At 41.9% G+C, this 144,179-nt stretch overlaps 2 protein-coding genes and 1 pseudogene across 2 annotated transcripts; 2 read left to right on the top strand and 1 right to left on the bottom strand.

The window, feature by feature from the left end:
* Positions 1-42,201: 42,201 nt before the first annotated feature.
* Positions 42,202-126,351, bottom strand: LOC119506814 (neuroblastoma-amplified sequence-like). The gene is made up of 9 exons (XM_037799905.1): positions 126,302-126,351; positions 124,683-124,785; positions 123,398-123,456; positions 115,175-115,287; positions 107,781-107,894; positions 100,539-100,696; positions 99,678-99,767; positions 64,958-65,102; positions 42,202-42,622 (listed from the first exon to the last, which is right to left on the bottom strand). Exons 1-6 carry the CDS (start codon positions 126,349-126,351, stop codon positions 100,545-100,547), a joined length of 591 nt encoding a protein of 196 aa, XP_037655833.1. The 3' UTR covers positions 42,202-42,622; positions 64,958-65,102; positions 99,678-99,767; positions 100,539-100,544.
* On the top strand, positions 121,293-123,296 carry LOC119507243 (protein Spindly-like). Its single transcript, XM_037800383.1, is given in 2 exon segments — positions 121,293-122,535; positions 122,537-123,296. Coding segments are annotated over 2 exon segments (1,809 nt in total). The 5' UTR covers positions 121,293-121,408; the 3' UTR covers positions 123,219-123,296.
* A 213-nt stretch (positions 126,352-126,564) lies between the features above and the next one.
* LOC119506813 lies at positions 126,565-129,546 on the top strand (annotated as a pseudogene).
* The last annotated feature ends 14,633 nt before the right edge of the window (positions 129,547-144,179 follow it).

Below are 144,179 nucleotides of genomic sequence, written 5' to 3'. Positions count from 1 at the left end.
CAACCTACTTTGTCTCTATGAATTTGCATATTTTAGGTATTTTATATAATTGAAATCTAACATTATTTGACCTTTTGTGTCTGGCTTATTTCACTCAACATGGTATCTTCAAGTTTCATCTGTCCAAATGCCTTTAAAATACACGAAGTCACATACAGACAGCAAGTAGAGGGTAACGGGCAATGGGGAGTTCATGTTTCTGTTTGGGGTGATGGGAACGTTCTGGTAATGGACGGTGGTGAGGGTGTCCAACACTGTGAATGACATTAATACCACTGAATGGCATGCCTGGGATGGGAAGATTTTTGTTGTATGTGTGTTTCTGTAATTAAAAAAGAAAGAACGGAAGGAAGGAAGGAAGGAAGGAAGGAAGGGAGAAATCAAAGAGATAATGACAATTAAATGTAATATATGACACTGGATGGGATCTAAGAATGGAGGCAAAAAGGCTCAAAAGGACATTATTGGGACATAAGAAAAACTGGAATATAGAATTTAAGTGTTAAATTTCTTGAACTTGATAACTGCACTTAAGGTGGTTACATGGGTGAACATACTTGTTCTTAGGAAATGTGCATGCAAGTATTATATGTTCAAGGAATACGATGTGTGCAACTTGCTCTCAAATGTTCAGAAAGTAGGTTAGCTAGATGTGAGGGAGAGAGAAAGAGTGATGATATATAGACAGAATGATACGGCAAACATGGCAAATTGTTACACTTGGCTGAACTAAACATCTGGGGGTGGGTGGGGGTAGGGTGGAGTTCTCTGTATCGGGGGTTGTATTATTTTTACAACTGTTCTGTAAGTTTGAGATTACTTCAAAATAAAAAGGTAAAAAAGAGTAAAAAAATTGTGAAGTCCCAGCGAACATGGCTTTTAAGCAGCTGAATGCAGCAGCCCCTCCGTGCCGGCTGGCTGCAGCAGCATCTGTGCCCTTAGAGTGAGCCTGGTGTGCAGCACGAATGGGGTGTGGGGACAGGGAGGAGCCCCAGTTCTCCCGGCACAGGTGCTCCAAGGTGGGATGGGTGTGAGCTATTTGCTGAGCTCAGCACCCCAGCTTTCCATGTGAAGCAAGAGGGCAATTCATCTTCCCAATCAGAAATCTCCTCCTTCTTTATAATGGGACTTTGCTCTCATTATTGGCAAGAGCTAGGAGGTGTGTTAGAGTTTTAAACGGGGTTGGACCAGAGGCCCAAAGACTCAGTGCACATCGACGACAGAGCTGGTGACAGAGGCTCAAACACTGACTTGAGAAACAGGCTCTTCAACCCGACTGGGACGGAGGAGTTCTGGTGAGATGTGAAGTCACAGCAGACCAAAGGGGCAGATCTGGGAGAGGCTATTGCATACGTGATGCCTGTTTATTTGAATATGGGGTACTTGTTTTTATTAGTCAGAGAAAACCAAGACATACTAGTGGAGATTGATGGGATAACTGCTTTCCCTTACAAGTAGCAAAGACAAGTCTTTGGATTGAAAGTTACATTCATAACTACTATTGGGTCCAGAGATAGTGCTATGAGAAAAAGAGAAAAGATGGAGAAAGTGGATTAGTAAACTACTGTTATCTAAGAAAATGGAGGATATAAATGTATGTATGTGCATTATATAGAAAAAAATGGATAATCCAAAACATAACAGAAGGAATAGGAAAGAATAGATGGAAGAGACAAGCATAGAAGCTAGATTTCATTGAATATAACTTTTTTTCTCATATATTTGACTTTGGAACCACGTAAATATTTTACCAAGTCATAAAACAAGTTTAAAAAAAAAAAAAAGCAATCCTTACCAGTAGAAAATAGAATTATACAAATGGACTTAATTATTTCAAGTAACTTTAGAGCACAGTAATTTGGACATTCCTTGTAGGATAAGCCCCAACGACAAGGATAATGGCAAAAATCTTGTTTTAAACTGTTTTCAACACTTGGTATTATTCAGTTATGTCTTTGGAGGTTCTGTCGGTACTGTTATTCTGAGACTGTTGGGTATGTAATGTTGAATAAAGCAAATAAATTATTATGAAATTCTAATTCTATCATCCCTGATTTTCTGAAAGCCAGGATTATCAGTGTGGAAGAAAGGGATCCAGATGGAAGACAGAGGAGGTAAGGAAAATCTGTAGTCCTAGGTATGAATTGCAAGCATCACTCAGAGCCCTCACGCTATGCAGTATTTCATGCATGTATATTTCTTAGCTCTGTTTTCTGTAATGGCCTGCAATCAATGGCCAACCCAAAGCAGTGAGCATCCCTGGTGCCCAGACTGTGGTTTTGAAATGTAATTTCCAACTAAAAGAAACCAGGGCTCCTTGCATAAAGGGCTGATTCCAAGTCTGGGGCAGGAAATTTACAGGATGAATCTGGAACATCTCACACAAAAGAGCAAGAACATTATAAAAAACCAGATGCCACGGCCACAGGGCTCAGTAGCAACCCAAAGAAGGGCCCACTGGCCAAAGAGGGGACACTCTGAGCATCAAGAAGAATAGCACCTGCAAAGAACACACCACCTATGTTAAATCTATGCGTTCAAAATGACCCTCCAGGCCCTCCCTTTTGTCCCGTTTCTGGCCTCCTGAACCAGACGCCCGGGTGGGAATGGCCAGCTGGGGTCTCTGCTTTCAGCCTCCCTGCAGGGCCTGGCGCTTCAGCCTGCCCAGCTGTGGCCTCATGCACTGCAGCAACAACTGGGCAAAGGGAAAAAGGAAGAATGCTTGCTTTGCAAAGTTCCTTGTCGCACAGTTTTACTTTCAAAACCTGGCCCTGGGCACAGTCAGGACTGACTCAGCCTCCCTCCGTGTCCAGGGCTCCTGCACAGACAGTCACCAGAAGCAGCAGCAACACGGGGCTATCGCCTTGTGTCCTGGTACCACAGCGCCTGGGCATGGCCCCCCAACTCCTCATTTATGAGGTCAGTTCTCAGCCTCGGGGATCCCTGGTTGCTTCTGTGGCTCCAAGTCTGGGTACACGGCCTCCCTGGGCATCTCTGGCTCCAGCCCCAGGCCAAGGCCGATTCTCACAGCCCCTCGATGGAGGCAGCAGCAGGTCTTCCCAAGTGGTCCAAGTTCCCAGGGAAGTGAGACCAAAGCCTCCCCAAGAGCTCAGCATCTGGGACATTCCCACTTCCTGTGGAGTCAGAGTATGAGTTCTGCCATCACTTGTGCTCCTCACAAGGCTGCAGGTGCTTCAGCAAGGGGCCCCCACAAAACTGTGGTTACTCCCTGTAATGAAGTGGAAAAGGAACGCTGTCTCCCAAGGGGCCCTGACTTGCCCACATAAAAATATAAGCTCTCCCCTTGTTCTGTGGTGGCCTGAGGCTGCTGGCTTGTTCTCATACTCCGTGGTAAACCAGGGATGGGGCAGTGGTTTCTCATACACCTGAGATGGCTCGGAGGACACCTTCCCTGAAGTTCTCTTCTCTGCAGTTCAGTAAGCGCTCAGATCCTCCAGACTCGGAAACCCGGGTCTCCTTCCAACTTCCTCACCTTGTCTCCCTCTGGATTTGAACAAGTGACCCAGATGGTCCATCTGTTAGTTTTCTCTTGCTGTGTAACAAATTGCCACTGGCAGCTTCCAAGAACTGCCATCTACCGCTCCTGCTTTCCCTGGGTTAGGAGTTTGAGCCCAGCTTAGCCGGGTCCTGGGCTCAAAGTCTTCCCAGGTTCTCATCTGGAGATGCAGCTGGGAAACAATCTGCTCCAAGTTCTCTGACAGAATTCGTTTCCTAGCCACTTGATGACTGGGGCCTGGGCTTTCTGTGGACTGGGGATCACCTGCAGCCCCCTGCCAGATGAGGCCCTCTGTTGGCTGGTCACAGGGGTTTTTACTTCTTTAGGGCCAATAGGGAGAACTTCTCTTTCCAGTTTGCTAAGATGGCATCTTGTATAGTGTAATGTAATCATGTGATGTCCTATTACCTTTACCAAATTATTTGTTAGAAACCAAAGTTTCTTCCCATATTTGGTGGGAAGACATTATGCAAGAGTGTGACTATCTGGAGTTACCTTACAGTATGTCCTCAACAGTCCATAAACATGGAGGGTTTTTTTTTTTTTTTTTTGTATCCAAATCCATTTTTCAGCCTCTTGTTAAAAAGCGCTGTGAGTTTTGTTGAAGGAAAGTAAGAAACTGGAGACTTGGTCTTCTGTCTGCATCCCTCTTCATACCCCGATCTTAGTTCACTGTCTCATCTGGGGGCGTATTTATATGACCCACCACTGTTCTTTCCAAAACCAGCCTGCCTGTAAGTTCTTTGACTACCGTCCCAAATCAAATCTTGTACTTAACTAACTTCTTTCTTAGGACCTTGCATTATCTTTGTCTACCTCAAAAACTAGGTCTCTACTGACTTACCTGCATGAGGCCCATATTTCCTTCATAAACTTCAACCAAAACCACATATTGCAACAGATCAAATGAGGAATTAGATCAGACAGTCCAACTGCCTTTATTAAGCAAATATTATAGAGATTTGCTGTAATTTATAATGATGCCTCACTTCATAACCTTTCTGGTAATTTTGAGAAACAACTGATTTCATTAAAAATGTTATTTATATTTAAAAAAAATGACACTTCAAAACAAAACAAAACTGTAGAAGAATGCTAATGAACTAATGCTTGATTTTGAAAATTGATAACTATAGGGAAAGAATTAAGTATTTATCCTTCTTTTCCTATATAAATTGTGTCAATTATTCACCAAATAGTATGTAAGAGATTTTCTTATTAGATGTATTCCAATTGGTAAATGAAAATAAAATGAAATTATCACTATTTTGCATCTCCTACTGAATTAATGGAACTGAGCATCATAACAGCCCAAGAAGACATCATCTGCTTCTGGACTGAAGAATACACCATGACCTATAAAACAGTCTTACCAAAAAAAAAAAAATCTAAATCTGATCAAGCCTCTAGATCCAATTACCCATTTATAGGAACTACAAAGGATAGAAGAACATGTCAAGGGACACTAGAGGGCTGTGATTCACAAAATCCAGTGGGAAACTCTACAGGATGAATGGACTCTTTCTTCAATAAACAAATTTCAGAGAATGAAAAGTTGGAGGGGGAATGTATAGATTAAAAAGTTGTAAAAGAAACATCTACTCTCAAAATGTGGATACTGATTTAAAAAAAAGTAGACATTTATAAAAAGATAACTGGAAATTTGATATTAAATAATTTTTAATTTTAAGGTATTATAATGGTATTATCATTATGTTCAAAGAAAGAGTCCTTATCTTTTGGAAATACTTACTGAAGTATCTATGAGTGAAATTATATGATGTCTGGGATGAGCTTCTAAATAACACAGGGGAGAGAAGTGGATGGGTGTGTAGATGAAGCATGATTGGTCATGAGTTGATAATTGCTGAAATTGAAGGATGGATTCATGAGGGCCATGATGGGGTTCAAGAGGAATCCCAGGGATTTCACAGATGTTCTGAAATTGCACCTTCAGTGCAGTGCAGGAGCAGAAAGGAAAGTGACCTTTCCTAAGCCCCTACTATGTGCCAGGCCCTGCACATGCTTCACTGGATCCTTGCAACAAGCTTCTGAGGTTGGCCAGAGAGGGTGGGTCACCTGCTCATAGTCATATCACTAGTAAGTGGCTGAGACGGTATTTGAACACACAGGTCTGAGTAATTCCCAAGGCCTCTCGTAAGTTGATTAGCTATCACCAGATCCTACTTATCTCTGGGAAAGTAAAAAGATAGCAATGTTCATAAAGCCCAGTTTCCTTATGTGTATCTTATTTTATATTGTGGCACCATTAAGTGGACAAGATAGGCTTCAGATAGAGGAGGCTAGAGGGCATGATGAGTATTTTGACTTTGAATCTGATTCAAATCTGAGTTTCTGATTCTAAACCATTTCTGAGAGGAGTTATCAAATACGAGTAGATACGAGAGTCTGTAGTGTGGAGAAGTATGAGCTAAAGACATACATTTGGAAGTCATCAGTGTATAAGTGAGACCAAGGAAGAACAAAAGAAGTGGTAAGTACTGAGCCCCAAGCACTCTGAAAATAAGATGTCAGGGAGCAGCAAGGCACCCGAGAAGGGGGCACCAGTGAGGTAGGAGGGAGGCAAAAGAGGGTTGTATCCTGGAACCCAAGTGATTACAGCTTATCAAGAACTGGAGAAATCACTGCGCCCAATGCTGTGGATGGGTCATGCAAGTTAAGGACTGAAGATTGATCATGCAATTTGGCAACATGAAAGGCAGCGTAGAACTTGACAAGGGTGGTTTTGGTGGAGTGGTGGCAGCCTGTGGCTAGAGCCTCAAGGATCACTGATGATAGCTCTAATGTATCAGCAGAATGTGATGGTTATGAGCATCTCCATGGATGTTTGTGGAAGGACTCACTTTCTGTTTGAGAGTAGACCTGATGCTGCAGGAGCATGGCCAGAACTGGGGTTCATTCATGAGTGGCTCCCAGGAGAAGATAGACTTAGTTCTTGGTTCTTTCCTTGGCTAAGAGCCTTTTGCCATCTGTGTCCATTCCTCTACCCTAAAGACTGATATACTGTTACAACCTTGTGGTTAGCACTGTGGAGAATGAATGGGCCTGCAGCAGGCACCAAGGCCACCTACTACCATCCACCATGCTGGGGGAGATACTTCCTGTTAGGCAACAGTCTCCAAGACTGTGACCCAGGAAGTGCACAGTGGCCCAAGAGGAACGACCGCCATGTGGACATCTCAAGAGGAACGAGAGACCAATCTGCCCTCTTCCCAGCATACACTAAAGATGACGACCCTCAAAACTGGCTGAGGGGTGGGGGAGGAGGTTGAGTCCTGAGCTCCATGTGAAGGGGGGCATCTACATTGGCACCTCCCATCTCACCCATGTCCCAGGGATGGAGTGACCCTTGGGGGCTACATGGATCTTCCTCTGTGTGGCAAAAGACCAACAGAGAGGATTTCTTTCTTCTACTTAGCACTAAAATGACTTCTCTTTACACCAGATCTCTTCAGACAGTCTTTTCTCCCCCAGAGCAGTTAATATAGAAAGTGAGTAGGAAAATAACATGTTGATGCAATTCACAAAAGATCAGATTGATCAGATTTATCTTGGAGTGGAATTTTTAAGCAATGTATGCGAAAAGTGAATCTCACCTTGGTAGAATTTCAAACACTGAAGTGAAAGAGGACAATAAAATGCAAATAGGTTCACTAATAATTTTGGGGGATGTGATGAGGGGCCATTTCTCAGTCTACTCTGCCTTCAGGTAAGTGTTGACAGAGAAAATAGGTAAAAGAAGTTACAGTGGCTTAGAAACTAGGTCTCCCACAAGATCAGGGCCTCCTACAACTTGCAAAATAAAGTCCATTTTGGAACAGGAAGTGTTCTGGGGGTCCACAGATGAGGTGCCCAGCACCTCATCCCTATGCAAGCAGCTGCTGCCTTGGGTGCCCTCAGACAGGCACAGGTGAAGACAGCATCAGGGACAGTTTGCTCAATTTTTATTTTAAAGAAAATGAGCTCCAAACCCAGGAGGGGTTGAAGAGCTGGCAATTCTAGGTGCTCACACACAGTGTTTACCTGGAGGAAAACCTTCTGAAATTGAGGCAAGTTAAAATAAGTGGGTCAAGAAGCACTGGGAGATTCGACAGGAATAGAAAAAATATTGGAAGGAAATCAATTGAAATGTACTGGCAGTGATCTTGGAGGGATGAGGCAAGGAGGACAATGGATGTTTTATTCTTTTATTTAAATATTCATGTATTTCACACATTTTCTGTAAGAACAAGTATTGTTTTTACAATTAGAAAAAGAACGCTATTTTTTATAAAGAGAGAAGGGTGGGAAAAGTTTATCAGACTTGTCTAGAACATGTGATTGTGATTGAAAAGAGATTACAATGATAAACTTCATACTTTTGTTTTAAAAGCTTTTTAATTCAAAACTTATGATCATGCATCCATGCCATCAAACATTCAGTGACATTGTTGGGTAGTACTGAAATGTTATTATATTTGTATTATACAAGTTATATTTGTATTATTTTCAATTTTCACTTCTAAAATTACTGAGTTTTTTTTTCCTGATCCATGTTTTTTTTTAAAAAAAAAAACTTTATTACTTATTCCCCGTCCTGCCCCCCCTTTATCCATCTCCTGGTAACCTCTACTCTGCTCTCCATCTCTGCAGATTTTCTCTCTAGTCATCTTCTGTAAGTGATAGCAGCCAGTATTTGTGTCTTGCTTGTTTCAATGATCATCATGTTTTCCAGGTTCTTCCAGGAGGCAGCATGGCTTGGAACATCATTCTTTCTTATGGCCAAATAATATTTCATTGTGTGTATATACCATTTTGTTTATCCATTTTGTTCATGGACACTTGCATTGTTTCTACTTTTGGCTACTGTGAGTAATGCAGCTATAAACATTGGTATACAAGTATTGACTCAAGATCCCATTTTCACTTTCTTTGGATATATGCCTAGAAATGGAGGTGCCGGGTCATATGGTAATTCTATATTTAAATTTGAGAAACTGCCATACTGCTTTCCACAGCAGCTACACCATTTCACATTCCCACCAACAATGCACTACAGTTCCAATTTTCCTCATCCTCTCCAACACTTCTTTGTTTTGGCAAAAATTTTCCTTGTGAGTGTGAAATGGTATTTTGTGGTTTTAATTTGCATTTCCCCAATGGCTAATGATGTTGAGCATCTTTTCACATGAACGTTATCTATTCTAAGCTAAACAAATATAAAAGTCTAGAAATTTAGGCAATTTGAGTTCAGAACCCAGTTACATTCTGTTCTTCATATCTGGAAAATGCACATTAAGATCAAAGTATAATTTTAGACACTAATGTTTTATTTTAAAATAGTATAATAAGTGAAACAGCAATATCTTACAATTTCTAGTTTTCTACTTTTGAAAGTGTTTCACTATTTTAATTGGCTGCCAGGATGCTCAGAGCTAAATGTGGGTTCGATTCATATTGTTTAGTGCAATATACCATGTTCTCCTCCCTCCATTCCTTAACTTCTATCATTTTACACTTGCTTAGATGACTATTTAATGTCTTTGTTGCAAGCCCCCTATAATCCTTTTGGGAAGTAGGTGGAGGCATAATAATAATAAATAATCTTTCTTTAAAGAAAAATTCTGTGAGGCCAAGAGGACAGGGAATTTTTCTCATTTACGATGATGAAGCTGATGTCAGAGGAAGTGATAAAATCCCACACTTGAGCCATGGGGACTAGGAACTTCTCAGATTCCTAATCTAGTGCTTCTTTCACTATGCCAAGCTAAGTAGTAGGGCATTGGGATGGCCTCTGTGACCAGCTCGTCAAGAATGGTGTGGGAAGGATCGTATCACCTTCCACTCCTGGGTCCATCCCTCCCCATCTGGAAAGGTAGGAAGTAGTTTACCAGACAACAAGGCCACTCTACTGTTCCTCCACCATCAGAAGCCTGTTGTTAAAAACCAGTCAAACAGGACTGCCAAAGTCAATGGTGATGGGTGATGGTATTTCCCAATCTCAGTTTCAGCAGAAGGGTTACTTCCTCCAAAGACTTGTCCTCATTTCTGTCCTGGTATGGTGAAGTTTTTGGTTCCAACTGTTGTCCCCCTCAAGGTCCTGGGTCTCTCTGCATGTTCCATGGGAAGCCTTAGTCCTGTCTTCCCTCATCCCTGGGAATCTTGCTCTCCAACTCCTGGATTGGGCAACATCCTCAAAAAGGACAATGTTGCTAGGTGGCCCTCAGCATCCAGGCTGGCAGGGAACACCTCTCTTGATTTGGCTACTGACCAGGCTCTGGGGGCAAACAAATCTCTATTAGAATCCCAGCTCCACTGTTTGCAATTTCTTCGATCTCTCTGAGATTTGGTTTCTTCATATGAAAACCACCTCTTGCCTAATAGGATTTCTATGAGGATTAAAAGTAATCATGTCTGTAGCATGCTGGCACCTAGGAGGAGCTCAGCAAGGAGAAGCTACTGCTGATGCTTAAGCAAATTGATCACCTTTTGCAAGAGGATGCCACAGACTGTCCAGCCTCTGAGCTGATAGGTCAGGCACACCTAGAACAAAGGTTTGCCCAGAAGAGAGTCATTGGGCCTTCTCTCTGTGTGACATACCTTCCTCCATTGAATATCTGTCAGAGCTTGGCTCAATGTCTTGTGTCTAAATAGCCATCATCATTGGCTTCATTCTCTACTTTTCTCTTAGTTGTGGGTTTGGCTGTTGATTTTGGTGGCAATGGGATTCCAATTTCTAAGGAATTAGCAACTCAGCCTCATTTCCTCCCCTGTGGTACCCTTTATGAAGCACAGAAAACTCATAGATAAATTCCAGGTGACTTCCATCAGCTTAAACGTAGGTGCCACCACCCCCATCTCAACCAGCAGGACAACATTCCAGGCAAATTCTAATTGACATAGACTTCAACAAGCTATTGTTCTTACTTCTAAACAAGAGGAGGTCAGTGTTATGATCCCATTGAATGGGTTCTACTCTAGCATGCATATCACACCCCCATGTCCCATAAGTGGTAGGAGATGGTGTAGCTCTACCCCTGACTTGTAGATGGAGATACATGGAATAAGAAATGAATTTTCTCAAGTCATGTGTAGGACAAAGCAGGAGCAAGTGCAACACTTTCATGCCCAAGTTCCTTGTCCAATGTTTGAATAGCATGACAAGGCCCAGACCCCTGCCAGACATTAGGCTGATCTGTACCATGTCACCTTGTCCATCAAGGTCATAGGTACATCTGATCAGGTGGGTGACTTTTCTGTTTTCCGTCATCCCACCTGCACCTGGCCAAGAGCAGCAAGCAGGTGGCCTGCCCAGGTGGAATTGGTGACTGTCTGCATCTGTGTTCCCAGCTGAACTCTCTAAACAAGCACTACCAGGAGAGAGTCCTCCACCCAGAACGTGGGAAAAGAAGCAGTACAGAGGAAGGGAATCTGAAATCTGGTGTGTCTGAAGGAGCATTTCTCAGAGTGCAGCCTGTGGAACACCGGTCCTGTGAGAGGCCATGGAGAAACCAAATAAAACTGGGGAAACACTCCTTAGTAGAGCTCATTCTTGGTAGTAAAACATATTCGAGAACAAAAAGGCTCTATGAAATACTGTACAAAAGAACCTGCTTAACTTAACTTATTAGACTGAAGAAACACTACAGCCCCTCTTCTTTTTTGTTTTTATTATCCCCCCCATAATATCAATGAATATCCCATATCCTTTGGAACAAAGAGTGTTCCATAGCACATATGTAGAAAAACAGTGGTCCAAAAGAATTATTGAGCAAGAACTGATATTGGATTTTTTCCTCTTTCCTCATTTGGGCTGAGTCTTGATTAAAGACAGACACACACACAAAAGGTTAACATTTTCTCAGGGCTTACCACGAGCCAGTCAGTAGTAAGTGCTTAGCTCATTTGCTCCTCAGACCATCCCAGGTGGTGGGATCCATCATTAGTCCCATTTTACAGATGAGAAGACCAAGGAAAAGGAAAGTTAAGTAACTTGCCCAAGGTCAAATAGCTAGTAAGTGTAGAGGGAGTTAAGACACGAGTCACCTTGGGTTCCTTGTCTTTTTCTATTTGTTCAGGTCCAGATAATACTATGAAGCTATACCAGGCAGCGTCTACAAGCTATAAGCCCAAAGTGAACTGTAGTTGGAACATTTGTCAGAAAGCTTTCAGATACCAGCCCTAAACTAGTAAAGATGCTAAATATTAAAGGAGACAAAATAATTAGTGACATTGGTCAAATTGAAAAGGAGCATTATCTTTCACCCAGAGACTCCATTCCTAAGGAATTATCCTTCGGACATAAAGAAACAATTGTGCAAACGAGAATATCATGGTATGTGTGTGTCTTCCTTTCTCTCCCCAAACCTTAACAACTTCCCCTCTTCACTCTTAGGTGATGACCCTGCTTCTTATTTCCCCGTGAAAATTAGAAGCAACCACCAAAGAATGAACATGTGCTTTCACCCCATCTCTACCAAACCTCCCACTAGACTCTGCTGTCCTTGTTACCACAGATTCAGTTTTTTTTAATTCATTTTTTTGAGATATATTTACATACCATGCAGTCATATAAAACAAAGCGTACATTCAATTGTTTACAGTACCATTATATAGTTGTGCATTCATCAGCAAAATTAATTTTTGACATTTTCATTACCACACACACAAAAACAATAAGAATAAAAACCAAAGTGAAAAAGAACAACCCAAGTGAAAAAAGAACCCTGGGTGCCTTCCTCTTTTTTTTTTTTTCTTTTTTTTCCCTCCTATTTTTCTATTCCTCCATCCATAAACTGGACAAAGGGGAGTGTGGTCCATATGGCTTTCCCAATCACAATGTCACCCCTCATAAGCTACATTTTTATACAATTGTCTTAAGGGTCATGGGTTCTGGGTTGTAGTTTGATAGTTTCAGGCATTTACTGCTAGCTATTCCACTTCATTAGAACCTAAAAAGGGTTGTCTATATTGTGCGTAAGAGTGCCCACCAGAGTGACCTCTTGGCTCCTTTTGGAATCCCTCTGCCACTGAAGCTTATTTCATTTCATTTCACATCCTCCTTTAGGTCAAGAAGATGTTCTCCATCCCGTGATGCTGGGTCTAGATTCCTCCCTGGGAGTCATATTCCACTTTGCCAGGGAGATTCATTCCCCTGGGTGTCTGATCTCACGTAGCGGGGAGGGCAGTGATTTCACCTGTCAAGTTGGCTTAGCTAGAGAGAGAGGGCCACATCTGAGCAACAAAGAGGCATTCAGGCAGAGGCTCTTAGGCACAATTATAGGGAGGCTCCTTTGCAGCAACAGTCTTCCCAAGGGCAAGTCCTATGGTAGAGGGCTCGGCCCATCAAACCACCAGTCCCCAATGTCTGTGAGCACATTAGCAACCATTGAGGTGGGGAAGCCCAACACCCCTGCATTCTCCACCAGCTCAAAGGGGCTCTGTATATTTTTTTCATTTTTTTTTAAATTAACTCTTTTTTTTTAAAATTAACTATCAAAAAAAATTTTTTTAAAAAGATATACAATAAAAAGACTTTTCAAACAAACCATAACAAGTGAGTAAGGAAAAGACAACTAACCTAAAATAACTACTTTACTTCCAACATGTTCCTACTCTACCCCAAGAAAGTAACCTAATATAGCAACATTTCTGTGAACTTGCTCCTACCATACCTGTTTTAGTTTGCTAATGCTGAGGAATGCAAAACACCAGAGATGGATTGGCTTTTATAAAAAGGGGGTTTATTTGGCTACACAGTTACAGTCTTAAGGCCATAAAGTGTCCAAGGTAACACATCAGTAATTGGGTACCTTCACTAGAGGATGGCCGATGGCGTCCGGAAAACCTCTGTTAGCTGGGAAGGCACGTGGCTGGCGTCTGCTCCAAAGTTCTGGTTTCAAAATGGCTTTCTCCCAGGACGTTCCTCTCTAGCAAGCTTGCTCCTCTTCAAAACATCACTCACAGCTGCACTGAGTTCCTTCTCTTTGAGTTAGCTCATTTATATGGCTCCACTGATCAAGGCCCACCCTGAATGGGTGTGGCCACGCCTCCATGGAAATATCCCATCAGTTATCATCTACAGTTGGGTGGGGCACATCTCCATGCAAACAACCTAATCCAAACGTCCAATTTAATCCCCACTATTATGTCTGCCCCACAAGATCGCATCAAAGAATATGGCTTTTTCTGGGGGACATAATACATTCAAACTGGCACAATACCCATCAGAAATTAACAAACCATAGTCATTCCTGGGCATTCCAGAACATTAAATTTACCCACAATAGCTTATCTGTTATCTTTCCTCCTTCATTAATTGCTCTCTATCACTACTTCCCCTACATTCTACATTATAAACCATTTATTTTAGGAGTGTGTTGTTTAACCTCCAGGTGTTTGTGAATTTTCTAAGTCTCTGATGGGTATTGACTTCTAATTGTGTTCCATTGTGGTCAGAGAATGTGCTTTGAATAATTTCAATTTTTTAAAATGTATTGAGGCTTGTTTTATGTCCCAGCATATGGTCTGTTCTGGAGAAAGCTCCATGATCACTAGAGAAGAATGTGTATCCTGGTGATTTGGGATGTACTGTTCTATATATGTCTGTTAAATCAAATTCATTTATCAGATTGTTTAGGTTTTCAATTTCCTTATTGGCCTTCTGTCTGGTTGATCTGTCTGTAGGACAGAGTGATGTGTTGAAATCTCCCACAATTATTGTGGAAACATCCATTGCTTCCTTTAGTTTTGCCAGTGTTTGTCTCATGTATTTTGTGGCACCATGATTGGGCGCATAAACATTTATGATTGTTATTTCTTCTTGTTGAATTGTCCCTTTTATTAGTATGTAGTGGCCTTCTTGGTCTCTCATAACATCCTTGCATTTAAAGTCTATTTTATCTGAGATTAATATTGCTATTCTTGCTCTCTTTTGACTGTAGCTTGCGTGAAATATTTTTTCCATCCTTTCACTTTCAATTTCTCTGTGTCCCTGTGTCTAAGATGAGTCTCTTGTATGCAACATATTAACAGTACATATTTTTTGATCCATTCTGCCAATCTATATCTTTTAATTGGGGAGTTTCATCCATTTACATTCAACGTTATTACAGTGAAGGCATTTCTTGAATCAGCGATCCTATCCTTTGGTTTATGTTCGTCAGATATATTTTTTCCCTCTCTCTCTTATTGTCCTTTAATGAGCCAATATTGAATCTCTTTAGTGCTGAACCTTTCTTTATATCTCTCTCTTCTTTCTTTGTTTCTCTGTCAGTAGGGCTCCCTTTAGTATCTGAAGTAGGGCAGGTCTTTTATTAGCAAAATCTCTCAGCATTTGTTTGTGAAAAATTTAAGTTCTCCCTCAAATTTGAAGGAGAGCTTTGCTGGATAAAGTATTCTTGATTGGAAATTTTTCTCTCTCAGAATTTTAAATATGTCATACCACTGCCTTCTCGCCTCCATGGTGGCCGCTGAGTCTTATGTTGTTTCCTTTGTATGTGGTAAATTTCTTTTCTCTTGCTGCTTTCAGAACTTGCTCCTTCTCTTCAGTATTTGAGAGTCTGATCAGAATATGTGTTGGAGTGGGTTTATATGGATTTATTCTATTTGGAGTTCGCTGGGCATTTATTCTTTGTGTATTTATATTGTGTATAAGATTTGGGAAGTTTTCCCCAACAATTTCTTTGAATACCCTTTTAGACCTTTACCCTTCTCTTCCCCTTCTGGGACACCAATGAGTCTTGTATTTGGGTGTTTTATTTTATCTATCATATCCCTGAGGTCCATTTTGATTTTTAAAATTTTTTTCCCTATTCTTTCTTTTGTTCTTTCATTTTCTGTTCTGTGGTCCTCAAGGTCGCTGATTTGTTGTTCAGCTTCCTCTAGTCTTGTACTATGAGTATCCAGAATCTTTTTAATTTCGTTGACAGTTTCTTTTATTTCCATAAGATCATCTATTTTTTAATTTACTCTTTCAATTTCTTCTTTATGCTCTTCTAGGGTCTTCTTCATGTCCTTTATATCCTGTGCCATGCTCTCGTTGCTTGTCTTTAGTTCTTTGATTAATTGCTCCAAGTACTGTGTCTCCTCTGATCTTTTGATTCGGGTATTTGGGTTTGAGTTATCCATATCGTCTGTTTTTTTCATATGCTTTAAAATTTTCTGTTGTTTTTGGCCTCTTGATAGGATTCTTCTAGGATATGTAGGATTATTCAAAGACTAATCTCTGATTTGTCATATCTACAGCTTGGTGGTGTACACTTTAACTAACCCACAGGTGGTGTCCATGAGTCACCTAGTCCCCTCAAGTCAGTTCTTCCCAACTTCATCTTTGTGATGTGTGGGGGTCTGGTTCTTGTGGGGTCCAATTGCTGCACCAAGTTTGGGTGTGTTGTTGATGCTGTCCACCCTGAATGTGGGGCGTGTGTCTGAGTGGTTAGGGAGGCAGTACAGCTTTAATAATCAAACCTCCCAGGTGTTCCTGGAGATTTAAGGCTGTTGCAAGAATCTAAACCTGCATTTCAGTCTCGTTACAGATTGTCTCTGCTGCTCACCCACAAGACCTTGGTATTGGCGTATGGTCCCTGGGATTTCTGAGTGGGTTCCTCTTCCAAGCCATGCCCTTCTAGGGCCTCTGCTGAGGGAAGGTTTTGCTACATCACAAGTACATGCCGTCCCTCAAGAGAAGTTCTGGGCTGCCGGGCCATGGTAGGTGCGTTTCCGGCCTCTTTTCTCATGGCTCCACCTTCCCAGCTCTGGGACAATTAGCTGTGGGTGCGCGAAAGGCTATTGTCCATGCCCAATATTGTGGCGTGTGTGCGTGTTGCTGGAGACAGTTCCTGTCACACTGGGTTTTTTGGCGTGGCTCTGGGCTGTGGCACCAGCGATGGGCAGGAGCGTTCCCAGCCCACCAGGAAGACGACTGCAAGGGGTGTGGTTATTTTCCCCTTTTGGTTCACCTCTGTCTTCCTCGCACCGAGACAATTGGCAGCAGGTGTGTGAAAGGCTATCTTCTCACCAGCTATAGGGGTGTTCGCACAGCCAGTTCCTGCTGCACTTCACTGTGTGGTTCTTGCTGCCATATCTGCAGCCACTTTTGGGTTTTTTAAAAAAGAACTAGTCTGCCTCCAAACGCCAACCAATGGTTTCCCCACACCGCAGAATGGCTGCCAGATATTCAGCCGGCTTACTCACTCGTTTCAGAACGCAGACTCCCGGTTTCACCAAGTGCATGGTCTCTGTGGATTTAGAAGAACTTGTCCAGCTGGTGCTTCGCTGGAACTGGTGTTCTGGGTCACTTTCTGGCTTTTATCTAGTATTTTTCACAGAGGTGTTTTTTTTTTTCTTTTTTTTTTTTCATTTTTATTGAGATTGTTCAGATACCATACAATTATCCAAAGATCCAAAGTGTACAATCACTTGCCCCTGGGTACCCTCATACAGCTGTGCATCCATCACACTTAATAATTGTTCAATTTTTAGAAACTTTTCATTACTCCAGACAAGAAATAAAGTGAAAGATGAAAAAAAAGAAAAGAAAAGGAAACTCTAATCCTACCCTATCCCTAACCAACCCACCTCAATTGTTGACTTGTAGTATTGATATAGTAAATTTGTTACTGTTTATGAAAAAATGTTGAAATACTACTAACTGTAGTATATAGTTTGTAATAGGTATATAGTTCTTCCCTATATGCCCCTCTATTATTAACTTCTAATTGTATTATCATACATTTGTTCTGGTTCATGGAAGCGATTTCTAGTATTTGTACAGTTGATCATGGACATTGCCCACCATAGGATTCAGTTTTATACATTCCCATCTTTTGATCTCCAACTTTCCTTCTGGTGACATACATGACTCTGAGCTTCCCGTTCCACCTCATTCACATGCCATTCAGCACTGTTAGTTATTCTCACATCTTGCTACCTACATCTCTGTTTATTTCCAAACATTTAAGTTCATCCTAATTGAACATTCTGCTCATACTAAGCAACCACTCCCCATTCTTAAGCCTCGTTCTATATCTTGGTACCTTATATTTCATGTCTATGAGTTTACATATTATAATTAGTTCCTATCAGTGAGACCCTGCAATAATTGTCCTAATGTGTCTGGCTTATTTCACTCAGTATATTGCCCTCGAGGTTTTGTCATCAACCCATTTTTTTTTAATATGGTTTTGTTCACTCACCATACATTCCATCCCAAGTAAATAATCGATGGTTTTCTGCATGGTCATACATTTATGTGTTCACCACCTTCACCACTATCTATATAAGAGCATCTACATTTCTTCCACAAGGCAGGAGGGAGAGTCAAAGAAGGTAGAGAGGCAAAAGAAAGAGGAAAAAAAAGACAGCTAGGAAGCAGCAAAAGGAAAAATAACCTTAAATCAAAGTAGAATAAAGAATCAGACAATACCACCAATGTCAAGTGTCTAAGATACCTCCCCTATCCCCCCCCCTTATCTGCATTCACCTTGGTATATCACCTTTGTTACATTAAAGGAAGCATAATACAATGATTCTATTAGTTACAGTCTCTAGTTTATGCTGATTGCATCCCTCCCCCAGTGCCTCCCCATTTTTAACACCTTGCAAGGTTGACATTTGCTTGTTCTCCCTCGTAAAAGAACTTATTTGTACATTTTATCACAATTGTTGAATACTCTAGATTTCACCAAGTTACACAGTCCTAGTCTTTATCTTTCCTCCTTTCTTGTGGTGTTTCACATGCTCCCCACCTTCCTCTCTCAACCGTATTCATAGTTACCTTTGTTCAGTGTACTTACATTGTTGTGCTACCATCTCCCCAAATTGTGTTCCAAACCATGCACTCCTGTCTTCTATTACCCTGTAGTGCTCCCTTTAGTATTTCCTGTAGGACAGGTGTCTTGTTCACAAAGTCTCTCATTGTCTGTTTGTCAGAAAATATTTTGAGCTCTCCCTCATATTCGAAGGACAGCTTTGCTGGATACAGGATTCTTGGTTGGCGGTTTTTCTCTTTCAGTATCTTAAATATATCACTCCACTTCCTTCTTGCCTCCATGGTTTCTGCTGAGAGATCCGCACATAGTCTTATTAAGCTTCCTTTGTATGTAATGGATCGCTTTTCTCTTGCTGCTTTCAGGATTCTCTCTTTGTCTTTGACATTTGACAATCTGATTATTAAGTGTCTTGGCATAGGTCTATTCATATCTCTTCTGTTTGGAGTACGCTGCGCTTCTTGGATCTGTAATTTTATGTCTTTCATAAGAGATGGGAAATTTTCATTAATTATTTCCTCTATTATTGCTTCTGCCCCCTTTCCCTTCTCTTCTCCTTCTGGGACACCAATGATACATACATTATTGTACTTTGTTTCGTCCTTGAGTTTCCGGAGACATTACTCATATTTTTTCATTCTTTTCTCCATCTGCTCCTTTGCGTGTAGGCTTTTAGGTGTTTTGTTCTCCAGTTCCTGAGTGTTTTCTTCTGCCTCTTGAGATCTGCTGTTGTATGTTTCCATTGTGTCTTTCATCTCTTGTGTTGTGCCTTTCATTTCCATAGATTCTACTAGTTGTTTTTTTGAACTTTTGATTTCTGCTGTATACATGCCCAGTGCTTCCTTTACAGCCTCTATCTCTTTTGCAATATCTTCTCTAAACTTTTTTATTTGATTTAGCATTAGTTGTTTAAATTCCTGTATCTCAGTTGAAGTGTACGTTTGTTCCTTTGACTGGGCCATAACTTTGTTTTTCTTAGTGTAGGTTGTAATTTTCTGTTGTCTAGGCATGGTTTCCTTGGTTATCCAAATCAGGTTTTCCCAGACCAGAACAGGCTCAGGTCCCGGAGGGAAGAAATATTCAGTATCTGGTTTCCCTGAGGGTGTGTCTTAGAAAATTGCTCCACCCTTTGATTCCTCGGGTCACTGTGCTTTTCTGCCCAGCAGGTGACGCCTGTTAGCCTATAATTCTTGACTGGTATGAGGAGGTATGGCCGTGTTCCCCCAGGCTCTGGGGTCTGGTTCTGAATGGAAAGGGCCCCACCCCTTTCCTCCTAGAGAAGACAGAGCCCCCAGGTGGAGGTCATTAGCATTTCAATGGTCTCTCTCTCTGCTTGTGCTGTCTCCACCCTTCTCTGCTTCACAGCCCTGGAAACTGAAAATGACTGGGGCTTTCTCCACTGAGCCAAAAAAGAAACAGATAGTCCCCTTCAGACCCAGTCTAAGGCAACCCTCTGGCTCTCCCAGGTCAGTTGTCACCCAAAGCCTCTGTCTGTTTTTTGGGGATGCGTACCTGTAGTGAGCAGTTCAAACTCGCTACTTAAAACCCCAGTTGGAGCTCAGCTGAGTTATATTTGCTTGCTGGGAGAGAGCTTCTCTCTGGCGCCACGAGGCTTTGCAGCTCGGGCTATGGGGGAGGGGGTCCCACAACTTGGTTCCGCAGGTTTTACTTACAGATTTTATGCTGTGTTCTCAGGCATTCCTCCCAATTCAGGTTGGTGTATGATGAGTGGATGGTCTCGTTTGTCCCCCTGCAGTTATTCTGGATTATTTACTAGTTGTTTCTGGTTTTTTGTAGTTGTTCCAGGGGGACTACTTAGCTTCCACTCTTCTCTATGCCGCCATCTTGCCCCTTCTCCCCTCACGGAGGTGTTTTTTTGCCCTGTCTCTCCTAGCCACCATCTTAGGTTCTCCTCCAGATTCAGTTTTCTAGGCTTCTGTCTACAGCCAGCCCTTCACTCGTGCTCTGCATCTCCTCCCTTCTTGCCTATTTGAGAACATCACTCTTTTTGTCATGAGCAATTTTTTTTTCCCTTTCTACTGGACAATTTCCATCAGCAGATAAATAAGCTGTTATTCTGCCATTAAAAAAAAAATCCCTTGACCATACATCCTATTTTTCTAGCTTTTATCTAATTTCTTTGTTCCCCATTATGCAAAACATGAAAGAGGTGCTGTATCAGTTAGGGTTCTCCAGAGAAACATATAGATATATAAAGAGACTTATTTTAAGGAATTGGCTCACATGATTGTGGAGGCTGGCAAGTCAGCTGGACGCTCAGAGAGGAGTTGATGCTGAAGGCTTGAGGCAGAAGTTCTTCTCCAAGAAACCTCAGTTTTGGCTCCTAAGGCCTTCAACTGATTGGATGAAGCCCACCCACATTATCGAGGGTCATCTCCTTCACTTAAAGTCACCTGATTATAGATGCTAATCACATCCACAGGACCCCCTCACAGCAGCATCTGCACTAGTGTTTGACCAAACAGCTGGGCACCCTAGCCTCACCAAGTTGACACATAAAGTTAACCATCATTGGTTTCCAAGTTCTCTTCTCCCGTTCTTTCTTGCATGACTCCAACAAGCCTTCTGTCTGCGTCATTCCATCAAAATAGCTTTTCACAGCCCCTTATCATCGGCACTTTGCCAAATCCAATGACCAGTTCTCGGCTCTCATTTTATTCTCATTTGTTTCAGCTGCTCAGTCCCTCCTTCCTGAAACTTTATCCACTTGGCTGTTAGGAAACAACCCTCTCTTGGTTCTCCTATCCTATTGGCTGCTCTGCAGTTTTTGATGGTGCTTCCTCACCTCCATGTTCTGTAAAAGTGGGAGGGCCCGGTGGGCCAGTCCTTGGAACTTTCTCTGGATACACTTATCCAGAGGTGGCCTCATCTGGCCTCCTTGGCTTTATGTACCCCCCATATAGTGATGGTTCCCCAAGCCCCCACCTCTCCCCTGAATTCAACATCTATAACTGCATGCTTGATGGCACCATTTATAAAACATCTAAACATCTCAAACTGAACAGGCCGAAAGCGGAACTCCTAATTTTGCAACTCAGCCCCAAAATCTTCCACATTTCAGCAAACAGCAAGTCCATTCTTCCAGTGGTTGAGGCCCCAAACTTCGGCATCTCCTTTACTTCCCTCTTTCTCTCCCAACCCTAATTCAATCTGTCAGTGCTCCCTTCCATATATATCTACAATCCAATCACTTCTCCTGTACTGCTACCACCTGATGCCAAGCTGCCCTAAGGCCTCACCTGAAATACTGCAATGCCCTTCTAATGTCTTGCTACTTCTTCCTCACACCCTTGCTCCCCCACATCTCTTCAGAGCAGCCAAAGTGACCTTTAAAAAACATATGTTTTGGTCACAGGTCAAGTCAATGCTCAAAATTTTCCAATTGCTTCCCAATTTAGCATAAAATGAAAATTCTCACGATGACCAGCTGGACCCTACAGGATCCTGCGCTCATTCCCTCTGACCTCGTCCCCTCCCACTCCCCTTGGCTCACTTTGCTCCTGTCACGCTCCCTCCTGTCTGTCCTGTGATCGTGACTTACCCTCTCTGTTCCCTCTGCCTTAAACACTGTTCCCCTCCATCACTTGAAGGCCTGTTTCTCACTCAGGTCGCTGGTCAAATATCCTGTGATCAGAGAGGCCTTTCCTGACACCTATTACAAATGCCCTCTGCACTCCTCCTCCCTGTGCCCTGCTTCATTGTACATCCAATGGCACCACCGGGTACATGCAATGTTTATTTGCTCACTGTTTGTCTCCCTTCACTAGAACACAAGCTCCACAAGGGCAGGACTTTGTTTCAACCACAGCTGAATGCCTGGAGCTTAAAACCACTGCCTGGCTCTGGACAAATATATGTTGAGTAAACAAAGGATGCTCTTTTCAACACTGCTTATAAATCAAAACACTCAATAAAAGTAAATTGATTTAAAAAAAAATTATCTGTCCATACAATGGAAGGCCATTCAGCTGGAACAGTGGCTCATTTAGATCTATATTCATTGTCGTGGAAGGCTTTCTAGGACATGTCAGGTGAAAACAGTAGGCTAAAAAGTACACGAATAAGACCTTATTAATGCAAAATTACTTATGGCTATCTATGTGGCCGTGTGTATATAAACACCCAGAGGAGGTTGCTTTTGAGTGGTGAACTGCTGCAGTTTTATTTTTCATTATACACATCTGTACTGCTTGGATTTTCTTCAAGGTGCAGCTGTTATTCTTACAAATAGGAAAATATGTAAGTATAAAGCTGCTGGTGGACATGAGGGAGGAATAGTTCCAGCCAAAGTTAAGTGACTATGTTCAAACTCTGTGGCTGCACTGAAGTCTGCTGACTAGGTCTGTACTGGAGGTTTCTAAGAACAGGCGTCATCTCTGTCTTCTGAGGTGGTGTCTCTGGACAGAAGAGTTGGAGCTGCTGGAGATACAGCACAGTCAAGATCCCACATGGCAAACTGGAGATCTCGGAAAGAGAAAGGTGGCTTTACAGAATGTCATAATTCCTGGAAGTGGAGGCCATGCAATTTGCTTGTCAGTTCACAGTGAACACTAACTAAAATGATACAGGCATATCAATTTCTTCTTGCTGCTGTAACAAAACACCACAAATCTAATGCCTTAAATGACACAAACTGATTGTCTTACAGGTCAGGAGCTCAGAGGGCTGAAATCAGTTTCACTGGGCTTAAGTCAAGGTGTGGGCCGGGCTGGTTCTTCCAGAGGCCCCAGGGGAGAATTTGTTTCCTTGCCTCTTCCAGCTCCTGGAGCTTGTGACATTCCTTGGCTTGCGGCCCCTTTCCCCATCTTCAAAGCACACCATGCCAACCCCTCTGCTTCCATCATCACGTTGCCTTCTCCTCTGACCGTGACTCTGTAAGAACTTTAGCTTACACGCGGCCCACCCTGATAACCCAGGATAATCCCCCCATCTCAGGATCCTTCGCTGGACCACATCTGCAAAGTCCTTTTTGCCATATAAGGTGATGTTCACAGGTTCTGGGGTTAGGGTGTGGCCATATTTGGAGTCCATTATTCAGCCTATCTCACTAGGCAGTAGAGAGGCTGTTGTTTTCTGTTATACTAAGCAACAAATTCTTTAAAAGAATAACTTTTGGTCCCATCAATTGGTCAAGAAATGAATGGGAAAAGACAGAAACTCTGCCAGGGCAGGTCTGAGTATGTTTGATAACAGGACTTACCCAAGGCTAGGTTCTCGGGCTCCGTCCCCAGGCCAGCATTACACGGGTACTGGCTGGGTCAGATGACCCTGACACTGTTGCAAAATACATCAGCAGCAAGCAAATGACAGATGTGCACTCCAAAGTCAGCTGAGATTGCGCCCCCTGTCTGTGCTCATGGGGAAATACCTCCAGACTTGTCACCATGGACAAAGTCATATAAAATGAGAAAATGCATGTCATTAGGAGGAAGATGACAAGAAATCAAGTCAGGAAAAGGTAGCTAGTGTTTTCCTACCATTGTGAGACCTGCTGGCTTCAAGGGGCATCAAGCTTTACTGAAACATTTGACAGGTATGTTGTACCTGTCCTTGAGTTGAGCACAATCACTTTCAGTGAGTAGCTTGGGTTGCTTCAATCCCTCTGCTTGGTCCCTGGCTGTGACTTGGTTCAGCAAGACAATCACACTAAGAAGATGACACAGGCCATCTGGCTGTGCAGAAGGACATAGAATAGGAAATGCAGCATCAGGTATGTCATCCGTGGCCATCCTCTGATGTCCAGGGCTACTTCTCAGCCTCAAGTCAACTGCGTGTGGGCGAAGAGTCTACATGAGCAGGTGGAGGAGGACCCCCATCCCCAACTCCACCCCACCCCCTTTTAAAAGCTCCAAGCCAATATCTCTTTTAACTACCTAAGGGCTTAGCCCCTCCTGGGACCCAGCAAGGCATACACCTAGGCTCAAGGGTACCACACTCAGAGAAGTCCCCAGACATACTTCCCACCAGGTTCTTCAGTTCATTCACTCAGTTCAGATGCAGTTTCTCACTCAGGAGTCACTTTGCCACAAGCAACATTGTCTGGCCAGGCAGCTAGCATCCTCTCTCCACCAGGTTTCCAGGGAAATGGTGCCAGAAGATGAAATCAAGTTTGTTTTCCCTTGGAGAAGGAGAAAGCATGCTGTGACTCTTTATCACTTTAGAAAACACACTGGTTACATGATATTTAGCATAAAACATACACTGGACTTTTTGTTCTAAGATTTTCTCCAAGTGTGATTTCTCCAGCTGTAGTTTTCAGGCCAACATTTGAGAAGCTTGTTAGAGTTCCAGCTTCCTGGAGATCATCCCAGACTCACTATGTCAGAGTATCTGAGTTTGAAGCTCTGAAATCTGCAATTTCCACAAGCTCTCTTGGTGATTCTAATAGACTTTATGGTTTGAATATCCTAATCTGAAAGGAAAAGCATAATTGAAATTATGCTGGAAAATAGGTACACTAAAGTTGTTTTTTTTTAAAACCATCCTATTATAGAAAAACATCAAGCATATCCAAAAGTGGAGAGGATAGTATAACAAGACCCTATGTACACCTGCCTCCCTGATTATTTTGAAGTATCGTATCATTTTATATGTAAGGATCTGTTTTATAACACATAACTACATACCAACATCACACTTAAAATTAAAACAATTCCTTAATATCCTCAAATGAACACTCTTTACTAAATTTCCCTATGTGTCTCATAAGCATATGTGTGTAATGGCTTGTTTAAATCCAAATAAGGCCTGGTCAATGCCATTGGTTGATTTGCCTTGAGTTCCACTTTTTCTAAAATTAAACTTTTTATTTTGAAATAGTTTTAGATTCACATGCATTTGTAAAAAATAATACAGAGAGGTCCTGTGTACCCTTTACCCAGTTTCCCCCAATGGTAATATCTTGCAAAACTGTAGATATCTTACTACAGATATCTTAGATATAAGATATCTAAAAAAACTGTAGATATCTTACAGCCAGGATATGGACATTGATTCAGTCCAGAAACAGTGTAATTTCATTATGACAAGGACCCCTCAGGGTGCTCATGTGGCCACACCCAAAGCCTCAATATCAGCCTTTCCACCCATTCCAGACTGGTGTAAGATGTGTGTACAGTCACAGATGTCCCCCAGACAGGTGTTCCAGACTATTTACTAGTGGCTCTGGTGGACTAAGTGCCACACCTCCCTGTGCCGCCATCTTGCCCTGCCTCTCTCTCTATGTGATTTTATTGTGCATCTTTCAGTATGTGTGTGTGAGAAATGGAACGCTACCTCAGATCCTTTATGGAATTAGGCAGGAATGAGATGGTTTAGAAACTGCAGCAGCACCATCTGTGAACTTCATGCACAAAACCAGAATATGAGGGCTGCGTGGCAAACTGAGGCAGGGGCCCTCTGCTCCCCACATGGTCTCCTATCTGACAACAGCAGTGAGGAGGGGCTGCCCTGTTCCCCCCAGGATGCCTCTGCAGAAGTGGCTCCCGAGCCCAGCCAGGCAGGCCTGTCCCCTCCTGCACACCCTCCTCACCAGGTGCCTTGGATGGTCTCCCCACACTGCTGTGGGGTCTACTGTCCCTCCTAGGAAAGCCTGCAGGTGGACAGGAAGCTATAGGACATCAGAGGTGGCTCGGAAAAGGCGGCACAGCTTCTGCCCTGCTCATTTTGGGACAGTCACTCTTGGAACAGCTTTCTGGCCAAGAGGGAGCCCCAGCAGCCTGGGGAGAGGCTGTGCACCCCTCTCCAGTCCACTGGGTGAGGCCCCAGCAACAGGGAGCAGAAACTTCCCTCCCCACTAGAACCTTTTCAGATCCCCACCTGCAGAACCCGTGCATAAAGGAGTCATTCACGAGGCAATGACAGTAACCGGGTCGCAGTGGACAGGGACGTGGCCACCACTCCAGAGGACCGTGGGCTGCCCTAAAGCGAGTCATTTAACTTCTACAGCCTCAAGATCCTCATTGCAAATGGGAATAAAACCAGCCTCACAGGGTTGTATAAAATTATGTACAGAAGGGATTTTGATGCATTGTTCAAACAGGAAGTATAATTGTTTCTAAATCTCAGTAATGTCTTCACTGCTCGAATGGTGAGTTAAGCCGGAATCCCGCAGGGCCCAAAGCGGTGACATCAGGTGGGTCCTCGGGACAGGGGCCTCTGCACTCTTAACCTTGACTGTGTCCTGAGGGGTAGCCATGAGTCGCCCAGAAAGAACATGAAAATGCATTTAATTTTTTCTTAATTTAATTTAATATTCCTCCTAAATTTGAGCGTTAACTGGTATATTACATTCATACGAAGGCTGAAAATAGAACACTTATCTGCGAGCTCTCCAACCCTTACTGACAGTCAGACTTACCCCTCCTTGGCAGAAGACTGGGGGGGGGGTCTCTGCTAGAGAAACTGCCCAGGAATGGCCTTTGGTGAGTGTCCAGTAGATGTGCTATCTGCTGTCATTTGAAACGATTTTATTTCCATGCAGGATACTTCTTCGGTAGGAGATCTCTCTCTCTCTCTCTCTCTCTCTCTCTCTCTCTCTCCTCCTCCCTCTCTCTCGGGCTTTTCTGGGTGAACTGGGTCTCCCTCTCCTCCCCCACCCCCACCTCCTTCCCTTGTGCTCCCTCTCCCTCCGCAGGGTCCGAACCTCGCTGTGAGCTCTTCCCTATTCAAACTCAGCACATGTCCATGGCTGCCGTCCCCAAGCTGAGCGCTCTCACGCCAGCTCAGTTACCCCTGCCACCACCCAATGTTACAGCCAAGGACACCGAGGCTCAGACATCAGTGCCCTCTTCCAGGACATGCCCTCGGAGAGTGGCTGAGCTTGGGTTTGAACCCAGGCCTTCTGGCTCTGCTGCCCTTTCCGCTCCATGCCAGCCAGGCCGGGGCCCTTTCCTCTAGCTCTGTGTCTAACTCCATGTTCTAGAGGCCTGAGATGATGCCATTTTAACCAACTTCAATTAGCTCCTCAAACTGAACCTGTTCTAAGGGACTGAAAGTTGGTTTCATACAGGCCAGGCTCATCTTGATACAGAACCAAGATATTTTATGTATAAGGTTAACATGTTGCCAATTTCCAGCTGATTTTCATATTTCCGTAATAGGGGCCATCGGTATTCTCCAGCAAGGTGGGGAAACTAGAACTTGAAACTTGTGTCCCCCTTGCCATATTATGCTCCTTCCCCAAACAAGACGTGCAGCGGACGCCACAGGAAAGTCCACCTCGGAAGTGGCTGGTGCCAGGCAGCACGGACACCCAGATGTTACGTCTTCAGGGCTCTTTCTTCCCTTCCTGGAAAGAGAAATAACGAGCTCTTGAAATTCAAATTCCCATTGACTCTGAAGTCATGAACATATTTAGAAACAGTGTGAGTCCGTGGCATTTACAACCACCAAATTCATGTCAGAGAATAAATCCGGAATCACTTACCGTCACTGAATACGAAACACCCGTCATCTCCAACCACGTGCTGGGGGACGCTGGCTTCAGAAGCGGTAACATCTGGAAAACGGTGAGGGGGTGTATGCTGGAGGTTCCCAGCCTCCAACATCTTCAAAGAGGCTAAAGATCAGGGGAACCTGAGGTGACCGCTGTGTGCAGTCTCTACCTGGACAGGAGCATCTGGTGTCGTGGGGGGCCCAGGTGCGTGGGCTGAGCACAGCGGGGCTCACGCCTGGGGAAAGGTGGGTGCATTCTCCACAGAGATGCAGCCACATTAGAGCTAAACGACACTCCCACTGACGACACCAGCAGGGCTCAGTTCGACTGCCGCGCGGGGACAGTCTATCCCAGAGCCAAACGTGCTTGCCCGGCAAGGTGGCAGGCAGCTGTGCCAGGCGATGCTCCGCTGGCCACTGCCCGCTCTCCGCCCGCTCTGCCGATAACTGCTCCTGCCCAGGCGGCTGCCGGGCCTTGCCTCAGACTTCCAGCAGGCTGGTTCCAGCTACGGCCCCTTCTCCTGCAGGCCCTCCTGGCCGCCGGCCGTCAAAGCTTCCTCTCTCGCTCGCAGACGTGCTCTGTCTGTCTGTGAGGACAGGGAGGGTGGGGGCGGAGGCTCACACACCCTGTGGCCCACTCCCAAAACCGTGTTGCACATCGGATGAGACAAAGGAGAGCTGAAGCTTTGGAAGAACCACTTTCCCAGTTTCCTGCAAGTCTGTACGATTTGAAGCTGAGAACAGGTGTCCGACAGTCGGCACGTCCTCCCCTACAAGGAGCATGTGTGCAGCAGCCCTGCAGGGGACACGCTGACCCGTGTTGTCTGCACTACTTCCCAGCACTCTGAAATGTGTGCACCATCATTTTCTGCTTTCCAGGGTGTCTTGTCACCCCAATAGATGAGAAACTTCCAGGAGCCTGCTGGTGTCATCTCCCTCCCAGTGCCTCCACAGGCTGTCCCAGCAGCCCAGCAGCCTTCCAGAACTTCCCCTCGCCTCCATCCTCCTTCAGGGTTCTGAAGCGAGGGGCGCGCTTTCTCACGGCCGGAGAGAAGGCCCCATGACACGTGGAGGCCTCTGGAGAAAAGCTGGGGTTGGCCAAGCCTGTCCCTTCCCTGCCGGCCATGCCCAGCTCAGGGGCCGCTTCGCCTGGGGCTCAGCGGGTGGCTGAGGAGGGGAATGGAGACGATCCCCTGGTATCAACAGTGGGTTGTGGAGAGGCTACACCCGCAGGTGTGTTTGTAACCTGGATGAAGCGGGTGCCTGCAGAGCCTAACCTCCGTGAAGCTGTCCACACCCCAGGGCTGAGGCTGCAGAGAACGGCCAGTGGGCTCTGCTGGGTGCCAGGGCCTGTAGAGAGCCATATGCATCCACTGCTGGGGTTTTCAGTAACAATTTTTACTGATTTTGTCAGATTTCTGGTGACCAAAGGTTTTGCGTGGCCTGCTTTAACTCCATTTCCTCAAATCCTAGGATTCTTAGTGTGCAATTGTGAAGAACCCAAGGCATCTTAGGACCACATAGAAGGTGCTACGGCACAAGTGCACAGACATGTGTGTGCTTTTACATCCACACCCAGTAGGGGTGTGTGTCTATATCCACACCCAGAAGGTGTGCATGGGTCTATATCACACTAGAAGACGTGAGTGTCTACACCTAGATGGTGTGTGTCTGTCTACATCTGTGCCTAGGTGTGTGTGTGTGTGTGTCCACCTCCGTGCCGAGTGTGTCGTGGATGACAGTGAACGGAAGTCCCTGTCCTTGTTTCGTGTCCACGCTGCGTCGGGCTCTCCTCTGGTCTGGCCGCCATGGGGTGGGACCCGCTGGGCTCTGGTCACGCTGACAGCTGCCGCTCGCCACAGGGAACCCACTGCGCCAGGAGGGTCCGAGCCGATCACCTCTGGCTGCTGCTGTCCTCCTGTGCTCCATGGGGAAGGGGGGTTCCACTCACACAAGGGGCCCCCAAAACACAGACCCCAGACCAGGTGCCCCAGTGGCCCCCGGGGGCCTCCAGAGCTGCAAATGCTCAACCAGGAGCCTGGGGTGGGCCCAGCAGGTGACCTGCAGCAGGCCCTCCAGGGGTCCTCGGGCACCAAACACAAGCACGCCTGGTTGGGGTCCCCACACATTCACCCTGCCGGCGTCCATTCGCTCCCGCACACATCTGCCCCGAGGCCTGTGGCCAGCAGAGCCCGTTCCCCGGGAACACGGTGGGAGCGGCACAGGCGGAACGTGAGGGCCAAGACCCCAAGCTCAGTGGCCAGACGGCCCGGGACGGGACGTGCCTCGGCAGCCCCACGCCCTCGCTGTGTGGCCACAGGCAAGCCCAGACCCTCTCTGTGCCTTCGGTTCCCCTTCTGTGGGTGGGATAGTAATGGCATCTATCTTACAAAGTGGCAGTGAGACTAAAACAGGCTATGGTGATTCAAGCTGTGTCTCACACACAGGAAGCACATAAAAATGTTAGTTAATATATATCCAAGTGTGGCAGCAGATGTCATTCTGAGTTAAATCTGATTTCAGAGGAATGTGAGATGTGCATCTTCTCTGAGACCAGGGGAGCCCTCAGGGCTGATTCACCACTGCAGGCAGCCCCCGGACAGGGCGTTTATAAAGACAACCGAACATAAACCCAGCAGCCCCGACAGAAGTGGACGCACCGGTGCAGTCTGCAGCAGGCAGGTGCTGTGGGGACGGAGGGAGCTGACAGGCGAGTGGGGTCCTGCCTGCTCTGTGAGGTCCCACCTGCCGGCCACACCTGGGCACCCCCAAAGAGAGCTGGAGCCTGGGGTGCAGGGTGACCCAGGTCAGGTGGCAGGAAGTGCTTCCAGAGCCAAAGGCACAGGGCAGAGGACGCAGGCTGGAGCCTGACCCTGCACGGGGACACTGGGGCTGCAGGGTAAAGGCTCACGGTGCCCCCGGAGGGTGGGCTCAGAGGGACGGCAGGGCCCCAGAGGAGGGTCCTGCCTCGGTCTGCGGTGAAGCCCCTTCCGCTAGAGCGGGCAGGGCGCCTGCTGCCCCCCAGGCCTGGCGAGAGCCTCCCCGTGGTTGTGTTTAAGAACTGAGAAGGCTGCCAGGCACTGGCTGCTCTTCCGACACCCGGGAGCCTGTCGCCTGCCCAAGGCAGCCACCGGGTTCCGTGGAGCCGCAGAGGAGAGAGGGGGACGGGTGGGAGAGGCCCTGGGGGGACACCTCAGGCCCCCAGCTCCAGCCTGTCCCTAACCGGTTCTCTGCACTGAACCCCTGAAGGCCGTTTCCTTTCTCACACAGGCAGCTCCGGGAACACCCTTCACTGGCTTCCGCTTCTGTGACCCGGGAAGGCCGAGGGGTACAATTACACATCACTCGACAGGTGCATTAGGAGCAAACATGGTCTCCTGGGTGCCCTGTGGAGTTTACACGGAAGACAGCAGGCTCAGATCAGGAGAGACGGGCAGGTTTTGCCTGGGGCCTGAGCAGAGGCCAAACACGGATTTTAAAAAAGAATGAAAAAAGTCACAGGGGAAGGTGGGTGTCTTTAGAGGACCGACAGCTCTGTGGGGTGCAGCAGGGGCCCCCCAGGAATGTGGCGGGGGAGAGGAGAGCAGGGGACAACTGAACATGGCCGTGCAGCCTGGTCCCGTCCCACCCCACGCAGGGCCCACGGGGCATCAGACAAGCCCTCCCAGGCAGCCATGTGCCCTCGGCCAGGAGGACCCAGGTGGGGGGCTGTGGGCAGGACAAGCCCCTCAGAATCCTGCTCACGGCCCGAGCCCAGTCCTGGGTGGAGGTTGGGGAGAGCTTGCTGTACGAGGCCATAACTCAGGAAGACCGAAGGCAGGGGAAGCCAGAAGAGGACACTTGAGACAGACAGACCACCACGGGACAGAGGGGTGACAGAAGGGGGAAGGAGGGGGGACAGAGAGGGGATGGGGGGCTGGCAGCCACCACCAGGGCCACAGGCTTGGGAAGCGGAGTGGCACTACCCAACTGTGCACCGTGGACACCGTCATTTGGGCCAGCTGGGGGTGGCCTTGGCCACGGGGCCTGGATGGAAGACGGGTGTGTGGAAAAGCTCCAGGAGGGGGGCCTGGCTGAGCTGTGGAGGATGAGACAGAGGTGAGGGGTCCAGGAGGCTCGGCCGCCCCCAAGTGGCACCTGGGTGAAGGCCCAGCAATGAGGGGTCTGCAGCGAGTGGGGGCTGCGGTGGCCACAGGGCCTTCTGGACCCAGGACTCAGCCAGAGCCTCAAGAGCTCGATGGGGCTGATGCTGGGGGACGGTGCCTGTCTGTGGCCTCGAGCCAGGCATGGCCAGAGGAAGGAACCGCTCCCCAAAGCCTCTGCTCTGGAGGCCAATTCAAGCCCTGCTTGCTCCTGTGGGCCGGCTGAGACCTCCAGTTTCCACAGGTCTGAAAGCAATCCTGAAACCCCAGCCCCATCACGAGGAGTGAGACACGCGGAAAAGAAGGAATTAAAAAAAAACAGAATCTACAGCCCGGGCACTCGGTTTATTTCTTTACCCAAGTTCACAGGAGCTGGATAAAATGGGGGAAATCCATGGCTTCACTCCCCCACTTTAGGAGGGAGGAAACCGCCTTAGCCCCAAATCCTGAGGGCCTTCCACTGTTTCTTGGGCCCTGAGGATGTGCCTGGCACCCGTGCTTTGCTGTGCAGGGACCTTGTTTGCCGGGTGAATTCTCGGGTTGAAGCTGGTTTGCCCCAAACCTCACCTGCTCCAGGAAGCCCTCCTGCCCTGCCCGGCCCCACGCCCCTCGGTTCCCCAAACTCCTTCAGGGCTTATGGTTGGCGTCACAAACATGAATCCGAGAGGTGCCAAGCCTTCCCGACAGAACTTGCTGGAAGGGTTCTTGGAGCTAAGCTGTCCCATGCCCAGGGCAGGCCTCCCTGCCAGCTGCCCACAAAGCCCTGCGCAGTGGGGGTCCGCTGGAGGGGCTGGGGGCTGCCGCGGGGCATGGGCCCAAAGGGTACGTCCTGGCCCAGAGCAAAGGACAGTGGAACAGGAGAGGCCTCTGCTTCCTCCGGCCTCGTGTCCTCAGGCAAGTCAGGGAACCTTCTGGAGCCTCGGTCTCCTGTGGGGACTCCCAGGTAACATGCCGGCCCTTAAGTGAGAGAAAAGTCAGAATCTGGAGCCTGCCCAGGATCGCAGAGCACAGGAGATCCCCGCACACATGTCCCCATCACTGTCACGCAGATGGAAGTGCTGACGACGATGCTGCAGGGGGGGGGTCCACGGCGCCACCAGGGGACACCCGTGTGGAGCCGCGTTGCGGCCACAAGCCCTGGCCTTCCTGGGCTGCAGGGACGGGGCACCGCACATCGGGCCACGTGAAGTCCCAGAAACTGCCTCTCAGCGCTCGAGGCTGGAGGGGGTCCTTCCTGGCCTCCTCGGGCTCTGCTGGGGTCTCCAGCCACCGGGGCTCCCTCCCTGCCTCCACGGCCCCCTCCTGGAAGGACACCAGCCACCCCCGATGGCCTCACCTTTCCTTAAATCCCATCGCCAGGGCCCTTTCCCAAGTAAGGTCACATTCTGAGGCCTGAGGTTCCGTCCTCAGCAGCAGTCCTTGGGGAGCAATGGACCTTCCGCAGCACCCCAGCCCCTTCCATGTGCAGTGACCTCCCGAAGGGACCAGGGCAGGCCGCTGGCACCAGAGGAGCCGAGCAAACCAGATTCTGCACGATGAGGACGTGAACAAAGGGACGGAGGAAAGGCGTACAGTGTAGATGAGCCAAAATTGTCACGGCGCCCGAGCAGAGAGCCTCAGATTCCACAAGATACACCGTCTCGTAGTGAGCCCTTTCTGAGGCAAGTACAAGCGCGTCTGAGTCCTGCTGTAGCACAGCACGAGCCTCTGGGTTACGTTTGCAGCTGGAGGCAGGCGAGGGCCGAGGACGTCACGGGGGGCAGCCCGGCCTTCCCCCAAGGCTGCCGGAATGAGAGCACTTTCCCGAAGAAGAAAGAGCCGGGCTGGAATCCCTGTGGAGACAGGAGGTGACGAAGGCCATGCGGCCCTCACGGGTTCCACAGCAAGACGCCAAAGGAAGAGTCAGAGCCACTTCAGGGAAGAGAAAATAGAGACTACGTCCAAGATGAGAGCAGACAGACATTCAGATACCCCCGTCCTGTCAGCCTCATGGCAATTCCTGGCAAAAACCTACCCACGAACAGCCAGAATGTGCATGAGGATGGTCAGGACGCGGATCTTCCCAAACTCAACTTCAAAATGTGCTTTGGGCAGAGCGCAGCTTGCTTAGGTTTTTAGCAAAACCCCAGACGGTCACCCACCCTCTCTCTGTCTTGGCTTCCAACTGCATAAAACGAGGATGAATTTTTATAGGGAGGTTGTGAGGGATAAGTTAAACCAGATAATGTCCATAAAAGTGTTTTTATAAACTAAAAACGGCTGTACTAATGTGTGCCATCATTAAGGTTTTAGGAGCTTGGAAATAAAGGACTCCTGGGGCTCGCAGCGTTGTGTGGAGACGGTGGTTTCCGACACCGGCACCCGGAAGCCTGGCTGGAAATAAAGAGCCACGAGCAGGGTGGGGAGCTCCACACACAGCCCACAGGGCACCCCTCAACTCCTCACTAGGGCACTGAGGCCGCGCTGGTGCAGCCCCGGAAGCCAGCGTATCTTCCCTTGGGTTTGTTCCGAGGTTGAAAATGATCCGCTGGGTACTCGCCTGGTACAGAGGCAGCCCGTGGATCCCGCCACCTAGCACAGAAGCTGACAGATGGAAACATGTTTCACAACACTGTCCCCCAACTCCCTGCTGGGAGGGGGTCAGGCCGCTGGGGCTGCTGGCCGGGGGCCTCCACGGGGGACGGGGGCTCCTCCTTCCTCCTCACCAGGGCTGCAGGGGCCCCTGCTCAGCTGCAACCCTGCTCCTCCGCCTTGCTCTTCTGCCGAGAGCTCCAGCCGCAAAGGCTGCTGTTGGCTTTCCGCAGCACGGATTCATCTGGCTCACGTCTACAGTGTACCTTCCTCTTCTCACCAGTGTGGACTCCGCAGGAAGGTGCTGCATGACCCCTCAGCCCTGGGCGGCCCTGCCTCACCCGGGAGCTGCCCTCGCTCTTGTCCCCGCAGCCACCGCCCCATCACCGGCTGGCCCTGGACAGCCACTGTCATCCTTTGGGGTCCAGCACGGAGGGTGACAGTGAATCTTCCAACCACCAGGGCCCAGAGGTGAGCAGTGGCTGCTCCGTCAGCCGCAGGACCCCCGGCAGGAAGGCCGCTGGATTCGGTGATTCCCAAGATTTCCGTGCTCTCGGGTGCTACCCATTCGCTGCCGAAGAGTGATTAAGTTTATGAAATATTTAGACACAATATAGCAAACAACCGCCGCCATTATCTAGACAACCGTCCTCGGGCCAGGCTCGGCCTCTCCCAGACTCCATTTCTCACTATAAAGAAAGACAAAAATCTTTTACCTTCCAGAATTGTTTTCAGTTCTAAAGAAAACATGTACATCGAGCACCTGAACGCTCAGCTGGCACCCACGAGGGACTGGATAAGTGTTCATTAGTTTTCTTCCCCTCCTCCTCAGACAAGAGCTTCTAATCCCTTTCAGGAAAAAAAGGATTTGCTTATCCGGAAGGCTGCCCAGTAAGCGTGGGGAAAGAGGAGCGCTCCAAGGACTTCAGTAAAGCAAGACGGATTCTGGTTCCATCTAAATCCCCTGGGTAGGAAGTTTCCAAACCCATCCACCCTTATGCTGAGGACACCCCCACTCCCTCTGCCTTTTCCCGTGGGGGCTGGTGCCCGTTTCCCAAGGTTTGGAGGGGACGGTGCCCCTCTTCTGAATTTGGCAGCAGAGGGTGCTGTGCCAGGGCTCTGGAGAGCAGGCCCCCCGACTTTGGAGCCAGGCCATGCTGCAGATGCACAGTGTTCACAGGGCTCTGCATTTCTAGATGTCACAAATCTTCCTTCCCCTTCTTGCAGAAGTGATTGCCACACAGGCATAAAATTGACTGCTGAACGCTTCTGCCCATTTCCCATTCCCTCTCCACCACGTAAGCCTTCTGCCAGAACGTGCTCTGCGGCCCAGATGGCTGACAAGGGGGAACCAACAACAGCTCATCAACAGGCACCTCTTGGTGCCAAGATGCCCAGAAGGTTTCTGTTCACAGCAGAAAGGCAGGCATCTGGGCAGGGCAGCATCCGGACAGGGCAGCATCCGGACGGGGCAGCATCCGGGCGGGGCAGCATCTGGGCGGGGCAGCATCCGGGCAGGAGAAGCTCCTTTTCTTCCTGTTCTTTTCCACAGCGCTGCCTTTCACTCTGAACCTCACTAGACACTTGACAGGCATAAAAAGCAGTCGTTTCCTGCCCCAAAGTGCTGCCTTCTCAGTCTTCTTTGTTTCCTGGGAGTGAGCCAACCTGGGGAGAGGAGGCCCTCCCCTGGGGGCCGGGAAGCAGATGAGGCCCCTGTTGGCACCACAAGGCGCCATAGCTTGGGGGCTCCTGGAGGCCCCGTCTGGGGTCCCCTCCTTCAGGCAGGTTCAAAGAAAGGCCTTCCGGGCAGGGGTCTGGGGTGCGGGTGGGCTTTGCCAGGTGGGTTTCTGCTTTCCCTGTCACCTGCAGGGAAGGCCAGACGGGCCCGGCCATGGAGTTCACCTGCCCCGAGTGGGCGCCCTCCTGCCAGGCACGGGCTACACGCGAGGCAGACGCCACAGAACGTAGTTTCCAGGGCCTCGTGCCCTGGATCCAGCCACTTCTCTCACTCCCACAGATCCCTACCCAGTGTTTCCTAAGCTTTGTGTGTTTTCGGAGAATTCAGAGAAAGCCGTGCACATCCTCCCTTCTTTCTACCCCTCCCCCATACATTTCCTTCAATTCTGCAGGAACATGCAGGGATTTCTCGGACCTCTGAAGCCCATCCGTGCAGCCGGGGGTCAGTGATCCTGAACTTCCTGAGGCTCCCTTCCTCGAGCGCGTGCTGTCTGAGGACAAAGTGGGGGCTGACGAGGCACCCCAACACATGCATGCTCTTGCTCGCACCCCGCATTTCCACGGTGTGAGCCCACTGTGTGCAGGACCCTTTGCAGATGCTGCCCCTGGATAAAGTGAGGCGAGTCAGGTGGGTCCTAACCTGGCTGACGGGAAACCTCGTAAAGAGAAGAGACCAGAAGCCGTGTGGCGGGGCCAGAGCCAGTCAGCAGGAACGGGAAGGGCAGGTGCACGGAGAGCAAGGGGACGCCAAGGAGCCCCAGGAGACTGCAGGCCCTGCGGGAGCACGGCTGTGTGGTGCCGACTTGGCCTTCCAGCCCCGGGAAAACCAGGAGCCCCCGAGTCCCTGTGGTTAAGCCAGCCCGTCCTGTGGTACCTGCCACGGCAGCCTCCGCCCCAGACAGCGCCCACACGCAGGCCCGGCCATGTAGCTCCCAGGGCCTGCGCAGCCACGGCCACAGCCCCCCTCTGCCTCTGCCTGTGGACCCCCTCACCACCCAGAACCAAGGTTCTCAACAGGCTCGGCAGGCACCGAGCTGAGCGGGCCGTGGGCAGCAGGCACCCTCCATGCCCCATCAGAAGCAAAATGCTGAAATGGTTCTTAGAAAGCTGCATCCAGCCTGTGGTTTGACTCGAGGTGAGACTGACCTGTGAGGGTCCCCTGGGTGAGCTGAGGCGCCATCACGAGAACGGGCAGGGGGAAGGGGAGGCGGGAGCAGGCGAAGGAACTTACTGGAAAGAGGACAGAGTCGGGGGTGGAAATTCCCAGCCCATTCCAGCCTTGCAGCTCCCAGCTGGGAATCCCGGCTGCGTCATTGTCCTCGCTCTTACCCTCCATTACTTCACCCGAGGACGACAGCACCTAGCTCACGCCATCGCTCCGAGAATCCGACGAGATGACAGTGGAGGACGCGCCTGCTGCACTTGGCCATGTGTGGCAGGGGAGACCTCGAGTGACCCCGGTCCAGCTCCAGCCACTGTCCGCACGGCCGGGGCAGCAGGAGCAGTGTCCATGGCGGGCCGAGAGGCTGTCCGCAGCCTGGGGATGCCAGCCCCTCCCGGCCCAGGACCTTGACCCCTGCAAGGGTCCAGTCGAGGCCCCCCCCAGCCCAGGCACCCTCCCTCTGCTGCTGAGCTCCCCGGCCTGACGCCCAGGCCTGGGGCGAAGCGGGCATGGGACCCTGTTGCAGCGGCAGCCCCTGCAGGTGCTCCCGACAGTGACGACGAGGCCAGTTGGGTTTGCTTTGCTCCTGTGCAGCAAGTCTGAAAGCGAGAGAGGTCACGGGTGGCAGAGGCCCCAAGGCCAGCAGACGCAGGGGCCCTCCCGGGTGACAGCTGGTGAATGGCAGGGCTGAGGCCCACCAAGGCCACCGCCTGTCAGAACCCGAGGAAACGGGCTTGCCGCACGTGCCTACCCTGGAACCTGTTCTCTCTCACCATCGAAAGGCCATCTCACCCAGGGGGCTGCCAGGCCTGGCCCCCCTCTTCCCTGGGCTCTTGGCATAATGGAACACCCCCCCTGCCCCGCAGCTCCATCCCAGGATGGGCCTCCCCTTTGGCAGCTGAGCCACACTGACGTGGCCCCAGGGCTGCCTGGACAAGGCCCCTCGGAGGGACAGAGTGAAACCAGCATGCGGAGAAACTCAGATGAAGGTGGGCATGAAAGGGGCTCGGCGGGGGCTGAGTTCTCTGCCCTGGGCCTGGCAGGCGGGTGGGGACCCGTCCCCTTGTCCTGAGTCATCCTCTGTCGGCCACGACCACAACTCCTGGCCTTGCGGCCCGTCCCAGGCTGTGGGGACGCTGCCTGGTGTGGGTGGTGATCCCTGTGCTCTGCTCTTGGGGATCATCCCCCCTATTGCCCCAAGGGCCCCAGCAGAGACATCAGAAACAAGTGGGGGCCGGGGAGCCTCCTGTACCCGGAATGTGCCTGCGGGCATCTCCCGGCCCCAGCCCCTGCTTCCTCTCCCGGAAGGAGGGGACGAGGGACACCAGCTCCCAGGGCAGGCTGGGTGGTCTGAGGATGGGGTCCAATGCCCAGTCCCACCCCACACTGACCAGACACTGAAGAACAGCAAGGAGGGGACGCTCCCTCGGGAGGTGGCCAGAACGGGGCAGGGGGCGCAGGGGCCGGCACCTGCCCAGGACGGACCTCGACCCTCGGCTTTCCCGCCCTGGCAGACCCTGCCCGGCCACGACGGGACGGCCGCAGACCCAGGCCCCAGAGCAGCTGCGGAAGGGGCTCCCAGACGGGGTGGGGAAAACGCCAGACACCAGAGCTGGCCACAGGAGTCCAGACAAGGAATAAAAACAAAAACTCCAAAAACATTGTTTTTAAAAGCCTGCACTTTCAGGCGGTTAGAAGTGAATGGTAACGGGAACATCACAAATTAAAAGTGGTAGGATAGGGCCAAAGGTAACCCTTCAACCACCCCAAAACCAGAAACAAAACCTCAATTTGCTGAATTAAAACAGAAGAGAAAATTCTAACACAAAATATTAGAAATGATAAATGATGTACATTTTAGTCCGTATTAGTGAGACATTATGTTTGTCCTTTCATTTCTGACTTATTTCACTCAACATGCTGTCCCCAAAGTCCATTCACCCAGCTGCACACTTCACAGCTTCATTCCTTCTTGCCACTGCTCAATGTTCCTTGGTATGTGTATGCCCCAGTCCATCCTTCCATTTATCAGTCGATGTACCCTTAGGCCGCCTCCATCCACTGAAAACTGTGAATATTGCCTCCATAAACACCAGCGTGCAAGTCTCCATCCGTGTCCCTGTTCTCAGTTCTTCCAAGTATATACCCAATAACAGGGTTGCAGGGCCATTCACCAACCCCATAGTTAGCTTCCTGGGGAACCACCACACTGCCCTCCTGCTGGGCTGCACCACTTACTTCCCCACCAACAGGTAATAGGTACATCCCTCTCTCCACATTTTCTCTAGCGCTTGTATCCCTCTGTTTATTTTTCAAACAGTTTGATTCACACACCATACATTCCCCCCTAAGTAAACACTCAAAGGCTTCCAGTATATTCACATAGTTATGCATTCACCACCACAGTCTATATGAGGACATTTCCATTTCTTCCACATAGAAAGAGAAAGAGGAGAAAAAAGAAAAGGAAAAAAATGACAAATAAAAAAAAAAAGAAAATACAATGAAAAGGTCAGACAGAAACCATACCACCAAGAATCCCATAGCCTTCCCTTATAGACCTCTTATAGACATTTAATTTTGGTATATTGACTTTGTTACAATTAATGGAAGCATCTTACAATGTCACTGTTAACTACAGACTCTAGTTTGCATTGATTGTATTTTTTCCCCAATACCATCCCATTTTCAACACCTTGCAAACTTGACATTCATTTCTTTTCCCTTACTTGAAAACATTCTTATATTTGTACATTTAATCACCATCACTGACCACTCTAGGGTTCCCTAAGTTATACAGCCCCAGTCTTTACCTTCGATCTTTCCTTCTGGTGTCATACTTGCCCATCACCTTCCTCTTTCAACCATACTCACAGTCATCTTTGTTCATTATACTTACAATATAGTGCTACCATCACACAGGATTATGCTATCTATTTCTGGATTGATCTGTACAATCAATCCTGTTGAACATTCTATACTCCTTCAGCCTCAAATGACCGATCTCTACCCTCTTTTTATCTCCTGATAACCTGCATTCTCAGCTTTAGCCCTCAAAATTTGCTCATTAATGTTAGTTCATATGAGTGAAACCATACAGTAGTTGTCCTTTTGTTTCAGGCAAATTTCACTCAACTGAATGTCCTCAAGTTTCATCCATGTTGTTATATGTTCCAAGACTTTATTCTGTCTTATAGCTGCATAATATTCCATTGTATGTATATACCAGTTTGATTATCCACTCATCCATTGATGGACAATTGGGTTGTTTCTATCTCTTGATGATCATGAATAATGCTGCTGTAAACATTGGTTTAAAAATCTGTTCATGTCCTAGCTTTCAGTTCCTCCAAGTATATACCTAGAAATGGGATTGCTGGATCACATGGCAAATTCTATACTTAGCTTCCTGAGGAACCACCACACTGCCTTCCAGAAAGGCTGCCCCATTCTACATTCCCACCAACGGTGCGTAAGTGTGCGTCTTTCTCCACAACCTCCCAGAAGTTGTAATTTTTCCAAATGGCTTTGAATTAGTTCTTTCAAACTTTTAAGATTCATGTAACTCATACTATCAGTCCTTAAAAAAGGACTGAAAAATGCCTTTCATTTTGAAGCTAACATAACCTACATCTCAAACATTGATAGAGAGAACACATATTGTACACACTTACATCTAGTCCATCTCGCCTCTTAGGGAAAAATATAAAGCCTTTAAATAAAATACTGATTGTATTCGGTGGTATATTAAATGAATGATTCATCATAACCTCCTAGGTCTTTGAGAAATGGACATGGTTTAACATTGAGTTAATATTTCTCTCTTCCATTGGTTGAAGAAGAAAATTAATATGATTACCCTCATATTCAAAGTACATTTGATAAAATTCAACTTTTAACTTCTGATTAAAAGGAAGAAAAAAATATATGATGGGGGATAAAACCCTGGCACCCCAACACCAGCATGCTCCCTGGGGGTCAGCACTGCACGTGAATGAGCCCTACTGGCAGATTCTGAGCGAGCACCCAGTCTCCTTCCCTTTTGGGTCAGCACCCCCCACCCCTGCCCCACACTCCCCGGCCCACTCCTCTCTCTTTACATCCCTTTGACCCACCTTGGAATGGGTCAGGGGCTCCTTTTTCAAGGGGCCTTGAAGACCTGTTCGTGCAGCAGCCCCTGCCCTGGGGAACCTGCCTCAGGTGGCTGGGACCCCACCCTGTGTGCTGCGGGGGGTGCTCCCGGGGTCACCACTGTTGGGGGCCAGGGCTCTCAAGCTCACAGGCTCTGCTCTCACCCTTGGATTGAGTTGTGGGGTCACTGAGGGGCCTGGGCCCCTGCCACCCAGAGCCCAGAACCTCATCCTCCCAGAGTTCGGCACAGAACACTCCCACATTTGGGGATGGATGAAGATCGTACAGATGCTACTGCCCAGTCACTGTTCTAAGAGCACCTGCCCATGGCCTGGGGTGGGGAAATGTAGGGGTTTGAGCCCAGGGACCACCAAGTTCAACACTGCGGCTGCGGCTGCATCATCAGGTGGACGGACACTCCCGGAGGCGGGAGGGAGGGGAGCCCACCGGGCATGTGTGCTGCACGGTGGAGCCCGGGCTGCCCGTCCAGCCCACAGGCCCCACGTCAAAGACCCGCAGCGAGCCACCTTCAGCCCAAGGCCTGGGAAACGACCTGGGATTGCCTCTTCAAAGTACTTAAACTTACATAAAGATTACTCCAGACAACAAAGGATTATCCAATATAAAGTTACCTCATCTACAGAGAGACAAATTATCTATCTAGACGAAACTTTCCTACTATTGCACGTCACTAGTCATTAAGAAAGTATGTTAAGCAGGAAAAAAGAGTGAAACAAATGGCCCTTTGCTTGTCATTTATATCCAGTTTTATTTGCAATTGGTTGGGAGCACGGAGAACAATCAGCAGATGCACCCGTGGCTTCCGGCAGCCGCCTGCCCTGGAGCCTCTCCCGCCAGGGTCCCCGAGGCCGGCTCGCACCCAGTGCCGCCCTGCGTGGAGGGCGCAGCGGGAAGTCCGCAGGGCCCGGTGAGCGCCCCGCGCGGCCAGCAGCAGGGAGCCGGCTTCGGCCTCTCGCAGGTGCTTGGCCAGCGTGTCGGCTTCCCAGCGCCCCTGCTGGAGGCTGGCCAAGAGGTGGTCCACCACCCGGGGATAGTAGGGAGTGGAGAGACACTGCACCAACAGTTTGGCATCCAGGAGAAGGGAAAGGAGTTCTTGGTCACAATTTGAATCATCCACCTTCCAGAAATAAGACAGGCAAACAGGAGAGAGTTATGTGTTAGTTCTTCTCACCATCACACTCAGCACACACGTCTCTGGGCTCTGGGTCCTCCCCGCCTTCTGCCTCGTCATCACACAGAGCTTGACCTGGCCTACGAGTGACTGCTCCCTGCTCCATAAAGCACAGGACGGACACGGACATCTCTGAGAAAGACACGGGCAGCCAGGCACACCTTTTAACGTGAGAAAGCACAGCCAGTCCAAAGAACCTGCCCAGAAATGCTGCAGCAGCTGCCAGATGCCGCGTGCACTGCACACATCATTTCACTGTGTCCTCCCAATCTGACCCGTGAAGCCAGCACTTCCACCTGTCGATGTGACAGCTCAGGAAAGGCGGGTGTGTGAGAACCTTCCTGATGGTGGTCAGTAAGTCACAGGGCCAGCACCTGCACCCACCACTTCACGTGGCTTTCACCACAACCCATGTTCCTCAACCCGTAACCTCTTCCATAGGTACAGCCATGTGAAAAACATTCTTTTCAGAACAGGAAAACCTTTCTTCCTACTCCCTTGAGAAAGTCAAGCATCCCTCTCTCAATTCCAAGATTAGAAATAGGACAACCAACAGTGGGCACTTCAGTTGTTCTTTCCTTTAGCCTCCAGGAAGTTCAGGCCCAAACTCACCCTTTACAGTAGGGTGTTATCAGCACGTTTGCCTGTGGGTTCTCTGTACTGCCTCTCTCTCTCTCTCTCTTCTTCTTAGTTATGAATATTTTCCTCTGATACTTAACTTGTTTCTCTATTTGCTCTGATTGTCCACGTTCTTGTAAGCAATCAACACTGAACAGATATCAAACTTCAGAGTTTCTCCTTTATATTGGGGTGTCATAAAGCAGCGTCTGGACTGGGGCTCCTTAATGCCACATGCATTTTTAACTGTTGTGTTCTTGGAAATCACGTGGCATTTCAAAGGCAATTGATTAACCTTTAGACACTATATCATAAAACTGTACACAGTGTGCTCTTCCTGCATCTGCTGACGGGAGGGAAGGCTACAGCAGACGAGAAGGACAAGAATTAAAGCACAAGGAGTTTATGAGAAGAAAAGTTTCAGTGCACAGCCACACAGCTTCTCCCTTTCCCACAGCCCACCGATCCTGTAACTCGGCCTAAGCGCACGTGCCACAGCCATTGTCTTGGTGGCAAGTTCTTCAGCTCCCTTGGCCAAGCTGCCTCCTGCCTCCTCCCACCCCCAGGCCCTCCTGGGTGCCTTTTCAGGCTGTGCTCCAGGAATCTCTGTCTCTCCTGCCAGCCTGGGAGATTCTTGGGTCACAGAGGTTCTATCTTTCTATTTCAGCACCCAGTCAGCTCTGTCACAGTTCTGCAAACCACACAGTGCATGAGGAAGACCCTGATCTCTGCAGAGACTCCGAAGAGAGTCGGCCTCCGGAACAGAGGGGGCCTCTGCAGAGCCTCAGTGGCTGTCCCGTAGCCTCGCGGTATACGAGGACATCCACACACAACTGGCCTGTGACTCAGGAAGACACCTGGGTTAGACTCAATGCAGCTGTTTTGTTTTAGGGGCTGGAAGGTAGGGGAAGCACTGGTGAGAAAGACCAGCTTTTCCACTCAGAGGGTGAGGGCGTTAAGCCCCGACTGGGGGCTGTAGCTCCGTGCAGCCTGCCTTCTTTCCGTCAACCTGCCGTCCTGCTCTCCCCCTCCGTAGCTATCTGGTGAAAACCTCAGCCTGGCAGGGAGCCTGCCCCACCACAAGCATCTTCCACTGCCCGAGCCCCTCCACGCACTGGCCCCAGCTGGACGCTCCATCTCTAAGCCAGAAGACATCCCTTTGAGGCAGCCGTGACCTCAGCCTACAGACGAAGAAACTGAGGCTCGGTGTGGTCAACGTCACGTGCCCAGTGCCACCCAGCCGCCAGCTGGTCCTGCACCAGACAGCCTCACTCGTCTGTCCCGGGCTTGTGTCCCCAGACCAGGACGCCGGCGGCCACAGGGTAGGGGCACAGCGGGACTGAGGAGTGAACGCACGAATGCACGAGTGACGGCAGCCAGCACCCCTCGCCCAGCCAGCCGGCCCCATGCACACATCTGCACCCACAGAGGCACGCGAGGCCCCTGAGGGACCTGCACACTGCTATTCTGGTTCACCCTTGGAACGAAGAGCCCCTCCACCTGACCTCTGGGAGGGAGCAGTGTGGGCAGGAGGCCGCGGGCCAGGGGCTGATAAGATACACAGAGAAAAGGCTCAGGGCCCAACGCTGCAGGGCAACACTTCCTCGGCTGCCCGGGATGAGTCTTCAAGCTAACTGTCCCCATGTCTGTGTGTCCTGTTGTTTTAGCCTTTTCCTTGAATGGGCCATCTCTTCCCCTTTATTTGTATGATCTGTGATCTTTCGGCATCTATTTTGATGCGCTAACTCTGAAAGTCAGTCTCCCCCTCCTGCCTATGGTTTTGGTGAGGACGGGCAGTGTGCTGAGTTTCGTCAGTGCTCAACCCAGTTTATACGGAACCTTTAGAACAGACTGTGGTGAACCATTCAGCTCTCAGGTTTTCCCGAGCCTGTGTCTACACCTCGGCATCCACGGTAACTTTCATAAATTCCCCTCCAGGAAAGAGTCTCCTCCCCCCAGCTCCTCCCCCTGGAGTCCTGGGCTATGCTCTTTGTTTCTATATAGTTTTTCCTCCCTGACAGCTGAGGTAAGCTCGGCTCCACCACCACACTCCGGTCCAGCTTTTCACTCCATCTTTCTGCCTGGGTCTGTGCCACCTTCACCAGCTCAGCTTTCCCTCTCCAGGCAGGCTTTCTGTGCTCAGTGACCTCAGGGCTAGGACGAGACCAGAACATTGAGTCTCTCAGGGGGCCCCATGGCATCGATGTAGCAAGATACCCACTATTTCTGTTTAGGTGCATCAGTAATCAGACCCTTGGGACCTGGGCTGCAAATATGTGTGGTTTACCAAAAAACCACAGCAGGCTAGTCCTGCTTCATGGAGCCACTGGGAACGTGCTCACTGCTGTTGGTCTACGGGGCCTAACAGACCTGAGTTTGAATGCATATGGGTCACCAAACTGCCGCCATGGGTGGACTGGTTGTGAGAGACCTGCACTAGACCTGCTCGAAACAGGGGACCACAGCAGTGAGGTGCACAAACTGCTGTGCAGATCTGTTGGGGGAGAGGGCACCGTTTCAGTTTGCTAAAGCTGCCACTATTCAAAATACCAGAAGTGGATTGGCTTTTTCAATGGGGATATTAGGTTGCAAATTTACAGTTCTAAGGCCATGAAAATGTCCAAATTAAGGCAGCAAGGGGTAGATACTTTCTCTGAGGAAAGGCCAATGGCATCTGGGGTTCCTCTGTCACATGGAAAGGCAAGTAGCTGGCTCTGCTGAACCTTCTCTCCCAGGTTTCAGTGGCTTTCTCCAAAATGTCTCCAGGCTTCTGTCTCAACTTGTTGTCCCAGGGACAAACTCTGGATCACTTCTCTTAGCTTTTCTGAGTTTCTGTTGGTCCTCCTTGCTTCTCCCAGGGGCAAACTCTGGAATACACATCCAAGCTTAGCATCTCCAAGCATCTGGGTCTGTGCTGGCTCTGAGTTCTCTCTCTCCCTGAGCTCTCTTAAGGACTCCAGTAAACTAAATCCCACCCACAACTGGGTGGGTCACATCTCCCTGGAAACAATCTAATCAAAACATCCCACCCACAATAGGTCTGCCCCCAGAAGACTGGATTAAAAGAACATGGTCTTTTATGAGGCACATCACAGTTTCAAAACAGCACATGCAAGGACTGGTAAATTTGTCCTGTTGCTCTCCAGCCGTATTTAGGCGGGGTCTCCCCTCAACCCCAATTCAGCATGTGTTGAGCTGTTCTCTAGTCTCAATCATCTCTCAGAGTTTTGACGGAGTTGATTTTCTCCTTTAATTTTGCTGTTTCTGAGGGGGAATGTTACCAGGACATCTGATACTGGCATCTTGATGACATCCCACCTATCCTAACTTATAATACCACAGATGAAGATGACTTTATCCTGTTTTTAACATGTATGTAAATGGACATATATGGCATGCATTCTTTTTAATAAACATCTTTATTGAGGTATAATTCACATACCACAAAATTCACTCATTTAAATGTCCAATTCAATGATCTTTAGTTAGTGCAACTACCACTACCTAAGTTTTACATTATATTACAACAAGAAACACCACCCCATTAGCAGTCAATACATATACACACTCTCCTCCACCATCAGGCCCTAGGCAATAACTAATTTATTCCTTGTCTCCACAAATAAACATATTTGAGACATTTCATATTAATGTAATCATAAAACATGTGGTCATTTGTGTCTGGCTTCTTTCACTTAGCTTAATGTTTTCAAGATTCATCCATGTTGTAGCATGAATTAGTACTTCATTTCTTTTTCTTGCCAAATAATATTCCATTGTATGACTATCCACGTTCTATTATCCACTCATCAGCTGATAGCTATTTGGATTGTTTCCACTTTTTGGCTATTATGACTAATGCTGCCATGAACATTCATGTACATGTTTTTGTGTGGGCATATATTTTCATTTTTCTTGGGTATATACATAGGAGTAGAATTACTGGTCATATGGTAACTCTGTGTTTAACAATCTGAGGAGCTGCCAAACCGTCTTCTAAAGTGGTTGCACCATTTCACATCCCCACCAGCAATGAACAGAGGCTCCAATTAGTCAATATCCTTGCCAGCAAGGGTTACTGCCTGTTATTTTGATTATAGCCATCCTAGTAGTTGTGAAGTGGTATCCCACTTTGGTTTGATTTGCATTTTACTAATGACTAATGATGTTGACTCTCTTTCCAGGTACTTATTGGCCATCTGTATATCTTCTTTGGAGAAAAAGTCTATGCAGATAGACTTCTTATTTTAAAAAATTTTTACTGATACATATTCACAAACCTACAATCCACCAAAACATACAATGGCTTTTAGTATATTCAGAGTTGTGCATTCATCACCACAATCAATTTTAGAACATTTTCAGTACTCTAAAAAGAAAAACCCTGTACCCCTTAGCAGTCACTATTCCTTCTATCCTTCCCCATCCCTACATAACCACAAATCTATGTCTGTCTCTATAGATTTATTTTCATTTACACTTTTTATAAATGGATTCATACAATATATAGTACTTTGTGTCTGGCTTCTTTCACTTAGCATAGTGGTTTTTAAAAATTATTAGTATTTTTTAATTAGAGAAGTTATAGGCTTACAGAAAAGTCATGCAAAAAATAGTGCTCCCATAACTTCCCTATTGTTGACATTTTGCATTATTGCAGCCTTGTTAAATTGATAAAAGTATATCAAAATAGTACTATTAACTACAGTTCATAGTTTACATTATGTATATTTCCCCACATACTACCCTATTAACACCTTGTATTAATGTTGTATATGTTATAATCATGTAAGAACATTCTAATACTTGTACTATTAACCCCAGTCCATCATCTATAACAGGGTTCACTTTGTTGTACAGTCCTGTTTTATCTTCTAAAGTTCATTCTAGTAACATACATAATCCCAAACTTCCCTTTTTCAACCACATTCACATACACAATTCAGTGTTGTTAATTACACTCATAATAATGCACAACCATCGCCACCATCCATTTTCAAACCTCTATAATCAACATAAATAGGAATTAAGTACGAATTAAGCATCAGCTTCCAATTCTCTGCCCTAATCTATTCCCTGATAACCTATATTTTAGATTCTAACTCCATGAGTTTATTTATTATAATTTGTTCATATCAGTAAGAACGTGCAATATTAGTCCTTTGGTGCCTGGCTTATTTCACTCAGCTTAAAGTTCAAGTTTCATCCATGTTGTCGCAGGAATTAGGACTTTGTTCCTTTTTACAGCCGAATAATATTCCATTGCATGTATATACTACATTTTGTTTATCCATACATTGGTTGAGAGACACCTGGGTTGCTTCCACCTTCCAGCAAATGTGCATAACACAGCTATGAACATCAGTGTGCAAGTGTCTGCTCCAGTGCCTGCTTTCAGTTCTTCTGGGCATATACTTAGTAGTGGGATTGCCAAGTTGTAAGGAAATTTTATACATAGCTTCCTTAGGAACTACCAAACTGTCTTTCACAGTGGCTGCACCATTTTACATTCCCACCTGCAAAGAACGAGTGTTCCTATTCTTCCACATCCTCTCGAAAATGTATAATTTTCTGCTTTTTGTATAGTAGCCATCCTAGTGGGTGTGAAATGACATCTCACTGTGGTTTTGATTTACATTTCCCTAATAGCTCATGATGTTGAGCATGTCTTCATGTACTTTTTATTCATCAATTTTATATCCTCTTTGGACAAATGTCTATTCAAGTCCTTTGCCCATGTTTTAACTGGGTTGTTTGCCTTTTTATTGTTGAGTTGTAGGATTTTTTTAAAAATAAGTTCTGGATATTAAACCCTTACTGGATATATGATTTCCAAATATTTTCTCTCATTGAGTAGGTTGTCTTTTCATGTTTTTTGACAAAGTCCTTTGAGGTACAAAGGACTTTCAGTTTTGAAGAGGTTCCTTTTATTTATTTTTCTTTCATCACTTGTACTTTGGGTGTAAAGTCTAAGAAACCGGGTCTTTGATCCATTTTTAGTTAATTTTTATATATGGTATGAGATAGGGGTACTCTTTCATTCTTTTGCATATGGATATCCAATTATCCCCACACCATTTGTTAAAGAGACTATTCTTTCCCAATTGAATGGACTTGGCAGCCTTGTCAAAAATCAATTGTCCAGAGGTGTGAGGGTCTATTTCTGACCCCACAATTCAATTTCACTGGTTGATATACCTATCCCTCTGCTAGTATCATGCTGTTTCAACCACTATAGGTTTGTAAAATGCTTTAAAGTCAGTAAGTGTGATTCCTGCAACTTCATTCTTTTTAAAGATGTTTCTGGCTATTTGGGGCCCCTATCCTTCCAAATAAATTTGATAATTAGCTTTTCCATTTCTACAAAGTAGGCTGCTGGAATTTTGATTGGGATTGCATTTAATCTGTAAATAATTTTGGGTAGAATTAACATCTTATCGATAGTCTTCCAATCCATGAACATGAAATGTCTTTCCATTTATTTAGGTCTTCTTTGATTGCTTCTTGTAGCAATGTTTTGTCGTTTCTTGTGTACAAGTCCTTTATATCCTTGGTTAAATTTTTTCCCAGATATTTGATTCTTTTAGTTGTTATTGTAAATGGAATTTTTTCCTTGATTTCCTCCTCAGTTGCGCATTACTTGTGTACAGAAACACTACTGATTTTTGCTTGTTGATCTTGTATGCCGCCATTTCACTGAATTCATTTATTAGCTTTGCTGTTGATTTTTTGGGAATTGCTACATATAAGATCATGTTGTCTGCAAACAGCACAGGTTTTGCTTTTTCCTCTCCAATCTGGCTGCCTTTTACTTCTTTTCCTTGTGTAATTGCTCTGGCTAGAACTTACAGTACAATGTGGAATAACAGTGATGACAGTGGGCATCCTTCTCTTGTTACAGATCTTAGAGGGAAAGTTTTCAGTCTTTCACTATAGGGTATGCTGTTAGCTGTGGGTTTTTCAAATATGATACATGCCCTTTATCATGTTGAGGAAGTTTCCTTCTATTTCTATTTTTCTAAGTGTTTTTTTATCAAGAAAGGATGCTGAATTTTGTCAAATGTTTTTTTCTGGGTCTATTGAAATGATCACTTTTGTTTCCCTTTGTGTTGTTGATGTGATGTATTACACTAATTGATTTTCTCATGGTGAACTGCCCTTGCATACCTGGGATAAAAACCCACTTGATCATGGTACACAGTTCTTTTGAAGTGCTTCTGGATCTTATTTGCAAGTATTCAGTTGAGGATATTTGATCTATATTCATAAGAGAAATTGCCTGTAATTTTCTTTTCTTTTGGTATCTTTATCTGGCTTTGGTATTAGGGTGATGTTGGCCTCACAGAATGAGTTAAGTAGACTTCCCTCTTCTTCAATTTTTTGGAAGAGTCTGACCAGGATTCTTATTAATTCTTCTTGGGATGATTGGCCGAATTCCCCTGTGAAGCCATCTGATAACTGGGATTTTCTTTGTTGGGAGGTTTTTGATGACTGATTTATTCTCTTTGCTTGTAATTGATCTTCTATTTCTTTTACAGTCAGTGTAGATTGTTCATGTGTTTCTAGGAATCTGTCCATTTCATCTAGGTTGTCTAATCTGTTGGCATACAATTATTCAGCGTATCCTCTTATAACCCTTTTTATTTCTGTGAGATCAGTAGTATGCATCTTCTCTCATTTTTTCATTGTCAGTCTAGCTAAGCATTAGTCAATTCTATTGATCTTCTTAAAGAATCAACTTTTGGTTTTGTTAATTCTCTCTATTGTTTTTTTATTCTCAATTTCAGTTATTTCTGCTCTAATCTTTGTTATTTCTTCTTTCCTTCTGCTTTCTTTGGGGTTAGTTTGCTGTTCTATTTTCTAGTTCCTCCAGGTATGTCGTTAGGTCTTTGATTATTACTCTTTCTTCTTTTTTAATGTAAATGTTTAGGGCTATAAATTTCCCTTTCAGTCCTGCCCTTGCTGCACACCATAAGTTTTGAAATGTTGTGTTCTCATTTTCATTCATCTGAAGATATTTACTGATTTCCCTTGCAATTTCGTCTTTGATTAACAGGATGTTTAACAGTGTGCTATTTAACTTCCATATATTTGTGGATTTTCCAGTTCTCCACCTGTTATTAATTTTTGGCTTCATTCCATTATGGTCAGAGAAGATGCTTTGTATGACTTCAATCTTTCTAATAATTTATTGAGACTAGTTTTGTGGCCCAACGTGGTCTATCCTGGAGAATGATACATGTGCACTTGAGAAGAATGTATATTCTGCTGTTCTGGGACATAATGTTCTATACATGTCTGTTAGATCTAGTTCAATTGTCATATTTTTTCGGGTTCTCTGTGTCTTTTTGATCCTCTGTTTAGATGTTCTATCTCTGGGAGAGAGTGGTGTGTTGAAGCCTCCCACTATTATTGTAGAGACATCTACTACTCCCTTCAGTTTTGCCAGCATTTGCCTCATGTACTTTGGGACACCTTTATTAGGTGCATAATGCAAGTGGCATTTGTCCATTTTATTTGCTAAATGTCTGGGGATGATTTTTCAGGGGATGTCTCACTTCACCGTGTTGATGATGTCACCAACTTGTTCACTTTTCCTATTTTTTCATTGGGATACCTGTTTTCTTATTAAGTTGTATGAGTTCTTCATATATTCTGGATACAAGTCCCTTATAAAGTAATGATTTGCAAATATTTTTTCCTAATCTTTGTGTTGTCTTTTCACTTTCTTGATGGTATTGTTTGTAGCACAAAAGTTGTTAGTTTTGATGAAGGCCAATTTACCTATTTTTTTCTTCTGCCATTTATTTCTTTGGTGTCATATCAAGAATTAGCCCAAGTGCATGAAGACTTCTGTAGTTTCCTTCCGAAAGTTTTATCATTTTAGGACTTACTTTTAAGTCTATGATCCATTTTGAGTTAGGTTTTGTATGGTGTGAAGTGGGGGTCCATCTTCATTATTTTGTGTGTAGATACCCAGTTATCCCAGCACTATTTATTGACGGTATGTACTGGCTTCTTTCTCTCAGCATTATGTTTGTGAGATGCATCCATCTTGCTGTGTGCAGTAAGTAATTCATTCATTTCCATTACTATATAGTATGCTATGGCATTTATATAGTCTTGTAGGGATATACGACACTTCAAAAAATTCTATCGATGGGCATTTTCATGGTTCCTAGTTTTGGGCTATTACAAACAGTTTCTGTGAATATCCTAGTACAAGTCTTCTGGTGGATATATGCACTCTTGTGCCGTATTTAGGAATGAAATTTCTGGGTCACAGGTTATGCCTGTATTAAGTTTTAGTAGATACTACCTATGAGTTTTCCCAAGTGGTTGTACAAATTTACAGTCTTACCAGCAGTGTATGAGTCTTCTAACTGCTGGGAAACTTTTGAAGACAAACTAGAAGCTAAGAATCAAGGTAGTTCAAAAAGTAGAAAATCCAAACAAACACAATGTGGAAGTGGTGGATTTGATGACAACATGTAAGTTCAGTAAGATTTGACCCTGAGATTACAGTCATTCAAATAGAGAACACAAAATGCCAACTGCCTGAATGTATCTGAATGTCTACATAATAATAAAAAAAAATATTTAAAAAAGGGAAATTTCCAGCAGCTCCACTTCTAGGTATATACCCACAAAAAATAAAAACTCATGTCCACCCAAAAATTTGTACATAAATATTTATAGCAGCACAACCAAAAAAGTGGAAACAACCCAAATGCCCATCAACAGCTGAAGAAATGAAGTACTAATACATGCTGTAACATTAATGAATCTTGAAAACATATGCTAAGTGGAAGCAGTCAGTCACAAAAGAGCATATTTTGTAAGATTCCATTTATATTAAATGTTCAGAATAGGCAAATCCATAAAGATATAAAGTAGATTAGTGGTTGCCTAGGGCTTGAGGACATGGGGAGAAATAGCAAGTGAGGGGTTTCTTTTTGGAGTGATGAAAATGTTCTAAAATTGAATGTATTGATGGATGTACAACCCATACAACTCTGTGAATAAACTGGAGAAATCCAATGTAAAATGGGTGAGTTAAATGGTATGTGACTATATCTCAATGAAGCCATTATATAAAAAAAGCATTAATAACTGTATGGTTCCATTTATATAGCATTTTTGAAATGACAAAACTACAGAGATGGAGGGCAGACTGGCTATGGCAATAAAAGAGTAGCCGGAGGGACACTTATGATGGAACTCTTCTCTATCTTGACTGTAGTGGAGGACACACATGCATCTACATGTGATAAAACTGTGCAGAAGTATACACACAAACAAGTGCACATAAAACTTGAAATATGAATAAGGTCAACAGATTGCACCAATGGCAAAACCTGGCTATGACCTTGCACTACAGTTATGCAGGATGTTACCACTGAGGAAAACTGGGTGAAAAGTGTGAAAGAAATCTCTTATTATTACTATAATACATAGAAATTATATATTATGATAATATAATAATAGATTACCTTATTATAATATAATTATATAATAATGAATTATTCTTATTCATTTGTAATTTATTTCTTAAAAAGGAATGTGAATTTAAAATGATCTTAAAATTGAAATATATACACATATTTGAATAATAGAAAACTCTGCAAACCTTCAGATTGCTCTTTGTAGGATGCTAAAATCTGAGGATGTGTGGTGTTTCTGAGGGGGCACATTTTAAGAGCACAGATGGGCTAGTCTATGATGAATACTCAACTTAGTGTAGAGAAATACAATTAAGTCTCAATTCTGATTTCAATGAGGTAGAGAAGCAACTCGACAATTTATTCCTCTGGCTTTGATTCCTGCATCTGAAGAGCACAGACATTTTGTATGGTATCATCACAACCACTAGGTAAACTACCCTATATCTGCAAGTCAGTTTCAAAACTACAAGAGTCTTAGCAAAATGCTGCACATGCAAAGTACAGATGCAAAGTGTTATGGAGGTAAATTAGTGCCATTTAAAAACTGGTTGGGTGTCATGATATTCCCATTTGATTTCTTATTTTGACAGTCATTGGTGTGTGTGTGTGTGTGCGTGTGCGCCCGCATGTGCGTGTACGTGCAAAGACTAGTTAGGAGTTAGGGAGCCCAAGTTCTAGTTTCAGTTTTGACAGGCACATTTGAAATAAAGAACCCTTAAAATGAGAACTGATTTACTCATCTCTGGAATTCGGGAGCGTGTCAAGACAGCCTATACCAGATGAATACAGAAAGGCACTGTCTGACACATCGCTTTTACTCACAAAGAGGCCGCGGAAAGTCGAGTGGGGATGCCCAAGCAGTGATGCTAATCCAATGTATGGGTGTGGGAAAAATGCACTGAAAACATGCACCCCTATTTTCTCTTCTTCCTTGTTTCTCAGATTGACAAGGGAAAATAGGCTAAGGAAAAAAAACTCACTGTAATTCTACTTCGTGTAAATTTCTAAGGTTATACAACTTGCATTTTTTTTTTTTTAGCAAAAATAGACAAGAAGCCTGCCAAAAAACAAGTCCCCTCAGTTCCTTACTTCGGTCTAGTTCTCAAAGAAGTGGCTGTTATTTTGCTATTATCAGTAATAATGGAGTGTATTTACAAAATTTTTACAGAAACTTCTACGTTATTTTGAAAATACATCTAATAAATAAAGCCACTAGGTTTTGCTCATTTTGTTCATGATGTCTGTTTCCAAATACAATTATGTTATATTTTCTGTAACCATCTACATAACTTCCTGCAACTTTTGAAATAATGGGATACTACGATTAGGATTTTTTTTTACTTGTTTCACTCTGTATCTTTTGTCTTAAATGAAATTTTACAAATGTCTTTCTATTAATCCCACCACTGTCATGCGGCAAGTATGCACGTCTGTGCTGGGATTTTCCTTCCCGTTCTGGTGTCTAGAAGGTATCCTGTTATATTTTTCTATACACAGACACACAGACACATGTATATAAAATACAAACTTTAGTACACACACACACACACACACACACACACACACACACACACAAACAACTCAAATGGAGGATCTCCCCACAGAAGGGTTTTGGTAAGAATCATACAAAGTGCACGCATTAAAACACAACCTTTGAGCTGTCTAATTCTAAGGAGTAAAATTTAAAATGAGAAGTGAAAATTTCTTCCTTAATCATGATAACAAGATGGCCAGCCTTGAGGAAGAAATTTTGAGACTTAACCTTAGTACAGCATTCCTCAAGTGAAGCAGCTGCTTTCACCGGGGGCAGAAGTTGCCAGAGGAAACCAGAGTTTGAGATTTCAGATGGTGCCACCTTCTCACCTTTAACTGAAGCCCCCTAAACACACACGGAGGGAAGGAAAACCCACCTGAAGCTAAGTGCTCCCCAGACCCAAGTTTCAGACAGCAAGAGGACCAGCATTATTGATAGACCTGCTGACACGGCTGACTATGCTGACATTTTCTTAAAGAGGGACTGACATCCTGCTTCTCTAGAGAAACTGTTTGGTTCTTTGTCTTGTAACTTAACACCTAAGCAGCCTCAGGCTCTTGTTTGTGTGGACACCATAAGAAAGGCTTCTGTGGTCAAAGGGACTTGTGGTAAGGTAGTTTCAAATAACTAGTATTTACTCCTTATGAGAATGGAAATGCTAATTCATTTATCTGTAAGAAAAAAAAATTGCACATTCCACTGTGCATCCCTCAGCGACCCCCGCGATCTGCTCCGCGCCGCAGCGTGCACGCCCTCATCTCGGCTCTCCAGGAGAAGCCTCAGGGCGGGCAGCAGGAGAGAGCGGCTGAGCAGCAGCGAGCAGGGCTCCCTCACACACTGAAGGAGAAGTAAGGGTAAGCGGGTGGGACGTGAGCAAACACTTGCAATCACCAGCTGTCCTGGCTGCATATTTCCATACTTCTTCCTATTAACGTGTGTGGGTGAGTGTGTGTAAAGCACATATGCTGCCGTACTAAAGGGCGCTTGGAGCCTGCTTTGTTCACTTCCCAGTAAACTGTGAGCATCTTCCCAAGCTATGAGATACTCATATACGATACCACTTTTAATGACTCCACACTATCCCCCTCTATGGAAGGAGTCCTCTAATTTACTTTCCTAGATTCTGAGAGTCCTAGTTTCCTCACAAATAAAATGGAGGTAATTATACATACTTTGCAGGTTTGTTGATGAGAATTAGTTAATGAATATAATGTACAATCCTCAGCAGATAGAAGATGCTTAACAAATAGTAAAAACTATTTTTAATTATTAGTATTAACAATAACCAGTTAATATCTACTGCAGGAAAAGAAATCAGCATAATTAAATATTTAAAAACCTGTGAATAATTCTAACATCAAGGTGATCTGAATGCTTGATATATTTAAGATATTACATCTTGAAAACTATCTGTGGCCTAGAAAAATGGAAATGTATTTGGAACTCCATAGGTGTATTTGAATTGTATTCGTAGGCCTTTATCATACTGACTGAAACTGCCATGAGAGAGCAGGTTCTAATATGAGGCCACAAATGATAATCATTCATAATAAGAGTACAGAAGAATACAAACAAATCTGTGGAGGAGGCAGCAAGATGGCAGCATAGAGAGGAGTTGAAGTTAGTACCCTGGAACAACTAATAAATAACTAGGAACAACTAGCAAATAATCTGGAATAACTGCTGGGGGACAACCGTGACTGTTCACATATCATACACCAACCTGGATTGGGAGGAATGCCTGAGATCACAGAATAAAATCTGTAAGTAAAAACTGTGAAACATGCTAGGAACCCCCTCCCCACCATGGCAGGCTGAGTTACAAGATCTCACTGTGGTAGAAAGCAGCACTTGCTGAACAAGCAAATATACCTCAGTCCAGCTCCAAACGGGTTTTTAATTAACAAATGTGGAATGCTCAACACAAGTTACAACCCCCCAAAAAGTAGACAGGGGCTTTTAGTGACAACTGACCTTGAAGAACCAGAAGACTCTGCTGTCCTGGGAGGGGGAGCCCAGAAGACCACGTGTTACCTCTGGCCGATGAGTGAAATTGGTGGTCCGTGGACTGGCTCTGATGGGGGCTTTTTGTCCCTTTTTCTCTCTCTCCACTGAGTGGGTCAGTGGAGAAAAACTCAGACATTTTCAGTTCACATTGCTCTGACCCAGACAAGGGTGGAGACAGCAGAGTCAGAGACACAAAAAACCTATTTAAATGCAGATGATAGCTTCCTAAGAAGTGTGTCTTCCCTAAGAGGAAGGAGGTGGGCCCAGCTCTACTATCTGTCTTCCCTCCAGAACCAGATCCCAGAGCATGGGGGAAAACAGCCAAGATACTAAAGGGGCCACACCTTCTTATACCAGTCAGGAGCGACAGGCTGACAGGTGACACCTGCTCGGCAGGTTAGGAAAACCACAGCAGCTTGAGGCCTCACAGGGTGTGTCAATCTTCTAAGACACATCTGCAGGGTGATATACTTAAGACACTAAAAAAAGAAAAGCCACCAATCAAGAATCCTGTATCTGGCAAAACTGTCCTTCAAATATGAGGAAGAGTTTAAAATATTCTCTGACAATGTGAGAGTTTGTGAATAAGATACCTACTCTAAAGGAAATACTAAAGTGAGCATTACAGATAGATAGGAAAAGACATGAGTGAGAGGTTTCAAAAACAATTTTGAGTGATGGCAGCATAGCAATGTAAGTACACTGAGCAAAGATGACTGTGAGTATGGTTGAAAGAGGAAGGTGGGGAGCATGTGGGACACCAGAAGGAAAGAGGAAAGATAAAGACTGGGACTGTATAATGCAGTGAAACCTAGAGTGCTCAACAATTGTGAAAAAATGTACAAATATGTTTTTATGTGAGAGAGAACAGATGAATGTCAACCCTGCAAAGTGTTAAAAATAGGGTGGTATTGGGGAAAAACTACAATCAATGCAAACTAGAGACTATAGTTAACAGAAACATTGTATTATGCTTCCTTTAATGTAACAAAGATAATATACCAATGCTAAATGCATATAAGCAGGGGACATAAGGGAGGGGTATGGGACTCTTGGCCTTGGTGATGTTGTCTTATTCTTTATTCTACCTTAGTTTAATTTTTTCTTTCCTTTTGCTGCTTCCTAGCTGTCAGATTTTTTTTTACTCTTTCTTTTTTCTTCTTCTTTTGTCTCTCTACCTTCTTTCACTCTTCCTCCTTCTTTTTGGAAGAAATGGAGATGTCCTTATATAGACAGTTGTGATGGTAGTGAATACATAAATACATGACTATATAGGGAACCATCGATTGTTTACTTAGGATGGAATGTATGGGGTGTGAACAAAACCATCTTAAAAAAATGGGTTGATGAAGAAACCCTGAGGACATGATATTGAGTGAAATAAGTCAGACACATAAGGACAAATATTGCAGGGTCTCACTGATATGAACTAATTATAATATTTAAACTCATAGACAGGAAATATAAGTCACCAGGATATAGAACGAGGCTAAAGGATGGGGAGTGGTTGCTTATTATGAGCAGAATGTTCAACTAGGTTGAACTTAAGTGTTTGGAAATGGACAGAGGGGATGGTAGCACATTGTGAGAATAACTAACAGTGCTGAATGGTGTGTGAATTGGTAGAAAGGGGAAGCTCAGAGTCACATATGTCACCAGAAGGAATGCTGAAGGTTAAAAGATGGGAGTGTATAAAACAGTGAATCTTGTAGTGGGAAATGTCCATGATTAACTGTATAAATATTGGAAATCTCTTTCATGAACTAGAACAAATACATGACACTATAACCAGAAGTTAATAATAGAGGGGCATACAGGGAAACAAATATACTTATTGCAAACTATATACTACAGTTAGTAGTATTTTAACCTTCTTTCATCAACAGTAACAAATATACTATACCAATACTATGAGTCAATAATGGAGGGGGAGTGGTTAGGGGTATGGGAGGATTTGAGTTTCTTTTTTTGTGTCTTCATTTCTTTTCTGGAGTAACGAAAATATTCTAAAAACTGAAAAATAAAATAATTGTGGTGATGGATGCACAGCTGTATGATGATACCATGGGCAACTGATGTACACATTGGATCTTTGGATAATGGTATGGTATGTGAACAATCTCAAAAAAATTAAATTAAAAAATAAACAACAAACAAACAAACAAAAAAACCAAATCTGCCAGCTGCTCTTCCCTGCTGAGCCCTGCTCCGACGGTGCCCTGACATCAGCTGAAACATCGCAACCGTAACACCCGGTCAAGGACCAGAAGTAAACGCAGTTTCGTTACGTCAAGGCAAGGCCCTTCCTGAAAGAAGCAAGGCTCACCTCTCGCCATGGGGCTGATAACCTCCTGTGCTACTCAACAGTGGCACGCTGGAGGAAAAAATTCCGATCTATGACATCCTCACAATTCTACTGAATTACGAAGAGAAGATACAATAAAGATGACACAAAGAAGCTCCCATTTAAAGCAGAGGATGAAATGCTGCTTGGAATTCCACTCGATCGTGTTTCTTTTAGCTCTCACCTAACACATCTCTGCTGGAAATGAGCAAGGCCTTCAAGTTTCAGATCTGGAGGAGTGTGACAATGATCAGTGTCACCAGGGAACAGGCAGGTAAGGTATATAATGCAAGGATTATGCATTCTAATTCAGGAAGGACTTCCATGTGCCTTAAAGCACAAAGGCGTCTCACCAAGCATCTTGGCCAAATAGATAAGCATATTTTTAATCCAGGTTGCCACTATCAGGAGAAAGTATTTGGGAGGATGAGACATAACCCCCTGGCGCAGCAACCTGGCCCCGCTGCCGCCGACCGGCTCTGCCCTGCACCCTCCTCACACAGGACAGCCACCAGCACACAGCTGCCCCCCAGACTCTCCTGCCATGATGGAAACACTCCACATCTGTGCAGACCAATGTGGTGGCCACAGCCAGATGTGGGCATTCAGCTTGAGATGTGGCCAGCACGACTGAGGAAATGCTTTTTCTATTTTAGTGTTGGACGTGCAGCTACAGGGCATCAGGCTCTCTCACACCTCTGAGTGTCAGCCCACGATGTGATCTCCCTGCATCTCTGAGTAAACCCTGCCTGTTCTTTAAGCCTATGCTGAAAAAGGCCCAGGAGCACCCACTATGGTGGACTCAATCGTGCCCCCCAGGTGGGACACGGTATTGGTCTTGGTCCACATCCTGGAGGGTGTGGACCCAGTGTCGGTAAGATCTCTTCAAGGTGCTCCTTCAGTTAAGGTGGGGCCCACCTGGACCATGGGCTTTTATCTGGGTCACTGGAGTCCTTTACAGGTAGAGTGAACATCAGATGGAGAGAGAAGCCATGGGGAACACCCAGAAGCCAGAGGTCAACAGAACCAAGAGGAGAAAGGAGACAACATAGCCATGTGCACTGCCATGTGACAGAAAAACCAAGGTAGCCCAAAGACTGCCAGCCAGCCAGAAGATACCAATCCCAGGAGGAAGCCAACCTTCTGGCCTCTGAAACTGTGAGCCAATAAATTCCCACTGTTAGCCAAGCCACAGTGTGGTATTCAGTTTAGCAGCCGGGACACTAAAACATCCACCTTTTCTGCAATGGCATCTCTGCCCTAAGCAGGGGATCGGTAGATACTTTCTTAAGAGTATCTGTCAACTTGTATCCTTCTAATTATTCATCTATCTGCCTCACCAGAGGATAAGAATATTTTTCCTTCTCTGTATTCCAAACTTCCTTGTACATTCTATACAGAAAAATACCCATAGACAATCATTCAAATGCTCTTTGAGTGATTTGCAGTTAAACACCCCAGAACATACCCGTTCAGTAAATAAAAACATAAATATCCAATATGTAAAGATTTAAAGATTCTCTTTCTTAACTCTCACGTTTGCTTATTTAATAAGTTATCAGTAATTGGCTAACAATTATTTTTCAGCAATTTGTGATATTCAGAAAAAGCTTAACACTTGACTGACTTCTGCCTTAATGACAGTTTGTCAAATAACCTTTATACCTCTCTGAATAGGAATCAAGTACAGACGGGACACAACCAGGCAAAGACATGCAAGAATGGAGGAATTCATTTTGTGTGACTTATTCTGTATTTAAATACTATATGCTATACTAAGTTCGAGTTTTTTCCTGATTCCCAATTAGTTTATTAGGAGGCTTACAGAGGATTTTGGGAACCGCAAAACAGGTCCAGGGAGCAGACAGAACCGCAAAACACCTCCTATGATGCCTTCACAGCTCAAAGCTGGCAGAGAATCAGGACAAAGAAAAGCCACAACAGACGGTCCTTGAAGGTGAGGACCAGGTGGGCTGGGGCTCAGGGCCAGGCCATGCCCCTGCCGGGCGGTGATGCACAGAGCACACCGGGGATCATGGTGACAGGGAAGCCTGACCTGTGAATGGTCCCTCTACCCTCAGGTCACCATCCATGTACCCAGCACCCAAGTGGGACTCAGAGTCTGCGGCAGGAGCACAGGCCATGAGGTGTGCAGGGATTGGCAATGCAGGGCATGGCAGGTGTGCAGGTGCCACAGGGCAGCCTGCTGTCCTCAGTCAGCAGCAGGCCCTGGGACGTGACACTCTCATGCTCTGGTAGACCTGGTCATCCTGCACCCCCAGGTCTCCCGGCTCCACAGCTCCAGGTCAGCCGGACTCACGGCCCTGTTGTTCGTGCTGCACCCGGGACCACTGGGAGCTGCAGCCTCAGTCAGTGTATCTTCCTGAGTCTCCTGCTGTGCTGGGCCTGCAGCTCCATCTCCAGGGTGCTGACCGTGCGTTTAGCTCGATGGTCTCTACCGGTCAGCACTGCAGCTGCTCTGGGCCAGGCACCACCAGCCTGTTACATTCTGCTCTAACGTGCACTGTCTCCTTTGTTTTCTCCCCAGATCCACTGAGGGAGATGCCACCATTATCTCCACTGATGAGATGAGGAACATAGGGTATTGAAAGGGTAAATAGCTTGAATGCCATTTGATTCTAAAAATCAAGCTCTTGACATTGTCAGAAGTGCCTCAACCATAAGGGAAAACAATTAGGTTGAGATTTCGGTGCTGGGCAGTGAGCTGGCTCACTCCTTGTCGGGTGACGTGCCCCACACGACAGCCCACAGCAGCTGTGACGGCAATCCAGGCTGCGCCTCAGCAAGACCCAGGGACTCCAGGGCCAGTCGCAACCAGCTTAAACTTGGAATTCTAAATCTGTAAATGCCAGGGATCTGCTTTGTACCCCCACCCTGAATATGCTTCAACTATTTTCATGGGTATCAGCTGAGAACAAAACATAACTTTCAAGATTGTGGGACACATGACCCATGTGAAACATGACACCATCCTGCTGATAACATTTCCATCTGCAACACCATCATGGCCCTAAGTCAACAAGTGCCATGAGCAACAATGGAAAGTCACAAAAAGGCCTTTGGAAGATACAAGGAGACAAAATAAGATCTACAAATATGAGTGCTTAGTGTGGGATGGGAAACAGGGATGAAGAGAAGGGGCATCCATTCAAGTCTCTTGCCAACAGTTAAGCATACCCGCTTCATAAACCACCAAGCAGGATGACTGCAGGCATTGGATTAAAAACTCAAAACAAACAATGAATCATGGATAATTTTACAACCACAGTCATATAAAATATTATGAAATGCTGAAACTATGTAACTTGCAAATGTAGTAAAATAAACTTAAGACATTTTCATTTTGTAATAATAATGTCCCTTCCTTTATAACACTTTTAATTCACTATTGAGCATATTTAGCAATCAACAAAAATAGTACACAGCACTTACAAAGCTCTTTTCATCACAGTAGCCGAAAAAAAAAAAAAATCTACAAACGTGCCCAATTAAGAGGCAGAAGCTGAGGCAGTATAAGGGAAATGAAGGAAAGTCACTGTGGGGACAGAACTCCTGGAGAATAATTATTTTTCATTCCCTCAAATGGAATAGACAAGTAATAATGACCTACTTCAACATGGGGTCAGTCCAGTACCCTTCCCCTCACACCAAGATTATCATCGACTTACTGCCTTCGTTAAGGTGAGGCACAGAGAATCATGAGCTATGAGTGAGAGTAACACTCAGCTCGCTCTCCTTCCAAGCCTGCAGAGCTTGTGGGACAGACCCAGAGCAAGAGGAGGCCTCCAGGCCCACCCAGGCTCACCCCCCACTCTCGAGCTCAGAAAACAGCACTCCAGAGAGCCTGGGTCCCTGTTCTGGTCGCACAGCATGCTGGGAAACAGCTGGGAACAGAAATGGTGTGGTGCCCCATGTCCACAGGGCTCCTGCTGCTGCACTGGGAGGTCATTCCCTGACCTTGAGGTGCCCTGTCCTGCCCACCACACCTGGCCAGAGTGATCTGGAGCTACCGGGTGGTGGTGGAGGTCAAATGAGTTAACATAAGCAGAAGTGAGGCCATTACTACCACAACCCCTAGCCTTTTACAAAGCAACACAAAATCCTAAATAACGTGTTCCTAACCCTGATTCCACAGAACTAATCTCAGGACACTTCTGGTGACTGGTCCTGATCAAACATGACTCGGTCATAATCTCTATGTAAGGCAAATGTGACGGGTGCAGGGTCCCTTCTGATGCAGCGTCTGAACCGGGCCTCGGGTGGCCCTGCCTCCAGGTGCTCCCACCGTGGCAGAGCAGGTGGCGGGCAGCCAGGTAGCCGGCACGGCAGACACCGGGGCACAGCCCAGCTAACAGGTCGTTTCAGGCGGGCAGGATATTTTTGGTGATTGTGCTTTAAATATATTACAGGATAAGTCTGTCATTCCGGTGGTTGGAAGAGTTCTTTAAATGGATGAAATACTTTAAATATTCAATCAAAAAACACTTAGCCAGTCTCTCATTCAGGAAACAATTCATTAAAGGTGCATTCATACTGAGATTGTTTTCCTTGAGTGAGTACAATAAGGATTCAAAGAATCCTATTTACAATTTTATTTTCAAATTTATTTCATATATGGTAGAAACCTGAAACTAATTAATTTAGTGTCATTATCCAAAAATTTTAAAATATAAGATACGTAAATTGCTGAAATAATACATTGCTTAGGTCACATCCACAGTGGGAGCTGTTATTAATGTACTTATTTTAGAATGCATTATTTATACATACATATATCTATACACACACACAAAACAACTGTATCTGTGATAGCCAACTTATGTGATCAAATAGAGAACAAAGGTCAAATGGAGACGACTGAGTTTTTCCCATGTTCTGAATAAATATTATGGTTATACATTTTATCACAGTGATGTCAAAAGAAAGTATGTAAAAACCACAATGGCTGGTTTCCTGCTGAGAGGAGTGCTAGAGCTTACTACCACTTTACCAACAGGCGTGGCTCTGAGAAAACACGTGAACTGAAGTGTCCCCTTGGGACATAAACTTGAGTGAGACAGAAAAGGGCATCCAGAGGAATTAAAAACTGGGTTATAACCTCTGTGACTTGTTAAAGGAATATTGCTTTGGAGCACTAACAAAAAGAAAAATACCCCAAAGCAAACTATTGGCACTGCTCTTCTTCATTTGATCTGTTACAAATTTGAGGCCTTTACCAGTAATAACTTAAGCTAAATGTTCCTTAAGTCAGTGATATTGCTTATAATAAAAAAGGCACAGTGCCCAGGAAAGCCACTTGCACATCCACCTACCTCTGCAGGGAGCATCTGCTTCGTGCTATGTAAAGAGCGACAGATTTTCGAAACTTCCTCTCCCAGACCTTGCTTGTTCTCCGTTGTGCATCTGGTTAACATTGCTGTAGTTAGCTGCAACCACGGATTATTGCTTCTGTTGCTTCTAACGGAGAAAAATGCAAGGCATTGGAAATGATTAAAGTTATCACAACTGTAATAAGAAATTAAAAAAAAGAAAACACCCTACTTTTTGAAAAAAAACTTGGCAGCAAATTGCAGCTGGAATCAAGGAGGTGTGTTCGGTCGAGTCTCCTTGGTAGAAAGGAGAAAGGGCAGCCCGCGGTGGCATCGTGACTGTCGCAGCAGCGTGGAGGTGTGGGGTGGAAGTGGAGCGAGGACAGGCTTTGAAGCCAGGGACCAGGGTTCAAATTCAGGCTCCCTGACTTACCACTCGGGTGGCTCAGGTAAGTTACTTAAATACTCCCAGCCTAGTTGTATGGTTCTGGGAAAGCCACCCAACCCCTCGGGGCCTCAGTTTTCTCATTTGGGAAAAGGAGATTTAACATTTTCCTTGTCAAGTTGCTTTATTTAATGAATGACTTATGCAATTGTGAAGTTTCACTCTTAATAGCAGGCACATCTTATATTAACTACATAAATATTAGCTCTTCTTAATTATTATTATTATGGGACCAGAGCAGGACTAAACTGCCATTCTTTAAAACTTGTGCTATTTATTAAGAGTGTGTGGCTGCAGCACTGGATGCCAGACGCTGACCGACTAAGGAGGCCCAGCCTCGATGAGGCTTGCAAGAGCAGTAGCCACAGGGGGGTCACTAGGCCGTGCTTTCCACAGAACGTTCATGTCTGAGCTCAACTGAACCATCCACGAGGACAGCTGCACTGCTCATTTCAAGGCACAGACAGTTTGGGGGGTGGAGGGGGTGTCTGCCTGCCAGGAACCTTCTCAGGCTCCAGGACTCGCCCTCAGCCATCTTCTGCCACACTCTGAGCTCGGCCCTGGTCTTTCCTGACATGTCTCCAGGAGCAGCGAGGGCTGGGCAGCCCACAGAGCAAAAACCCATGTACAATGTGGCTTTGAAAACAAATTATCAAAAGATAATTTTCACCAGCCAGGAGTGATACACTGGATGAAAACTAAGACTCTTCCCTAAGTACAAGACTCTTACTTTTTTCAGGAATTCTCAGACTGAAGTGGAAAAACCATGGACCACCGTTTCTCAGACTCCAAGTTGGCCCTAGTAAGCTGGCAGTCCTGTGGGTCAAATCTCTTAGTTTTTAACCCTGCTGTATTGGCTGGCAATATCCAATGGTCACTCTCTTTCTTTCTCTCTCTCTCAATAATTTTGGAAGTGCTTAAGTCATATGTTGGATTGTGTGGGGTAAAAGTCCTCAAAAGCAGGTTTGAGAGTATGTCTTTAAATCATCCCATCACACCCTGTCCTGCGATGGGCAGCAATTTGAGACAGGAAAGAAGCAGAGATAGATTGTGGTGATGAACGCATAACTATGTTATCATACTGTGGACAGTGGATTGTATATCATGGATGATTGTATGGTGTGTGAATGTATTTCAATAAAACTGAATTTAATAAAAAAAAAAAAGACCCAGACAGCTTGCTTATTGCCATTATATCTAAATCTACTGATGCGTTGTGATTAGTTTGTGACTTCAACAAAGTCCTCTCTTTGGACCTAATTTTCCATATCTGCAAAATGGGTTCCCCAAATCGCTGCAGTCTCAGAAGTTTAGGCGGTGCCTTCACGTCTGCAGCTGGTGAAAAGGACTGGTGAATGGCTGGCCTTTCCTTCCGGCATCAGTGATCTGAGTTTCCATAGATGCACTTATTTGCAGAAAAGTTTTCGTGCTTAACAATATATAAGACTCATTGAGTCTCTAACATTCTTGGCAGAGTCGATAATTCCAGTTTCCATAACCAACTGCAGTGTAATTAGTAACGAGCAGGTTTTTCCCTTACATGAAATGCAGATTTTCTATGTGTTATTTTCAGAATGTGATGCATCCCATAAAAAGGAAGAGATTAAGAAAAAAGTATTCATGGTTACAGAATCATTTAGGTTGAATTTCTTTCTTTTCAGCAACTGAATTTTATGAATTTTTAGGACATCGACTGTATCAGGAGGGGAGGAGAGAGAAAATTAAACATTTATGTGTTTGTTTCTATAGTAATGTGCAAATGCCACTTCATGTTGTTTAAAATGTTTGTAATAAAGCTCTTTGTACAGAGTTTTGAAGCGTGTGTTTGTCAGGAAACATTTTTTTAATGTTCACTAATAATTTTGATTTTTAGTAACTTAGCTTTTCTATATTTAAAACACAAATGTGAGATATATAGTAACTTACACAATTATCCATTTTGTGTATGCATACTTTCACACTCCCTTGTATCATAAAGGATTTCAAATTAAGTTACTCAGCTTTTAAGAAAGCAGTTTGAAATTCTGTACCACTTAAGCAGACAAAGTTTTCCCTTTAAGTTTTATCACCTGTGATGGTTAGGTTCCTGTGTCAATTTGGCCAGGTGATGGTGCCCAGATGTCTGGTCAAGTGAGCAATGGACTAACTGTTACTGCAAGGACATTTGTGGCTGGTTAATAAGCCAACAGGCTGGTTTGCATCTGTGACTGACTACATCAATGAAGGGAGTGTCTTCCCCAATGAGAGAATTCAATCTGCTGGATTTAATCCAATCAGTTGAAGACTTTTAAGGGGGAAGAGAGACAACCTTTACTTCTTCTTCAGCCAGCCAGCCTCTCCTGGGGGGTTCATTGAAGACCCTCAGTTGAGTGCCAACTCAAGCCTACCCCATGAAAGTTCCCTTTGTCAGCCAGCCTCTCCTGGGGAATTCACTGAAGACCTTCACTGGAGTTGCCAGCTCGCTGCCTGCCCATGGAATTTGAATCCATGCATCCCCACAGTTGCATGAGACACTTCTGTAACTCTCATATTTACAGATCTCTCTTGTTGGTTCTGTTTCCCTAGAGAAACCACCCAACAGAAGAAGGACACCCAGGCCCCATGTTTACTAATCCCTGACCTCGTGACACAGAGCATCTCTGAAGGCTCACTCCCCTCCAGGTACAGACTCTCTGACTTCAGGTGAGCCCAGTGCTTGGACAACAGTGAGCAAGGGACAGACTCTCTCCTGCTGGGCCTGGCACTCCCCTCCCCTCCAGGAGTTACTGGAGTTGTTACTACAAGTTTTCCAATAATGAGTGGCCTGATATGACACCCTTTTTGTCCCCATGGGCTAGATATTCTTTCACCCTAGGACAGTGAATATTTATCTGACAAAACTACCCATCACGAATAAAAGGAAATGAAAACATTCTCGGATGAAGGAAAACTAAAAGAACCTGTTGCTAGCAGCCCTACCTTTCCAAAAAAGAAAGTAAATGATAAAAGGAGGAACTTTGAACCATCTGACAGAAGAATAGACAGAGCAGAAATATGGGTAAATACAATAGACTATCCTTTTCCTCTGAGTTTTTGTTATATTTAATGTCTGAACAGAAATTATAACACCATCTCCTACTGAGATCAATGATATCTGAAAGTGGGGAAGGTAAAGGGACCCAAATGGAAGTGAGGTTTCCACACTACGCTCCAAGGCAATGATGTGTGCTCTTATACTTTTATGCAACATTATACTGGAGGTTGTGCCATTGCCATAAGACAAGAAAAAAGAAATAAAAGGCATACATATTGGGAAGAAAAAAATAAAGCTGTTTCTGCTTGCAGGTGACACAATTGTCTATACAGAAAATCCCAAGAAATCAATAAAAAAGCTCCTAGAACTAATAAATGAGTCAGCAAGGTTGTAGGAAAAAAGATCAAAGGCAAAAAGTCAATCATATTTCTATATACTAACAACCACCATATGAAAACTGAAATAAAAAACACAATACCATCTATAATCACTCTAAAATGAATATTTCTATGTACAGGAACTATACTGTGAAAACAACAAAATGCTGAAGAAAGAAATCAATGAAGACCTACATAAATGAAGAAGTACCCTGTGTTCACAGACTAGAGGACTCAACATTGTAAAGATATCAACTTACCCCACACTGATTACAGGTTTCATGCAATGCCTATCAAAATGTCAGCAAGGTTTTTATAGACAAAGATAAGCTTTTCTGAAATTTATATGGAAAGACACATGCCCTAGAATACCAAAAACAATCTTGACAAAGAATAAAATGGGAGGAATAATTCTACCCAATATCAAGGTTATTATTTAGCTACAGGAAGCAAGACATTGTGCTAATGGTAGAGGGACAGAGCAAGATCAGTGGTATAGAACAAAGAATTCAGAAATGTCACATTGGTTTTTGACCAAGGAGCATCTTATTAATTTTGTTCCAGAAAACCTGGCACATTATAATCATGCAAATAAATATTGTTGATTATTTAAAAAAAAACTCAAAATGAATCATGGACTTAAATGTCTTAAGGATAAAATGTAAAACTATAAAGTTCTTAGAAAAAAATACACAGGCAGAAACATTCAGAATCTAGGGGGCTAGGCAAAGAGTTTTTAGACTTGACATCAAAAGTATGATCCATAAGAGGAAAAAAACCAATAAATTGGACATCAAATTTTAAAACTTTTGTTCTGACAAAGCCTATGTGATGAGATTCCACCTTAAGAAAACTAGAAAAAGAGCATATTAAACCCAAAGTAAACACACAAAAAAGGAAATATTAAAGATCAGAGTTGAGATTAATGAAATAGAAAAATGAGAAACAATGGAGAAAAATCAATGAATTAAAAGGCTGGTTCTTTGAAAAGAACTGATGAACTTCTAGTCACAATGACCAAGAAATTAGAGAAAAGATTCAAATTAGGGAAGTGACATCACTATATAATCTACAGATATTAAAAGGATTACAAGGAAATAATATGAGCAACATTATGTCAACAAATTTGATAACTCTGATGAAACAGACTGCTTTCTTAAAAGACACAAACTATCAAAGGTCACTCAAAAATACTAATAGCCTACCTAAAACCTTCCCACAAAGTAAACTCCAGGTCAGATGGCTTTATATTTATGGAAAAAATAATAGTAATTCTACACAAACTCTTCCAGAAATGGAAAAGCAGAGAATACTTTTCAATTCATTCTATAATGACAGCATTATCCAGGAACATTACAAAAACATTACCTTAACAACAAACAAACAAACAAACAAACAAAAAATGACAGGAAAATTCATGAGCAGAGATAGAAAAATTCTAAACAAAATCTGAGCAAATTGAAATCAACAAGAAGAAAAGATACCACAATTAACATGCAAATTTTAATCAATGTAATTTATATTCTAATAGACTAAAAATAGAAACTATATGTAAACATCTCAATGTGGAAAAATCATTTAACAAAATCCAACATCAATTCCTGATTTAAAAAAAGAAAAATTCTTAACAAATGAGAAAAACAATGGCATTTCATCAACCTCCTAAAGGCCATCTACGAGAAACCTACAGCTCACGTCATACACAGTGGGAGAAGACAGCATGCTTCCTCCCAAGAGCAACAAGGCAACACTGTCTGCCCTCACCAATTACATTCAACACTGTACATTCCTGCCTCTGTGACAGGTAAGGAAAATAATTAATAGGGATTCAGATTGAGACAATAAAATTAAAATTCTTTTTAATAACAAATGATAAGACACTGCTGAGAGATACTAAAGACGACTGTGCCAGTTTGTGTATATTACATTGGCCATCCTCCAGTGAAGGTACCCGATTGCTGATGTGTTACCTTGGACACTTTATGGCCTTAAAACTGTAACTTTGTAACCAAATAAACCCCCTTTTATAAAAGCCAATCCATCTCTGTTGTCTTGCATTCCGTCAGCATTAGCAAACTAGAACAACCTAAATAAGGAAAGAAATATATGGTGTTCATGGGTTGGAAGACTCACCCCTTTTAAATAAAATTTGCCAGTTCTCTGTAATACGGTACCCTTGATCTCTGATAACGATTGCATAACTATACAGCTTTTATCATGTGACCGTGTGACTGTAAAAACCTTGTGACTGACAATCCCTTTATCCACTGTATGGGTAAATGAGCAATGAAATAAAGACAAAGAAAATAATGGGGGGTGGATAAGGGAATGTGGGATGTTTTAGGTTTTCTTTTTTATTGGTATTTCTTGTTTTGGAGTAATGAAAATGTTCTAAAATTGATTGTGGTGATGAATGCACAACTATGTGATGATATTGTGAGCTAACGAATGTATACTTTGGGTGGACTATATGGTATGTGAATATATCTCAATAAAATTGCATTTAAAAAAAATGCCAGTTCTCACCTGGGGTTGGCAGTCGCGGGGCTGGGGAGTAGGCAGTTAATGCTTAATTGATATAGAGCTTCTGTTTGGGGTGATGCAACGTTCTGGTAATGGATGGTGCTGATCCTACTAGATTTGAGAAGCTGATTCCAAAATTCATATGAAAACGCAATGGACTCAAAATAGGCAAAAGGACAGTAATCAAGACAGTGTGGTATTAGAGTAAAGACAGAACAAATAGATCAATGGAGCAGAAAAAGACTTTAGAAATAATCCCACACAAATACGGACAACTGATTTTTGACAAAGTTGCAAAGCCAATTCAGTGGAGAAAGGATAGTTCTTTTGACAAATGGGGCTGGAAGAATGGAATATCCATTAAAAAAAAGGACTTCAATCCCAACCTGCAGCATAAATGAAGTGAGCAAAGAACTAAATGTAAAACTTAAAACTCTAAATCTTCTGGAAGAAATCATAGGAGAAAACCTTTGTGATTTGGAGTTATGAAAGATTTCTTAGATATGGTACCAAATGCACAATTCATACAACAACAAATCAAAAAATTCTGCTTCATCCAAATTATAAACTTTAAAAGACACTGTTAAAAGCATGAAAAGGCCATAGCTCGAAGAACGTACATTCAAAACACATATCTAGTGGCAAGAGATATAAAACTATAACAGGAAACTACTCAATAAAAAAAAATGACAAACATTTAAACAGATACTTCAACAAAGAAGATAAATGGAAGGCAAATAAGCCCAAGAAAAGATGCTCGACATCATTAGTCATTCATTAGGGAAATGCAAATTAAAATTACAATAACATAAACAAGCTTAGCAAAATGGCAAAAACAAAAAAGACTGAACTTGGCAAGGATTCGGAGGAACTGTAGCCCTCAAACACTGCTGGTGGCAATACAAGATGATACAACAATTTGTAAAACATTTTGGCAGTTTCTTAAAAAGTGAAAGTTACGTTTACCATAATATCCAGCTATTCTATTCCTAGGTATTTACCCAAGAGAAACAAAGAAAAAAATACGTTCACAAAAGACTTGTCTCTGAGTGTCTATATTGGCTTTATCTGTAATAGCCAGAAATTGGAAAACACTCAAATATCCATCAAAAAGTCAACAGATATACAAATTGTAGTATGGCCATACAATAGAATACTACTCACAGGTAAAAAGGAATGAACAATTAATGCATGCCATGAGACAGACAAATTTCAAAATAATTATGCAGAGTGAAAGACATATACTGTATGATCCTATTTGCATAATATTCTTGAAAATTCAAACGAATCTATTAAAGTGACAGGAAACAGAGAGCGGTTACCTAGTGCCGGGGGTAGAGGGACAGAGAGGGGCAGGAAAGAGGGGTTGCAAAGGGGGAGCACACTTTTGGAAGTGACACGTATGTTTATCTTGATTGTGTTGATGGTTTCACGGGTGCATATATATGGCAAACTTATCAAATGGTACACTTTAAACATGTGTAGTTCACTGTAGATCATTTATACCTACCTAGAGATGGTTAAAAAGAACATAGGAAAAAATAAGTGGCAAACTTTTAGGGTGCCAAGAGGCCTGGGCTGCAGCTGTGGCGGACTGACTCACCCCCTCAAAGACATGGCCTCGTCCTAAGCCCCCGCCCTGTGGGTGCAGACTCGTTTACAAACAGGACCTTAGCAGATCCTATCTGCATCAGGGCGGGCCTCACTCGGATGCAGGTGAGGCCCTTCTCAGCAGTCAGTCGGGAGGAAGCAGAAGAGATGTGGGAGAAAGGTCCCCAGGACACTACAAACTCCGGGAGAAGTCGCGGCCTGGTGAGGCCTCACACTGGCCTTCTAGACTTGAAACCCGAGAGACAATCAGTTCTTGGTGTTGAACCCGGTGTGCCCACTTCCCACGGCAGCCCTGGGAAACTAAGACACCAGGTGAAGGGCTAGTTTTCTGCACCTTTATGCTCTAGCCAGGATGACATTACACACCACTGGGATATTGTACATAAATTCGGCTCTCAGATTCAGAGACTACTTTCCTTCTCTCCAACCCTCAAATGGTTAAACCTATAAATCTCAAACTGTGCCTCAAGCCACTCCAGGGCACTCCAGAAAACAGGGGCGCTGAGGAACAGCGACCACTTTTCTAGGGAAAGCCAGTGAAGCCGGACCCCATGCAAACGACCAGCTCTAAGTGGGTCACAGTCTCAACATTTGGTAGCTCTACATTTTGCTTGATATCTTTGTGAAGACTGGTTTTGGGCAACTGCTGTGATAAAAAGCAAGCACCAGGAGAAAGTCAACGTAGGACACAAAGTGAGGGTAGCGGCGTCCACACTGATCCCGAGGCTCGAGAAGCTGAGCAGAGCCCAGCAGGTGCCCACGTCCTGTTAGTAAGTGACACGTACTGAGATGCGTACTGTGTTTTCAAATACTTGTTAGGATATAGACACTTTTTAAAGATTGTTTTGCCCCAACTACTTAAACAAAATTATTAGGTATTCCTTCTCACCTAGGGGCACTATGAAAAAAGAAATTGAGACTTAAGAATGCCATGATCCAAGAAAGTTTGGGATCCTCTAGGTTAAACCTATCTGATCATCCCAACCTACTTTGTGGAGGATATCCAGGGGGCTTTTACCATTTCCAGAATCTCCTCAACACGGGGTAGATATCCCGAACTCTTCTATAACCTATATTGGGATGGAAATCAATGGCGATAGTAAAATCCATTCATGAATCCATTAGCTCACTTGACGCTAATAGAATAGGGATGTCATCCTCTGGTTTTCCGTAGCAGCATTAATTAGCAAGTTGTGACATCTTGGGATAGAATTTTCTCACATGAGTTTTTGAAATATTACATATTCCCCTTGTTTTAACATGTGAAAGAAAATTTGAAAAAAAAAATGCACTCAGTTCTCAGAATAATTTCCTCAGAAGTTGTAGTTGGTTGATTTCTGTGGATTTCATCCTGATCCATTAATTTCATGGTGAATGTAAGGGGACTTCAGGCCTAGAAAGGAGAATTTAACAGGGGGGTTTCCCTTAGATTAAATACATCCTAAATGGTTACTCCTCTCATAACCATAAAGCAATGAAGTTTTATAGTTTTGTTTTGTTTTGTTTTTAATATGAGAGATACTATTATAAATTGCCTTTGTTCCTAGGAAATATGTTCAAGGATGCATTATTTTACTAAGATTGTAAAACTATTTTACCTTTGGTCTAATTTTAGCATATTGTTCCTCCCTGAATCATTTACAAAAGAAAACTGGGGGAAACAAAACAAAACAAAACAAACAAACAAAAAAAAAAAACACATAGTATATTAGCCAAGTAATCCCTTTCAAAACTATTTATAAAGCAGACACTGCGGTTCTTTACTTTTTGCAAATCTAATATCCCAATAATGAGATGCTCATGTTTGTTTCTTTGACAAAACAGTTTCAAGTATTTATTACTTAGATTAATTAAGAAATAAATTATTCATTAGAATAAGCTTCTGTGACCCAGACAAAGGTGGAAAAGTCAGACAAAGCACCTTTAAATGGTAAAAAGCATTGTTTTCCATCCAAACAAATGCATGACTAATAGTGTCTAAAAGGTTTATATGTGGCACCTCCTGTCAATCTTGAAGCAATCAGCTAAAAACCTAACCCCCATTTACTAATTTGAGAGATTACATGCTGAAAAAAATTTCAATGCATTAGAGTCTTTTAAATATAAATGACAAAGACTACATCTGCTTTTCATCAAAGAAAAATATTACTCTGTTCCCCAGTGCATCTATAAAAATGAAATTCAAAAATAAAGTTTTTGGTTTATATATTAAAAAAAATTTTTTTTGTTCAGTGTCCGATTACTTCTACTTATCTTTCCTTAAGTATCCCAGTGAGAAGAAACAACAATTGAGGCCTAGTCTTTCAATTTCAACAGTCTTTTCACTTCTACTAGAAGAATGGTTTCATCTGACTATTTAGCTCTACATCACACCATTAATGAATACACTATTTGAGTAATTAAACAAGAACAATAAGTCATGTAGCCAATAAATAACTCAGGAAGCTATCACATCACAAGATACTTAGGGCAAGCAGAATGCTTTATATCGGACTGATGGCTGTCCTGTGTGGGAGAGAGAACAGCGGCCTCCAAAGATGCCCACGCCCTGATCCCTGGAAATTGTCAGTCTGTTTGGTTGCCTGGTAAACAGCAATTTGCAGAAGTGACAAAGGGCACAGAACTGGGGAGGGAGACGTTACCCTGAACTATCTGGATGAGCCCAACCTAGTCACAGGGGCTCTAGAGCAGAGGGCCCAAGAGGACGTCAGAGGGATGCACTGGGGAGCAAAGTGCCTGAGAGGGCCCCAACCAATCATGGCTGGCTTTGAGGACAGAAGAAAGCAACAAGGGACCACAAACCAAGAAATGCAGGTGGTCTCTAGAAACTGAGAACAACACTCAGTTCACAGCTGGCAAGGCTAACGGGGACCTCAGTCCTACAAGTGCAAGGAATTAAATTCTGTCAAACTGATCAGCATGTAGAAGGATTACTCTCAAGAGCCTCCAGAAAAGAACACAGTCCCATGGGCACTTGATTTTGGCCACATAAGACTAGGCAGAGACCCAGCCAACACCTCCCCCCACCCACCCACCCAATTTCTGACCTATGGAAACTGTAAGATAATATCCTTGCATTGTTTTAAGTCACAAAGTGTGTGGTAATTTGTTATGGCAGCAATAGAAAAGTAATACACAACATCAGGATACTTAATGGTCTGTAGAAAACCATTGTGAATTTTATTCTTACTTCTAAGGAGAATTGTTTTTAAGCTAATATTAATAAATGCTTAAAATATACCCAGTTTGAGGTTGTTTAAGGTTTTCCATAAGATTTTTAAAACTATGCTTTTAATACTCAAAAAAATTGTGTTTCCTTTGGGATTTTTGGATATTAGGAAAAGCACAAACAATATCTCAATGCAATATTTAATATTATTTAATTATGAAAACAGCTAACATAGAAAAATAGACATATTAAGAAAGGAAAAGTGCTGTTAAATTGCTTGTATACTGTAAGTGCAATCTTGAAAAAAAAAAAAAAACTGTTTAAAGTTTTACGGTGAACACCCAGCACCTCTCCTGGGTTCCAGACTGTGGCAGACACTGGGACTGACTCGCTGAACTCCTCTCCGACCCCCTCAGAGGCTGTCTCACTGCTGCTCGAGGCTGAAGACCTAAAGACTACATCTCCCAGACTCCATACAGCTGGGCTCCATGTATGATCTCATTTTCTTCAAATAGGTACAGCATGAAATTCAACGGTAGAACTCTAGTAGATACCACACTTCTATTTCTTCTGTATCTAATGGCAAGCAGTATTTTTCCTGCTTTTTTTTGCAGCTTAGTAGGAGAGGTCCCGGGGCCCATACCCTAGTCTGTGGGGTTAAAGGACAGGTGCGGGCTTCCATATGGCTGGTTTGTACCTTGACAGAGCAGTGGAACACTGGAAGCAACTAAGCCAGTGGCTTTCTGAACTCCCACTTCCTCTAGCAGGTCACAGCTCCCTTAGCAGGCCAGTTCTGTAATGCTGCTCCAGGAGTTCTCCTGGAAGTGTGGCTAAAGCCTGCTCTCCCAGTCCTTGTAAGGAATTCCTAGTTCCTCAATTCCCCATAAAAAAAAATCCCCTTCAGCTTACAACAGCTAGATTACTTTCTGTTATCTATAACTGAACTTTGATTTTTTAAAAAAAGAGAAGAAGAAAGAAATATAGGCAGGAAATCAGAGATCAAAAAAATATATCATCTTTCTTAACTCACATACCTGGAATGGAGGACATGGTATAAACCTAAGGCTTTCATTAGGCTTTCTAAAACCTTCCTTCAAGTTTGTATCTTGCAGTAACCATTTCAAAGAGGAGTTGGGTCTAAAGGCAGATACATCTAACTGCAAATCACTGTTATCTGTCCAGTAGTGGGAAACTGAGTAAAAGAGACTTCTAGAACTGCTGCTAACCTGTGCTGTCCAATTGGGGGACCACCAGCCACATGGGGCTAGTGAACTGTGGCCAGATATGCAGAATGTGCTACTAATGTACAATACACCCCAGATTTCACAGCCTTAGTACCACAAAATAACAACAGTAATAATCCACATGTGCTTAGTCACAAAGAACAAAGATCAGAGCAGAATGCACCCATTCTGCTGATAGATACAACCAGGAGGGAAGAAGGGAAGGCTAAGCCTTACACTCTCACTTTTTCTCACAGTTCCAGCAATCCGGAGAGTCCTTCATCCTCCTTTGTGGAGAGGACAGTGAGACAGAAAGACTTAAGCTCATAAGCCAACACTTCTGAAAAGACAAGGTGGAAAGGCCCAGACAGGCAAATATTATTCTTTTTTTAGTAGTAACAGTAACAACAGCTACTGTTTCCTGAACGGTAGCTGTGTGCAGGACTTTACAAGGTGTGCTATAGGTGTGGCATGCATAAAACTTGGAGAGGAACACACACACACACACACAACAGTTGCTTTAGTGGTGAGATTACTAGAGCTCTTTTCTTTAATTTCTCTACAGTGGGTAGCTGCCTCATCAGGTCTGACCTGGCTCCAGAGCCCCAGAGGCTCCTCTCCTCTAAGGCCACCATCCAGCCGAGGAGCTTCTGCTGGCACACGGTGGGGCACACGGTGGGCACACGGCACCTCCAGCCCCTCTCCCTTCTGGACAACTTGCCATTGTGCGTGTAACTCACCACATTTGGCTTAAGCACACCTCTCTGTTGGCTACTGAAAGCTTTGGAAATCATGTGAGCTTTGCTTCTTTCTGCTTCTAGGTTTTTTCCCCCAAATAAACTCTCAATAGCACTAGTACTGTGAGTCTCTGACATCCAGGAATAACACTTTTGAAAGTAGTTCTTTGCCAGAAATACATCTCAGAAGGAATATGCAGCAACAATGCATTCATTCTCATCCCTCCTCTCCACCACCAAACACACACTATACAGTATGTAGTAAGTTTTTCAATTTTTTGGCTATACTTCTGTGTTCCTTAAAAAGCTACAACTGGGAGGGGAAAAAAACAAACAAACAAAAAAAAAACGGAAACAAATTGTAATTCATTCACCTACCCAGGAAACAGTCACTGAGCAACCTGGGGTCTCCTGCATCACGCACAGGACAAAACAGGGAGGTGATAAAAGTGAGGAAGAAGACTTTCTGGAGTTCTCTGCCCTCCAGAAGCCTGGAATTAGGGAAGGAGGCAGAGCTGCAGACAAACAATTACACAGTAACCTCGAGCTCTGAAATGGCAGCATGCACAAAGTCCCATGGGAGCGTCAAGAGAGAAATTACACCTCCTCTGCCTGGAGGTGCAATCACAGAGGACTTCATAGAGAAGGTAAGATTTCAGCGGAAAAAATTTAGGGCTGACACAAAAGAAAAGGTGATTTCAGGCAGAGGAGCAACTTACATAAAAACAGGAGGCCTGGAACAAAGCAGCAACAGCCCGGGGCGAGTCAAGGCGGCGGACAGGAGCGCAGCGGGCAGCCGGGACCCCCGCCACGCGGGAGCCCCGGCGCGATCCTGGGCGGAGGGAAGCCCGGGAATCACATCATCAGATTCGTGTTTTAGAAAAGTCATCCCAAGGACAAGGAAGCCAGTTAGGACTCGAGGTTGTATTAGGTTTCTTAGTCTGAGTGCTCAGAAAACTCAAGGCAATTCAAGCGATGACAGGGGACAGAATGAGGTCACCACAGGGTGTTTTCCGTCTGATTCATGTATCAAGTTAAAGTGGTTTTATTCCTGATTAGTCTAAAGGTGAAAGGGGCATGAGGTAAGTCAGATAAGCAGAGCAGTTCAAGGACCCTGGATCCCACCACCCAACAAAGTGCACGGTGACTAGGCTGGGTCTGAGGGAAGATCTGGAAGGAGAAGAAGGTGGATCAGGAGCACAGGTGAATGCGAGTGGCTCCCTGGGCAAGGTGAGATACAGGGGAGGTAAAAGTGAGCAAGGGGAGTTGTTGAGGAAGAAGTAGCAGAGGGCTGGGTTCAGAGACAGGCAAGAAATAACCAAGACACATTGTTTATCAACAGTAAAGCGCAGGGATCTTGTTTACAAATTTAACAATGATCATGGCTGCCATTGATTGTCTATTCCAGGCCAGGTCCTGAGCCGGGTACTTTCTATGGTCATCACTAAATTTTAAGTAACTCAGCAAAGTAGGTAGAAGAGTTCCCATTTGATAGATAAGTGAACCGAGAATCGGATTACTTGGCTATGCCGTCCATCTATGGTCAGCTGGCCCGGGGGTGTCTGCTCTCTCCCTCGCCTGATCTGGCTATAAAATGCGCAGTCCACTTGTTCTCTGCAGGGCTTTGGCACACGGGCAATGTTGTACGTGCACACAAACACATACGTGCATGCAGGTTTATTTTATTTAAGCTTTTATCCTTCTGTGTTACAAATTAATGGAAACTCACTAAAGACAGTTTTAAAAGTCCTGAAGAGTAGGGGAAAAAAGATAATATTTATTCACAGGTCCCATGATCCAAAACAATTACTGCCTTATGTATATACAGCTCCTCCAGTCCTTTGTCCAGGCACGGGGATTTTTTTTAAAACTTTTTATTGAAGTATAATCTATTTGGCTAGTTTCTAATCTGGAGCTAATACAAACAGCGTGGCTCTGAACATGCTGGTAATTATCCTTTGGTGAAGACGCCTGGGTATGCACCTAGCAATGGAATTGCTAAGGCACGGTGTACGCCTATGTTCAGATTTTAAAAATGGTGCCAAGTATTTTCAAAAGTGGCTATACCAATTTACCCTCTAACCAACAGTTACGAGAGTTCTGGTTGCTCAATAGCCATGTCAACATGAAATATTTCATGTTTTTGTTTTTTCATTCATCTGATGAGTATGTAATGACATCTCTGTGTAGTTTTAACTTGCATTTCTCTGATGACTAATGATGTTAAACACCTTTTCATGTATTTATTGGCCATTTGAGCATCCTCCTGGGAAGTGTCAATTCCAGTCTTTTGCCCATTCTTCCACTGATGGTTTATTTTCCTTATGCATTTGCAGGGGTTCTTTATATCTTCTGGATATGCTTCCCCCTACTGGATATGTATATTATGAGTGTTTTCTACTGCTTTATGGATTACATATCATTGCCTTAATGGTTTCTTTTAATTAGTAGAATTTCTTCATTTCAACTCAGTCCAATTTATCATTTTTTAATTTTATGATTAATACTTTTTAAATATTTAAAAAATCTTTGCCTAACCCAAGATCATGATGTAACATTTTTACTGTAATTAAGTAAAATTCTGTAAGTGTACTATCCATATTCTATGAACTCAGAGTATTATATGCATACTTTTAATGCATATACCATAATATATTAAAATTATGATTTTTTTGCTTGTTTGCCTGTCTCCCCAAGTAGACAGTGAGCTCTTCAAGGGCAGGGACAAGTTTATTTATAACTCTATCCAGAGACTGTGTGAAAAGCCCTATTCCACAATTTGGAGTTGTAGACTGTGCCGGTCTGAAACTGTTATGTATTCCAGGAAAGACCCTGTTCTTCTAATCCACTCTTGTGGGTGCAGACTTACTGTGAATGGGATCTTCTGATTAGGTTGTTTCCATGGAGATGTGACCCCACCCATTACAGCTGGGTTTTAATTAGTTTACTGGCATCTTCCATGAGAGCATAAATGGCAGAGACATTTGAAGAGAGCTCAGAGATACTCAGAGACAGCCACTGAAACCATAGCTGACACAGACCCAGACTTTTGGAGATGCTAAGCTAAGAGATGAAGCCCAGAGTGTGCCCTGGAGAAGCTAAGTGAGAACCCACAGATGTTTAAAGAGAAGCCACTGGAATCAGAAGCTGGAGCAATGCAACACGGGAGCAAAGGACCAGCAGACATCAGCCAAGAACCTTCCCAGCTGACTGAGGTGTCCAGATGTCATCGGCCTTTCTTCAGTGAAGGTATCCTCTTGTTGATGCCTTAGTCTGGACACTTTTATGGCCTTAGAACTGTAAACTTGTGAAATAAGAAACCCTCATTGTAAAAGTCAATACATTTCTGGTGTTTTGCCTTCCGGCAGCTTTAGCAAATCAGAATGTGTACATCTGTAAGAAGCCTGGTTTTACGACCCTGTGTAAATGTTTGAAGGTAAATTTTCAAGACCTTAATATGTTGTGTCTTCAGTAGCTAAATGTTACTCAAATAAGATTTCATGTCACATTTTCAATCTTTATTCATTTTTGGAAACTTCAAGTATAGAACTAAATATATAAACATAGTAAGAAATATGACACTTAAGCAGAATAGAACTTAATTCAGAGGTGAATCAAATCAACTGAAAGTTACCAAAAAAGGCAGGTCATAAACAATTATTCTATTTTATAAAATGAACCTAAACTTTACTTCTGTTCACATGGATGGGTTAACGCAAGATATGAAATTGAAAGCATACAAAACTTGAAAGATTTTCAGAAGATGAATGAAATTTACAGGTCCAGAAGTGTAAGTAATAAAAGGATTTTCTGTAAGAGCTTTGCCTAATGAGAATTACAAAAGAGGAAGTAAAATATAAGGCTCATTTGGACCACAGAAGAAGCTTTTAATTTGGGTATAGTCTACCAATATTATATTGTGACTAGGGTCATTAATGAGGAAAACAGTTATCTTTCAGCTTCATACAATGGGATTTAAAAAAAAGAGGTTAGGCAAAATTTACCCCTCAAATGATTATTCTGGCACTTTTTATATTCAGAGTTGCACACTATTAATAAAGTTAGGGTGTATAATGGCAGAAATAGATTAATCCCCAAAACCAAATCAACAATTCCAAGCAGAAAATTTAACATGAAATCTCATTAATGTCAAGTGTGTTACCTAGCTCAAAAGTTCACTTACTGAGCACCAGTAACACTTCTCAAAGCCCACAACAGCAGCCGACATATCCCAACAGGCTCACAGGGACACAGACAGGGCCACATGGCAAGCAGAGTCCCCAGAAACAATTTTTGTTGATAATTCTTATGACAAATAATCCATTTAAGCAGGAGCTTTCTCTGGTGTCAACAATAAAAGGGTTAGTTTCTGAGAAATCTGTTTGCTACTGCAAGCTGAGCTGGTAGAACAAAGCAAACTAGACGAGAATTATAAAGCCAGCTTGTGCTGAGCTCAACCCACTATCCCTCTCCCCTCCAACATGTCCTGAAATAGTCCAAAGCACTTCCCCACAGAAAACACACACTTACAGCAAATTTCTTCCTGAATTCAAAACTGCTGATAGTTATTTTTTAGAAATACCTGTCAAAAGAAGCAATGGAAAAATATCCTGTGCAGTAAGTCACTCTAAAATTTCACTCTGCTTCAGTTCACCTACCAATTAAGACAGGTAAGTTTACAATCTAACTGTTCTCACCTTCAGGAGTCATGGACCCCTATAAGTTTCTGAAGATATGAATCCTTTCTCCAGAAAAATGAATGCACAAACACATACACGCACATGAACACATAAAGTCACAAACAGACATACACATACATCAAATCTGGCACACTGCTTCAGGGGCTTTAGAGACCTCCAAACTCTTCTTGGCTCTCCTACCATACTTGAACCCAGGTAAAGAAATGTGCATTTAGGAAAAATAGATGTGTACTAAGAATATTTTTGTTGTGTTCTTAAATTCCCAACTTTTTAATTACTTTATTTAAATGGTACTATAATCCATGGTTTAACATGAGGTTGAATGTTTGTGTTGTATAATTCCATGGGTTTTTTTAATGTCTATTCTAGTAACAAATTTACAACCTAAAATTTCCCCTTTTAATCACACTCAAATATATAATTCAATTACATTCACAATGTTGTGCTACCTTCATCACTATCCATTACCAAAACATTACCAAAAACTTTTCCACCGTCCCAAATAGAAATGCTGTACATTTTGAGCCTTAATTCCCTACTCCCTATCACTTTTGATAAATGATTTTGGTTCTAGATGTACCCTCAAAGTGCGTTCAGTGAACACGTATTTCTGGTACACCTACCACGTGCTAGGCAACAGTTAACAAGATGATTCAGACAGGCACCCTGCTCTCAAGGAACTCAAAGCACATCAGAGAGAAAGGCAAATAAGGTGATTTCCTGTAGACCATGCTATAAATTAGGTAAGAAATAAGTGCCATATGTCAGCATATAAGATGGCCTGTGGGCAGGGTTCGGGGATGCTGTCATCAGTTAGGGAAGGCTTGCTAGCAGAAGTGATGCATCATACAATAGCTACATAGGGTCCCTAAGGATTCAAGAATTCATTTTAAGACACTGTACAATGTAAAGGCTGTATACAGAAGTAAAAGTCATCCATAACATGAAAATACTCACCCATGAACTAAGAATTTATAAAACTGGATCCCACTCAAATATTCTTCTCCATGCAAAAAAAAGAATTCATCCCTACCACATCTACATCTTCCTCTTTTATTCATTCATTCTCCAACAAAAACCTGTGACATCTGTTTGTGACAGGCCCTGTCCTAGATGCTGGAAATACAGCAGTGAAGGAGCTTATGCTCCAGGAAGAGACCAGCGGAAAATGAACACAACGTAGGTCAGAGAAGTATTTAAGAGAAGCCATGTGACAAGAGCCGGGAGGAAACTTGGTGGTGTTGGGGAAAGGGCCATTACAATTGTATAGACAGACCAGGGGGCATCTCAACAGGTGACTCTGGAGCAGAGACCTGAAGGGAGTGGAGGACAAGCCCTCTGGACATTTGGGAGAACATTCCAGATAGAATACAAGTGCAAGTCCCTAGAGGCAAAACTTGCGAGAAGGTTGAGTGGCTAGCAAGAAGGCCAGTGTGAGCACAGCATGCTGAGCAAGGTTGTATGGGTTTGGGGGGAGGGAGGGAACAGATAGTGAACAGGTAGTGGGGAAGACAGATCATGGATGTCCCTGCAGGTGACTGCAAACACACTTGGGATTTACTCTGGGAGAAGTGAAAGGTTTTTGTTTTGTTTGTTTGTTTGTTTTTTTTAATCATCATTTTATTGAGATATATTCACATACCACGCAGTCATACAAAACAAATCATACTTTCGATTGTTTACAGTACCATTACATAGTTGTACATTCATCACCTAAATCAATCCCTGACACCTTCATTAGCACACACACAAAAATAACAAGAATAATAATTAGAGTGAAAAAGAGCAATTGAAGTAAAAAAGAACACTGGGTACCTTTGTCTGTTTGTTTCCTTCCCCTATTTTTCTACACATCCATCCATAAACTAGACAAAGTGGAGTGTGGTCCTTATGGCTTTCCCAATCCCATTGTCACCCCTCATAAGCTACATTTTTATACAACTGTCTTCGAGATTCATGGGTTCTGGGTTGTAGTTTGATAGTTTCAGGTATCCACCACCAGCTACCCCAATTCTTTAGAACCTAAAAAGGGTTGTCTAAAGTGTGCGTAAGAGTGCCCACCAGAGTGACCTCTCGGCTCATTTTGGAATCTCTCTGCCACTGAAGTTTATTTCATTTCCTTTCACATCCCCCTTTTGGTCAAGAAGATGTTCTCCGTCCCACGATGCCGGGTCTACATTCCTCCCCAGGAGTCATATTCCACGTTGCCAGGGAGATTCATTCCCCTGGGTGTCTGATCCCACGTAGGGGGGAGGGCAGTGATTTCACCTTTCAAGTTGGCTTAGCCAGAGAGAGAGGGCCACATCTGAGCAACAAAGAGGCATTCAGGAGGAGACTCTTAGGCACAAATATAGGGAGGCCTAGCCTCTCCTTTGCAGCAACTGTCTTCCCAAGGGTAAAACTTATGGTAGAGGGCTCAACCCATCAAACCACCAGTCCCCTATGTCTGTGGTCATGTTAGCAACCATGGAGGTGGGGTAGGCGAATACCCCTGCATTCTCCACAGGCTCCTCAAGGGGGCACTACATCTTTTTTTTTTCCTTGTTTTTCTTTCTTTCTTTTTTTTTTTTTTTTAACTTTCCCTTCTTTTTTAAATCAACTGTATGGAAAAAAAAGTTAAAAAGAAAACAAACATACAATAAAAGAACATTTCAAAGAGACCATAACAAGGGAGTAAGAAAAAGACAACTAACCTAAGATAGCTGCTTAACTTCCAACATGTTCCTACTTTACCCCAAGAAAGTTACATAATATAGCAACATTTCTGTGAACTTGTTCCTACTATATCCATCAGAAATTAACAGACCGTAGTCATTTCTGGGCATCCCCAGAACGTTAAATAGCTTATCTGTTCTTTTTGGATTATTGTTCCCCCTTCCTTAATTGCTCTCTACTGCTAGTTCCCCTACATTCTACATTATAAACCATTTGTTTTACATTTTTCAAAGTTCACATTAGTGGTAGCATATAATATTTCTCTTTTTGTGCCTGGCTTATTTCGCTCAGCATTATGTCTTCAAGGTTCATCCATGTTGTCATATGTTTCACGAGATCGTTCCTTCTTACTGCCGCGTAGTATTCCATCGTGTGTATATACCACATTTCATTTATCCACTCATCTGTTGAAGGACATTTGGGTTGTTTCCATCTCTTGGCAATTGTGAATAATGCTGCTATGAACATTGGCGTGCAGATATCTGTTCGTGTCACTGCTTTCTGATCTTCCGGGTATATACCGAGAAGTGCAATCGCCGGATCGAATGGTAGCTCTATATCTAGTTTTCTAAGGAACTGCCAGACTGACTTCCAGAGTGGCTGAACCATTATACAGTCCCACCAACAATGAATAAGAGTTCCAATTTCTCCACATCCCCTCCAGCATTTGTAGTTTCCTGTTTGTTTAATGGCAGCCATTCTAACCGGTGTTAGATGGTATCTCATTGTGGTCTTAATTTGCATCTCTCTAATAGCTAGTGAAGCTGAACATTTTTTCATGTGTTTCTTGGCCATTTGTATTTCCTCTTCAGAGAACTGTCTTTTCATATCTTTTGCCCATTTTATAATTGGGCTGTCTGTACTACTGTCATTGAGTTGTAGGATTTCTTTGTATATGCAAGATATCAGTCTTTTGTCAGATACATGGTTTCCAAAATTTTTTTCCCATTGAGTTGGCTGCCTCTTTACCTTTTTCAGAAATTCCTTTGAGGTGCAGAAACTTCTAAGCTTGAGGAGCTCCCATTTATCTATTTTCTCTTTTGTTGCTTGTGCTTTGGGTGTAAAGTCTAGGAAGTGGCCGCCTAATACAAGGTCTTGAAGATGTTTTCCTACATTATCTTCTAGGAGTTTTATGGTACTTTCTTTTATATTGAGATCTTTGGTCCATTTTGAGTTAATTTTTGTGTATGGGGTGAGGTAGGGGTCCTCTTTCATTCTTTTGGATATGGATATCCAACTCTCCCAGCCCCATTTGTTGAAAAGACCATTATGGCTCAGTTCAGTGACTTTGGGGGCCTTATCAAAGATCAGTCGGCCATAGATCTGAGGGTCTATCTCCGAATTCTCAATACGATTCCATTGATCTATATGTCTATCTTTGTGCCAGTACCATGCTGTTTTGGCAACTGTGGCTTTATAATAAGCTTCAAAGTCAGGGAGTGTAAGTCCTCCCACTTCGTTTTTCTTTTTTAGAGTGTCTTTAGCAATTCGAGGCATCTTCCCTTTCCAAATAAATTTGATAACTAGCTTTTCCAAATCTGCAAAGTAGGTTGTTGGAATTTTGATTGGGATTGCATTGAATCTGTAGATGAGTTTGGGAAGAATTGACATCTTAATGACATTTAGCCTTCCTATCCATGAACATGGAATATTTTTCCATCTTTTAAGGTCCCCTTCTATTTCTTTTAGTAGAGTTATGTAGTTTTCTTTGTATAGGTCTTTTACATCTTTGGTTAAGTTTATTCCTAGGTACTTGATTTTTTTAGTTGCTGTTGAAAATGGTATCTTTTTCTTGAGTGTCTCTTCAGTTTGTTCATTTCTAGCATATAGAAACATTACTGACTTATGTGCATTAATCTTGTATCCCGCTACTTTGCTAAATTTGTTTATTAGCTCTAGTAGCTGTATCGTCGATTTCTCAGGGTTTTCTAGATATAAGATCATATCATCTGCAAACAATGACAGTTTTACTTCTTCTTTTCCAATTTGGATGCCTGTTATTTCTTTGTCTTGCCGGATTGCCCTGGCTAGCACTTCCAGCACAATGTTGAATAACAGTGGTGACAGCGGGCATCCTTGTCTTGTTCCTGATCTTAGAGGGAAGGCTTTCAGTCTCTCACCATTGAGTACTATGCTGGCTGTGGGTTTTTCATATATGCTCTTTATCATGTTGAGGAAGTTTCCTTCAATTCCTACCTTTTGAAGTGTTTTTATCAAAAACGGATGCTGGATTTTGTCAAATGCTTTTTCAGCATCTATTGAGATGATCAATTGATTTTTCCCTTTCGAGTTTTTAATGTGTTGTAATACATTGATTGTTTTTCTTATGTTGAACCATCCTTGCATGCCTGGAATGAATCCCACTTGGTCGTGGTGCATGATTTTTTAATGTGTCTTTGGATTCGATTTGCAAGTATTTTGTTGAGGATTTTTGCATCTATATTCATTAGGGAGATTGGCTGGTAGTTTTCCTTTTTTGTAGCATCTTTGCCTGGTTTTGGTATTAGATTGATGTTAGCTTCATAAAATGAGTTAGGTAGTGTTCCATTTTTTTCAATGTTTTGAAAGAGTTTGAGTAAGATTGGTTTCAGTTCTTTCTGGAAAGTTTGGTAGAATTCCCCTGTGAAGCCATCTGGCCCTGGGCATTTATTTGTGGGAAGATTTTTGATGACTGATTGGATCTCTTTGCTTGTGATGGGTTGGTTGAGGTCTTCTATTTCTTCTCTGGTCAGTCTAGGTTGTTCATATGTTTCCAGGAAATTGTCCATTTCTTCTACATTATCCAGTTTGTTGCCATACAGTTGTTCATAATATCCTCTTATAATTTTTTTAATTTCTTCAGGATCTGCAGTTATGTCACCTTTTTCATTCATTATTTTGTTTATATGGGTCTTCTCTCTTTTTGATTTTGTCAGTCTAGCTAGGGGCTTGTCAATCTTGTTGATCTTCTCAAAGAACCAACTTTTGGTGATATTTATCCTCTCTATTGTTTTTTTGTTCTCTATGTCATTTATTTCTGCTTTAATCCTTGTTATTTCTTTTCTTGTATTTGGTTTAGGATTGGTTTGCTGTTCATTTTCTTGCTTCTTCAGTTGATCCATTAGTTCTTTAATTTTGGCTCTTTCCTCCTTTTTAATATATGCGTTTAGTGCTATAAATTTCCCCCTTAGCACTGCTTTTGCTGCATCCCATAGGTTTTGGTATGTTGTGTTCTCATTTTCATTCGTCTCTATATATTTAGCAATTTCTCTTGCTATTTCTTCTTTAACCCACTGATTGTTTAGGAGTGTGTTGTTTAACCTCCAGGTATTTGTGAATTTTCTAAGTCTCTGATGGTTATTGACTTCTAATTGTATTCCATTGTGGTCAGAGAATGTGCTTTGAATAATTTCAATCTTTTTAAATTTATTGAGGCTTGTTTTATGTCTCAGCATATGATCTATTCTGGAGAAAGTTCCGTGAGCACTGGAAAAGTATGTTTATCCTGGTGATTTGGGACGTAATGTCCTGTATATGTCTGTTAAATCTAATTCATTTATCAGATTGTTTAGGTTTTCAATTTCCTTATTGGTCTTCTGTCTGGTTGATCTATCTATAGGAGGGAGTGATGTGTTGAAGTCTCCCACAATTATTGTGGAAACATCAATTGCTTCCTTCAGTTTTGCCAGTGTTTCTCTCATGTATTTTGTGGCACCTTGATTGGGTGCATAGACATTTACGATTGTTATTTCTTCTTGTTGAATTGCCCCTTTTATTAGTATGTAGTGGCCTTCTTTGTCTCTCAAAACATCCCTGCATTTGAAGTCTATTTTATCTGAGATTAATATTGCTATACCTGCTTTCTTTTGGCTGTAGCTTGCATGAAATATTTTTTTCCATCCTTTCACTTTCAGTTTCTTTGTGTCCCTGTGTCTAAGATGAGTCTCTTGTATGCAACATATTGATGGTTCATTTTTTTTGATCCATTCTGCGAATCTATATCTTTTAATTGGGGAGTTTAATCCATTTACATTCAACGTTATAACCGTGAAGGCATTTCTTGAATCAGCCATCTTATACTTTGGTTTATGTTTGCCATATTTTTCCCTCTCTCTATTAATATCCTTTATTGTACCCATACCGAATCTCTTTAGTACTGAACCTTTCTCCAAGTCTCTCTGTCTTGTCTTTGTTTCTCTGTCTGTAGGGCTCCCTTTAGTATCTCCAGTAGGGCAGGTCTCTTGTTAGCAAATTCTCTCAGCATTTGTTTGTCTGTGAAAAATTTAAGCTCTCCCTCAAATTTGAAGGAGAGCTTTGCTGGATAAAGTATTCTTGGCTGGAAATTTTTCTCACTCAGAATTTTAAATATATCGTGCCACTGCCTTCTTGCCTCCATGGTGGCTGCTGAGTAGTCACTACTTAGTCTTATGCTGTTTCCTTTGTATGTGGTGAATTGCCTTTCTCTTGCTGCTTTCAGAACTTGCTCCTTCTCTTCTGTGTTTGACAGTGTGATCAGTATATGTCTCGGAGTGGGTTTATTTGGATTTATTCTATTTGGAGTTTGCTGAGCATTTATGATTTGTGTATTTATGTTGTTTAGAAGATTTGGGAAGTTTTCCCCAACAATTTCTTTGAATACTCTTCCTAGACCTTTACCCTTTTCTTCCCCTTCTGGGACACCAATGAGTCTTATATTTGGACGTTTCATATTATCTATCATATCCCTGAGGTCCATTTCGATTTTTTCAATTTTTTTCCCCATTCTTTCTTTTATGCTTTCATTTTCCATTCTGTCATCTTCCAGGTCACTGATTCGTTGTTCAACTTCCTCTAGTCTTGTACTATGAGTGTCCAGAATCTTTTTAATTTGGTCAACAGTTTCTTTAATTTCCATAAGATCATCCATTTTTTTATTTAGTCTTGCAATGTCTTCTTTATGCTCTTCTAGAGTCTTCTTGATTTCCTTTATATCCCGTACTATGGTCTCATTGTTCATCTTAAGTTCTTTGAGTAGCTGCTCTAGGTGCTGTGTCTCTTCTGGTCTTTTGATTTGGGTGCTTGGGCTTGGGTTATCCATATCGTCTGGTTTTTTCATATGCTTTATAATTTTCTGTTGTTTTTGGCCTCGTGGCATTTGCTGAACTTGATAGGGTTCTTTTAGGGTTTGTAGACCTATTGAAGTCCTTATCTCTAATTTATCATATCTACAGCTTCGTGGAGTACACTTTCTCTAACTAACCAGCAGGTGGCGTCCACGAGCCACCTGTTCTCCACAAGCCAGTTCTCCCCTGCTTAGCCTTTTTGGTGAGTGGGGGAGTGAGTCTTGTGGGGCCCAATTGGTGTACCAAGCTTGCGTGTGTAGTTGGTGTTGCCTGCCCTGTATGTGGGGAGTGTTTCTGGGCAGTCGGGGAGGGGGGGTGGCCCTAACAATCAAATCTCCCTGATGATCCTAGAGTTTTAAAGCTGCTGCATTAGTCTAATCCTTCAGTTCAGTCCTGCCACAGTTTGTCTCTGCCACTGACCCACAAGTCCTTGGTATTGGCGTATGGCTCCTGAGACTTGCAAGTGGGCCCCTCTTCCAGGCCGTGCACCCCGGGTCCTCTGTTGAGGGATGACTGTGCTATGTCACAGGTGAGTGCCGTCCCCCCAGGGCAGTTCTGGGCTGCTGGGCTGTGTAGGGAGGCTCCCAGTCTGCTCAAATGATGGCTGAATGGGGCTTTGTTAATTCACACTGCTCCACCTTCCCAACTCTGGGACAATCAGCTGAGGTTGCAGGGAAGGCTAATGTCCATGCCCAGTTTTGTGGTGTGTGCCTGTTATTTGAAGCACTTCCGTCACACTGGGTTGTCTGGGGCAGCTCTGGGCTATGGGGCTGGTGATGGGCAGGAGTGTTTCCTGTCCACCAGGATGGTGGCTGTGAGCGGACACCCCCCTTTTCTTGGGAAGTTGTGGTGTTTAGTGAATTTTCTCAGCCACTGGATTATTGCCTTTTGTCTCAGAGCTCTCTTAGTTCTGCTCTTGGCTTGACGTGCCCAAATTGCAATTCTTTGAAGCTTTCTGTATTGGGCTTCTTAGAGTAATTGTTTTAGAAAAAGAAAAAAGGATTAAAAAAAAATAAATAAAATAAAGGGCCCTCCTCAGAGATCTAATGGGTTATTGAAATGCTAATAGACAAAGCAACCAGAGCCATTAAGGAAAGGTCCACAGGGCAGAGAGATCAGCTTTTCTTCGGGATTTGCATATGCGCCTCAAGGCCTGAGCTCCGCCCTTCCCCTTTCTGTGTTCACCAGAACTCCAAAAATCCTCTGCTTTTATTTTGGAGTTTTTCGTGTTGTTTTTTTTTTTCTATGCCTGTCTCCTCTCTGCTGGGCTGGCAGCTCTCAGATTCTCTGGTGTCTGGTCTCAGTCTATCTATGGTTGGAGTATGGATCAGTAGAATGAGTTTCCGATAAGGGCTGCCACTGCAGTTCTCCCTTCTCCTTCTCGGAGCTGGCAGCCCCTCCTCCCATGGGACTGAGCCTGGCAGGGAGGGGCGCAGTTCCCCTGGCTGCAAAAACTTACAGATTTCGCTGATCTCAGCAGTTCGACATTTTCATGAGTGTTGTATGAAGTATGCCCAAAGACAGATTGCTCTGTGGTGTCCAGTCCACGCAGTTCCTGGCTTTCTACCTACTTTCCTGGAGGAGTAACTAAAACTTACAGCTCACCAGTCTGCCATCTTACCCCGCCCAGAAGTGAAAGGTTTTAAGAAGAAGCGTGGCATGCCCTGTCTTCTACTTTTAAAAAGTCTTTCTGGCTGCCTTATCGAGCACAGACTATAGTGATGGAAAGGGCAGAAGCTGGGAGAGACATGATGATAATGTGGTTAAACATGGTCCAATTCCAAGCCCACTGTGAATGTTTCCTGCTGGACTTTAGATGGCATGTACAAGAAAGAGGAGCATCGTGGCCGAGAGCAAGGGTAATGGCCTCAGCTATGGAAAGATGTGGTGTCGTAGTCTGCCAGGGCTGAGATCACAGCATGCCGCAGACTGGCTGCCTTGGACAACAGGCATTTACTGGCTAACCGTTTTGAAAGGTAGAAGCTGAAGCTCAAGGTGCCTTATTGGAACTGGCTTGGAGGCAATCACTCTCTGCCACCATCCAATGGCCATTTGACTCTTTCTGTCCCCTCCTGTGGCTTCTACTTCCATGTCCAAACTTCCTTTGTTTACAAGGACTCTAATCATACCAGATTAAGGTTCACCCTAACTCAGATCAGTGTCATCTTAACAGGATCTTCAAAGATCCTATGTGCCAATGAGTTCACATCCATAGGACCAAGGGTAAGGACTTGAGCATGCCTTTGTCAGAGGCAGGATTGAATCGACAGAAGGAAGTGCCACTTACTCACAGGGGAAAGACTCCAGAAAAAAGTAGCACCATTTGTTGGGGTAGTGGGGAGAGGAAGAACATGTTTGACATTAGCAGTTCACTCAAACATGTTGAGAATAGGGTGCTAGGTAAAAAGGACTTGTACCAGTAATATAATATAAAAAGAAGACTTACAATTGAATAAAAAGATGAATAATCTAGTTTAAAAATGGGCAAAATATCTGGATAGTCATTTCACCAAAGATATATGAATGTCCAATAAACACATGAAAAACTCTCAACATCAGTAGATTATTATACAGTTATTAGGGAAATGCAAAGTAAAGTCAAAATGACATAATACATCCAAAAGAACTCCTTAAAAAAAAAAACAACAGTAAAAAGTGTTAGTGAGGGCATGGAGAAACTGGAACTCTCATACATTCCTGGTGGGAATGTAAAACAGTATAACCACTTTGGAAAAGAGTTGTCAGTTTCTTAAAATGTTAAACATAAATTTACCATATGACACATCAATTCCATTCCTGGGTATGTACACAAGAGAAATGAAAACATATTTTCATACAAAGACTTATACAAGAATGGTCATAGCAACATTATTCATAATAGCTAAAAAGCAGGAATAGCCTTGCTTTAGTTTCCTGGCTGCTAAATTAAATACTATGCAATGGGTTGGTTCAAACAACAGGAATCTATTATCTCACAGTTTTGAGGCTAGAAGAAGCCCAAAATCAAGGGGTCTTCAAGGCGATGATTTCTCCCAGGAGCCTGTGGCATTCTGGGACTGGCTGCCGGTGATCCTTGGCCCTTGCCTTTTCTGTCACAAGGCAATGCACACAGCAACCTCTCGTGGCTTCTCCCTTCTCTTCCAGGTTCCTTGACTTCCAGTTTCTGGCTGCATCCCCTGTGGCTTCCTCTCCCTCTGTGGCCTTCCCTATGAGAACTGCAGTAATGGGATTAAGACCCATCCTGATCCAGCTAGGCCACATCTTAATGGAAGTGATCTCATCTAAAGGTCCTATGTGCAATGCGTTCACACCCACAGGAAAACATTACATGTAAGAACATGTTTTTCAGGGGTATGCATCTCCACGCCACCGAAAACCAAATGTCCATCAACTGGTGAATGGAACAAAAAAAGGTTGGTCAGGACACTGACATATAACTGCTGTTTTGCTTGCATTTAAATAATTCTAAGCAATTCCTTTGTAAATCCAGATTAGCCCTTTGCTTAGCCCATATCCAATTCTGAACATCAGTTAGTTCTGTTGTATAAATCTGTAGCCACTTAAAGGTTTGTAACAATTTTTCCCAGAGTAAAAATTATTTTTTAATGGGAATCTTGTATACAAGCCATTTCTGATTCTAATTAGATTTATCTGGAGAAAACACTACTGGCTAAGCGTTACAAGTAATGCCAGCTAAACAAAATGTTAATATACTCTGAGTGGGGGAATACTGTTACATCTAAAAAGCATAATAACCAACATTAATAAGAAACTGGAAATACATAATTTGGATAGTTATTCACAAATTAGGCATTTTGTTCTGTTTATAAACAACATCTAGTTCACAGGGACAAGAGCAGGATCCTTAAACTTGCAGGCAACATGCTCACCTAATGCAAGTGCCACTGAACAGCAATTACATTTCCACTTTGCTCAAATATATGAATAAAAATCATTAATTTTACAACTGAAGTAATGAAAGTCTTGAGTATTAAGCAGATTATGCATTAAGCTAGCTCTCATTTAATGTGGTTATTACCTCTACTGTTAATGTGTAACACAAGGCATATAATAGCTAAGCACTATATTTTAATCTAATAATAGTAGCTATAATCTTCTGAAACGTACTTCATGAATCAAAGCCATAATGTGTTCACTGGGAGTTTGGATTAGTATTCATGAGATCTAAATCTATTGAAACTTGCTGCAAGAGGAAAAAGGAAAACAAGAAAGCTTTTAAGGAGCTAAAAAAAAAGTGAAATAAAAGCATTTTGGAAGACTTTCTTTTCCTTGCTAAGTGCAACATGCAGAGGACTGCTGGTAGTCTCCAGCATTTACTAAAGAGACTGATGGAGCAATATGTGCAGCCCTGCTCCAATAATGGAGAGCTATAACACAGCACATCCTACCCAAAGGAGACACCAAGTTTCTAACTCATTATAGAGATGAAAACAGGAACCCCAAAAGTCAGAAAAGGCTTTTCATAGATTTTATAAAGGATTAGGATTCAAAATAACTTCATGGAACTGAGCTCAGCAGAAGCACTTTCATATTTAACAGAAAAACAATATAGCCCTTACATTGCTCAAAACATAACGGGATCTTAATAGCCATCATAACCCATGCATATGAGTTAAATGGAAAATGTCTTATGTTTTTAGGCTAAAATTAACTCCCTAATTCATTTTTCCCACAGACTAATCTTTATGCAGTCGGGTTTTACGAGGCACTTACTATGTAACAAGCACACCATGGAGAGAATGAAGATAAATTACGTATTTCCAGTTAACATGAGACACCACACCCTACCATGCAAGGGCTGAAACAGAATGATGTGAGAATGCTTGAGGAACATGTTCTAGGACTGAAGGAAAACACTGCACAGAAAATGATACCCTGGATGGAATCAAAGGGCAAGAAAGATGATCAGTCCACGAGAACAGGGTGGCAACACATGCAGAGGGGAAACACTAAACAACCAGCATTACAAGTATGAAAGAGCCTCCTCAGAGGGTGGTGACAGAGTCAGTGTGGAGGGAGCAAGGGCGTGTTCCAAAGGCTTAAAAGGAAAGGAGCTGGGAGAACAAGAGCGGGAGAGGTAGCTGGACAAGGCAGGAGGAATCAAGTTCAAAAGACACCACACATGGGATGATGAAGAGCTCACGAAAGTGCGTCTTCAACTGGGACTTGAAAGGTGGTACAATTTGCCAACTCTTCCTAACACACAGAACATTTAGTGATCACTGACTGATACAAGAACTGCTCTGAATCTCATGCAGAAAACACCATGGAATTTAATGTGCTTTCACAACCAATGAGGAAAAATCAAATAGTAATCAATCAATACAACAACTCAAAAACATGCCAAGGGACAAAATGTGTCTGTACCCTCTGAGCCCCTGGAAAATGCCATGGATTCCATCCATAGAGAAACTGCAACAAAAAAGCTACTCTCCACAGTACACAGTCCTCCATGTCTGAGCTTCCGGAGCTGTGCTGTCCAGTCTGGTAGCCACAAGCCTCATGTGGCTATTCAAATTTAACTAAAATTAAATCAGATTTAAGATTTAATTCATTAGCCACACTAGCCATATTTCAAATGCTCAATAGCTCCACATACTGGAAAACACAAGTTACAGAACATTTCTATCACTGCAGAAAGTTCTATTGGTTAGTGCTGCCATAAAGGCACCACTGCCAAATGCAAAAAGTCACCTGGATTATTGCTGATTTCCTCACAGACACTGGGGACTGACGGCTTAATGTGCTGAGCCCTCTGTCTTGGGGCTGGCCCCTATGAACCTTGTTGCTGCAAGGAGAGGCTAACCCTGCTTATAATTGTGCCTAAGAGTCTCCCCCTGAGTGCCTCTTTGGTGCTCAGATGTGGCCCTCTCTCTCTCTAACTAAGCCACCTTGGTGGGTGATCTCACTGCCCTCCTCACTACGTGGGACCTGACTCCCAGGGGTGTAAATCTCCCTGGCAACGCAGGATATGACTCCCGGGGATGAAACTGGACCTGACATCATGGGACTGAGAATGCTTTCTTGACCAAAAGGGAGAAAAGAAATGGAACAAAATAAAGTTTCACTGGCTAAGAGATTTCAAATAGAAGTTGAGAGGTCATTCTGGATGCTACTTTTATGCAAGCTTCAACCAGATACTGCAAATTGCCACAGTATGCCAAGCCCTGACCAAGCGTATTCCTGAAAACCCTAAAGAATACCCTGGGCTCTATCTAAGACTCTAAAAATGTTTTACCTAGTAAGTATATTTTTTCAGAAACGTAAGGCCTCCAGATTGTTCCTATGCCAGATAAGTCCTGAAACCCAGAGGTTCCAATATCTCCAAGAACATCAATCAGTTTCATTTCTCTACCCCATAAGGTCAACAGCCCTTTTCAGCAAGAAGAAGTTAAAATGGCCACTGCCCAGATATTCCTGAATATTGAGAGAATGATTAAATGAGAGGGAGGAAGTGTAAATGAGAAATCAGGATTTAACAAATGAGTATGACTATTGACTAATTATATAGCTATTTCTTTTCAGCTCCTAGTGTGTTAGAATAGCTAGAAGAAAATACTGGAAATTGTTGAGCTGTAATCCAGTAGCCCTGTATAGTTATATGGAAAAAAAAAAAAGTCAGTTGCCCATGTTGTATGGATTTTCTTCTAAATCTTTTATTCTGTTCCACTGATCTCTAGATCTATCTCTGACAATACTACCCTGCTTCATTAACCTACATTTATTGAAAGTCTTAAAATTATTAGAGTATGATACTAGGGGTCAATGAGGGGGTTGGGGAGGGGATAAGGTTATGGAATGTTTGGGGTTTTCTTTTTCCTTTTTATTTCTTTTTCTGGAGTAATGCAAATGTTCTAAAATTGATCATGGTGATGAATGCACAACTATGTGATGATCCTGTGAACCACTGATTATGTACTTTAGATGGATGGTATAGTGTGTGAATATATCTCAATAAAATTATATTTTTAAAAAATGGCTATATCCAATTAAAAATACACAGAAAGATGAGGTACAGCTTACTTTTCACAACAGATGTCTTCCTAGTTTCATTTACTAAGAAAATTCTTGTGGAATAAAAAAATTGGCTGGTCTTTGTCCCCAGTTCCAGGAAGATGCTTTCTAAATCTTTGGATTTTCCCATGATAGGTGTGTCTTCTGTTGTTCATGGAAGGCCCTAGACAACACCTGATGGTTTTTGCTCAGGAGATGACCCAGTGGGGTAAGCCACTCTTGTAGTCATAGGGTGAGGAGCGATGATGCCAGAATGACCAGCCATGTAACTGGGGAGTTGGGGCTTTGAGCCACTGTGTATCAGCAGGGAGGAGCAGCTGGAGATTGAGTTCAACCACATGGGCATTTATTTAACCAGTCATGCCTATGCAATGAGGCCCCAATACAAACAATGTTACTGAGGCTCAAGAAAGCTTCGCTTCCAGATAGTATGCATCCAAGTGCTAGGAGGGTGTTTTGTCTCCTGACTCCAGAGGACCCAGCAGCGTCAAATTTGAGGACCCTCCTGGACCTGCCCCATGTATCTCTTCTTAATTTTATACTTTTACCTATAGTAAAACTGCAAACCCAGGCACAGAGCTTTCTTGAGTTCCATGAGTCATTCTAGCAAATTACTGAACTTGAGGGGTGGTGGGAACCCCTGAACTGTAGCCAGCTGGTCAGAAGTACAGGTGGCCTGAGAATCACCAAACTTGCAGCCAGTATCTGAAGGGCAATCCTGTAGAGGACTGTGCCGTTAATCTGTGAAGTCTCACCTAATTCCAGGTATTAGAGTCAGAATTGCACTGTAGTTGATATCAGAAGTGAATGTAAAAATGAATGATATTTTATACTTTATAAGTTAAGCTTACCATTTAAAGGAATCCTGTGGAGAAAACAATCTATAAAGAGGATTAACACCTTTTAATTTATCCAGCTAGAATGAGAGAAATGGGCTACTCGTCTTTGTCTTATAAAATGCCAACTCTGTTGCTAGAAACAGTCATGAAAAGTTAAATCCCATGAGGCAAACTTTGACCAGAAGAAGACAGATGTCAGTGGGTATATGTGTCTTCCTTTCTCTCCCAGAATGGACTATCCTGAGACACATACATACTTAATTGGTTCAAATTTCATTCACAAGAATCTCATGAGGAAAGGGAAAAAGGTTAAAATCCAACAGGAAACGGAACAGAGAACTGAACAAAAGAGGATCTCTCATGAGATAACTCCATCTTGTTTGTAATCAGAAAAATGCAAATAAAATCACAATTAGATATCACTAAACACTTAGGAGACAAGGTAAAATTTAGAAAACTAACAATACCAAGATACTAAGTGTCAGTAAGGATTGGAGTAACTGTCAATCCCATACACCACACTGAAAGTGTGTAAAAGTATAATCACTCTGAAAAATCACTTGGCATTATCTACTAAGTTTGAACATCTATATATACTATAATGTCCAAGGCTAGGCATATGATGAGAGAAATACATGCACATGTGCACTAGAGATATGTACAAAATGATGACAGCATTATTTTTAGAAAAACAAAATTAAAAACAATTCATATAGCAATTAATTCTACATAGCAATAAAAATGAATAAACTACAGCTACTTATAAGAGCATGGATGAATCTCAAAAATAACATTGGACTATTTTTATAAAGTACAAGTGGTATAAAACTATCATATTAGGAGTGCATGTTAGCTATCGAAAATTATTTAAACCAAAAAGAAAAACAAACCACAAAAACAACAATGATCTGATTATCAGGATTAGTCAGGATAGTGGAAGAGAGGAGAGAGGGTTAGAAATAAAGTTGGGAGAAAGTGTGTGGGGTGTTGGGGAAGGCTCAGTATGTACTATTTCTTGATTTGTACAGTGGTTACATGGGTATTTTTTTGAGGTAATTAATTGAGCTGGACATTTTTGTTTTGTGCACATTTCAATATGACTGTTGTATTTCACACCAAAAAAAGAAGTTTAAAAGAAAAGTAGCATATGCACATACACACGCAAAATCACTCTCAAACATAAGGTCAAATTATTCCCATTCCATCCCATTCACAGCCATCTTCCAACGTCTTGCTTCCTCTCATCGTGACTTACCTCTTGTAATGCTTTACTAATGAATGGTGAGACACTGATGTTTTCTCCTGCTTCTGGGTGGATCTGGAAATTCACTCTTTGATAAAGAATCTGAAACAAGAACAGGATATATTTTATCTAGGTGGAAAAACAATGGAAAAGCCTTCACAATAAAGGCTTGAAATGAGGAAATTAATCTTTGATGGGAAAAAAATGCTGTTTCATAAAACATATTTTAGTAATAGGCTTATTTTAGGACTTCATGAAGAACCTCACAACGAAGCAGGAGTCAATCGAGAAAAACCTCATCTACAAAGTAACGAATGGCTGTGAGACACAAACGTGAATTCCAAAATCTCTGCTGGCATTTGGGGATGACAAGTCTCCCCTGTGCAACTCTATCCCATGCATTTTAGGACATTTTGCATCTCCCCAACAGAATACCCCCCACCTCCACCCGCATTTCTAGCAGGCCCTTTAGGAGAGCAGCGCCACCCCTATACCCCCTCCCTCCCTCTGAGAATCACGGGCTTTAACTCATATATTTAAATATGTGAGTTAAAACACTGGTTTCACATATATTTTGCATGAACATTTCTTTAATGTTTTATTCTTGTGAAAATTAACTTTCCCATTATACTCAATAATTTAATTCCTAATATTACTCTGTACATCAAACCTGCCTTGTACCACTACTTAAGAAAGCCAACACTATTCTACATTCTAGTATCTTCATATCTCTTTTCATATAAGTGATAAGCTATTTCTCTTTCATAAAGTAAAACTACCATATTATTTTTAAAATGACAACATCTCAGATCCACACACCCAAAAAAAATGTGTTTCATGACATTCAGGATGTATTTTACTGGGAATACTTACTTGTGTCTACAGAGAGCTGCTAGCTGCCAAAAGAGGTTCACTGTTGCCAGGAGGACAACGTGTCAAAGCAAAAGCCATGAGCTCCTGATGAGTGGCCAAGTTCTGATAACCTTCAGATTGTCCTAATTGGCTACAAACATCCCAACTTTTTGAATAACCTGCAAAATTGGCCAGAAAAAAACTACGCTAATTTCCAGAAGAAGAAAAATCTCCAATCTAAAGATGAGAAATACACTGGATTTATGCTCAGGTTTTATACTATGAAAGCAAAATTCTAGTCTTCAGTGACACTTATTATTACAGAAACAGAAATGCATAACAATTCAAGGTAGAAAAGAAAGATAAGGCTGGTTTATTATCCAGAAAGCTCAGCACTACTCCAGGGAGATTTTTATGACAAAATCTGTTAAATTTTGGATTGACAATGACTACAAATAATCTTACTAAGCTTTGATATTCAGTAAAAAATCTGAATATCTGAATTCAGAAGACTTCAAAGTATGATCCAACCCTGCTACTTAGCACTTGTGTGAGCTAGAGAAAGTTCCAGATATCAACTTTCCTTCACTGTTATAAAGAGATACTACTACTAATGCCTTCCTCATTGGGTTGCTGAAAGGATTAAATGACATTTCTATTTGAAAGCACTTTGTGAATTGAAAAGTGCTAGAAAAGGAGAAATTATTATAGGTACTTCCATAGAATCATTCACTTTCTAGAAGAATACAGAGACAGAAGGACAGAGTGCCAAAATAGAACACCAGCCCCTGATGCACGGCAGAGATCTTTCTCCTACACAATGTTATATTCTGAATTCTGAAAACACGTTTATTCTTATTGTAAGGGGGTCAGTTTGAGAGTAGGTCTTTTTTGGGGGGAAAGTACCAAGGCCTCAGTCCAGAATAATTTCCCCAGGTATATAAAGTAAAAATTGATATAGGCCTCACATTTACAAGAATAAAATTATTACAAAGCTCTCTAAAGAAAAAGTTTGGGCTCACTACAACAATCTTTTCCCAGTAAATTGTAATTATTCTGAGTTTAATGTTGCAAAATCCATTGATTAATATTAAAGAAAACAATTCTTTTAGAAATCAATTTTCTAATAGTGACTTTATAAAGCATTGTTTTTTTCCTCAGAGTTTTAAAATGTTTTCATACATGTATACACCAAAAAGTGCTCCAATCATTAAGTGTACAGGCCCAAGAGTTACTATGAAATGAAGCAATGAGTTTTTAACTACTTGCTACACAGATAGAGGCTTTTATAGAAAAAACAGAAACAGCCTCAGAAAATAGATAATCTAGCATGGAGTTCATGATAAGAATATATCACTCCCTACTCCACTGGGAGATATACTCTTTAATAGAGATTAAATATTGTGGATTATTTATTTCCACAATGACATCTGCTTATCCTCCAGAGACCTGAATTTAATTTCAATATGGAAAATTTTAGGGTTGTGAACTACTTCCACTTTCTCAACATTACTTTCAAAGTGCCGTGTTATCTGAAAATAAAGAACAGAAATAGATTGTATAGTCACAAATTATAAATATTTCAAAACATCTAAGTTTTCTTTTATATAATACATAAAATGATACAAAAATATTTTATATAAAATCTTCTTAAAATTATGAACATATTTTTAACATGGAACAGAAGGCATAACAAAATCTTAGATAAAATACAGCCCCTGAAACCCATGATGTATTTATATTAATACATAAGCACATGCCATACAGGCTTATCAGTACTCATAAAATGTTTCACAAGTCTTTTAAGCAAAATGTGGCTGGCTTATCAATCAGGCCAATTAATTGATTTCAGAACAGATGCTTCCACTACTGAACATGTAAAGAGGATATGAGCAACATGTTAAGTAAGCTGTCTACTTCACCTGCTGCCATCAGCTCCCGGCAGTGCACACTGGCTGCTTTGTAGTCATGGAAACGTAGTGCTTGCTCTACTAACAGGATTAAACCCGTCCACGTCTTTCTTCCAGGTCTTCACGTGTAAACACGGGCAAATGATTTAATGATTATGGCAGCATAATCATTAATAATCATGATAAAACAGCTCATTAACACGGACTTCCAAATTAATTCAAAAACAAAAGAGGAGACTAAATTTTAAAATCATAGGACAAAAGGTCACAACAACTTTGACCTTCCAATCTACTTACTAAGCACAGACTTAGCCCCCAGTCAGCCAAGAGATCACTGATTAATTTCAAATCCTAATAAAAAAATCAGTGACCATATCAAAAAATCCAAAACAAGAGTGATCTACTATAGCCTTACAGAGAAGGCTTGGTATTACTGAAGTAAGTGAAAAAGAAAACAGGTTATAAAAGGGCCAAGACACAGTGAATCATAGATAAATGAATGGATGAAGGTAGCGAAGCAACAAAATTTCTTATCTTGATAATCCCACTAGGATTCAGAAGCTGTAAAACAAGGGTTGTCCAGAGCATCCGTGGACTTCAACCGTACAGATGAGTGTGCACAAAGAATGGTGATGAAATACATATTCTAACTTATCCTCAAGTCTTACACTCCTTTTCTAAAGAAATAGAATCACTGCAAAATTACATGCCACTAACACACTGCCTACATTAAGTTACACAAAGATTTTTGCCATTTTTTCCTCCTAAAGCCTAATAGGATGAAAAGAAGAGGCAATAAACAACAAATCATGCATATTACTTTAAATATATTGTTATAAATTAACACAAATTTACCTTGGGTGTGTCAATCTAAAACTCTCAGTATTGGGCAATATTGTTTGAATACTACCATATGGTAAATAATATAAAAAATAAATCCATCAAAATCTCATAATAAGAAGTTGGTTTACATTACTCTCATTTCTAAGCATTTGGAACTGTAAACATTTTTGCTATTTCACTTTTTACATTTTGTCCTTTGGATGTTCTTCTAATTTTAAGTAATATATGTCCAGTGTGAGGGAGAAAAAAACTTGAAAACAAAGTAAATAAATATGATTTTGCACCTTCACTGACATTGCTTATCTTTTATTTACCACAGTCAGCTTCTGGACTCTTGAGAACACATACCAAAATTCAGTTCATGTTAAAACAAAGATCTTAAATTATTTTCCCGAGAATACTCTTAGGCCAACTTCAATGTCACTTCCTTCTTTGACAGTCATGCACTCTTCTTCATTAAAATGTCTGATTTAGGTGCCTTTCCTTTCATTTTTACTATCTTAATACCAATTTAGCATGGTTATTTTTTTAATAATCTACCTCCTCTATAAAAATTTAAGCTCTGTGAGGACAAGCCGTGTTCATTGCTGAATTCTTAGTACCTAGCACCAAGGGGCTCAAGACATATTTCCTCAATGAAATGGGCATACATTTAATTCAAAATGTAACTTTCAATTATAAGATAAACAATTCAAAGCTACAATATAAATATAATGCTATTTGAATAGGTAGGCCAAAAAGAAAAAAAAAGTAAAACCTTTTATATTTCAAGAAATAGTATCTGTATGGCCCTTGCATTTGTAAGCTACAATATGGGTTGGAGGAAAAATAAACGTATCACAGAAACGGTTGAATGAAATTTATAAAGGATATCCCCATCAATCTCCTTTCTGTGCTTCAGAAGTTTAAATCAAATCCAAGGCTCATAATGGTCCAAATCTAATCTAAACAGGTTATAAAAGAAAGATGGTATAGTACTAAGACTCATAATATTATTAAAATTCACTCATGTTTTAGTAACATTAACATGGATTAGAAAAAATGGAACAAAATCTAAAAGTTTCTCAATAACAAATGCACGTCACTTAACATAAAACCTATTTCCAACATAATACTCTTGAAATGCTTGCATTTATTTAGAATACACTAAAACAAAAATGAAGGTGACAGGTGTGGTTTGTTTTCAGTGTTGAATTGCTGGTGTAAAATCCCCAGTTATTCAAACCCCAATGTAGGTGTGGCTGTGAAGGTTTTCTGTGGTTGTAACTCAAGTCCCTAATCAATCGACTTCAGGGAGCACATCCTAGATAACCAGGTGGGCCTGACTGAGTCAGATGGATGGCCTTACAAGAGGACCTAGGAGCTTTGGTTTCCCAGAAACAGAGAGAGAGAGAGAGAGAGAGAGAGAGAGAGAGAGAGAGAGAGAGAGAGAGAGGCAGATAGGGAAGGAAGGAAAACAAACCCTGCCTGTGGACGGCAGCCTGGCACAGGCTGCTGGAGCTCCACCCTGCTCCTCACCTCCCCTCCTGACCAACAGGCCAATAGCCTTGGACTTGCTCAGCCACCCCACAGTGGCACACATCAGTGCCTTGTAATGAGCCCCTTCACAGGGATAGCTCCTGCTGGTTGTGCTTCTCTGGTTGAGCCAGGGCTGACAGACCAGGTGTCTGAACCATGGTAAAGGTGGACTCCTGTTTATAACCTCCTCTCTTGAGTGCATTCTTTCTCTTACATTATCATCTACTCTCAAATTAGGAAATACATTTCTTTGAGAACAGGCAGATCCAAAAGGCTGGTGAATGAAATTAAGTCAAAAGGGTCCACTAATTGCCATCATCCCAAGTCACAAAAGGTGGAAAGGTAGGTTAAGAGGGAAGAATTGACTTTGTAACTGTGAAGTCCTCAATAAACTGTTTAACTTCTCTATTCCTGCAATTCCTACTTCTGCCTTTAAGCAAAACAGTAAGAAGCAATGAAAATAAATACGAGAACATAAAATTAGAATTATTGTTGTTGATGTAAAGTTTTATATGTAGACAGGTGAAACAGTCATCTTGAATTCTAAAGTTCAAATATTTAATAGCTTTTAATTCCAAAGAGTTCCAAACTGACAAACCAAGCAGGTGGTTAAAAGGAAAATATAACCAAAAATAGGCCTCCAGAGAATCATATCTAGAGAAAGGCCAAAAACAAAACTTTCTTAGAAAAAATAGCCAGATTATGGCAAGATGAGAAATCTATTAAAGAAAATTATTCAGACAAGTAGTCTGAGAAGAGAAGACTAATGGTGACATGACATGGCTTGGGTATCTGAAATATAAAGTATGTCCACATATTCTCTGCTACTCCCTTCAAAAAGGGGAACTTAATTCCCTCCCCTTGAGCGTAGGCTGAACAATGGGCAGAAGTGAAGGCAGGTGACTTCCGAGACCAGATCAGAAAAGGTGTTCCGGCCTCCTCTCTGCTCTCCCATGGACCACGTGCTGTAGGGAAGCCACTGCCATGGCAGGAGGACACTCAGGAAGCCTTATGGAGAGGCTCACATAATAAGGAACCATTCAGGATGGGTCTTAACCCAATTACTGGAGTCCTTTATAAATGGAATGAATACAAAGAGAAAGGGAGAAAGCCATGGAAGCAAGAATCTGAAGTCAACAAAACCTGGAAGAGAAGAGAGAGTTCAGCAGACACCACCATGTGCCTTGCCATGTGGCAGAGGAGCCAAAGATCGCCAGCAGACAGTCTTCAGGAAGAAAGCACTGCCTCGATGATGGCTTGATTTGGACATTTTCCTGGCCTCAAAACATAAGCTAATAAATTCCCATTTTTCAAGTCGAATAATTTCATGGTATTTTCTTTAAGTAGCCTAGGAAACTACAACACTATAACAGAAATGTGTATCCTCCAACAGCACCCAGCAAAGTGACATCACTTAACCTCTCTGCATTTCTATTTCATCTGTCAAATCTAACAGCAGTCACCTCCTCAAGAGGGTGCTATGCACTGTGAGTTAGTACATGAGAAGAACACAGAAGTGTGCTGACACACAGTCACCACTGTCTCTGGCAGTGATTTCTGCTACGTACACTCAGGTGGCCCATGATAAAAATGCATTGAATGAAATGCAGATAGTGGTCTTATCTTTTGATGCTGCTGCACTAAAGCTGTTCCACTTTAAAGTTTGGGGAATAGGAATGTGGCTGAGATGAGACAGTCCCAAATACCAGAACTAAAATAGTGTAATAAAGAAAAGAGACCTAAATACCACGTATTCCACACAGAGGCAGTTCCATGGGACTGAAGAAGGATGTTGTCCCACTAGACATGCACACAGGCTGCCAGGATCATGGGTGCTCCTGCTGCTTGCCAACTGAGCAGGAACATGGAAAATGCCTCACTGGCCTCCATGCACTGGATCCTCATGACATTCCTCCCTGGTGACCAGAGAATGTCACAGTTTGCAAAGGGCTTTTATAGGCATTAACTCATGTGAGTCTCATGATGTGGTGGGCAAAGCCAGGTGGGTATCATTCTCATTTTCCAAATGTAAAAATTAGAGCTAAAGTAATTTAGCAAATAAACGGGACAGATTCAGGGTATGACCCGATCTTCTGACTCCATCCAGTGTTCTTCCCAGTCATCTGAAATGCCTCACAGCGGATGAGTGGTGCCGTCAGATCACAGGATTGTCACCGCACCAAGGCTGACAAAGGCCAGGGACAAAGATGCTAATGCTACAATCTCAGACAGACAAAGACAGCTGAAACACTATGGTGTATTAATACCAGAGACCTTAAGAAAAAGGGTCCTATATACTAGGATTTTAAAACATTAAAGGATGTGTGTCCACTAAATATACTAAATATATGCATTTTCAAAAGCTCAAAAAACACAAACATAAGTCCTTTACTTTCAAAGCAGTAACACGATTCTTAGAGTAGTACATCAAATCACTGCTCATGCATGCTCAACAAAAAGGCCAACAACTGCTCTCGTAGAGATCAGCAAAAGCCAAAAAAGTGTTAAAAGACTCTGATAAGCAGAATAGTGTAGGTAAAGAAACAGGAAAGCCTTGGCTGCTATTTAACCCTGCAAGATGATGAAATGAGATAGCATCTGTGAAACACACAGCAAATAGTAAAATGCACAGCATTTTCTAACAAACTGTTCAGGTTCAAAAACAACAGAAAGCCCAGTTTGGGCCCTTATGGTGAACTGGTAAGGCTGGCTAGTTCTGATATTTGTGCTTTCTGGTATAAAGCTAACCAGGAGTAGGAACACTGATCTCTCAACTGTTCTGTGGCATCCAGAGTGATCCTGTCCTCATGTTAAGAACAGACAGTCTCAGCAGCTTGGCATGGGCACATGCCTCTATTAACACATCAACCTTTCAAGGAGAGACTAATCCTTGCCTTCTGACACCTGTAAACAACATTTTAATGTTTGTCTTGGATGATGCTAATAACAACACAGAGACCTCCTGCTGCAGTTCAACTTTCCAGAGATTTACCTGCTACCCTCAGAAACTCAGCAAGGCCCAGGAGCTTGGCTGACTGTTTGTAGCACGTTGGGGACTGGGAAATGCACTCCTTAATGAGACCAATCCGATCAGAGCATAATCTCACTACAAAAAAAGACATTTAAAAAAAAACAATTAAAATTATTGTTGCTAAATAATTAATGTACAATGTGGATCTTTTCTTTATCACCAAACTCGTAAAGCATAACAAATTAACTATGTCAGCCCTTAGGGAAAAATTTTAAAGAGGGTTGCATTTGTCTTGAAAACATCACATATTTCTGTCACACCCATCCCCACCCCTGCCTCACACCCTAAAACCTATTCCATGTTCCAAATACCCATTTGCTATCTTTACATCACCCAAGTTTGGAAAATATGATCCTCAAAGTGCTCACCAGTCTGATGTATTAACCTTTGGGGCCCAATCTTCTCACTTAAACTAGTTGTTAAGAAAATAAAACATATCTGACCAAACCAATTCACACACAAGCCAATTAATAGCATTTAAAATAAAGAAAAAAAAATTACATGTAAGGAAGAAATGGTACTTATTTGGGGTGGAGGCATCAACCTTTAAGAAGCCTGGCTCTGCCTGGGAGGCCCCCAAAAGCTAAAGGATCGACAGCAACAATGATGATGAGAATGGCTGACATAAAATGAATATTTTGAGTATGTTAACCCAATAAAACAGACCCCAAAACAGGTGAAGAAAGGTCAAGGTCACTGAAAAACTGATGGGACCGAAATTCAACCCAGCTCCAGAAAGTTTGTTTTTCACATCTTCTTTCCTTTATGATTCCTAAACCCACAACTATCCCCCAGCCCCTATGCTTTCCAAAAACTTTTCCTAGGTAGGTGAGAGGGGGCCCACGGGTTGGGGGGAATAACAAAGGGAGGTGGTGGTTGTTCTCTGGAATGAACTCTTTTCTTGGGAACTTTTTACCATGATTTAATTTCAAAGTAACATAAAGGTTACAAGAACGGTACAAAGAATTCCTCTATACCCCTTTGTCAAGATTAACCAATTGTTAATGTTTTGGTTCAGTCACACATACATGTGCACTCTTTCTCTCTTTTTATGTGTGTCTGTGGATATGCACACACTATTTTATTCCTGAGCCCATTTGTGAATAAGTTGCAAACATCACATCTTTCCTAAATATTTTGGTATGTACTTCCTAAAGTTTGGGCTCTTTGTTAGTCAGATGTATATACATCTGCTGGTATGACAATCCTGCTGTGACCTTAGGGTAATGTAGAGCTCACTTGCTACACTCCGAGCAGAGCTGCGGCAGCTTGCATCACTGTTCTGGATGACACACGGCAATCACTCGTACCCCAAAGTCCAGCCCCATCAACATCAGGCTTGGTCACCTGACTTTGTCGGGCAATGAAATGTGAATGGATGTGACATATGCCACTTGTGAGCAAAAGCTTTAAAAGTCATTGTGGGATTCCACTATCAATCTTTTCCCTCTGCCAGGAGAATGTGGCTGACCAGTGGATGTGAACTGTGAGTTAGAAATAAACCTATCACAAACCAGTGAGGTTTTTTTTTTTAAACTGTAGCACAATCTAACAAAAAACAACTGATCTGGTACACTTTGTACTTTTCCCTAATTTTACACATTCAAAAAACTATTTTCACCCTTGCCTTCTGAAACTATTTAATTTTGTCCCCTAGTATACATTTTACTTTAAAAAAATGTGGATAACTTTTGCAATATTTCAGATTCAATAACATATGCTGACTATGGGACAGATACTTTTTAACATGTTTCTAATCTGATTTTCAATATAACATTTGATGTGGATATAATCATCATTGTACATATGTAAAAATTTTCTCAGAAAAGCTCTAGCTTTAGTAACTGAGTAATCTAATTTCCTTATTATCACCCTCCTTCTAACTCAATAAAATCAGGGTAAAGAACTGAAACCACACACAGCAGTGGAACTTCATATTCTCTAAACTTACATTTAATGAAGCATTCAAGTTTGGTTCTCCATCTCTTTGTTGCTCTAAGCAAGGCACACTACCAGTATTTCAAGTACATTAAATAAACTTATATAGTGGCATTTTAAAGGGCTGCAATAACCATGCTCAAATGATTTTTTACTTATGTATGTATGGATATACTTACTCATGTATATATTTTTTGAGCCTCTTGAAAATCACTATACCACTTCTCTTTGACTGCTGATCTTAAGACATGATCATGTTTCAGAATGTGTTCTCTTAGTTAAATAAGTTCAAGCCTTAGACATTATTATCTTTCTGTGAAGGAGGAGGTGTTGGACTCCTAAAATTCCTTCTCAAAATGGAATTAATGACCATAAAAAGGATATGCACACATGTATCCTTTAATAATTGAGGATTCTTCATTTTCCTGAGGATCTCACAAATATATCTCAAATGTAAAACACCGTACTAAAAAAACATACACGCATAAGGAAAAAGCAAAAGGAAAATAATCAGCAGTTTCCGATCCACTTGCTACATGCAAAACGCTCTCGTTGCAGCCTTACGGGGCTAGGAGGTTACTGCCTAGCTAGCAAGCTGCAGATGTAAAATAGTTCCAGTCATACATGAATGACACCACACACATAGTTTTGTGTGATATTGCTAAAGTACAAATCTGAATTCTGTAGGCCAGGAAGGAGATTTGCAGGAATCAGTCACTTAACTGAGGACTGAGAAGACAAGTGAGAACTTCCTGGGCAAAGCCCCTTTTACTGTGGACCCTCTCCTCAGGACAGTGCTACCTGCTGCTCACAATGCAGGTGCTAATCAGACTACCTGGGTCTGACTCAGAGCTCCACCTCTAACTAGCCCTGTGACTCCAAAAAAGCTGCTTAACCTCCCTATTCCTTGATTTCATCATCTGAAAACTGGAAACAATAACAGTCACTACCTCACAGGGTACTGATGAGAACTCATGAATACATGTAAAGTAGTGAGATCATAAAAATCACTCAATCAATGCTAGCTATTACTCTTATTCCTACTGACAATATTCACAGGAACCCTCTTAAGTATGCAATCCTTGAATGGAAGGATTCTCAATGTTTCAGAATACAACCTTCAAGGCTGTCGAAGGTGTGTCTCATGACTATGCCCACCCGAGAAAGGTGAGGCCCAAAGACAAATGCCATAGGCCACACAGCTCAGCGTGGCTGGGCCAGAACTGAGATGCACACTTGACCCACTGGTGAGACTCTGCCTCGCTATCCCTGTACCAGTCCCTCAACAGCAGGAGCTGGGCCTTAGCACGTCAGTGTGTCTGGGCACCTGCAGCAGAGTAAGTGCTGAACTAATGCTTACTGAACAGAAAGGAAGGAATAGAAAGATGGGAACACCAGATGGTACGGGGAGAGAGGAAAAGAATAGAGGGAGGAAGAATGAATAGATGAAGAGGAAGGAGGGAGAGAAAGGAGAAAGCAGGTAAGATCACACTGATTCCACCATCACTTAGAAAATAGCTGCAAGTAAAATAATAAAAATGATATTGCATACTGTTGAGTAGTTACTATATTTCAGGCACTAAAATATATTCCTCATAAGCAACCCTATAAGGTGCTTACAAAACTCCCATTTTGAAAATGAGAATGCTTAAGCACAGATGCACAGAGAGGGGTGAAGGCTCCTGCCCACAGTCACCCAGCAGTAAGAGGCAGAGCTGCATTTCAGTCCCTGGCACCGTGGCTCCAGGATGCATTTAGCCACTATTGTAAGTCTAGAAAACGTACTTACCTAACTACAGACAGAACATGTAGGACAACCGAAACATCTGAAATTCATTCATCTGAATATTAAGAAATATTTTACAAACAAAAACACCCAAATTAGGGGAAGGCACACATACAAACACTTCATGGGAGACTCATATGTAAGGAATAATTTTTAAATGATATTTCCTTTCCTGTTTGCTATTAACTCATTAATTATAATTCACCCAGTACAACCTGGCTTCCCTCATGAGAAATAGCAATGCCTGAAGTACAGGCAAAGAAGGCTTTAAAACGAAGCAAAGTGACAAAATGAACTCTGCAAACCGACTAAAATAAAAATACCTGGACCATATATTTCAAAATTTCAAGTTACTCTGTTTGTCCAGTATTCCAGATGAAATCAAAAGACACTTAGAACTAAATTGTAGCTGTGAGATAAACACAAAAAAAAGTACCCAAAAGCAGTCCTCGAGATCCACATTCAGAAGGTTTCCTGACAGCCATTGTAATAGGAAACCTTAAATCAACATATCAAGCTGAAAAGCTGTCAAGACATGAAAGCTACTATCTTCTTAAAACACTCCTCAGTCGAAATTTCTCAGAAGCTACAGCAGGATTGCTTGGTTCCAGACAATCAAATTCAACAGCTAATATGAGAATATTACCAGCAAAAATACTGCTGAGTACCACAGAAAACTAGGGCTCAATGTAGGATTTCAAAATTCATCAGCACTTGGGGAACTGCAAGAAAAAAATTTTTGTACTGTATCAATCTCCTTGAATTAAACATAAGTAGCTGAAACACACAAAAATAAATATACACAGTCAAAGCTATAATGGCTTGAAATAACTTTGTCAATGCTTTTTTTAATAATAGAAAAAGGAGCATGGCAAAAGTTTCATGGTGCTTTGGACTCTCCACTGACTGAAAGTTGTAATTAAATATTTCAAGGCATGAGAGAAGGAAGCTAATAATTTAAGACCTGAGAAACAACTAAAAATGCCTTTTTGTAACACTGATAAATCTTCACAATTTTAAGAAGCTTTGAGTGCAGAAAAAGCATAGATGGTACAGCTGAACAAAGTTTCCTAGTGAATTAATGATCACCGTATGTAACGCTTGTTTAAGATGCTTTTGGATATTTGAAACCACCCTCAGGTTATTTCCTCACACTGATACTCAAACAGGAATGCTACTTCTTCCAAGTTGAATACATCTGTCTGACAGAGCAGAACTTTAATTTTTAGTAAAACCACAAAGACAAAGAAAGTCCACAAGAAAACATGAGAATGTCTTCACAGGGCCACAACCTTTCATCCCCACCATCAACTCAAGACATCACAGAAGACAAAGATGCCAAGGAACTTCCGAAAGTGCTAGGAGGTTCATAAATTAAAAACAAAAAAAAAAAAAAAAGGAGGGGAGACAATTGTGGTGAAATCTTACCAGAGCTGGAAAGAACCCAGTTATACCTCCCCTGCCCAGTTCTAAACACCTCCAGAGTTAAGAACTAAGAAGGAAGAATTACATGGCAAGTGAGCCAAGCACATGGCTGACAACTGAGCTGCTCCCCTCACTTAGGGCACTGGGTTCAGGGTTTAGGGCAACAGAGGACCTGCCTCCCATCTATTGGTAAAGGCGCACTGTCCTCAGAGCACAGGGTCTATAATGACAGGTGGTCACAGTGGGATGCTGTTCTGGGTGATGTCTGCGTGACTTTATGTGTGGATAAAAGAACTAAGATAACACTAGGAATTAAACCCTAGACAAGACCTTCCTATCATTCCCACCTTTAAAACAGAACCAATTCAATTAAAGAATATTCTGAGACTATAAAACAAGCTTAAAAACCAAAAAATAATTATCATTTAGAGTTACTTAAAATTTATGCAACTGAAACAAAGTGCAGAAATAAACTGCACACCCCAATTTATGTAAATGTGAACCACTCGTCCAGAGCCTCACTGCTCTATTACTAATGTTATCTTTTTCAACATCAGAAATGTGACCTTAAAACAATACACTTTTGGTAAAATGCTGACTTATTTTTATTTTTGGGTTGCTAATTAAGACTTCATTTGAAAAATGAAGCAGGGGGCTCTACTGCTAAGGGACTAAATGACCAATGTTACTCTTCAGTTTAAAAAAACTTATTTTAGTTACGAAAACAACACAAATATTTTATAAAGGAGAAGCAGGTAGTGCAATAGAATCTCCACCATTTTCATCTGTTTATTATCCTTAATTCTAAAGGAACACCAGTAAATTAATGCAAAATAATGTGCAAGACCAAGGGAGGAGATGTTAATCTGGTGTAGGATCTATATTTTCTGTAGCACACTAGATAATTTAACTTGTACGATCAGTTCATCTGAACACCATAGGTGCATGGCATAGCTTTGAATGGGAAGTGGGATTTGGTGTGTTTATACAGGCTGGGGTGAAATCCTGAACATCCCAGAGTGATATGGGCAGAGAGTATAACTGTATTTGTGGGACCCCCTGAGGAGATGGAGAGAAATGTGGAAGTGTTGGACTTCCCCACCGGGGCCATTGCTGATTTTCCCGCAAACATTGAGGACTGCCAACTTAATGGGCTGAGCCCCCTATCAGGGGGCCTTCCCCTGTGAGGTTAGTTGCTGCAAGGGAGAGGCTAAGCCCACTTATAATTGTACCTAGGAGTCCCCCCCCCCCCAGAGAGCCTCTTTGTTGCTCAGATGTGCCCCCCCAAACCCGCTTGGCAAGTGAACTCACTGCCCTACCCTCTATGTGGGACATGACTCCCAGGGGTGTGAATCCCCTGGCAACACAGGAAATGACTCCTGGAGATGAGCCTGGACCCTGCACTGTGGGAATGAGAGGATCTTCTTGACCAAAAGGGGGAGGAGAGATGAAACAAGGTTCCAGTGGCTGAGTGATTTCAAATGGAGTCGAGGTCACTCTGGAGGGTATTCCTACACACTATATAGATATCAGCTTTTAGTCTTTAATGTGTTAGAGTGGCTAGAGGGAAATACCTGACGCTATCAAACTGCAATCCAGTATACAGAGTGGAAAAGGGGGGACAAAAATTAGATGAAGAATAGAGTGGAATGGAGGGGATGGAAAGACTTAGGTGTTCTATTTTGCTTTTATTTTTATTTTGGAGTCAGGAAAAAGTTCAAAAATTGATTCTGGTGATGAACACAAAATTGTATGATGGTGCTCTGAATAACTGATTGTACACGGTGGATGACTATAGGGTGTGTGAATATATCCCAATTAAACTGTATATTAAAAAGTAAATGAACAATGGGAGTAAGAGGGAAATGGGATGTTTTGGATGTTCTTTTTTATTTTAATTTTTATTTTATTTTTTGGAGTAATGAAAATGTTCAAAGTTTGATTGTGGTGATGAAAGCACAACTAAATGACAATACTGTGAAACACTGATTGTACACTATGAATGACCATATGTTATGTGATTATATCTTAATAAAATTGCAAAAAAAAAAAAAAAAAGTGGCCAGACAAGATCAGGTACCAGCTCTAATGATTCTGGGTAGCTAAATGTAAGAGATTTTTATCATTAATGAAACAGGAATCCAATATCTTATTTAAAAAAATAATACCAAGTTAACAACAGTCAAACACTAAGTAAAAAACTTACCTTGCAAAGGCAAGATCTTTACCCCAAATTCTTCAAGACATCCCAGGGCTTGGATAAGATCCAGCTCCTCTTGAATGGCACAGGGTCTATCTGTCATCTGCTGTAAGCAGCACCTAGCGGGGAGGCAGACTCAGCGTCATTTTCAGTTACCAGTCTGGGAAAATCAGGGTATCTCAATTTATTCACTATTTTGTCTCTCAAAGCAAAAAAGAAATGACTTAAGAAACTTCCAAAGGGACATTTTTCTGATAAATGAGGAGGAATCAACTGGTAAAGCAGTACCAAGAAAGTAAGAAGGTGATTTACTAATCTAAGAACTTGGGATACCTATGGAATGTTTAAGCAATTCTTTTAAAAATTCAGAGGAAGTGTACTTAATATGTGCTTGAATTGATGAATAAAGTTATTTTCTAAAAGATGTGTACAGAGGAACCTTAGGATATGAGACTAGAAAGACAGGCAGAGATCAGGCCATGGAGGGCTAATTAATGTGACAATCACAGATCATCAGGCAAACATACCTAGGCTGACTAATAAAAATAATGCTAACTTGTTCTTACAAAATTATAGGCTTTAAATCAGCTGAGCACTCATATATGTTGCTGATTCAAATGTAAATGATATATAACCTCTTTCTAGTATCTATCAAAATTTTGTGTGCACTTACCATTGAACTCAGGAATTCCAGCTCTAGGAATTTATATCACAGGTAGCCTCATATGTTACCAAGGACATATAATTACACATGTTCACTACCATGTTGTTTGTAAAATTTTTTAAAATCCACCAAGTTGAGAACTAATTAAATTATAAAAAAGCAAAATAGACTATTCTACGATCACCAAAAAGGGATGCTCATGTGGAAAACCCAATACTGATCATAAATGAAAAAAAGAAAGATAAAGAAAGCCATGTATAAATAGTGATCCCTTATTTGTGATTTAAAAAAGAAGGTAACATTCAATAAAATATTTTGGAAGGCTATACAAGAAAATGATTAAAAACAACAATTTAGTGATAGGATTAAGGGAACTACAATAAGGAAGGAAATGTTTCAATTATATATCCTGTTTGTATTCTTTGATATTTTATCTTGTGTATGTATTACTTCCTCATAAAAAAAACTAGTTATTAAATAACAATATAATTATTAAGACTGCATGAACTATTTTTATACCCAGTTTAACGGTGAGCATTTAAATACAGCCAGGCTCACAGGTCACAATCAGTTTGGGGCCACATTGAACATATACAGCATCTTTTTAAAATTAAGAGAAGAGAAAGGGATGGAATGAAAATGAAATACTTGAAGCACAGTTTTTAAGATTATCTTGGAGAAACACCAGCCAAACAGATTAAGATCAAATATAAATCCTATTGTCAAAGATTATTCTATTTGATAGTTTCATCTTATGAAAAACCATCTCTTGGGAGAAAAGAAAAACATTTACTAATTACTTTAAACAACTTTGCCAAGTTCAATAACATGGTTTGAGAAAGCATTATTCTCTCTGAAATTACATAGCAGCAGGAAAAAGTTCTTTTTTTTAAGTTTTGCTCGAGTTGAAACAACTACCAGCCATTTTGGAGGGGAAAAAATTAAATAGCTTTCACAATTATCATAACAAGATAATTTCCAAATGGACCTCAAATTTAAATATAAAAATCAAAGCCATCAAAGTACTAAAAAGCAATATGAGGAACTCTTTTAATGGTCTTGGAAATTAAGTGCTCTTCAAAGGATGAAAAAAATAGAAAACATAAAAGAATAATGGTCTTTTTTTCATTTCAGAAAGAATAAATCATATATAATAAAAACTGGGCAAGAAACTGGAAACGTCTGAGATAGGCAAAGGTCCCTTATGTACAAAAAGGTCTTAAGAATCGATAGTAAAAAGGTGAACAACCCAGAGTAAAAATAAGTAAAGGCTTGGAATGAGCTTGAAAATACAAGTGCAGATGCAGGTGTTCAACTGGCCCAAACTAAAAGGACTGACAATCAGTGGGAGGGACACTTCATGTCCTCTTAACAGGGCACTAAATGGACCCATTTGACAGCGTGCATCGTGTTTCCATGTGGCAATTCCGCTTCTCCCCTTCTATGTAACAACTTCACAGACTCCTTTAACATTTGCAGTCACCCTAGGAAGCAGGCCCTGTTACTTTCCTGATTTTACAGATGACAGAGCTGAGACCCTCGTAACACACCCCTGGTCTGAGGGCTATCAGCTGGTTGGGGCTCACCGGGCACATGGCCTGGGCACCCAGAGCCTACATTCCCAACCTCTACCCTTTGCTGCCTCTCAGACAGACTCAAAACCAACCAAAACCAATGAAAAGTGTGGCAGAGAAATACAGTACAACCATTCTACATGATTCCCAATACCAGTAAAAATGATGCAGAGCAAGATTTACTGGCCTAAACAACAAATGAAAAAAAAAAAAAAAAAAAAAAAAAAAGCATGTTATAAAAAGGAATGTATAGTAACAATGCATTTTTGTAAAATTATATACAAGCATATATGCAAAATATTCTCAATGATTAGGCTCAAAATATCTCCCTATTTTATTTAAATAAAAAGCAGAGAATCCACCCTTAAAATGTAGAATCTTTTCTAGATGGCTAACAAGAAAATCAGAGAAGTCAGAATGAAACTGGAATGCACGGGGTTAAGGAATGGGGAACAGTAAGAAAAAACAAATGAGGGCCTTGCAAAGCCCACAGGCACCTCATATTAGAGCTCACCAGCTTTCTTCAGGTTCTCTGATCAAGAAATAAAAATTCAGAGATTATATGAGAAACTTAGGGACTCAGAAAAATCATCAACTGCCTTGAGAAGTGAAAATAAGTTTAAAAAAAAAGTTTCTATAAATGAATGAGGATCAGCTCAGCTCCAGGAAAGGAGAAGTAGAGTAGGGTCCTAGATAGGAGATCTCAGACAAATAAAAATAAAACAGACTGAGCCCTCCAAGGTCTGAACTGAAGGAGAAATTCAGAGGCACTGGCCACTACAAGAAGAGAGCTGGGAGACAGCTACTGTGAGAAGAGCAACATGTGGGTCAGACGGCAGGGAAGGTGAGGCATTTCACAAATAAACCACGTTCCAGCTGCTGCAGCTCTCAACAAGGTGAGCTTCTGAAGCTTTTAAGAGTCATTAGTACAAAAGTTATACACATTTTATTTCTTGATCCATATTTTGGGGGCTCTTTTAATTTTATAAAATTTAAGTTTATAAAAAATATCTTTAAATCAGAAAAATTGTCTTGGGGAAAAAAACGCAATTTTGTATGAATAAATATGAGACTGAGACCACAAACACAACTTTTTTCTAGTGTTGAACAATAAAAGTGATCTAAAATATCAGCACAACAGGCCAAGAGAGGAAATGAGCCCATGGCCCAGAAATTTCGATCTGGAAGGGACTTTTGAGCTTTATCTTCTTGTCTCTAAACAGAGCAAAAGCCATGTGAAGGAAACAGAATCCACCCAAATGTGCTGAAAATTTCCAGAACTTGAATTGGCAGCTATCTCATGAACCTCTAAGAGAAGAGAAGTCTAACCCTACAGACAATTAGCAAGAATGACTGTGGGAGGCTTCCTGGAAAAGAAAGTCAAGAGGAAGCTGATGCATATCCATAGCATAATTAGTTTTCTTTCCACTTTCAACCAATAAGTAACTGTGCCCCAGACAGCACAATTAATCTGAACTTGTGACAATGGTTTCTGTAAAGTAAAGAACAACAGTACAGAGGGCTTGTGTATAGTGATTTCCCGAATCCCTCTTTGGGAGGAACATGCAGTGATTCTACCTGGCCAGATCCATGCAGCTATCCGTGAGGCTGGTGGAAGAATTGAAGTACTCTCTGCTGGCAGCCAAAACCAAGTCAATACTTTGTTCATAGCTGACCCTGTACTGGGTTTTCCCTTTCTGGGCTAAACCAGCTGGTGGACTTATGGAACAAGCACTGCAGTGCACCATCTGCCCAGCTAGGTGGATATTTTCAAGGTGGCTGGAGCACAGAAGGCTTTCCGTAAATATCTGGGAAAGACACTGGAATTAGTGCTGAAGACGGGAAGATTCAGTTCTTAAAAAAATGAAGCCTCTGAAATCCAAAGTTAGTAAATTAAAAATACACCCATCCTACAGGTGAATTTTGTACTTTAAAATGGTTAATTTCATGATATGTGAATTTCACTTCAATTTAAAAATATCTATCCTTTTGGAAGAAGAAAAAAATAACTTCATTAAATGAACAAAAATTATGCATAATTACATTTTAATGTGCTACATGAATACTTGAGTCAAGTATCTATAATTCACAGTCATTAGTAAACAGCATGCATCAGACATACTGCCCCATAATCAACATGATCCGCTCTGGTTAAGCTATTTATAACCTCTTTAATGAAAGAAGGCTAATATTTAAAAGAAAATCTTTGAATACAATACATATAGTTCATGAAATGGATCAAGCATCCGAATTTGGTTTTACAAACTAAATAGCCAAGTCACAAATGTTATACTTAAACCTATCATTAAAATCATAATATCCCATACAGCATTCGGTCTTTTCCAAACTGCAAATTAAAAACTATTTAAATAAAACAAGAGCCACTGATGGAAATTATTCACACAAAATATCATTTTAGTCTACTAGAAAACTAATAGCATCAATTGACAAAAAAAATTCTATAACTGAGAACATTTATACACTTATTTCAGTAAAGTAATTAAATGAATAGGTCCTTTTAAACCTACATTAATAATGTATAATTAGCACAAGGACATCTCAAAGAATGCCCTTCCCTATCTTTCCATTATTGGATTAGAATAGCACAGAAAGGGAAACAACAGATTAAAAAAAAAGAGGAATCATGGAGAAGCAAGAATTTCCTCATAATTAGGAAGACCACCTGATAAGGACCCCTCAGGTCCCTTTACTTTCATTTTGTTTGTGCTAGGTTCCTGCAGGAAGCATTTTTAGAGAGGGCCTTATTGAAATGTCTGTTGGGGGTGAAATCACTAACATCCAAGAAGAATCAGCTCTGAAATAGAGACTGTAACAGAGAGCACATGATCTGACAGTGAGAGTGCTCACTGCAAGGCTAATCCAATGACTTCTCTCTGACAGTTGCTCTGTTCTTCTGGTGTCTTCAAGTGACCCAGAGAGCTAACTCCCCATGTTGAAAAAACACAGTTCACTCACTCTGAAACTTAAAATGTTTTGCTAAATGAGCAATATAAATTTCTATTCTATGAGCTGTATGGAAATCCTTAACTAACATTTTCAAAATTACGCTATTTAGCTTTCAAATTATTACCCAAGGACAGAAAAACCTAATGGTCAAAATTCAAAAGGACAAATAGTACAATTTAAAAGATACTCAAGTACTATTTTAAAATTTAACTTTGTCAAATGTATATTGCCTTCTTCTAGAATCTTTTCAAAATTGTTATAAAATGCTTTCAGATGTCTTTTCAAGAGAGAAACTGGTGGCCAGAAGTCATTAAAATATCAAAATTAATAAAAAGATGTTAAAAATATTTAAACGAATGAATGAATGAATAAGTTCATTTGCTGTGATTTACTCCACACAGAAGCAAGTTCAAGTGTAATGTACTTATTACCATTTTTCAAGTGGATTCAGAAATAAGAAAAAAACCAAAGTAAGGCCATTCCAACTTAAAAACACTGTGAAAATTCAAACATACTGACAACAGTTAGGTTTTGGACCATGTGGGCATATAGAGTATTTTCTCTTGAAATGGGATTTAAGTTTTGCTTTAGATGTAAAAGGAGAAGTTTCTGGGAGTCATATAAGGTCTGACACTGAAATCATTAAAAGGAACACTATACTCATTCAAGCATTGAAAAATCTAAAATTCAAATATATAACCATGGATCTCTCAACAGTCTCTAAAAAAGAAAAACAAACAACAAAAAAAAAAACCCACCTAGCTCTTCTGTTAAAATCAGCTTGAATTTAAATATACAAAATAGAGATCCATTTTTACAACTCTCATTTCATCAATGAGATGCATTACGTGATATAAAAGCAGAGGGGCAGAAAAAAAGGCCTGGCGCTACCGGTGAGTGAGTGAACCCGAGTATATTCGGTAAAGTGGAGCTACAGTCATGGATCTGACCTCCTTGAGCCCTCATCACGAGCTACCGGCTGCAGCCGCAGGGAAAAGGGATGAAGAAAGAGTAGGCTAAAACCAGAAAAAGAACATGGAGGCAGATATAATAGCAGATCTTCGATGCAAGCTCAAAGAGGTTGAAGAAGAACGACTAAAAGCTGCACAGTATGGTTTACAACTAGTGGAAAGCCAAAGTGAATTGCAGAATCAACTGGACAAATGTCTTAATGAAATTATGACCATGACTGAGCATTATGAACAAGAAAAATATACTCTTCAAAGAGAAGTTGAGCTCAAGAGTCGAATGTTAGAAAGTTTGAGCTCTGAATGTGAAGCTATTAAACAACAACAAAAAATGCACCTGGAGAAATTAGAAGAACAACTGAGCAGAACCCATGGGCAGGAAGTAAATGAACTAAAAAATAAGTTAGAAAAACTGAAAGCTGAATTAGATGAAGCTAGGCTTAGTGAAAAGCAGCTGAAGCACAAAGTAGAGCATCAGAAGGAACTCCTGTCTTGTAAATCAGAGGAAATGCGGATAATGTCTGAACGTGTACATGAAACCATGTCTTCAGAAATGCTGGCTCTTCAAATCGAGCTGACTGAAATGGAAAGTATGAAGTCTACCCTCAAAGAAGAAGTGAATGAACTACAGTACAGACAGGAACAACTAGAACTTCTTAGTACTAATTTACTGCGCCAGGTAGACTGACTTAAAGAAGAAAAGGAGGAATGAGAGAAGGAAGCAGTTTCTTACTATAATGCCTTAGAGAAAGCTCGTGTAGCAAATCAGGATCTTCAAGTGCAATTGAACCAAGCTCTTCAGCAAGCCTTGGACCCCAACAGTAAAGGCAACTCTATGTTTGCAGAGGTGGAAGACCGAAGGGCAGCAATGGAACGTCAGCTTATCAGTATGAAAGTCAAGTATCAGTCACTAAAGAAGCAAAATGCATTTAATAGAGAACAGATGCAAAGAATGAAGTTGCAGATTGCCACATTGCTACAGATGAAAGGGTCTCAGTCTGAATTTGAACAGCAGGAATGGTTGCTTGCCATGTTGGAGCAGAAAAATGGTGAAATAAAACATCTTTTAGGTGAAATAAGAAGTCTGGAGAAATTTAAGAGTTTATATGAAAGTATGGAATCTAAATCTTCATCCAACTCGGGCATTCTGGAAGATAACACCTATTATACAGATTTACTTCAGATAAAACTTGATAAACAAAGAAAATGAAAGCACTAAAGGCGAACTCTCTATACAGCGAATGAAAGCATTATTTGAGAGCCAGCGGGCTCTGTATATTGAGCGAAAGCTTTTTGCAAATGAAAGATGCCTCCAGCTCTCCCAAAGTGAAAATATGAAACTGAGAGCTAAACTAGATGAATTAAAGCTGAAGTATGAACCTGAAGAGAAAATTGAAGTGCCTGTACTCAAAAAGAGGCGTGAGGTACTGCCTGTGGATATAACCACTTCTAAAGATGTATGTGACAACTGTGCTGTCAGGGAAGAAATGTATAGATTGCCGACTCTGAAAGAGGAGGCACAATCATGTTCTAACAATTTAGAAGATAACAACCTGCAGTTAGAAAAGACAGTTTCTGTAAACACACCAGTAGTCAGTCTCTCACCTAACAAAAATCTATCAACGAATATGCAACCAACGAAGGAAAAGAAATGTGTGAAACTCACAGGAGTTCCAGCTGACTCTGAAGTCTTAAGTGAAAGAAGTGGAAACACCCCTAACTCTTCCAGGTTAGCTGCTGAATCAAGGCTTCAAACAGAAGTTCAAGAAGGGAAGGAAACTGCAAGCAAATTGGAAAAGGAAACTTGTAAGAAATCACACCCTATTCTATACGTATCCTCCAAATCGACTCCAGAGACACAGTGCCCTCAGCAGTAAAGACTTTTCTTTAATAAAAGTAAGGTACTGCTTACCTATAAGGTTGCTGGATCCTCATTAAAATTGTCTTTATCTGAAGTATACTTCTTTGTGGGTTTTTTATAGCTACTCATCATGCCAGGACTTTGCATTTTCATGCTCCTTTGACCAAATGTTCAAAATTTGGTTGTGATTCTAACCTGATGAGTTCCTTAAGTAATGATCCTCCATGGGGCATCCATGAATCACAGTGAATAAACTGCAAATTGAAGGAAAATGTTTTAATTAATATAAATCTATTTGCTGCATTGTATATGTTCTTTTTTTAAGTGTTGTGAACAGCCAGTAACTTAAAAACTTCAGTTATTCTGAAGAAAACACTGAAAAGAGAATACTGAAATCATATTTTTCTATGTATTTTTTATGAATTTAGTTTTTCAGTTATGTTATAAAAATAGGAAACTTGATTTTAAAATATTTATTATTTTATTTTGTCAGTGTTTAAAGCTCCCTTTGTTCATCTGTGTATTCACATACATTATTTAAATTATATGTATCAAACATATTAAATACTTAATTATGAAATATAAAATAAAACTACAATAATTTTCCGCCTAAAAAAGAAAAAAAAAAAAAAAAAGCAGAGGGGCACAAGAAATATTTTATAGGAATTTGCAACTGGCTTATTTATCAGGAAAAATTCAAATTAGAAACCTCTTTCAGGCTGCATATCACTCAAACTGGGTTAGTTGGGTCATTTTTCCATATAAACCAGGAGTAATTTAGTGGTAATATAAACATTTTCCAAAATACTGATTAAATCCCACTGGGTTGCACTCCTAGTCAATTAACAGGCATTTCCTAAGTATCCTTTATGTCCAGGCATCACAACACACACTGGAGATGAGCACGATCTGACAAGGACTGCCTAGGGACACCTGACCAAATGAAAGAAACACACTTATGGACAAGTAACCGCATTTTAAAGAAAGGGACCAAAAGAGGAAAGTAAAAGAAAGAGGAAAAGGACATTCCAGGCGATTTCAAGGACTGCTGCACCTGGGAGAGACATGGGGTTAGAGAGACAAGTTTGAGGGCTGCTGCAGCCTGGAAGAGATGATGAGGACCCCAAGTGGTGGAGGAGAAAGCAGACAGACAACTGTGAAAGGCATTTCTCAGGTATATTTAATAGGTTCAATGACTATTAAAACTATGGAGTGAAAGAGGCGCCAAGTGTGACTCAGAATTTTCTAGCTGAGAATTAACCCAGTAAATGAGTGTTGCAATGACCCAAGATGGGGGCAACAGGAGATTAGGTACAGAAGTGCTCAATAAACCGTAAAGCACCAATACTTATCAGGTATTAACTGATATTCCATACTACTGCTTACAGTGAAGCTTATGGTCCTCACAACAAACAATAAACAAAATGTAACTACTACAATTTCTAAATTAAAGGAGAATAAATTGCATATATAGAGTTACCTCATAGCAAGCATCAGAATCAAGACACATGTAAACATTCCACTGCATAGCTAACATGTCTTGCAGCAACATTCTCCAATGAGACTCGCTGACAGGAGGCTGCCTGGAAAAAATAAAGGGAGGAGGAGGAAAAGAAAACAATTCATTAAATCTCTTTCTTCAATTGGCTGAAAGTAAAAAAAAAACAAAAAAAGTCACTATCCTCTATGCCACACAAGCTCCAAAATGATCAATAGAAATATGCTTCATGGGAATTTCTAGGACAAAACTTGAATTAAAAATAGAGGGAATAGGGTGGGATGGGGGGATGATTTGGGTGTTCTTTTTTACTTTTGTTTTTTATTCTTATTCTTTCTGGTGTAAGAAAAATGTTCAAAAATAGATTGGGGTGATGAATGCATAACTATATGATGGTACTCTGAACAGCTGATTGTACAACATGGATGACTGTATGGTATGTGAATATATTTCAATAAAACTGAATTTAATTAAAAAGAAATAGAGGGAAACGTTGGGCAGCTATGCTGCAATGCTACAGGTGGTGCCGAAGCTCGTTCTGTCACAGGTGCCTAGAGAAACCTGGAACGGCAGTGACTGGAAGCAGCAAGGGTAGATAAGCTATGAGTTCCTAAGGGAAGATAAAGCACAGAAAGGTAGAGTAGCTATGATATAGCAGAAAAAGCTCTTGGAGACAAGAGAATCAGTTTCAAATTCCATATTCATTGCTCTGCATTCCTAGAGTCATAACTTCCACTGAACATCCAGACCATACGACAAGCACAGGCCACGCCACGTATCAGTCCACAGGAAGGGACTGTCAGCAGGATGGCACGGCCGTTCTTTTCACTGGGAGTTGCAGCAGGCCACTGTTTTGGTTTGCTAAAGCTGCCAAAATGCAATATAACAGAAATGGGTTGGCTTTTAACAATGGGGATGTATTAAGCTTCAAGTTACAGTTCTAAGGCTGTGAAAACGTCCAAATTAAGGCATCAACAAGAGGACACCTTCTCACAAGAAAGGCTGCTGGCATCCAAGGTGCCTCTGTCAGACAGCAAGGCACATGGCTGGCATCTGCTGGTCCTTGACTCCCGGGTTTCTTTCTTTGCTTTCAGCTTCTGATTCCAGTGGCTTTCTCTCTGAGCGTCTGTGGGTTGTCCTTTAGCATCTCCAGGAGTTTCTCTCTCTGCTCCCTCCAAGTGTTTCTGCATAAAGGACTCCAGTAAAGGATTAAGATCCACCTTGTATCGACTGGGTCACATCTCAATTGAAATAACCTAACCAAAAGGTCCCACCCACAATCGTTCTGCCCCCCAGGAATGGAATAAAAACATGGCCTTTTCTGGGGTACATAACAGTTCCAAACCACATTCACAAAGCAGTTTACAGAAGACTCCAGAAATTATCTTCTCCCAGGTGACGGTCCAAGTGCAAGGAGATGCAACCTCATACAGGAAGTTCAGGACTTGCCCTCACTGGCAAGGAGGAAGCCTCATGCCCCACCAGAGCATAGGCGCAGTTTTCTGCATCCCCTCGAGGGACATGCTAGTCGCCAAACTGAGGACCACCTAAAGAATGCACTTCTAGTTCGCTGACAGTTCTCCAATTCAGATGCAAGTTACCAATCAGGGATCTGTCGGACAGTGAGCCGTGAGGCCTGTGCAAGCTGCATGATCACGTGCCATTTCAGGACAGCTTCCAGAGCCCCAGAGCTGCGATCCTCCTACGATAGGGGGAAGGGTTTTGTTGGCGCTTGCACCCACAGCCAAACCAGCTGTGTGACCCTGTGCAATTCATTCAATATTCTGAATGTTTCCTCACTTGAAGCCCAGCTCAGAGAGTGATTAAAAGGAATGCATGAGATTAATTTCGATAAAATGCAGGCATGGAAGCAAGATGTTCCCAAGTATAAAAACAAGCTCAAGTACCTTTATGGTTTTAAGTAAGCTTTTTAATCCCTCTGAGCTTCAGATTCCCTTTTTGTATATGAAGAGAATTAACAAACAAAAATATATGAGAAGACCTTCCATTTTTCTGCCATATAAAAGGTATTCAATAAATGTGAATGACTCTGAAGATCACCGACAAGAGTTTGTTTTCTGTAGTCACATGCACAATTACTAATGCTGTCTAGTAAGAGGAAGAATATGCTCTAACTCTGCCTCTCTCAGAAGTTCACGTTTGTTAAAAATATATGAGTTTGGATTTGCAAAGTCCCCTTGAGGGACTGGGGAAAATGTGGAAATAGTAAACTTCCTCACCTGGGGAATTCCTGATAACCCCACAAGCATCAGGCAATCGCAATTTAATAAGTCAAGCCCTTGATTTGGGGGCTTGCCTTTATGAAACTTATTCTTGCAAAGGAGAAGCTAAACCTACTTATAATTATGCCCAAGAGTCACCCCCAGAGAACCTCCTTCATTGCTCAGACATAACCTCTCTCTCTCAGCCAACTCTGCAAATAAACTCACTACCCTCCCCCCAACATGGGACATGACTCCCAGGGGTGAGTCTGGCCCTGGCATTGTGGCATTGAGAATGCTGTCTTAACCCAAAGGGGGAAAAGAAATAAAACAAAATAAAGTTTCAGTGGCTGAGAGATCTCAAAAAGAGTCAAGGGTCAATCTGGATGTTATTCTTACACATTATGTAGATATTCCTTTCTAGTTTCTAGTGTATTAGAATAGCTAGAAAGAAATACCTGAATCTGTAGAATGGTAATCCTGTAGATTTTATTCTTGATGATAATTGTGTAACTACATAGCTTTTTTTTTTATCCTGGAACCATGTGATAGTGAAAACCTGGTGAACTGACACTCTCTTTAACCAGTGTATGGGCAGATGAGTAATAAATGACAAAAAATATATAAATAATGGGGGAGGGGGTTACAGGATATGGGATGGTTTGGGAATTCTTTTTTATTTCCTTTAGTTTTTTATATTTTTTTCTTTATTTTTGAGTAATGAAAATGCTAGAAAATAGATTGTGGCAATGAATGCACAACTATATGATGATATGGCGAGCCAATGATTGTACACTCTGCATGGATTATATGGTGTATGAGTATATCTCAATAAAATTGCACTTAAAAATAGATGAGCTTGCAATGATCATTTACATTTCTCTTCTAGTAGTTCTATTTAATCATGAATCTCATTCATAGAAAAGAGCAGGTTTTTTTGTTTTTTGTTGGTCAGATAAACAATTGGATTGATGTTTCTTTTCAACACATCTTTTTCTTTTGTTCTTTTCATAATTCCTTTTTAAAACACTATTTTCAAATGCTATGCATTAAAAACAGGACAAATAGACTCTTTATGTATGATAATTACAGCTAGGGGAAAAGCATGTATTGGGGATTATTCCTGAGAAAAAATCTAGTCTTTAAAAAGTTTTCTCATAAAATTTTTAATATACAAGTATATGTTTCATTTGCCTATGGCATTTTATATTCATTACAGAAAATGACAATTACTCCTTTTCCATATGCAATGAGAGAGAAGAGAACACATTTTTTCAGCACACATGGCCAAAAACAAATGATCTATTTGCAAGCATTCCATGGTGATACATGAAGTGTTTCCATTGGTGAGAGCATATGGGCTCTTTTAGAGAATGTCAAAGAACTGGAGGGCCTTTCAGATCTGGCCTGCAGGAGGAGAAGTAGCAGAAAGCATGATGAAGCCAGTGTTCATCCTGTGCCAGTCTGACAGAATCAGACCTGGGCATCGTTGAGCAGAATTCAAGTTCTCACAGCCCAGCTGTTCATCTGGAAGCCATCAACAATGCACAGATGATATTAATGTTTTCTCTTGCTAGGCTAGCACTAAGTAGAGTTTCTAATTAAAGTAAATTATAAGGCATTATTTACAATGACCTTTTTCAGAATACATTTGGTCAATAAGAACTAAGTAGAACTTGGAGGAGCTACATGAGGTTTGAAAATTAACAGAATAAGCTCTGAACACAAACATGATGTATTAGTTGCAGCTTTGGAACAGAGGTGGATTTTCCAGGAAAAGATGTTACAGCATTCAAAATGGTAAAACTTGATTTGTGACAGATTCCATGAGATCTGCCACCATTTAGAATGTTCATGTGGCTATCTTTAGGAGCTGAAGGCCAAGCCACAGTAGCATACGTGAAATAATTGTTTCATTGTAAGCTGACTACTTTGAAAAGGGAGACCCCATTCTCTTCTGTAGCTCTCTCACATAATCACAGGAGGCAGATCACCTTTACTAGCTGCTGACTTCAGAAGTATTTATGGGACTCAATGGAAAGACGGTGGATGACCTAGCAGCGATGGAGAAGCTTCCCTGCTGGAGTCGAGGTTTGAGTTACACCAATGAGGACAGAGATCCTTTTCTGGCCACCAGGATGCAGAATGTTCTTGGTGAGCAAGTCCGGCAGATCCAGGAATTGACTGCTGAAGTTCAGAAGAGGTTGGCTTCCCCAAGGGCAGTGTAGAGATTTATGCTGAAAAGGTGACCACAAGAGGTCTCCGTGCCATTGCCCAGGCAGACCCTCTGCTTTACAAACCCCTAGGAGGGCTTGCTGGGCGGAGGGCCTGCTGTGGAATGCTGCATTTCATCATGGAGAGTGGGGCCAAGGGCTGTGAGGTTGTGCTATCTGGGAAACTCCGGGGACAGAGGCCAAATGATCCACAATGGGGACCCTGTTAATGACCATGTTGATACCGTGTGTGCCATGTGCTGCTCAGACAGGCACCCCAATGGTAAGTCTGGTCCTAAGAAGCCCCAGCCTGACCATGTGAGCATGATGGAACACAAAGATGAGATCCTGCCCACCACTCCCATCTCACAGCAGAAGGGGTGGAAGCCAGAGCCACCTGCCATGCCCTAACCAGTCCCTAATGCATAAAAGGCTCTCCTTGGAAGCTAGATCTGGAGCCTGGATATTGCTTTATATAGACTTGTAACAGAACTTTTTAAAATGACACATGGCCTGACTGCACTGTATGTCCAGTGTTCAGACTCTGAGGGTCATGTTGGTCCCTGGGATCACTGGTCTTAGGGTCCCAGGTTTATGATGTTTCTATACCTTCTCTAAAGCCCTCTTGGTTTGCAGAGCTAAGCAGAGAAATAACTGGGACAGTAAATCTGATGAACATGAAGTCTAATTGCTAGCAGGGAAGCACCTGGATTAACTGACCTGTAGTTCAGGGTTACAGGATCAGAAATGGGATACATATATATATATATATTTATTATTATTATTACTGTAACTCCTATCACAACCCTACCCCCACCCCCACCCCAGCCCCCGGTAACCTCACATCAACTTTCTGTCTGTGACTTTCCTGTAAGTGCTATCATAATAGTTGCCCATTGTGTCTGGCTCATTTCACATGACATGAAGTCTTCAAGGTTCCACTGATATTGTAGCATGAACCAGAATTTCATTTCATTTTACAGCTGAATAATCCATTGTATGACTGTACCACCTTTGTGCATTTATCTGTTGGTAGACACTTGAGTAGTTTCCACCTTAGGGGGATCGTGAATAATGCTATCAATATTGGTATACAAGTGAGATTTTTTAGGATGACTTTTCTTGATGAATAAGGAAATATGTATTGCTTGTAGAAAATAATACACAGGCAATTATATTTTGGGCAATTCTATGTTTATGTTCTAGGTATTGCACAACATATATTCTCATGTAATCCTCAACATCTCTAAAGTGTAAAGGGAATTTGCTTGTGTCTCTGAAGTATAAAGAGCATTTTAAAAAGTATAAAGATCAAGAAGGGGCAAGAAGGTGGCATAGAAAGGAGTGGAATTTAGCCAGTCCCCTGGGAAAACTAATAAACAACCAGGAACAACTAGTAAATAATTTGGCGTAACTGCTGGGGGACAACCATGTCTGTCCACACATCGTACACTAACATGGACTGGGAGGAATGCCTGAGATTCCAGCACAGAATCTGTTAGTAAAAGCTGCAGAACAGCCGGGAGCCCCCTTCCCCCACAGCAGGCCGAACAGCAAAACCTCGCTGTGGTAGAAACTAGCAGCACTCTCCAAGCAACCAAATATAGCTCATCTGAGCTCCAACTGGGGTTTTAATGAACAAATACGGACTGCTGAATACAAGCTACAAACCCCCAACAAGCGACAGAGGCTTTTAGTGATGACTGACCTTAAAGAGCCAGGGGACTCCTCTGTCCCAGGAGGAGGAGTCCAGAAGACCAGGTGTTACCACTGGCTGATGAATGAAACTGGGGGGCCATAGACTGGCTTCAAAAAGGGGCTTTCTGTCCCTTTTTCTCTCTCTCAACCTGAAGGGCTCAGAAGAGAGAGCCACAGCCATTTTCAGTTCGCAGCACTCTGACCCAGACAGGGGTGGAGATAATAGAGTCAGAGAGACTATTCAAATGCAGATGATAACTCCTTATGGGGTGTGTTTTCCCTAAGAGGAAGGAGAAAGGGCTCAGCTTTCCCTTTAGAACCAGACCCCAGAGCCTGGAGGAAAACAGCCAAAACAGAAACTGAAGGGGCCACATCTCCTTACACCAGTCGGGAGCAACAGGCTGACAGGTGCCACCTGCTGGGCAGGTTAGGAAAAGCACAGTGACTGGAGACCTCACAGGAAAGTCTGTCATTCCTCTAAGATACACCTTGAATATAACCCCATTCTGAGACCCGAACCCATTCTGGTCTGGGAAAATCTGACTGGGATAGCCAAGGAAACCAGATGCCTAGACAACAGAAAACTACAATCTATACTAGGAAAAATGAAGATATGGACCAGTCAAAGGAATAAACTTCCACCTCAATCAAGATACAGTTGAGATATATAAATAAAAATCATTAGTTTTACAACTGAAGTAATGAAACTTGTGAGTATTAAGCAGATTACGCATGAAGTCAGCTCTCATTTATGTTATAATTTAATGTGGTTATTATATCTACTGTTGAGAAATGTGTAACATGGCATATTATAGCTAAGCACTATACCTTAATTTAATAACAGTAGCTATAATCTTCTGAAATGTGCTTCAAACTGAGGAGACAAATACTACCTGATTTACAAACATAATATAAATCTACAGTAACTAAGAGAGTATGGTATTGGAGAAAAGATAGTGTATAGATCAATGGAATGGAATAAAGAGTCCAAAAATAGAACACTGATATGGAAAACTTATTTTTAATAAATTTGCAAATGGAATTCAGTAGAGAAAGCATGGTCTTTTTAACATATGGTCCTAGAATAGTTAGATATAACAAACAAGTGAAAAAAAAAACACAAAACTTTGATCAATACCCCATACAATAAACAAAAATTAACTCTCAAAATGGGCCTCAAACCTAACTGTAAAATGTAAAAATATAAAACCTTTAGAAGAAAGCAGAGGAGAAAATCTTTGTGGCAAAGATTTATTAGTTATAATACCAAAAGCACACTCAAAGAGAGAACAAATTGATAAATTGGACTTCATCAAAATTAAAAATTTTTGCTCTTCAAAAGGTGGTGACAAGAGAATGAAAAGACAAGGCACAGACAGGAGAAAATCTTTGCAGTGCATATATCTAAAAAAGGATTTATATCCTGAATATGTAAGAAAATTCTCAAAACTCAAGAAAAAGAAAACAATCCAATTTCAAAGATGGCAAAATAAGCACATACAAAGATGCTCAACATTATTAGCCATTAGAGAAATGCAAATTAAAATTATGACATACCACTACACAACTAATAGAATAGCTAAACTTAAAAAGACTGACCATACCAAGTGGTCATGAGGATGTGGAACAACTGGTTGGAAAGTAAAATGGTACTTTGGAAAACAGACTATCAGTTTTAAAAAAGCTAACCACACACCTACCACATGTGATCCCTCCATTCCACTCTTAAGTATTTATGCAAAAGAAATGAAAGCTTATGCCCATACAAAGACTTCTGCATGAATATTCATAGCAGCTCTATTTGTAATACCCAAAACTCAAGGCATCCAAATGTCCTCAACAGGCGAATGCATAGACACACGTGATACTCCTCAGCAATAAAGTAAAAAAGGAATGAACAGCTAATACACAGTGCAACATGAATGAATTACAATATAATTACACTGAGTGAAAAAAAGTCAAACAAACAAAAAACAACACTGTATGATTCCATTTATATAAAATTTGGAGGAATTCAAAGTAATATATAGTAACAGAAAGCACATCAGTGACAGCCTGGGGAGGGGCTGGGGGTGGTGTGATCAGAAGAAGCAGAAGGAGCAGAAGGAAGGGTTTAAAAGGCACAAGAGAAAGCTTTTGGGAGTGGTAGATATATGTTCATTATCTTGACTGTGATGATGGTTTCATAAATATATACATATTTCAAGTTACCAAACTGTACATTTTAAAAAGGTACAGATTATAGTATGCCAATTATAATGCAGTAAAACTGTCAAAAAAAGAGAAAAATACGTTTGTGTTTTGTTAAATCATGAACAGGTATCAATTAATTTTGCTTATTACTCAATTCCAGCCAGTGTGCCTGGTCAATCTAATCATCAGCTTGCGTGCCTCTTCTGAGCTGCACCGAGTGTTTTTAACAAATGAAACTGGTTTCTCAAGTCCATGTTTCTCCAAAAGCTCTGACACACTATAAGTGAAAGAAGAATCATTTAGAGTCTTGCTACCAAGCAAATAATTTCAAAAATATATAGTAGATCCAATTTTACATATTAAATTAATCTTCAGGGAATAAAGCTAACATTATATTATCAAATCATTCCCCCACTAACTTTTAGTACAATATGCTTGGGCTAAGTGACATTAAAATAAAGCATGCCATATCTCTATCTCACAATCTTTTCTACAATTTCTCTCTACTCCAAAAGCATCAAGTCAATAAAGCCAAACCTATCATTTCAATAACTCAGTTTTAACTCTTAACAATCCTTTTGAGTATTCTGCTATAGGCCAGGCTACTGGGAAAACTACAAGCAAATAATTTTTAGAGATGAAGGACTCCAGAAAGATCATCAGGCTCCACTCTCCCTCAAGCATCATTTTATAAGAAGAGAGATGTGTCACTAGATCTCTGGTCTCCTATGAACCTCCCCGAGATGACCAGTTCCACAGTCACCAGCACTGGTCCTACCCACACCGGGTCTGTCTCACCAAAGCTCACATTTATAAAGTAATCACTACTCAGAGGATAGCTGGACAGAATTCAGTCATCTTCAAAAGACAGTTTCATGGGTCTTTAGGTCTGTTAAAACACTTATCAACTATCTGTAGATATGAGGTATAACAAGAAAAAAAAGACCTTATTTTTAAAAGGTCAATAAATTAAGGTGAACAGTAAAAGATCTCAGTATCATCTAGAACCTAAAGAGTGTTACTGTTTCCCTGAGAGACTGATAACATAATGCGTTATCAGTGCCATCTGTGGTTATATCCACAAAGATTTAGTAAAATAAATTATGCTTATTTCACCTTAACTCATTTAGTTATCTCCTAGTTTCATTAGGAAAACTGAGGTAACTACACCGATTTGCAAGGAATGAATCAGTACTGACTCAAGTCACTGAGCTTTAATCAAACTATACTGAATTTTTCAGGGAGGCTGGGGAAGGAGGGGCACAAGACAATCCAGAATAGGAAAAAGCCTGATCTATTAAATATTTTTCAAGGAAATACAATGGTATGACTTTCAGTAAAAGGAGTAACAAGAATTGGACTAAGTAATAATAAAGATTTCTAGGGGAAGAAATTGAATAGTAAATTCTTCATTAAACTCACATATTCTGTTCCCTTAAATAAAATTTGAACTATTTTTACACTAAAGTCCCTTAATTTGAACAAATAACACTTCTAGTTAGTGGACTACAAAAATCTTTAGGAAATATTATTAAAAATAAGATGTTTCTTAAATGGCAATTTATTTCCAGATTTTGGATCTAGGAAAACTCTGCTTTCAGGAAAAGTGGCATCAAACACAAATGGCTTTTTAAATCCCTGGCAAAATAACAGATGTCAGAAGTGAACTGAGAAATAAAGAAAAGTCAATACTTGAAAGCTTGTGCCCTCCCTTGTGCCTTTGGCCAGAGTCAGAGGCTGACAAAACTCAAGTCCAGTTCCAAGCACTGACCCCCCCCCACACACACACACAAATACACATATGGAGAGCAGGAAGGACAGGCCATTGCATTTCAACCCCACGGCTTAAATTAGATCGCATGCCTATAGTGACATTAGAACATTTTGCAAAATCAAGAGTTTTCACCATTCTCAGAGAATTCACTGACATTCACCTCAACCTCTGGTTGTCTCAAAAAACAGAAAAGAAACTAATATTCAGTGGAGCAAACAGTTCTCATTTCCAGAAGAGTCTCAGAAACTCTATAGAAATGTAGCCAATCCTTGATTCCATCAAGTTGGAGTTTGTGGCGGCTCAGCCTGGAGGAATGGAGCTTTCCAATGTTTATAAAAACTACTGGTTAAACCAGCTTCTGATTGAGGAATGGACCTCACTCTGCACAAGCAGGAAAGCCACAGAGTCAATTCAGAAACCTTCTCAGCTGCTGGGTCTTATTTGACCTGGTGGGATGGGTCCGTAACATCACGCCACTGCCAGGTACACAGCCATCAGTATTCTTGGTAAACTGACCAGCACCAATTAGTGCTATTTGGATGAACACAAAAATATAGAGGTGGAAAGCAACATTAACCCCCCTGCATTGCTACTTATTAACTATGAGATTTGCCATTCAGTACTCACAAACAAACCAAAAAACCCAAACACCTTTTGTGTTGACTGCTCCTCCACTTTCCCTGCACTTGTCATGTCTGTCCACCAGGAGGTAGTCTTGTGATATGAACACAAAAGTCACCTTTCTCTGGGCAGTGAATTTTAGACCACAGATTTGAGCAGGTAGCTCGTTACTAAAAGGGTTAACCGTAAGCACCTTAGCTGCAGAAATGGCAGCAGAAAGTCATGGTGTGCCTTTGGCCCACACAAATGAAATGACTTCTTTTTCATCAGCTCTCTGTGGCCTCTGGGCTCCATACACTGTGATTTCAATACAATTTTCTCCAAGTCCATGACTCCCAGCAGTCTCAAAGTTTTACAGACTTTTTTTTAAAAAGCCTTTCCCAAAGTGTTTTTTTTTTTTTTTAAAGGGTAGCTTTCCCTTTAAGCAGCACACTGTGAGAAAAATTTAAAAGAGGTTTTTGAGTATAGATTCAAACTGGCTACAGGATAATTACTAACAAAGAAAGCTTAGAGCATTGCAACTGGCTCATCAAATTCTAATTTCATATGAGAATTAGTTCACAAATATATAATTACAACTAGCATGTATTGTCATTTTTATGTCTGTGTAACTTAGGTTTTCACCCCCAAAGTTATTTTAAATCTGTCTTGGGAGAATGTTTACTATGAGCTCAGCAAATGGCATTTCCATGGACTCCTCTGGAGATGACATTTGTCAAAGCCAACATCTGAGAGGCACTTGGTGTAATTTGCTGGGTTTCATTATTGCAGGTATCAGCAATCAATATTTTTTCCTTAAAAAGGAGAGTAATTGGTTCTTGGGAACATGTAGAAAGCTTCCTCCTCTGCTTACAAATTATTCTGGGGTGTCCCTCCATGTCGGCTGCTGGTCACCCCCTCAGAGGTGCCGAGCACATTGGGACCTGGGGAACTGAGGGCAGGAGGGCTCCCAAGAGAGAGGGCCTGAGGTGGGGAGGGGCAGCTGGAACCCCTGTGGGCAAGGAGGGGCTGCCCATGAGGTTTTCAGGTCCCCTTAACTGTGGCTGCTTGTTAGGATAACATCCTCTATTCTCAGGATCCTTAACCTAACTTAATCATACATGCAAAGACCTCTTTCCTATAAGAAATAATATTCCTAATTTCCAAGGATTAAGACCTAGTTATCATTAGGATTATGAGGTCTTTTTTCAGTGTACAACACTACATATATCATTTCTGAAACTCTTTCTGCAGATGTTTCTTCACCTAACAAGGAATAATTTGAAAACCTTTACATTTAATGTCTTAATATCATAATAGTATGAGTTATTTTTTGAAATTTGTTTTGGGTGTACAAAACTAAAGGAAAAAGGCATTATTCTTATATTTCTCAAGTGAAATGAAAATAGCCACAAGTGAACACTTTATTGCTAAAATAAAAAATGCTAATATTATATTAGAAAAATGAAAAATTTCTATCCTTTTTCTTCTACCTCTCAGGAGGCCAAAGAAAGTATATTCAACAGTAATGACACTATTTGTCAATACATTTTCTGTCATCCAATTTCTTGACATGCTTTGGCATATTATACAAATTTTTGACTGAATAAGATTTGGTGGTAATTTAAGTCATGTTTCATTCTTTTAATTTTCATGTCCTTTTGAGAACTCGCTACTGATAATGACATTAACATGGATGCTTTTAGAACTCAATCCTAAGCAGCTTTAGGTTGAGAAGAACTTAGGTCAACTTTGCCATCCTTGACTTGTCAAACAAAATTCTACTTATGGTACTCACTAAAGAAACATTTAAGAAGAACTGGCTTCTCATCATCCATCCCCTGATGGTTTCAAACATGGAATAACTATTACAGTAAAATATCAATAGTCATCCCTTTAAATGAACTGTCCTTTTCTAGAGATTTTTACTAACTCAGGTTTAAATTTGCCTACTATACAAATAATGTGTATAGAAGCTGTTTTTTAAACTGCAGAATCTTATATAATTCTTTTACTCCTTCATGAGGGGAACTGCACTCTTTGCTATATTAAAATTTCCTTAAACTTATTTTCAAAAAGAATGGGAGACAAAAGTGAAATTTAAGAAATAATTTCAACTATAGACACAAACTTAAATTCTGTACCCCAGTGGAAACAGTGACCTTACTTCATCCTGTTAACCAGTTGTGTATGATCCAGGTATAATAGGTATAGTAAGAAGCAAGTTAGTAAATGGTTTCACCTCAGTTATGTCTTTTTTTAAGCTCCTAAATTCACATTATCTCTGACTTTGGGCAGCTCTGTCTGACAGTTTCCAGATGGTCAGCTTCTGAATTTGATATAATCACATATATACCCCACTGCTTGTCATTTTCCATGAAGATTTCACATGGACTAAAAATAGGAAACAGGACAATTCATCTGTAAACTGCATAATCAGTTGTTCTCATTTAGCTTGTACGCCTCCTTTATCAAGCCACCAAATCTATACTCCTTCTAGGACAATCTGTTTCTATACTGTTAAGTAGAAAGGCTATTTTATTTTATGAGACACACCTTTGAAAAAACTCATAATGTGGTTTTCCAACAGGAGCCAAAACTGCAATTAGATAGATTTCACTCAACTGTGTTGCCACCCTGGTAAAAATCCTGTAGGCTTGGGGAAGACACAAATGTACCCTGTGGTTCTTATAAGAATGTTTCCTGGGGAGGTTCTGGACAGAATAACTGTGTCTTTTACAGCTGCCATCTGTCATAGAACCTGTATGGTAATCTACAGAAATATTATGAAAAAAATTAACATTTCTTAAATGAATGGTATGTTCTACCTCATGGTGATATGTGATGTAAAGCTAATTCCTAAGAAGATTACACATTTCTTGTTTTCTCACAGTGAACACTGTTCTAAACAAATGGTGTGTGCAAAGATGCTCAAATGGAATGCAATTTGTATGTTTTTTGATGAAATGTGAATAAAAAAAGGACTGTTGTAATTCTACATTATGAATCTATACTGCAGCATCTTTCCTAATGACTATTCTGCCCTTGCAAAATTATAAATGATTTCCTTATAAGTCTTAATATTCTATAACTACATTTCCAGCAATAGGATTATTGATATTTCCTTTAGTTTTGGTTACACTTCACTAAAATCATAGCAGATGTTTGCTGATTCTATCACTTGAAATATAGGCCAATGACCAAGAAAATATCTGGGTTGGGGGAACAACAAAAAAACTTTAATATTTCAGGTAACTGCAAGCACCTCAAACAATGGATTATTAGGTGCATCCCTCTCTCAATATTTTCTCCAACACTTTTGTCCCTATTTATATTTTTCCTACACTTTTATACAGATATATTCACAAACCATACAATCATCCACAGTGTACAATCAATTGTTCATAGTATCATCATATAGTTGTGTGTTTATCACCATAGTCAGCACTTGAACATATTCATTACTAAAACAAATTTTTAGGAATAATAAAAAAGATAATAAAAATAAAAATAAAATAACATACAATACAATACAATAGTAAGGCCAGAAAACAACATCACTGCAAAGGATCCCATATCCCTCCCTTTCATTCTCCTCCCATACACATTTAGCATTGGTATATTGACTTTGTTACATGTAATGGAAGCATATTACAATGCTACTGTTAACCATAGACTCCAGTTTGCTTTGATTATGTTTTTCTCCAATACCATCCCTTTTGCAACACTTTGCATGGTTGACATTCATTTGCTCTCCCACATGTAAAAACATTTTTATATTTGTACATTTAGTCACAATCATTGACCACTCTAGTTTTCACTAAGTTAGACAGTACCAGTCTTTATCATCTTTCTTTACCTCTGGTGTCATACATTCCCCTAGCCCTCCTCATTCAGCTTTACTAACAGACATCTTTGTTCAGTGTACTTACACTATTGTGCTACCATCACACAGTATTATGCTATCTATCTCTGAAACTATACAATCAATCCTGTTGAACTTTCTGCAGTCCTTCAGCATCAAATGTCCAATCTCTACCCTCTTACATCTCCTGATAACCTGTGTTCCCAGCTTTTCACTCTCATTAATGTCATTTTGTGTTTGCTCAAAATGTCATTTCATGTTAGTGAGACCATGTAATGTTTGTCCTTTTGTTTCTGGTTAACATCATTCAACAAGAAGTCCTCAAGGTTCATCCACATTATTATATGTTCTGTGACTTTGTTCTGTCTTACGGCTGTGTAATATTCTGTCATGTGTATATATCACAATTTGTTTATCCACTCATCTGTTGATGGATGTTTGGGCTGTTTCCATCTATTGGCAATAGTGAATAATGCTATAAACATCTGTTTACAAATGTCCATTCATGTCTTAACTTTCAGTTCCTCTGAATATATACCTAGCAATGGAATAGCTGGGTCATATGGCAAATCTACACTTAGCTTCCTGAGGAACGACCATACTGCCTTACAGAGTGCCTGCACCAATCTACATTCCAACCAACAGTGAATAAGTGTGCCTCTTTCTCCACATCCTCTCCAGCACTTGTAATTTTCTGTTTTTTGGATAATGGCCATTCTGAGAGGTGTGAGATGATACCTCATTGTGGTTTTGATTTGCATTTCCTTAATAGCCAGTGAAATTGAGTATTTTTTCTTATGTTTTTGAGCCATTTGCATTTCCTCTTCAGAAAAATGTCTGTCCATGTTCTTTGTCCATTTGTTTGTCTTTCTCTTTTTGAGTCTTTGATGTACAAAAGTGTTTAATTTTGAGGAGATCCCACTGATCTATTTATTTTTGGTTGCTCATGCTCTGGATGTAAGGTCTAGGAAAGTACCTCCTATCACAAGATCTTTAAGATATTCTCCTACATTTTCTTCTAAGAGTCTTGTGGCCTTAGTGTTAATGTTTAGGTCTTTGATCCATTTTGAGTTAATTTTTGCATAAAGTGTGAGATAGCAGTTCTCTTTCGATCTTTTGGAAATGGGTATTCAGTTCTCCAGCTCCATTTATCGAAGAAGCTGCTCTGCCCCAGTTGCTTTGGCTTGACTGCCTTACCAAAGATCAATTGTCCTTAGATGTGAGGGTCTATATCTGAACACCCATTTTGATTCCATTGGTCAGTATATGCTTATGCCAGTGCCATGCTGTTTTGATCACTGTAGCATTGTAATATGCTTCAAAGTCAGGTAGTGTGAGGCCTCCCACTTCACTCCTCTTTCTCAAAATACTTTTGGCTATTTGGGGCACTTTGCCTTTCCAAATAAATTTGGTTATTTGTTTTTCTATTTCTGCAAAGTAAGTTGATGGAATTTTATTTGGAATTGCATTGAATCTATAAATCACTTTAGGTAGAATTGACATCTTAACTATATTCTTCCAGTCCATGAACACAGTATGTTCTTCCTTTTTTCAGGTCCTGTTGGATTTCTTTTAGCAGTTTCTTATAGTTTTCTCTGTATAGGACTTTTGTGGCCTTAAGTTTATTTCTAAATACTTGATTCTTTTGGTTGCTCTTATAAATGGAATTATTTTTATTTCCTCCTCCTGTTGCATATTACTTGTGTATAGGAACACTACTGATTTTTGTGTGTTGACCTTGTAGCCTGCCCCTTTGCCATATTCACTGATTAGTTCTAATGGCGTTGCTGCAGCTTTCTCTGGATTTTCTACATATGGAATCATATCATCTGCAAACGGTGGATGTTTTACTTCTTCCTCTCCAATTTGCTTGCCTTTTCTTTTTCTTGCCTAATTGCTCTAGCTAGAACTTCCAGCACAATGTTGAGTAACAATGGTGGCAGTGGGCATCCCTGTCTTGTTCCTAATCTTAGAGGAAACACTTTCAGCCTTTCTTCATTGAGTATAATGTTAGCTGTAGGTATTTCGTACATTGCCTTTATTATAGTGAGATGGTTCCCTTCTATTCTTAACCTTTGAATTCTTGTCGTCAAGAAAGAAGATTGAATTTTGTCAAATGCCTTTTCTGCACCAATTGAGACAATCTTGTGGTTCTTCCAGTTTGCTTTATTGATGTGGTGTATTACATGAATTGATTTTCTTGTGTTGAACCAGCCTTGTATATCTGGAATCCACACCACCTGGTCATGGTGTATAATTCTTTAATGTACAGCTGAATTCAATTTGCGAGTATTTTGTTGAGGATTTTTGCATCTATATTCACTACAGAGATTGGTCTATAATTTTCTTTTCATGTAGTATCTTTCTCTGACTTGAGCATTAGGGTGCTGTTGGCTTCATAGAGTGAGTTAGGTAGCTTTCCCTCTGTGCTGGTTTGAATGTATTGTGTCCCCCAAATGCCATTATCTTTGTGGTCTTGTGTGGGGCGGACGTTTTGGTGCTGGTTAGATTTGCTTGGAATGTGCCCCACCCAGCTGTGGGTGGTGACTTTTGTGGGATGTTCCCATGGAGGTGTGGCGCCACCCATTCGGGGTGGGCCTTGATCAGTGGAGCCATATAAATGAGCTGAATCAGAGAGCGGGAACTCAGTGAGTGCAGCTGTGAGTGATGTTTTGAGGAGGAGCAAGCTTGCTGGAGAGGAATGTCCTGGGAGAAAGCCGTTTTGAGGCCGGAGCTTTGGAGCAGACGCCAGCTACCTTCCTAGCTAGCAGAGGTTTTCCGGACGCCATTGGCCATCCTCCGGGGAAGGTACCCGATTGCTGATGTGTTACCTTGGATGCTTTGTGGCCTTAAGACTGTAACTGTGTAGCAGTTGTGTACCCCAACCTCCAGGCACGGAAAAGAGGGAGGGCAGGAGAGGGCGGGGAAAGCACCACAGACGTTTTTAATTATTGCTAAAGGCATTACCCCCTCTCTTCTTTTGACCATGTTGACTCTGGTTTCCTTGACTAGACATTGGGGAAATGACCTATTTCATATTATTTAGACGGTGAACTTTTCCCAGTATCTCTTGTTACCTCATAGTGGTGGTAAGTATAATTGTCAACAGTTAGAAATATGACTCCTGCAAATAATAAGTGGAAGTGTGAAAGATATTGTTCAACTCATTTATTAATTGAAGGGCCAGGAAGATGGTAAAGTTGGTCCGAATGAGAATTTTAGCTACAGAGATTTATATTCTCTACTGGATGACATTCCTTTGCATTATTATGAATGGGCATAATTTGCATTGCTATTAACAGGGATAATTTGTATTGCAATATGTTTTCTCTAACATAACCTCTACCCCAACTGAGTTGCTAAATAGCCTGGCTGATAGAAAGTAAATCAAAGGTACACATCCCTATAGAATCAGATAATAAACAGCTTCCATGAGACAATGCATGCCTGAGACTCCATTGAATAGATATCTAGTAATCACTTTTTTTTAATTAGAGAAGTTGTGGGTTTATAGAACGTAAAATACATAGATTGCATAAAATACAAGATTCCCAAATGCCCCTTTATTTTTAACACCTTCCATTGGTATGGCACATTTGTTATAACTGATGAAAGCACATTTTTACAATTGTACTATTAACTATAGTCTATGGTTTAACTTAGGGTTCACTGTGTAGTGCAGTTACGTGGATTTTTTTTTTTTAAATTTATTCTAGCTCCATGTACCACCTAATATTACCCCCTTTAACCACAGTCAGATATTTCAGTGCTGTTAATTATGTTCACAATGTTGTACTACCATCACCACCATCCATTACCAAAACATTTCCATCACTCCACTGGTTATTTGCAAGTACTGGGTAACTTTTCTTGGCAGTAATTAATTCTTCACTGACAGTATTTAATCATTGTGCTTGTTACTTTGTTTCTACTTCAGCTCATATATCTGGGCTTGTTACCTTACAGAGTAGAGATGAAATTGTGTGGGTTTAGCTTGCCATGTAAAGGGCACTAGAGATGGCAAATAAAATGCTTTCAATGAGAACCCTTGAGAAAAAATGTTTTACTAATTGAATGAAATTAAAAGAAATTTCCATGTGCATTTAAATAGTCTGTTTTTAATCTCCTCACAAATGTCCCTCTCCCCTTCATCTCTCCACCCCCCAAAAATGTTGAGCTACATGTACAATCCCGTTACTCACTGCATTTTGTGAGGTGACTGCAGAAAAACGTTTGCAGACTGTGGTCTCAGAACAACTTCTCTAAGAGTCAGAATAGGTGATGCTTTCAGACCTAACCCTCCTATTTGGGCTCTTTTAGCCCCACTCCTTAAAATGGACATGTGTGACAGCATAATTCAGCTATAGTGGGAATACTTGTTGTTCAAAACAAACTGAAACAGTTAACAAAATAAAGACTGAATAAATCCTGACTCCATACGCTCTTCATTCTTCTAGTGAAAGAGAGCTGTTCCTTCCAGAAAGCAGATGCCCTGGGAGGCCAGAGAGTGTGAGCACTAATCAGTCCTTTAATCACTGCTTTTCAAATACCTGGTGAATGACCCTATATGTATTTATAATTTTCAATGTCATGGGCCGACATAAGAAAAATGAATTTTTAGAAAAGTAACAAAACAAAACAAAAAATCCATACAGCGAAAGCAAAACAACAAGTTCCAATTTTAATTAATAAATCCAACATGTACAAATTACATTTCAGTAAACATAACAAGAACAAACAAAATAGGAATAAAGAACACAATTACAAAAATTGTTGTTCATTTTAAATGCTCATGTAAGTGGATAGTATAGAGACTCACTAATAACTTTTTTTATTCCATAATGATAAGTGAAGAAAAAGTTGAATCAGAAAGCAATCCCCCCACATTAGATGCCAATATACACACTTTGAACT

The sequence above is a fragment of the Choloepus didactylus genome, chromosome 12, assembly GCF_015220235.1.
Source record: "Choloepus didactylus isolate mChoDid1 chromosome 12, mChoDid1.pri, whole genome shotgun sequence".
In the NCBI taxonomy this organism is placed as follows: Eukaryota; Metazoa; Chordata; class Mammalia; order Pilosa; family Megalonychidae; genus Choloepus; species Choloepus didactylus.
This window is presented reverse-complemented; position numbering and strand designations above follow the sequence as displayed.

Coding starts and splice junctions, on each gene's coding strand:
- LOC119506814 (XM_037799905.1), bottom strand. CDS start 126,351: ATGCAGCTTGCACAGGCCTCACGGCTCACTGTCCGACAGATCCCTGAT. Junction 123,457..124,682: donor ATTCTGATGCTTGCTATGAG/GTAACTCTATAT, acceptor TTCAATTTGCAG/TTTATTCACTGTGATTCATG. Junction 115,288..123,397: donor TTACTTAAGGAACTCATCAG/GTTAGAATCACA, acceptor CCTCCCCGCTAG/GTGCTGCTTACAGCAGATGA.